The 125,515-nt window shown below is 32.1% G+C and overlaps 6 protein-coding genes and 3 long non-coding RNA genes across 12 annotated transcripts in view; 4 read left to right on the top strand and 5 right to left on the bottom strand.

The window, feature by feature from the left end:
- Positions 1 to 22,791: 22,791 nt before the first annotated feature.
- Positions 22,792 to 26,563, bottom strand: LOC134232697 (uncharacterized). The gene is made up of 3 exons (XR_009984830.1): positions 26,396 to 26,563; positions 24,729 to 24,948; positions 22,792 to 22,884 (listed from the first exon to the last, which is right to left on the bottom strand). It is a non-coding gene; the product is annotated as an uncharacterized LOC134232697 (long non-coding RNA).
- Positions 26,564 to 59,540: 32,977 nt separating this feature from the next.
- Positions 59,541 to 68,926, top strand: LOC134232696 (uncharacterized). Of its 2 annotated transcripts, none has more exons than XM_062714682.1 (4): positions 59,541 to 59,691; positions 59,989 to 60,053; positions 60,206 to 60,331; positions 67,644 to 68,926. In XM_062714682.1, exons 1-4 carry the CDS (start codon positions 59,561 to 59,563, stop codon positions 67,889 to 67,891), a joined length of 570 nt encoding a protein of 189 aa, XP_062570666.1. In that variant the 5' UTR covers positions 59,541 to 59,560; the 3' UTR covers positions 67,892 to 68,926. The 2 variants fall into 2 exon arrangements, with proteins under 2 accessions (XP_062570666.1, XP_062570665.1); XM_062714681.1 differs by having other exon boundaries at positions 67,638 to 68,926.
- Positions 68,927 to 73,412: 4,486 nt separating this feature from the next.
- LOC134232687 (uncharacterized) lies at positions 73,413 to 82,382 on the bottom strand. Of its 3 annotated transcripts, none has more exons than XM_062714675.1 (9): positions 82,306 to 82,382; positions 81,428 to 81,814; positions 80,469 to 80,649; positions 80,077 to 80,278; positions 79,061 to 79,168; positions 76,971 to 77,178; positions 74,658 to 74,746; positions 74,522 to 74,564; positions 73,413 to 74,276 (listed from the first exon to the last, which is right to left on the bottom strand). In XM_062714675.1, the coding sequence occupies exons 3-7, from the start codon at positions 80,622 to 80,624 to the stop codon at positions 74,671 to 74,673; spliced, it is 750 nt and encodes a 249-aa protein (XP_062570659.1). In that variant the 5' UTR covers positions 80,625 to 80,649; positions 81,428 to 81,814; positions 82,306 to 82,382; the 3' UTR covers positions 73,413 to 74,276; positions 74,522 to 74,564; positions 74,658 to 74,670. The 3 variants fall into 3 exon arrangements, with proteins under 3 accessions (XP_062570659.1, XP_062570658.1, XP_062570660.1); XM_062714674.1 differs by having other exon boundaries at positions 81,612 to 81,814; XM_062714676.1 differs by having other exon boundaries at positions 81,631 to 81,814.
- Positions 82,383 to 85,224: 2,842 nt separating this feature from the next.
- On the bottom strand, positions 85,225 to 87,957 carry LOC134232695 (uncharacterized). The gene is made up of 6 exons (XM_062714680.1): positions 87,473 to 87,957; positions 87,159 to 87,360; positions 86,848 to 86,955; positions 86,578 to 86,701; positions 85,466 to 85,563; positions 85,225 to 85,370 (listed from the first exon to the last, which is right to left on the bottom strand). The coding sequence occupies exons 2-6, from the start codon at positions 87,289 to 87,291 to the stop codon at positions 85,285 to 85,287; spliced, it is 549 nt and encodes a 182-aa protein (XP_062570664.1). The 5' UTR covers positions 87,292 to 87,360; positions 87,473 to 87,957; the 3' UTR covers positions 85,225 to 85,284.
- A 6,276-nt stretch (positions 87,958 to 94,233) lies between these two features.
- Positions 94,234 to 97,752, bottom strand: LOC134232686 (uncharacterized). Its single transcript, XM_062714673.1, has 8 exons — positions 97,733 to 97,752; positions 97,402 to 97,519; positions 96,588 to 96,643; positions 96,269 to 96,482; positions 95,645 to 95,764; positions 95,092 to 95,155; positions 94,819 to 94,916; positions 94,234 to 94,710 (listed from the first exon to the last, which is right to left on the bottom strand). The coding sequence occupies exons 2-8, from the start codon at positions 97,415 to 97,417 to the stop codon at positions 94,658 to 94,660; spliced, it is 621 nt and encodes a 206-aa protein (XP_062570657.1). The 5' UTR covers positions 97,418 to 97,519; positions 97,733 to 97,752; the 3' UTR covers positions 94,234 to 94,657.
- Positions 97,753 to 99,786: 2,034 nt separating this feature from the next.
- On the top strand, positions 99,787 to 102,168 carry LOC134232693 (uncharacterized). The gene is made up of 4 exons (XM_062714679.1): positions 99,787 to 99,893; positions 100,702 to 100,757; positions 100,878 to 101,012; positions 101,198 to 102,168. Exons 1-4 carry the CDS (start codon positions 99,802 to 99,804, stop codon positions 101,857 to 101,859), a joined length of 945 nt encoding a protein of 314 aa, XP_062570663.1. The 5' UTR covers positions 99,787 to 99,801; the 3' UTR covers positions 101,860 to 102,168.
- LOC134232694 (uncharacterized) lies at positions 102,169 to 118,292 on the bottom strand. The gene is made up of 6 exons (XR_009984829.1): positions 118,175 to 118,292; positions 117,775 to 117,851; positions 117,362 to 117,563; positions 116,977 to 117,097; positions 113,153 to 113,252; positions 102,169 to 102,210 (listed from the first exon to the last, which is right to left on the bottom strand). It is a non-coding gene; the product is annotated as an uncharacterized LOC134232694 (long non-coding RNA).
- Positions 106,186 to 110,520, top strand: LOC134232692 (uncharacterized). The gene is made up of 3 exons (XR_009984828.1): positions 106,186 to 106,509; positions 108,028 to 108,199; positions 110,225 to 110,520. It is a non-coding gene; the product is annotated as an uncharacterized LOC134232692 (long non-coding RNA).
- A 6,519-nt stretch (positions 118,293 to 124,811) lies between the features above and the next one.
- Positions 124,812 to 125,515, top strand: part of LOC134232685 (THAP domain-containing protein 2-like) — a 1,856-nt gene continuing 1,152 nt past the window's right edge. The window contains exons 1-2 of the mRNA XM_062714672.1: positions 124,812 to 124,988; positions 125,381 to 125,515. Coding sequence (XP_062570656.1) covers positions 124,873 to 124,988; positions 125,381 to 125,515 — 251 coding nt within the window. The 5' untranslated portion in view covers positions 124,812 to 124,872. The remainder of the gene's footprint in view (positions 124,989 to 125,380) is intronic.

The raw sequence follows: 125,515 nt of genomic DNA, 5'->3' as shown, positions 1-125,515 counted from the left end.
AAAAATTTGACACCTTTTCAACGATAACTATTTACCTAGAAATATTTTGTTAAGACATGTAGAACAAAAGAAGTGTAGAATTACAGGATCTTTCAACTGATATCTCCAAAAAAGGGCTGGCCCCTAAAATTAAGGGCCTAGAGGGGCCGAAAGTGTTTCCCTTATATCTCAAAAAGTATTGAGAATTTGTAAAACGTCAAAGAAGCAAAGTTGTTTAAAATGTCAAGCTTAATCTAATGAAGTCGTCAAAATACGCCCGGCGACGTCACTTCCGGCCAAACCGGAAGTAGTCTGAAAACGCATATATTTGCCGTTCTTGGCAAAATTTTGGGTAACATTTGTCACTGGGAGCATAAAAATTCAATTTTCCGCCTGTCGTCATCACTTCCGGTCAAACCGGAAGTAGCAAAAACTGGCTTATGTTTGCATTAACGAGTATAAATTTAGAAGAATTAAACCATTTTGGGGCATTATTACTCATTTTTGTAAAAAATGAAAGTTACTTCCGGTCAAACAGGACGGAAGACCTACTCGTTGCTTTGCAACGAGCTTTGCTCTAGTTATTATTATTATTATTTTTTTTTTCTTATTTCTTCTCCTGTACTTTTTTTGTCCGCGAGTGTTCTCAGAAACTGTTCACCCAACTGAGCTAAAACCTTTTTAGGGTTAATAGGTGTGTAGTGTAGGTGTGCGGAACGAAGGTCATTTTGCGCGCATACGCACGCACGTGCGTGCGCGTGAAATGAGTGAATTGACTGATATACTTAAAATAGCTATTACTTTTACATTTTTTGATGAAATGATTTGAAACTCATTATATAAAGATATATTAATACTATTGATAATGTGACACTGTCAAATTAGCACGAACTCACGCGCATGCACCTGCGCTTCGCTCTGATTGGCTAAAACAAAAATCTCAGTATCTTCTCTGTTTTTTGATGAAATGCTTTGAAATTCAAAATATAGTCATGAATTAGGATATCCTACAATATGATATAGAAAAAATTTCATGAAATCACGCGCATGCACGTGTGCTGCAATCTGATTGGCTGACACTTTAATTGACTATATCGCCTTTGTTTTTTGTCGAAATGCTTTGAAATTTAAAACATAGTCATACATTAGGATGCCCTGCAATATGATATACAAAAAATTTCAAGAAATTACGCGCATGCACGTGTGCTGCGATCTGATTGGCTGAAAATTTAAATGACTATATCTCCTTTGTTTTTTGACGAAATGCTTTGAAATTTAAAACATAATCATTCATTAGGATATCCTACAATGCCATATAGAAAAATGATCATGAAATCACGCGCATGCACGTGTGCTGCAATCTGATTGGCTGACACTTGAAATGGCTATAACTCCCTTGTTTTTCAACCAAACAGGATGGGATTCAGAACATAAATAAATATAAGGGACTCCTACAAGAAGGTATGGTCATCATGCACGTGCACGCACGTGCGTGCATTTGGAACGAATGAAATTAGAAATACACTTGAATGAGTGATTTTTAATAATTTTGGACTGAATGCTTTCACATAATAGTATATTACAGGGAATATGGAACTAAAAGGGAGTTGGGGAGCGTTTGGGGAACATCTGTAACGGTTCCCGTTACAATTAGCACTAGTTATTATTATGTTCCCCAAACAAGTTGGGGAACATATTGTTTTTACTCTGTTTCTTATTATTATTATTATTTTTCTTCTCGGGAAAATTTTGTCCGCGAATGATCTTGTAAAGTACACATCCGATTAAGGGGAAACCTTTTCAGGATAAGTAGGCATGTTATGTAGATTTGCGGAACGAAGGTCATTTTGCGCGCACGTGCTTGCAAGAGCGCGGACGTGCAACACGTGAAATGACCAATATACTTGAAATTGCCGTAATTTTTAAATTTTTTGATGTAATGCTTTGATATTTAGAATATATAGACATATTTTAAATGCAGATAAGATAACATTGTCAACATGCCATTTTGCGCGCACGTGCTTGCAAGAGAGCGAACGTGCAACACGTGAAATGAACAATATAATGGATATAGCCGTAACTTTTCTATTTTTCGATGAAATTTTTTGAAATTTATAATATACGGATATATTAGTAGCGTAGTCAAGATGACATGGTCAAAATAGCAAGATGTCACGCGCATGCACGTGAGCTTCGCTCTGATTGGCTAAAACAAAAATCTTAATATCTTTTCTGTTTTTTGACGAAATGCTATGAAATTTAAAACATAGGCATACTTTAGGATGTTGTACAATGTGATATATAACAATTTTCATGAAAACACGCGCATGCACGTGCGCTGCAATCTGATTGGCTTAAACTTTAAATGCCTATAACTCCCTTGTTTTTTAACCAAACAGTATGGGATTTAGAACATAGACATACATAATAGATTCCTACAAGAATTTATGATCATAATGCACGTGCGTGCACGTGCGCTTTGCTCTGATTGGCTGAAACTAAAGTCTCAATATCTTTCTTGTTTTTGACAAAATCCTTTGAAATTTTGATCATAGCCATGCATTAGGATATTCTACAACATAATATATAGCAATTATCATAAGACACGTGCATGCACGTGCGCTGCAATCTGATTGGCTGAAACTTTAAATAGCTATAACTCCCTTGGTTTACAACCAAACGGAGTGGGATTTAAAACATAGATAGGTATAATGGACTCCTTCAAGAAGATATGGTCAACTGCACATGTATACACGTGCGTGTAGTTGCGCTGAAATCTGATTGGCTGAAACTTTGAACAGCTATAACTCCCTTGGTATTCAGCCAAACGGGATGGGATTTAGAACATATATAGATGTGATGGAATTCTACAAGAAGGTATGGTCACCATGCACATGTATGCACGTGCGTGCACGTGAAATTAGTAAAATCAAAAATACACTTGAATGAGCGTATTTTTAATACTTTTTGATTAAATACTTTAATATTTAGTATAGTAGAATATATATTGTGTAGACAAGATAATATCGTCATTATGCACATGCATTCATATGTGCACGCGTGCAATGCTAAAATTTGAATGAACTTGGTACACTTCTGGGTAAACGTTGTTAAAGTCTCAAATGCATAGAGTTTGTCTTATTTAATGAAGCTTACAGGGAATATGGCACCAATATGGAGTTGGGGAGCGTTTGGGGAACATCTGTAACGGTCCCCGTTACAATTAGCACTAGTTATTATTATTTTTTTTCTTATTTCTTCTCCTGTACTTTTTTTGTCCGCGAGTGTTCTCAGAAACTGTTCACCCAACTGAGCTAAAACCTTTTTAGGGTTAATAGGTGTGTAGTGTAGGTGTGCGGAACGAAGGTCATTTTGCGCGCATACGCATGCACGTGCGTGCGCGTGAAATGAGTGAATTGACTGATATATTTAATATGGATGTAACTTCTATATTTTTTGATGAAATGTTTTGAAACTCATTATATAAGGATATATAAGATGTATAGATATGATTACATGGTCAAATTTGCATGAACTCACGCGCATGCACGTGCGCTTTGCTCTGATTGGCTGAAACAAAATCCTCAATATCTTTTTTGTTTTTCGATGAAATGCTTTGAAATTTATAACATAGTCATACATTAGGATTCCCTACAATATGATATATAAAAATTTTCGTGAAATCACGTGCATGCACGTGCGCTGCAATCTGATTGGCTGAAACTTTAAATGACTATAACTCCCTTGGTTTCCAACCAAACATGATGGGATTTAGAACATAGATAGACATAAAGGACTCCTACAATATGGTATGGTCAGCATTTACATGCATGCACGTGCGTGCACGTGCACTTTGCTCTGATTTGCTGAAACAAAAATCTCAATATCTTTTCTGTTTTCTGACAAAATGCTTTGAAATTTAAAACATAGGCATACTTTTAGATGTCCTACAATATGATATATAATAATTGTCATGAAAACACGCGCATGTATGTGCGCTGCAATCTGATTGGCTTAAACTTTAAAATGGCTATAAATCCCTTGTTTTTCAACCAAACAAGATGGGATTAAGAACATAGACAGGCATAATGGACTCCTACAAGAAGGTATGGTCATCATGCACGTGCGTGCACGTGCAATGAGTAAAATAGTGTAGACAAGATGATATCGTCATTACGCTCATGCAATGTTGTTTAAGTCTTAAATGCATAGATTCTGCCTATTTTAATGAAACTTACAGCAATATGGCACTAAAAGGGAGTTGGGGAGCGTTTGGGGAACATCTGTAACGGTTCCCGTTACAATTAGCACTAGTTATTATTATTTTTCTTCTTCCTGGGAAAATTTTGTCCACGAGTGATCTTGTAAACTACACATCCGACTAAGGTAAAATGTTTTTAGGGTCAGTAGACATGTTGTGTAGATTTGCCGAACGAAGGTCATTTTGCGCGCGCGTGCTTGCAAGAGCGCGCACGTGCAACACGAAAAATGACCAATATAATGGATATTGCTGTAACTTTTCTTTTTCTTGATGAATTTTTTTGAAACTCATAATGTAAGTATACATTAGTAGTATAGACAAGATGGCATGGTCAAAATAGCAAGATCTCACGCGCATGCACGTGCGCTTTGCTCTGATTGGCTGAAATTAAAGACTCAATATCTTTCTTGTTTTTTGTCATAATCTTTTGAAATTTTGAACATAGTCCCACATTATGAAGATCTACAGCATGATATATAAAAATTTTCATGAAAGCATGCGCATGTGCGCGTGCTGCAATCTGATTGGCTGAAACTTTAAATGGCTATATCTCCTTTGTTTTTTGACGAAATGCTTTGAAATTTAAAACATAGTCATGCATTAGGATATCCTAAAATATGATATAGAAAAAATCATGAAATCACGCGCATGCATGTGTGCTGCAATCTGATTGGCTGAAACTTTATATGGCCATATCTCCTTTGTTTTTTGACGAAATGTTTCGAATTTTAAAATATAGTCATTCATTTAGATATCCTTCAATACGATAAAGATAAAAATTTATGAAATCACGCGCATGCCTGTGTGCTGTAATCTGATTGGCTGAAACTTCAAATGGCTATAACTCCCTCGTTTTTCAACCAAACAGGATTGGATTTAGAACATAGATAAATATAAGGGACTCCTAAAAGAAGATGTAGTCATTATGCACGTGCTTGCGCGTGCGTGCACGTGAAATGAGTAAAATTAAAAATACACTCGAATGAGTGTATTTTTTAATACTTTTGGATTAAATGCTTTGTTATTAAGTATATTAAAATTTGAGATAGTGTAGACAAGATAATATGGTCGTTACGCACATGAACACGCGTGCAATGCCTATTTTTAAATATATTTTGTATTTTTCTGGGAAGACCTTGATTAAGTCTAAATTCCATAAAGTATTTCTTATCTAATAAAGATTACAGGGAATATGGCACCAAAAGGGAGTTGGGGAGCGTTTGGGGAACATCTGTAACGGTCCCCGTTACAATTAGCACTAGTTATTATTATTATTATTCTTTTTTCTTCTTATTTCTTCTCCGGTACTTTTTTGTCCGGAAGTGTTCTCAGAAACTGTTCACCAAACTAAGTTAAAACCTTTTTAGGGTTAGTAGGCATGTTGTGTAGATGTGCCGAACGAAGGTCATTTTGCGCGCATTCGCATGCACGTGCGGGCGCGTGCAATGAGTAAAATGACTGATATATTTAATATGGTTGTAACTTTTATATTTTTTGATAAAATGTTTTGAAACTCATTATATAAAGATATATAAGTTGTGTAGATAAGATGACATGGTCAAATTTGCATGAACTCACGCGCATGCACGTGCGCTTTGCTCTGATTGGCTGAAACAGAAATCTTAATATCTTTTTTGTGTTATGATGAAATGCTTTGAAATTTATAACATAGACATGCATAAGGATATACTACAATATGATATATCAAATTTTTCAAGAAATCACGCGCATGCACGTGCGCTGCAATCTGATTGCTGAAACTTTAAATGAGTATAACTCCCTTGGTTTTCAACCAAACAGCATGGGATTTAGAACATAGATAGACATAAAGGACTCATACAGGATGGTATGGTCCCCATTCACATGCATCCACGTGCGTGCACGTGCGCTTTGCTCTGATTGGCTGAAACAAAAATCTCAATATCTTTTCTGTTTTTTTACAAAATGCTTTGAAATATTAAACATAGGCATACTTTAAGATGTCCTACAATATGATATATAATAATTGTCATGAAAATACGCGCATGCACGTGCGCTGCAATCTGATTGGCTTAAACTTAAAATGGCTATAACCCCCTTGTTTTTCAACCAAACAGGATGGGATTAAGAACATAGACAGACATAATGGACACCAACAAGAAGGTTTGGTCATCATGCACGTGCGTGCACGTGCAAATGAGTAAAATAGTGTAGACAAGATATTCGTCATTACGCTCATGCAATCATCTGCGCACGCCTGCATTGCTTAAATTTGATATACTTGGTATACTTTCGGGAAAACGTTGTTTACGTCTTAAATGCATAGATTTTGCCTTCTTTAATGAAACTTACAGGGAATATGGCACGAGAAGGGAGTTGGGGAGCGTTTGGGGAACATCTGTAACGGTTCCCGTTACAATTAGCACTAGTTAAGGTCTTCCGACTTCCTTCGGAAGACCTTATTGTTATTCGTCTGTTTTTTATTATTAGGTCTTTCCACCTTTCTGTGGAAAGACCTCTTGAAATGCTTCTGTTTATTAGGTCTTTCCACCTTTCTGTGGAAAGACCTATTGATTTCCTTCTGTTTCTTTTTTTCCTTTTTCTTATTATTTTTTATTATTTTTCCGCCGTGTGATTTTGAGTTTCAAGATTTATCGTAAAGATTTTCAATTCATAAGAATGTACTCCGTAAAAGATTTTCACAGTTGACCCTGCGTATATAAACTATGACCCCTTTCGGAGTTATTACCCCTTTCGCAAAAAAGCTTGTTATCGCTACTCCTCCGAAACCATAAACCGTAGAGATATGAAACCTTCACTAATGTCTTCGACTAATTTAGTAGACACTTCATTGATTCATTACGAAAGTATTCATTGACCCCTTCAATAAGTTATTGCCCCTGGAAGTTTTAGAATTTTACAAATAATTAAAAATTTTCAAAACGAGAAGACGTAGAGACATGGGACCAAATGCATAAGATTAAATGACCTTTGGTCTTGAAATTTATGGAAAGGTCAAAGGTCAAGGTCATTACAAAACTGAGAAATTTAGCTCTTTTTGTATTTCTTTTGTCTTTTAACATATACTTAATGTCTATGCATCATTAATATGTACTTTTAAAACTGTTTCAAAGATTTTATTCTTGTCCCCTAACATGAACCCATTTAAAAGTTATTGCCCCTTGTGCGAAAAACCTTGTTATCGCTACTCCTCCGAAACTTTAGACCGTAGAGACACCAAACCTTCACTAATGTCTTAAGGGTCTTTAGCCCTAACTTCACTGTATAGGTTCAGGAGAATCTGATGACCCCTTGTATGAGTTATTGCCCTTTAACTTCTTTATACTTACTATTAAACCTTGTATCTTGAAAACTATAAATGGTAGAAGCATGGGGCCAACTGCATTGTGACCCATGACCTTTGACCTTGAATATTTTGTCAAGGTCAAAGGTCAAGGTCATTGCAAAAATGAGAAATCAAGCTCTTTTTATATATCCTTTGTCTTTTAACATATGCAATCAGTCTTTGCATCATTAATATGTACACTTAAAACTTTTTCAAAGATTTCATTCTTGTTCCCCAAGATAGACTCTATCAAAAGTTATTGCCCCTTATACGAAAAACATTGTTATCACTACTACTTCAAAACTGTAGACCGTAGAGACATGAAACCTTCACTTATAACTTAAGGGTCTTTAGGCACACCTTCATTGTATAAGTACTAAAGGATCTAATGACGCCTTATATGAGTTATTGCCCTTTAACTTCTTTATACTTACTATTAAACCTTATATCTTGAAAACTATAAATGGTAGAAGCATGGGGTTAATTGCAATGTGTCCCTTGACCTTTGACCTTGAAAAAGTTTTGAAGGTCAAGGTCATTTTAAAAAAAATTTTTTTTTTACATTTTCATTTTTTTTTCAAGCCATTTCCCTTAAAATTAAATTTAGAGTGTAAAATATAAAACTATAAGAAATATAAAAAGGTGGAAAGACCTCTTATTGTTCTATGAACAATAAGTCTCCTAGTTATTATTATTTTTCCGTTATCAAAAATTGAACCGAAAGAGTTCTCGAAGAACTTTGCAGTTCATGATACTCGCCATTAAAAGTTATTTCGAAAAAATACCCAACGCATATGACCTATGACCCCTATTGGAGTTCTTGCCCTTTGTATGAAAAACCTTGTTATCGCTACTCCTTCGAAACCATAAACCGTAGAAATATGAAACCTTCACTAAAGTCTTCGACTAATTGAGAGGACCCTGGAATCTATTCATTGCGAAAGTATTCGGTGATCCCTTCAATGAGTTATTGCCCCTGAAACTTTTTTAATTTTTGAAATAATTTAAAATTTTCAAAACAAGAAATGATAGAGACATGGGACCAACTCTGAAAGATTCATTGACCTTTGATCATGAAATTCATGCAAAGGTCAAAGGTCAAGGTCATTCCAAATTTGAGAAATTTAGCTCTTTTTATATCTTTTTTGTCTCTTAACATATACAAACTGTCTTAGCATCATTAATATGTACTCTTAAAACTATATTAAAGATTCAATTCGTATTCCGTAAGATTGACCCTATTAAAAGTTATTGCCCCTTTCGCAAGAAATGCTTGTTATCGCTACTCCTTCAAAACCGTATACCGTAGAAATATGAAACCTTCACTAAAGTCTTCGACTCAATGAGAGGACTCTTCAATCTATTCATTGCGAAAGTATTCGGTGACCCCTTCACTGATTTATTGCCCCTGAAACTTTTTGAATTTTACAAATAATTAAAAATTTTTGAAACGAGAAGTGAAAGAGACATCGGACCAACTGCATAAGATTCATTGACCTTTGAGCTTAAAATTCATGTAAAGGTCAAAGGTCAAGGTCATTCGAAAATTGAGAAATTTAGCTCTTTTTATATCTTTTTTGTCTCTTAACATATACAAACTGTCTTAGCATCATTTATATGTACTATTAAAACTATATCAAAGATTCAATTCGTATTACGTAAGATTGACCCTATTAAAAGTTATTGCCCCTTTCGCAAGAAATGCTTGTTATCGCTACTCCTTCGAAAACGTAAACCGTAGAAATATGAAACCTTCACTAAAGTCTTCAACTCATTGAGAGGACTCTGGAATCTATTCATTGCGAAAGTATTCGGTGACCCCTTCAATGAGTTATTGCCCCTGAAACTTTTTGAATTTTACAAATAATTGAAAATTTTTGAAACGAGAAGTGATAGAGACATGGGACCAACTGCATAAGATTCATTGACCTTTGAGCTTAAAATTCATGTAAAGGTCAAAGGTCAAGAACATTCCAAAATTGAGAAATTAAGCTGTTTTTATATCTTTTTTGTCTCTTAACATATACAAACTGTCTTAGCATCATTAATATGTACTCTTAAAACTATATTAAAGATTCAATTCGTATTACGTAAGATTGACCCTATTAAAAGTTATTGCCCCTTTCACAAGAAATGCTTGTTATCGCTACTCCTTCGAAACCGTAAACCGTAGAAATATGAAACCTTCACTAAAGTCTTCGACTAATTGAGAGGATTCTGGAATCTATTCATTGCGAAAGTATTCGGTGACCTCTTCAATGAGTTATTGCCCCTGAAACTTTTTGAATTTTACAAATAATTAAAAATTTTTGAAACGAGAAGTGAAAGAGACATGGGACCAACTGCATAAGATTCATTGAGCTTTGAGCTTAAAAGTCATGTAAAGGTCAAAGGTCAAGGTCATTCCAAAATTGAGAAATTAAGCTCTTTTTATATCTTTTTTTGTCTCTTAACATATAAAAACTGTCTTAGAATCATTAATATGTACTCTTAAAACTGTTTCAAAGATTTCATTCTTGTCCCTTAAGATTGACCCTATTAAAAGTTATTGCCCCTTGTGCAAAAAACATTTTATTTGCTTTTGCTCCAAAACCTTAAACCGAAAAGAGATGAGAACTTCTCTAATGTCTGATGGGATTTTAGGCAAAACTTTTATGTTCAAGCGCAATAAGTTCTGGTGACTCCTTGAATGAATTGCTGCCCTTTAATGCTTTTGTGCTTACTATTAAACCTTATAACTTTAAAACTATAAGTCATAGAGACATGAGATTAATTACAATGTGACCCTTGACCTTTGACCTTGAATATGATTTGAAGGTCAAAGGTCAAGGTCACCTAAAAAATTCTAAATTTTCATTTTTTTTCTTCTTTTAAGCCATTCCTGGTTTCTTTTTTTTATGAAATTTAATTTTAGAGATAAATTATAAATGAAATTGAAATTCAAAAGGTGGAAAGACCTCTTATTGTTCTTTGAACAATAAGTCTCCTAGTTATTATTATTATTCTTTTTTTCATAGTTAGGGCGATATCTCAGCTGTGCGTGGATGAATTTGAAAGATTTTTACAGGGATGATTTATCATTAGAATATCTCCAGACGTGTTTTTCATTTTTTCGAAATTCACTTCCGTTCGCGATTTTGGGAGATTTTTGTATTTTTTTAAAGGCATTTTGTCCAGCAGTTTTCTCGAAAACGGCTAAAGATATGAAAGTGAAACTCACTGAGGTGATAGAACATTGAACTCCGTTATGGGCAATGACATTTATTTTTCGTCGTCGGCACTTCCGGTCGCAAACGGAAGTGAATTCAAAAAGTCCAATTTCTCAACTTTTTTGTTTTTCAATATTTTTATTTAGGATTTACAGGGTTTATAGTGTGTCTTATGAGAATTCTAAATATGTTATCAGTATCTTGATGCGTGCATATACTGAAAAGATATGACTGAACCAAACTTTGTCCCACTGTCGGGGGTTCGAATCCCGCTGGAGGCGTTCCAAAAATTTTTTCTTTGTTTATGTCTTTTTTTTAGTTGCAAATGACTTTTATCTCTTTTATAACACGTATGAAATATTTTGCCGATTTTTAAAAGCTATTTTTTGAGATATTTTGAGGAATATCTGTAATAATCTTGATATATATTGAGAGACTGCTGTGAATAAACGTAAACAAAAAACACATTCTGAGATCTATTTCATGGGATGACGCAGCATAGAACTCTAACGAAAAGTCGGTCGGAAGACCGCTTGTTGCTTTAGCAACAAGAACGCATCTAGTTATTATTATGTTCCCCAAACGGAGTTTGGGAACATATTGTTTTTACTCGGTTTCTTATTATTAAGGTCTTCCGTTTCAGACGGAAGACCTTATAGTGATTCTACTGTTTCTTTTTATTATTATTATTTTATTTTCCCCTTTTGTAATTTCTTTTTTTGACGATATCTCAGAGATGACTGGACAGATTTTTATGAAATTTTCAGGGATGATAGAGAGTAAAAATATCTATCAAATGTAGTTTACAGTTTTTCAAAATTCACTTCCGGTCGTCAAATATGTCCGATTTCCGTTTTTCAAAAAGTGATCATGTCCGGACGATATCTCAGAAACGATAACAGATTAAGACATAAAACTTTCATGAATAATAGATCATGATAAGTAGATTTGTGCAATCCGTTTAAATCCGTCCTCCGTCACTTCCGGTCGTCACAGGAAGTGATCTAAGACATCGAAAATTTCAACTTTTTGTTTTATGAAACTTTTTTGCATCACATTATAGTATCTTATTTGTACTTTCGAAATATATCAGTCCCACCGGAAACAAAAACGACAACTTCCGGTTATAAGAGAAAAACTGCATATTTTCAGTATTTTTCTTTCCCATAAATATTTTTTATAGATAAAGTATTTGTAATGATTTTTGGATATGTTATTCAGACTGCAAATGTCTACAGTAACGTCAGATATCTTTGTAAAATTCACTTCCGGTCGCGTGATTTCCTGTCCTCAAAATGAGAACTTATCATAGCTAGATCTCGTAAACGGAAAAAGATTAAGACACCAAACTTATACAATTGGTAGATCTTGATGAGTAGGCAAATTCAGTTTGGAAAAGATTGTCCGCCGTCACTTCCAGTCGTTACAGGAAGTGTTCCAAAAAATCAAAATTTTCAAATTTTCTTTTATAAAACTTTTTTGGCATGACGTTATACTATCTTTTTTGTATTTTTAAAATATATCAGTCCAACTGGAAACAAAAACGTCAACTTCCGGTTTTAAGAGAAAAATTGCATTTTTTTAGTATTTTTCTTTCTCCTAAATATTTCTTATACATGACATATTTGTAATGATTTTTGGATATGTTATTCAGATTGCAAATGTCTACAGTAATGTCTAAAATCTCAGGAAAATTCACTTCCGGTTGCGTGATTTTCTGTCCTCAAATTGTGAAGTTATCATAGCTAGATCTCGTAAACGATAAGAGATTAAGATACCAAACTGTTTCAAGTGGTAGATCTTGATGAGTAGGCAAAACCAGTTGGGATAACATTGTCCACCGTCACTTCCGGTTGTCACAGGAAGTGATCAAAGAAATCGAAAAATTCAATTTTTCTTTATAGAAACTTTTTGCATCACATTATAGCATCTTATTTGTAGTTTTGAAATATGATAGTATCACCGGAAACAAAATCGACAACTTCCGGTTAAAAGAGAAAAACTACATAATTTGAATATTTTTCTTTCCCATAAATACTTGTTAGAGTTAAAGTATTTGTAATGATTTTTGGATATGTTATTTAGACTGCAAATTTCTACAGTTATGTCTAATATCTCAGTAAAATTCACTTCCTGTCGCAAGACTTCCTGTCCTCAAAATCAGAAGTTATTATTACTAGATCTCGTTAACGGTAAGAGATTAAGACACTAAACTACTAGGGGTGGTAGACCTTGATGAGTAGACAATTCCTTTGAGTTTAAGATCATCCACCGTCACTTCCGGTTGTCACAGGAAGTGATCAAATAAATCAAAATTTTAAACTTTTATTTATGGAATCTTTGTTAGAATTACCTTAATAGCTTTTTACTAGTAGTTTCGAAATATGTCAGTCCCATTGGAAACCAAAACGACGACTTCTGGTTATGAGAGAAAAACTGCATAAATTGAGTTTCTTACTCTCCCATAAATATCTTTTATAAAAAGAGTATTTGAAATGATTTGGGGACATACCTTCTTACAGATAAATAGAGGAGAACGGAAGACCTTCTTTGTTGCTTAAGCAACAAGAGTTTCTAGTTATTATTATTATTCTTTTTTTTTCTTCTTTGTTCTCCGGTACTTTTTTTGTCCGCGAGTGTTCTCAGAAACTGTTCACCCAACTGAGCTAAAACCTTTTTAGGGTTAATAGGTGTGTAGTGTAGGTGTGCAACACGAAGGTTATTTTGCGCGCATACGCATGCACGTGCGGGCGCGTGAAATGAGTGAAATGACGGATATACTTTATATAGCCATAACTTTAACATTTTTTGATGAAATATTTTAAAACTCATTTAATAAGGATATATTGATAGTGTAGATAATGTGACACTGTCAAATTAGCACGAACTCACGCGCATGCACGTGCGCTTCGCTCTGATTGGCTGCAACAAAAATCTCAATATCTTTTCTGTTTTTTGACAAAATGCTATGAAATTTAAAATATAGGCAAACTTTAGGATGTACTACAATATGATATATAACAATTGTCATGTAAACACGCGCATGCACGTGCGCTGCAATCTGATTGGCTTAAAATTTAAATGGCTATAACTCCCTTGTTTTTCAACGAAACAGTATGGGATTTAGAACATAGACAAACATAATGGACTCCCACAAGGAGGTATGGTCGTCATGCACATGCATGCACGTGTGCTTAGCTGTGATTGGCTGAAACAAAAATCGCAATATCTTTTTTTAATTTTTAACGAAATGCTTTAAAATTTTAAACATAATCATGCATTAGGATGTCCTACAATATGATATATAACAGTTGTCGTGAAAACATGCGCATACACGTGCGCTGCAATCTGATTGGCTTAAACTTAAAATGGCTATAACTTCCTCGTTTTTCAACCAAACAGGATGGGATTTAGAACAAAGGCAAACATAACAGACTCCTACAAGAAGATACAGACGACATGCACATGCATGCACGTGCGTGCACGTGAAATGAGTAAAATTACAAATACACTAGATTAAAACGTAATTTTTAATACTTTTGGATAAAACGCTGTAATTTCTAGTATATAAATAGTGTAGACAAGATGATATGGTCATTACGCACATGCATTCAAATGCGCATGCGTGCAATGCATTAATTTGAATATACTGAATATACTTCTCGGAAAACATTGTTATAGTCTAAAAGGCATAGAGTTTGTCTTATTTAATGAAGCTAACAGGGAATAAGGCACCAAAAGGAAGTTGGGGAGCGTTTGGGGAACATCTGTAACGGTTCCCGTTACAATTAGCCCTAGTTATTATTCTTTTTTTTCTTCTTTGTTCTCCGGTACTTTTTTGTCCGCGAGTGTTCTCAGAAACTGTTCATCCAAGTAAGCTAAAACCTTTTTAGGGTTAATAGGTGTGTAGTGTAGGTGTGCGGAACGAAGGTCATTTTGCGCGCATACGCATGCACGTGCGTGCGCGTGATATGAGTGAAATGACCGATATACTTAATATAGCTATAACTTTGACATTTTTTAATTAAATGATTTGAAACTCATTATATGAAGACATATTAATACTGTAGATAATATGACACTGTCAAATTAGCACAAATTCACGCGCATGCACGTGCGCTTTGCTCTGATTGGCTGAAACAAAAATCTCAATTTCTTTTCAGTTTTTTGACGAAATGATATGAAATTTAAAATATAGGCATACTTTAGGATGTTCTACAATATGATATATAACAATTATCTTGAAAACACGCGCATGCACGTGCGCTGCAATCTGATTGGCTTAAACTTTAAATGGCTATAACTCCCTTGTTTTCCACCCAAACAGGATGGGATTTAGAACATAGACAGACATAATAGACTCCTACAAGAAGGTATAGTCCCCATGCACGTGTATGCACGTTTTGCACGTGAAATGAGTAATATTAAAAATACGCTTAAATGAATGTATTTTTTAATACTTCTTGATTAATTCATTTGATATTTAAGTATAACTCCCTTGTTTTTCAACCAAACAGGATTAAAATATATAAATAGTGTAGACAAGATGATATGGTCATTATGCACATGCATTCAGATGAGCACGCGTGCAATGCTAAAATTTAAATATATTTTGTATTCTTCTGGGAAAGCGTTGTTTAAGTCTAAATTGCATAAAGTGTGTATTATTAGATAGCGCTTATGGCACAAAAAGGGAGTTGGGGAGCGTTTGGGGAACATCTGTAACGGTCCCCGTTACAATTAGCCCTAGTTATTATGTTCCCCAAACGAAGTTTGGGAACATATTGTTTTTACTTTTTCTGAATTTTTTCTTTGTTCTCCGGTACTTTTTTGTCCGCGAGTGTTCTCGTAAACTACTCATCCGATCTAGGTGAAACCTTTTTAGGGTCACTAGGTATGTTATGTAGATGTGCGGAACGAAGGTCATTTTGCGCGCACGTGCGTGCAGGTGCGCGCACGTGTAACACTTGAAATGACCAATATAATAGATTTAGCCGTAACTTTTTAAATATTGGATGAAATGCTTTGAAACTCATAATATAAGGATATAATAGTAGTATAGACATGATGACATGGTCAAAATAGCAAGATCTCACGCGCATGCAGGTGCCCTTCGCTGCGATTGGCTGAAACTTAAAGTCTAAATATCTATTTTGTTTTCTGACAAAATCCTTTGAAATTTTGAACATAGTCTTACATTATGAAGATCTACAGCATGATATATAAGAATAATCATGAACGCACGCACATGCACGTGTGCTGCAATCTGATTGGCTAAAACTTTAAATGCCTACAACTTTCTTGGTTCTCAATAATACAGGGTGAAATTTCAAATATGAATAGATATAATGATTGCCTACATTATACTACTATCAAAAGTAAATACATGGACGTGCATGCACATGCGACCGCACACAATGTATTAAAAGACAGTATACTTGAGTGTTTGATGTTCATGCAGAATTAAGAACTTCTAAATGTCAAGACATGTAACATACTGAAGCATGCAGATCTTTTTACCCTTGACCTTGAAACTTAGGTCAAGGTCACTGGTAACCTGAATAAAATGTTGATATTAACTATTTACCAAAATCACCTTGACCTATGAACTTGAAATCGACCTTAACCTTTGTCCTTGACCCAAGGGTAAAAAGAAACATGAAGTACATGTACATGTATCTAGAAACACCTTTCAGAGTTTATTTCGGTTGACAGGTTAGAAGTTAAAGAGGTGGTGGTTTTTAATGACCTTGACCTTTCATCCAAATGTCACAATCAATCTTAAGTTCTTGGAATAAGATACAAGATTCAACTCCAACGTTAAATAGGTTAAGAATAAAAATAACCCCTCTCCCCACGCCCCCCCCCCCCCCCCCCACACACATACACACAAACAAATCAAATTAATGGCAACGTAGAGAATCACTGTTAAACTCAAATAACACCTCGGACCCACATAAAATTTCAGGAAAACTGCAGAAAAGAGCTCGAGGAAAGTGTATTAAAATATTTCATTTGAGTTTCCAAAGTATATAGAAATTATTAATTTATACAGAAAAAATTACAAATCCTGTCGTGTTTAAAATTAAAGTGCAGATGACCAAAGTTGGCATATAAGCCTTTTATAGCCTATTTATTCAGATGTCGTTAATAGCATTCGATTCTAATGATTTGAAATAATATTTTAATACCAAGCATCCTTTGTTTTATTTACCTTTGAAATTTATTTGAATTTTTTTTTAGAATTACGCAATCCCCAGAAATAGCGATTTTCGGTATATTAAAAATCAATATACATGTACGCTCCTTCGTAAAATAATCAGATATTTGCATTCATGAAAAAAAATATTAATAAGAAGGTGTTAAACAATATAGGTCACATTAGCTGACACGAATGTCTTTTTAAACATCTCTTGTAAAACCCAGAGAGTAGCCCCCTATGCATTGGAAAAAATGAATAGTTCCGGTCAAAAAACCTTTATATATTTATTTACAAAGTATATAAAATTTACCAGGCACAGGTATCAGAGTTGTCAAAATGGCCTGAGAGGAAATATTAAAAAAATTCTGAACAGAAAGGAAAATCCCTTTTCCATGTATGGAACTACTATTGAATAAGTTCATTTTGATTGGTTAGGTATTGGCGTGATACCCTTAGTCGACTTTAACCCTGCCTTGTCGTCGGAATAAAACCAACTTTGAGCCCGAGGTTAAAATAAGTAGAGAAATAAAAAGTGAATCGATATATTAAAAGTATGACATATGCTTGAAAAATGGTAAATTTATATATGTATTTTTTTCTTTGATTCGTGGGATAGAAAGATATGTTAATCGCTTAATCAACATGCCATAATCATCTTGCATATGCATGTACATGTACGTGTGCGCGCATGCAAAACGTTAAACAATATATCATTGATAGTTGATATCATTGTAACTTTTATATTCTTAAATGAAATCTTGGGATACTTAGCATATTTATAAAAGGTCTTAGAGGAATAAGGCAGGCACGATAAGGGACATGGGGAGCGTTTGGGGAACATCTGTAACGGTCCCCGTTACAATTAGCACTTGTTAAGGTCTTCCGTCTTCACGGAAGACCTTATAGTGATTGTATTGTTTCTTATTATTATTATTATTCTTTTTTTTGACAAAATTTTGTGCACGCGATTTCTCGAAAACTATTCAGCGGTTTTCAACGAAACTTTCACCAAAAATGCGTCATGATATGAAGTTGTGCAGTCTACAATTTTTTTTGGAAATGTCGCTTCCGGTGTCAAGTTATGGACAATTTTCTGATTTTAAAATGCGATTTTGTCGCGCACTTTTATCGAAAATGGCTAAAGATATGAACTGGAGACTTATTGGAGACAATGGCTCATGAATTTCTGGTTTGCAGAATCACATTTTTGTGCGTCGTCAATACTTCCGGTCGTTACGAGATGCAAATTTAAAAACTCGTATTTTTCTAACTTTTTTGTTTTTCAACATTTTTTATTTATTTTTGGAATGATAATAGAGACCCTTTAATTGATGCTTACTATATACGTTGTTTGGATATTGGTTAATCAGAACTCTAGATATTAATATTTGAAAATCTGAAGCGAACCCAAGATGGCGGCTGTCTCTGTCAACTCCGCCATTTTGCGAGGAGGGGTTTATGGAGGCAGCTGAGCGTTTGACTAAATGATACATGAAAAGTAAAAAAACTACGTGGACTTTCACCTAGTAGTACGCTGCAATTCAGTGACAATCTTAAAACTTAATTTCCGTTTTATTGCTTTAGTGTATTGGGCTAGATACGTGTGTGCAATGTGTTAAATTTACTTTCTTTACGTCGAAATAAAATAAAAGCGATAAGAAGTTGTTTTATTTAATATTTAATTTCATTGAAGCTATCACACCTGTTTGATAGATAAGTCCAAAGGATAGGCAGTATATTTACTCGTGGTGTTTGTCGCCAGATTATGAATAGCGACCCGCCTTTTATGATTCTTAGACAGGTGTACTGTTGCAGGTGTACTGTATACATAACTATATTTAGAGCAGTATTCAAAATTTATTAGTTTTTCACAACGTAACCACTGTGTTTCCCATGCACACTTGAGTCATATTAAACTAATACAAAAGACAGAAATAAGAAAACCTTTTTTTAAATAAGATCGTCTAATGGAGTTTATATTAACATTCTTTTCTCAAAGATATTTAAAGTTGAACATTGAACATACATGAAATCTGATTCCTTGACCGTCGAAGGGCGAGACATGTCTTTCATCGAACCATTTCTACTTTTTCATGAAGGTGTAAAGAATCGGGTTAGTTCACTTTGGGGATAAACGGGTAATTGCAAAAAAGTTAAAAATGATTACCATTTCACTTCTTTTGTGTTACTTACCTATATAAGATATAGAATATGTACAATCTGTTAAATATACTTTCTAAACCTTGCAATTTAGGCTTAAAGAACGTTCCTTTTTCTTTATTCTATTGAAGCTATTACACCTATTTAATGAAACATTCCAAAGAAAAGGCGTGCAGATTAACTTGTGGCGTTTGGCGCGAAATTATAAATAGTGGTGCGCCTTTCGTGATTCTTAGACAGGTGTATTGTTGTAAATTCAAGTAAATTTAGAGCAGTGGACTCAAACGCGTAATTTAAGCGTGTTGGGAATAAAGAGGAAAAAGCGCGTTGGATTTTCACGCTGGCGAACTGGGTTCAATCCTCTTTGTGACCCAATTTTTTTTTCACTTTTGCACCTCGATTTTAGGTTCTTCTCCTGAATCGGACGGAAGACCTCTCGGTGCTCGCAACGAGATTCGTTTCTAGTTATTAAGGTCTTCCGTTTCCAACGGAAGACCTTATTGTTTTCGTTCTGTTTCTTTTTCCCTATTATTATTATTTTTATTATTATTCTTACCGATTTTGTGCACGCGAGTTCTCGCAAACGGCTCGATGGATATTTACGAAACTTTCAGATCTGATAGATATCGATCTGAACCTTATAAATTTTTTGTATTGAGAACGTCACTTCCGGTCATGAGATATGTACGATTTTCTGATTTTCAGTGGGTCTGCTTGTCCTGGTAACTCCTCCTAAATGACTTAAGATATGGAGTTGAGATTTTCAGTGTACATAAAGAAAGGATTGTAGAAGTGCCATTTTGAGCCTATAGCTTTGCAGCGCCAGAGGCACCAAAGCTAGCCTGAGTTTAAAAAATGGCTCAAAAATATCTCACGCAATTTGACAACTTTTCGATTATATCTTCTCATCTATAAACATTTTGCTAAAACATACAGAATAAAATTTGTTTCGAAATTTACGATCTTTCATTTGATATGAAGGAAAAAGGGCTGACCCCTCAAATAAGGGGCCTAGAGCTGCCGAAAGACTTTCATCTATAATTCTTTCACTATCAATTTTTTGTTATAAATTACTGAAGCAAAAGTGTTTATCTTAACAATCTGCAACAATATATTGTAAAATTATGATCATATGTTACGTAATTAGGGGCTATAAGGGGCCGGAATACTGAAACTTTGACGCTTCATATCATGAAAAGAGGGAACATTTTGATAAGCAATATTGAACAAAAGATGGTCAGAGTAATGATTTAAACAATATGCATACTTTGAATTTTTGTAAAACGGCCCCATTAAGGACTTGTAGGAGTGGCCCCTAAATATTTTCATTTAGCATATCTCCACATCGAATAGAAATCTCTGAATAAGTGTTGAACAAAAAATCTTCAAAATCACAAGACCTTTCATTTGATATCAAGAAAAAAGGGCTGATCCCTCAAATTAGGGGCTCAGAGGGGCCAAAAGTCTTTTATCTATAACTCTCTTATGATGAATATTTTGTTACACATTATTGAAGCAAAAGTATTCATCTTAACGATTTGCATCAATATATGAGACTATTTTGATAATATGTTACGTAATTAAGGATCAGAAGGGGCCAGAATGTCACATCTTTGACGCTTTATATCTCGAAATGGGGGAATAATTTGATAAGCAATATTGAACAAAAGATGGTCAGAATAATGTTCTAAACAATATGCATACTTTGAATTTTTGTAAAACGGCCCCATTTAGGACTAGTAGTGGTGGCCCCTAAATATTTTCATTTAGCATATCTCCACAACGAATAGAAATCTCTAAATAATTGTTGAACAAAAAATCATCAAAATCACAAGACCTTTCATTTAAAATCAAGAAAAAGGGGCTGGACCCTTAAATAAGGGGCTCAGAGGGGGCAATATTCTTTTATCTATAACTCTCTAATGATCAATATTTTGTTATACATTCCTGTAGCAAAAGTATTTATCTTAACGATTTGCAACAATATATGATAATATTTTGATAATATGTTACGTAATTAGGGATTTCAAGGGACCAAAATGCTATATTTTTTATTTGAATCTCACTTCCGGTCGTGAGATATGGTCGATTTTCTGATTTTCAGAGGGTGTGCTTAACAATATGCATACTTTGAATTTTCAGTGAAAGTAAAGGAAGGTTTGGGACTTGTAATTGGAGTGGCCAAATCTTTATATAAAGCATATCTCCTGAAAAAATGTCGAAATATCTCAAATTTTTTGTGAATACGGTGTAGTTAACAAAAAGAAAAAATTGAAAATCACAAGGCCTTTCATTTGATGTCAAAATAATGGGGCTGACCCCTAAAATTAGGGGCTCAGAGGGGCCGAATGTCTTTTATCTATGACTCTCTAATGATCAATATTTTGCTATACATTACAGAAGCAAAAGTATTTATCTTAACTATTTGCAACAATATATGATACAATTTTGATCATATGTTACGTAATTAGGGGTCACAAGGGGCCAGAATGCCAAATCTTTGACGCTTCATATCTCGAAAAGGGTGAATATTTTGATAAGCAATATTGAACAAAAGGTTGCTAGATTAATGTGCTAAACAATATGCATACTTTGAATTTTTGTAAAACGGCCCCATTAAGGACTTGTAGGAGTGGCCCCTAAATATTTATATAAAGCATATCTCCTAAACGAAAAGAAATCTCTGAATAGGTGTAGAACAAAAAGTCTTTGAAATCACAAGACCTTTTGTTTGATATCAAGAAAAAGGGTCCGACTCCTCAAATTAGGGGCTGAGAGGGGTCAAAAGTCTTTCATCTTTAACTCTTTCATGATTAAAATTTTGTGATTCATTACAGAAGCAAAGATGTTCATATTAACGATTTGCAACAATATATGATAAAATTTTGATCATATGTTACGTAATTAGGGGTCACAAGGGGCCAGAATGTCAAATCTTTGACGCTTCATATCTCGAAAAGGGTGAATATTTTGATAAGCAATATTGAACAAAAGGTTGCTAGATTAATGTGCTAAACAATATGCATACTTTGAATTTTTGTAAAACGGCCCCATTAAGGACTTGTAGGAGTGGCCCCTAAATATTTATATAAAGCATATCTCCTAAATGAAACGAAATCTCTGAATAGGTGTAGAACAAAGTCTTTGAAATCACAAGACCTTTCGTTTGACATCAAGAAAAAGGGGCCAACTCCTCAAATTAGGGGCTGCAAGGGTCCAGAAGTCTTTTATCTTAAACTCTTTAATGATCAAAATTTAAAGATGTATTTTATAAGCAATATGTTCATATTAACGATTTGCAACGATAAATTATAAAATTTTGATCATATGTTACGTAATTAGGGGTCACAAGGGGCCAGAATGTCAATTTTATGACGCTTGATATCTCGAAAAGGGGGAAAATTTTGATAAGTAATATTGAAGAAAGGATGGTCAGAATAATGTTTTAAACAATATGCATACTTTGAATTTTGGTAAACAGGCCCCATTAAGGACTTGAGGGGTGGCCCCTAATTATATCAGCTTAAGCAAAAATGAAAATAAAAAAAAATTATTACACATCACAGTATATTTCAAACTCAGTTTAGTCCTATCAGATATTTACAGTAAGATGAATAAGAGAACATACATAAATATCCCAAAGATGATTTATATTTGAATGGACAGGAGTTGCTGAAATTGTCACATTTATTCTCAAAATTTGGTTGAATCCTTTCCCCTCCTTCGTTGTACTCTGCACAGGAAAACCCTTTAAAGAATGTACAATAAATATGTATTATTTGTAAGGATTGATTTATTCTATGTAATTTTACGATTAATTTACTCGCACACTACAACTCGTTTATTACGAACTCGTTATAGTGATGTTACCGTGGGTCCTCAGCTATATGTAAATTTAATCAATTCCTTACATGGGTACGGTGGCGGATCCATAAAATTTGAGAGTGGGGGATGGAGGTCAGGGTATGGTCCCACATCCGCACCCAATGCCTTGAATTATTGAATATCGTGTATTTTTGGACATAAAAAGGGGGGTAGGGCGGATAAAAAAATGCTGTTGTAGAAAGTAATTTCGTAGGTCCCATTGACTTTGCTTTGACCGAATTTTACACTGTATACAAATAAATTGAGATTCTATTTTAAATCAGCACTCACTGTAATTTAAAGGCAGAGATTTTATGCACAGCCTTCAAAAATACCTGGTCAGGGTAGCCCTGTCACTCAATTTTGTGTAGGTCCATCATTGGATGCTGGAACTTTATTGACAGTTGCTTGCTGGACCCTGTGTATACCCTGTACACCTTGTTTGGTACTCGTGGTGACCTTCTAATTAACTTTTCATCCTTTGATGTTTACTGAACATGGTATACAGAACTACTGTATTACTATCAGGAAATTTTTTAGGTTGATAATATATGAATGAAATATACCTTTAGTATTTGAAAAGAAACTAATATAATATGCATTTTTAAAGCCACAAAAATAGGATTTAATACACAAACTTTTTTAAAATGAAATTTCGATATAATTTTTAATATGCTTAGTGGTAAAGTAGAAATGTTATTGATCAAGTTCAGAGCAGCACTGTTTAAAGTAATTAAATTTAAAAAAGTGTATCTTATCATGGGTAACTTACATTTTTCTTTTTTTATTCAAATGACAATTTACAAACATGTTTTAAGGTGACAAAGCCTTTATTTTCATAGTTAGGATACATGAAGCCTTACAGTGCAGGTATTTTTTTGTGAAATGTAGTTCACAGAGCTCTCTTTTCATTTAATAAATACATGTACATGTAAATGGGATTCCTGGGGATGAATGAATTAAGTCTAATTTGGTTGTTACAAGAGTTGTTTTCACACAATTAACTCAAACTTACTAACTCAAAATTAACACAAACAATAACATGTAAAACAATCTTTGCTTTAATATTTAAATTGATAGTGTGAAATACTTTTTTTTTAAATAGGTAGGGATGTTTTCAAACAGTCAAAATTAAATCAATAAAAAATTGAGAGGAAAAACTTTTTACTTCTAATTCTAAAATTGTCTCAAAATCCCAAACACAGGTAAAGTTTGACACCTAGGGTATTTCACTGTGTATTAAATCACTTCCTGTGTATAGAGTTTAGGAGACAGATGACCACAGGTAGATTGCTAGCCACCAAGGCATTCACACCTGTACAAAATAAGCCCCTCCCTCACCTGGAATTTACCACCCGGTAAAAAACCTCTGCCTTTAAGGCATATTTCCGTGCCAACAACAGTGGCGGCACAGGTCCCAGTTTTTGTAATGACATTCCAAGGGCTCATGATACTCTTTACAAAGCCCAAAACTACCCATAACGCTCTACAGTTTAAAGTAAAGAATTTAATGTAAAAAAAATACTTGATAAGAAGTAAGTTCTCCGAAAAAAAACCTTAAGTAATCAACCACATTCATTGATTGTTATAATTCAATTTAAAAAAATGCATTTATTATGTTTTTTTTATCATAAGGAAGAAAAATAAACATACATGTAGCACAGTTATTGTTCATTCTAACAAACAACCAACGTTAGACAAAACCTAAAATTCATTGATGTTCGTTACCTATGATATCCGTATCGGGGCCACATAACTCAAATGTCGCATTTCTCCATGCATTTATAAGACAGTGGTATTTGAGAGGAGCCATGTTATTACACTTAAGGGAAATTCTAGAGCAGCCTTTCTTCTCTTCCGATACAAGCCATTGCTCTTTTGTTCTTGGACAGGTGGGGACTCTATTAACATCAGTCAAACAAGAAGGAATTGTAACGTGCACATTCACCTAACGCAAAGAAAACGTAAAGGATGAAGTCACATATCCCAGATAAAAATAACAACGTTTATTTTTAGTCGTAAATATTACGAAAAGTATGAAGAGATCTCTAGAAAAGTCAGTGAAGATACAGATGTTATGAATTAATGGATATGGAAACATTTTTTTTTATTTCAGAGATAATGTAAAACAATGTACCTCTCTGCAAGTATCAGCAGAAATATAAAGACTGGTATGCTTGTATTCAGAACAACTGCAACCGTAGGGAAAACAAACATAAAGTTGATTTCAAAACGAAAGAAGTGAATTCTTTAAAAGATAAGAAAAAAAATATAAAAGAAATATAGAATGGAAACGTGTATTTGTATTTACCTTTCATATAGGTGTTGATAATTTTTGATTGTAAAGGAAGGAAAGTTCTCATTGTAGGTTTTATATGGATTAAACGTTGACTTTCATACTTTTTAGTACAAATATCTCACACACGCAAATCTGTCGACAGACTGTCATAATATATCAATCATCCTTTAATCTCTGAGTTTTTGGATTAAAATGTGCTGTTTCATCCTGCACAAAAGAACAAAAATAATATCGTTAGTGTTTTAGGTGTTGATGAAAAAATGAGCTGAATAATATAGCAAAAGAAGCTTGGGAAATATGACAAAGAATCAGTGAGTTTATTAATTACTTGTTGCCTTGGATTACTTAAATGTAAAGTTACAAAATGATCCCCATTTGGTATAGTACATGTATCTGGTATGAAGCTCGAAACGATAAACAAAAATGAGAATATTAAGCGATCAACAAAAAAACCCATCCCACTGGACTATAGAATATATATTTCAATGCATTGTTCGCTTTTCGCAATATAAACTTAATTCGTGATGTTCGAACATAAAGTCGTAAAAATTAAAGATATTTAGATGGAATACAACATATTTAAATATCCAAGCAGTATCCAAGTATTTTGAATCTATACTGTTTTTCAAAAAAAAAAAAAAAACAACACACACAAATCCAATAAAGGTTTTCATTTAATTATTTACTTTATTTGATAAACAATGATACAAATTCTTGAATGGTATGTTGTTTTTTTTTAATTAAAGGAAACTCTTTTTAATATTAATTGTTAATTAAAGAAAAAGTATTATATATATATGCATGCATACAGCACAGTACATATAGATACATAAAGGAATTGGAGGAGATACTTTTCTAGCGGAATTTAGCAGATTAACAAGAATGATGTTTTCATTTTTTTATGGATTAAATGTAGATGCATATGTATGATGTATATCCTACCTCTATTAAAAACATAAGATTGTCGATTAACTCCATACAATGTAAACATCACGAAGAAATATACATGTATTTATCTTTTCTTTCATGGTTTGAATGACAGACCTTTAAAAAAACGTCAGCTATGCATGTAAGTAAATTGAAGTTCGTATCATACCTGTATAATATGAATCCATTTGACCTACATACTTCATCCGAATACAAATTTGCGAGATCTATGACTAAATCTATAACTGATATATCATAATTAAATGCATTCTATCGTAAAATAAAACAATAAGACGAGGCTTCAGCAATACATACGTTCTACCATATCACACACACACGCGCGCTATGCTTACTGACTATTTTTAGGAAAGGTGATTCCCGAATATCTTTTTTTTAGGCACACGTCAATCAATTTCAAGGCTAAACATAATCTAATTATAAGTTCTGTGTACGATCAATCACTGGCTTAGAGTAAAACGCTGAGTGGAGTAGAGGCAATTGTGTGGAGACAAGGAGTGGAGTCTGTAATATAACAGAACATAAAGGTAAAATAAACTGAATTCTATTTCATACAAAATATTTGATGGTTTTATCCTCGAGGTAAAAAGGAGAAAACATTATTCACGGAGCATGTTTCTTTCACGCATGCTAACGTTTCGTAGACTTTTTCTAGGATATTAAAAATTTTACTGTTGCCGCGAATCATTCTCTATGATATTTGATCTGTTGCTTCATGGAAAGTCATTTGGTAAAATATTGCTGTAAAGAGTAAAGATTATGACTCTTTCATCGCTTAATATTGATGAAGAATCCTAACAAATAAAATCAACAATCAACAAATTACTCCAAAGTAGATATATGTAGGTAGGAAAATGCCTGAAACAGACTTTTAATGTTTAGATGCAGATAGAAATTGCTTGCATATACATGTATCTTGTACATATGTTATTAAGTATCAAAATGGTACTAGCTTTGTAAGAATTGAAAGATATACATTTATGATAATAATATCCTTCCTTGATAGTACCGTAAATGGTCATGTCAACAGGAATACACATGTAAAATATGGAAGCCATATCCTCAGACAATTAAATGTGATGGGAAGATAAGTAACACATATTTTGAAACACCAAATTAAGAAATTAGTAAATTAAGAATAAGCAAGTATAAAAAAAGGAAGTGAACACGTATGCATATCTTTCATGTTCTCACTAAAATTTAAAGTAAGTGAATTTTATTCTTTTTTTTTACTTTAAGATTCAATCATTTAAGAAATCTCTTTGTAAGAACCTAAATTTTTAGTCATTTTTAGACATTTTATTATAAATTGATATGCATTACAGTTTAAATTAGATATTAGATCTATTTGCACACTCGCAACACTAACATCTAACACCATCTTGTGTAGGGTCAAGCAAGAGGTCAAATTTTATCAACCAATCAATTCGTTGTCTTCAAATCATTGTATAATTCTTGAGGCAAATAAATCAAGAGTTTTTCCGAATCTGCCCTCTGACGTTACCCTCTATGGAATGCTGTTAGATGTTAGTGTAGCGAGTCTGTGAGAGGATCTAACATCTAATTTCAATAAGATTGTATTAAATTGAAAATGTTATCTTGTTTACTCGAAATATTAGCAGAATGATGTTTTCAGAAACTGGCTACAAGGAAGTGCATGCTGCTCATAAACCAACAAGTAAAAGTATCCTGATGATAGAGAGTTAAGCATTTATCTAAATTGCACAATTGAAATATCCTCGAAATGATAATTTGTTTGTGAAATTCATGTCAAAGATGATGGTTTACCAAGGACATGGACACTATTACATTGAAAACAGTTGAAATCCGTGATCTCGAACACCGATATCTAAAATGCCATGTGTATCTCTCTCTCTGTCCCCACTCTCTCTCTCTCTCTCTCTCTCTGATGACTTTCAATTTCTGATAGGAAATTTCGGAAAATGTTTTCAGAAACTGATATAAGGAAGCGGACATTATTGTTCAATCACATAATAAAACAGCCATAATGATCCCGAATTCCTGAATTTAAAAACAAATCAAAAGCGCCAACTTTAATAGAAAAAAAAATTAAAACAAAAACTAAAAAATGATTTTCAGTTCCATTGCATTTCAGCTAGTTTATGTGCTCTCTGTATTGTCTACAGAAGGTCCACGTACTGGGTAAATTGATTAAATTTTTGTTTGCATTTGTTTTAATTTTTGAAGACGTTAACTTTGCGTAAATTATCTGGCATGCATTGTTATTTAAAAAAATGAGACATTTGTATTGCAGAGATTTTTTCAAAGGATGTTGTGCCCACACATATTGGGATAGTGACAGAGAAGATTGTTTTGGTAATTAATTATTCTTCCTTACGATAGCCTGAAAAATATATGTATATATATATTTTATACCGGAGACTTGTATCTTCTGCAGAATGTCCTCCTGGGTTCTTAGGATTAAACTGTAGCATACCTTGTGACTATCCTTATTATGGAGATTTATGTCAAAGCGTATGCAAATGCAACAACAGTTCTTGCAATTTCAAGAACGGATGCTTTTCTACAAACGGTAAGATATGTCTGGTAAATATCAGTCTATGTATCTAGTTTCAGTAGCTTGAATGGCTGGTATGGCAGTGAGGCAAGACACTCTGGGTAAAAGTCTTAAGTTCAGTTGTAACCAAAAAAGATTTTCACGTATTGTTTTTACATTGTATTCCTCTATTTCATAGCAAGGAATACTTTCATACGCAAGAATTAATTTTTTCGCGGGCTCATTGTCTCTCGTACATACGCGAAAATTGTTCTAGCAAAATAAAAGTGAGTAACAATATTAGGGGAAAAAATGAAACAACCTCGACTTGGTCGTTTCTGCATTAGTGATTTTTAATGTAACTTATATTAGTTAGGAGAAAAATGAGGCTGTATGGTATGGTGGCAAAATATATGTTATCCACCTATTTTTTTGTCAACATAGCATTTCATGTCAAATCAAGATAACTTTTTCAAATCAATAAAAACTTTCAGGTTTTTCGTCAAACACCGACTTTTGTCTTGTACAATCAATATAAACTATCGTATTTTTGCGATATCTATCTCCACGTAAAAGAGAAAATTTATCTTGTATCGCGACTAGAAGTTATCTCGTCATCTCAAGATAGCCCTAATTACAACAGAATGTGATAGCGTATCTTGACTGGAAAAGATAAAGCTGTTAGCTAAAATAGATACGATTATATCCATTATACCTTTTAAATGCAGTTTCAACAACGTTTGTCTCATTGCAATGCATGTAATAAGTCTTTTTATCAATGATTGTGTAATAAATTTCAATGCAGTTTATAATTCGTTTACGGTGTCATGTTGCTTATAGTTGTATCTAGTTGATCTTGGAAAATGAGATGCGATCTTAGGTACTGTCTCAGGAGTAGATTTATAGGCAGTCTTAAATGTATTCATCTTAGTCATCATAGTACTCTCTACAGCAGCTTAAAACTTAACTAACTCACCACATGTTTTGTCCTTTGAAAATGTGATTTTATATGTAAACGTAAACTGTTGCAAATAAAGTATTTATGCAGTTTATGAAAACATGATCTAACATCAAGTATCAACCTTGACCCCCCCCCCTCTCTCTCTCTCTCTCTCTCTCTCTCTCTCTCTCTCTCTCTCTTTATATATATTCCAAATAAAAATGAAAAACGGTAGACTCAAGATTTCAACTTTCTTTTTTTTAAATAACTTATATGTTTTCAGTTTATTGGAATAATAATAATTACATGTAGGACATTCTGAACAAGTAACTCTATAGTACTGTACAATACGGCCTAATCCCTCGTTGAATTGTACGCAGTAGTTTCCTATAAGATTAATGATTCAATCAAACTTCGAATTTCCTTGCAAAGATAATTCTAATTTAATAATTTTTGATATAGCTATAACATTTGAACGGTTAGGGCTAGAGTTTTTATTCCACACAATTGTAATTCTTGTGGGAGAAAAAACATTTTTTCACTTAGTAAGAAATTTTACCCTTTGACATTGACCTTGGAATTTTACATAAGTTTAAGAAAACTTCATTTTAAATAATAAATTTCGAGCGGCAAGAGCTAAAGCATCCGAACTTCACCAAAGTAAACCTTTTTACAAGGCCCTCCTTTAGATACAAACAACTTTGACCATATAACTTTGACCTTGAAGATTGAACAATTAAAAAAAAATACCTTGGCCATATACTTAACAACAGGTTAATATTTTTTATGAAATACCAAGTCAGAATGGTATAATTTTTTTATTTAGGAAACTTCATATCCCTGTAAAAATTGGGGTCTTTAAAGATCGCAGATTGTGGCACGGAATCTGTCTGACGTTAAGCTAATTTCATTATAACGTCAAACTTTTGGATTTTGACTTAACACATGTTCATAGACGCATACTTCATTTCTTCTTTTAGGCGCAACGCACTTCAAGGTGGTAATATCTTTTTATGCAAAACGAAAAAAAAAATAATTTTCTAAAATAGAAGACCCCCATCTTTGAGTTTACCTAAACAGCATGTGATTTATTTTTTAATGAATCGAAAAATTAATTTTTTAGGAAGCAATAATATGTCAAGATGGCAACCTCGAATATGACGGACTTTTTAACTGAGAAATCTTGTTTGGGGTACCTAACCCTTATCAAAAACTCGTCTGATACCACTGAAGGAAATGTTAAAAGGCTGTCACAAATTTTTGTTAGATTTTGGAATTGCGACCTCTTATTTCACTTTTTGATCTGGCACTTATTTCGGGTTTTCTAGAGCAAAACATGGACTTTGCACTTATAATCATATGGGAGGCAGGGAGGCGGGTATCATTTAGTGAGCTCAGTGCTCACTGTACCTTTATTTATTTTTTATTTTTTTAGATTCGTTGGCTTTCTATAGAATGTCTCTGGTTGTAGGGAAAAACCGAAATTAAAAATAAAAAGACAAAACCTTTTCTTTTTTAAAACAAAATCCATATATATATATTTAATGCACTTTTCTTGTTATAGCGATATTTAAACCATTCAAACTAGATGTTCTGTGATGTTCATATTCCATATGAATATGCTGGCAGCGTCTTTGTTTTGCTGATAGAAACCCAAAAAATGTATAGGAACAAATAATAAAATAGGAGGTGCACAATGGTAATATGTAATAAAAACTGTGAAAGTTTCATCAAATTCCATTCAGTGCTATGAGAAGAGTTGCAGATAAGAGTTGGGTACCCTAAAGCGTAAAGATAGGCGGACAGATGGACAGATAGAAGAACAGATAGGCGTACAGACAGACCGGAGGACATACTGATTATTATATACCCTCCAACTTTCCAAGCAGCCATTCTAAATGATTCACAAAATAATGCAAAATAGATTGATAATTGGCATATCATCATCATCACAACTGTAAATTAAGATTCCATTTCCCAGAAATGAAATGTTTTATTTTTGTTCTTTATTATTAGATGCAATGTGCTCTGAAATTAGAATGAAACTAAGAACCGTCTATTTGAATTTGCCAAACGCTAAAGAGGAATTGTTGCAAATATTTTTTTTTTTGAAAAATGTTATTCTTATCATTCGTATAGACAAGCATTTTTACTAGTAGCCTATTTATACTTACTTGATGTGGAAAGTATATCCGAAAAATTGAATGGCAATGTATGAAAATTTAGAGAAATCATACCTTAATCAATTCTAGATTTGTTTTTAATCATCAATTTCTTCATTTCTTTGTAATTAGAAGTTTTTGACATCACAATTAGACACTTGTAAAGTAGTATTAATGCAGCATACATTGACAGTAAAGTAGAGATTGTAGGGGGAAAACATAAATGTTGATAAATATTTGTAGATATACATAATTAAAAATGTATACAACTGTATCTACGTAAATACGTTATTTATTTAAATTTCTCTATATAGGATCCATCTTGTTACGCATGGGATATAAAGAATGCAGTATCAGCCATTTTTCAGGTATTATATTGAAAACTTTGAACACTGTCAAAATTTGAAATTTAACGATGCATGAGTAATAATTAAACAATGTTTTTGCAATTTACAATTTATGCCAAGTTTAATACGTGTGTTTGGAATTTTACTTTTTATGAAGACTTTAAACACAATTAAATGAGACCTTGAAAACTGTCTTTGCATTTTATATTTTAAAACTTTATGAACATCTAGCAAATTTTTGAAATTGTTTATAAAACAATTTCTTAAACTAACAACTGTATGAAATTTGCAAAATTACTGTTTTAGTTTTGCAATTTATGGATGTGTATACAAATCGTTTATTTTCAACTCCTTTGTCAAGTCCGAAAAAAATGTTTGATTACATTCATTTTAACAGTGCGAGGAACAATTTTTCCCAGGTCAAACTAATAATAAATAAAGTGTATTTAATAACTTTCAGTCATGCTTCCGCCTGTCAGTACTTTCAGTTTCATTAATTGATCATGGCTATTCTTGTCTCTTTTATGATATCGTGTTTTGTGAACACTGTCTTATTATTCGGTACAGCGCTCTGCACAACGGAAACATACCACGCTTTAATGTGGATCGAAAGTAAAATAAATAGAACCAGCTATTCAAACAAGTTACATGTATATACGATACAAGGAAAATATCGACTTTACTAAACAATATGAAATAGAAGTCAGTCATGTTTAAAACAACAGAACAAAATAAAATTGAGTTTGCCGTCTCCTAAAATTTGAATTACTGTACACTATAGTGGCAAATATTACGTATCTCTTTTTCTTCTCCGAAACTATTTTGATCGATAAGTAAAATAGAAAAAAAGTAAAACGTTCGTAAAATCAATACAAAAATAATTCCCATTGTTTAAACCTCAAATTTACTCAACAAAGTTTTCCTTTTAATCCAGAACCCAACGGTTCTCTACATAGGACTTTGAACTTGACCCACTGGTGCATTCTAAAAAGTTTTGCCTAATGCATATACTGACGCTTATATAAGTTATATAAATGCTGACGCTCCGGCATAACTTTAATTTGTGGATCCGTCCCTGAGACACAGCATGTTCTTATTTCAAATTAATTCAAAAAATATTTATCATAATGTTTTTATGGGTTCGTAGCATACACTTTATCTGTTGTCAAACAATTTCTGAGTTTTCAAAGGATTTTGAAGCTTTCCTTATTCTCATGACAAAAAAAAGGATACGCTTGTGCATTCCAAATTACGTGTACTTTTAACTGAATGTATATTAAAATAGTCTATGTGTGTGTATATGCATGTGCGTATTACATATTTAGTACATGTGTAATAAATAAAGGTAGAAAAAAGATATATCAGCTTTCAGACCTGACTGATATCTATGCAATAGGGATGATACGGATCCTGCGGGGCTGTTACGGATCTGCAGGTCTGATACATAGAGAATAATACATATATGTACCCTTTTCCATATAACATCCTGTATCAGCCCGAGACACCAATATCAGCCAGAGTACCGAAGGCTGATACGGGATATTTGATGTGGACAAGGGTATGTTTTATAATGTTTATTAAATACTTTTCAATAAAATACAGAACACTTTATGTTGAGAAGAAAACTAGCAAATCATCATAATAAACTTTTTGCATGTTTACTGGAATATTCACCAAAATAAATAATTGGCCATGGCTGTTACTAAAATCAGAAACAACAAATCCAAGCAACACATTTCTGACTTTAAATTGGTGTCCTTTAAGTTAATAATAAAAAGCAGTTCGTTCTTGAGAATGCCTATCAGAACTTATTTCTAAATATATCTGCATGGTTTCTCTCGTAGACAGGCTACATTACCCCTGCGTGCATGAAAGCTGCGTTGGTGAGTGAATTTAAGGCAAGAAGTATGAGGCAAAATAAGTTCCATTTAATCTGATTATAAATGGGCTCCATTTAATCTGATAATAAATGAAGAAAATATTGTTCTGAAAAAAAATGTCCAAACACCCTCCCCATCCAAACATACATGTACATGAAGTAGGAGTTTCGAGTTCAAACGATTCCTCCGTTTGTCTTTGCCTGAGATTTTTTCCGGAGAGTGAAGTTTTGTTCTCCCACACCAATTTTCTACATTAACCAGTAGGAAAGTATTTGTTTCTGATGCTAATAATGAAAAATGCTCCAATAAACAAATCCTTGTTTCCTATGTTCACGGTTCTTTTTTTTCCGGGTGCGTGCTACTAAAATACACAATGTCTGATAAGCGATAAAGACTAAAGATTATAAAAAAATCTGTTTCACCAAGGGTAGCATCTTAATTTCACCAAATACCTTTCTAATTTTTAGTGACTAAATTATTGTCAAGATTGTTAATAACATAATAATAATTGTAAGAAGCATATACATGTATATGTACAGTGTATTTCATATTGCTGTGCAGATTAATTTTCGGGATATTTAAAACCTTTGATTCAAAAAAGCCATACAAATACATATACGGGTGTACTGCCAAGATGAGCACAATATAGGCATTGACAATTGGAACTTTTTCCCTCCCTAAAACGTTGTTTCCTAGTTTAAGTCTCTTCACTTTTATCAAACTTCCGACTTGTCTCCGATGCCTAAGACATGACACTTGCAGATTTGAAAAAAGCTCCAAAAAACCGAATGTGAACTTATAAAAAAAGTATTAACTAGTTTAACTTCACAATTCTTCGTGTGGATATAGTTTAAAGTTAGATATATCTTATGTACCTTATTATTTTTTTTATTGACTGGGAATTTTTGCGGAAGAGGAAGAATGTTTTTTCAGAAACAGATAACAAGGAAACAGACGCTGGTTATTAATCAAATAATATCAGTATAACATGTAACTTTGCGCTACGAAACTAGAATTTGTTTTTTGTAAAATTGAACAAATCCTCCTAGAGGATAAGACTATAAGATGACCTTTTTAAATCTTGGATTTTTATTATTTTATGCATATTCAGAGTTGTCTGCAGAAGGACCATGTATTGGGTAAGTCATTCTTACGGAAAACATTTAGGTGTGTATTTAACAAGTCACGCGTTCTTTATTATATCCCCGCTTGAAAAGCGAGAGGGTATATAGTCATCATTAATTCCGTCTGTCTGTATACGTCCGTCCGTCTGCTTTGGGGTACCCATCTATTATCCACAACTTCTCTTAAACCACTGAATGAAATTTGATGAAACTTTCCCAGAGTCTTTATTACATATTTCCATTGTGCACCTCCTATTTTACTTTTTTATCCGACAAATATTTTGGGTTCCCCATAGCAAAACATTTACACTGCCATTTATACACATATGGGAGGCGGGGGTATCATTTAGTGAGCCCATTGCTCACAGTACCTCTAGTTTTTAATACTTTTAGTATACTTAACATGTATTGCAGCAAGGAGATCTTTAAAGGATGTTGTCCTCATACATTTTGGAACAACGAGACCAAAGATTGTGAGAGTAAGTAAAATATTCTAATCCTCAAACGAAATATTATATATTATTTTGCAGACTTTTGTAACTTAGGCTATTTTCTCTTCCAGAGTGTCCGTCTGGGTTTAATGGATTAAACTGTAGTTTTTCCTGTCAATATCCTTTCTTTGGAGATCGATGTCTCAGCAAATGTTCCTGCAATAGCAGCTTGTGTGATTTAACTAAAGGGTGTATTTCGACAAACGGTGAGAATATGGGATGTATGCATTTTTTTCCCAAAAATGCTGTACTTTACATTTTACTCAGAAGAAAAAAAAACATGTACAAAAAAGTAAAAAAAAAGAAAAGAAAAAAAAACTATCAAATCCGTTATTTGTCACTCACTGTTCTGATTATATTGTGGTTTAGATGTATTAGGGTAATTAAAACTGTTCATAAAACCATGAACAAAAATAAAATTTATCGCTTTGATACCAAGGATCAGAGGAAAAGACGTTTTGATGGGGAATCCTGCATCTTATCATGTTTGCATTTAAATGACCTTCGGTCAAAGGGTAGTGGTGATAAAGCAGTAATTCGCATTAAGTGAAAATACATTCATTCTTGAAAAAAAATTCTCTTCTACTCATGGGTATTTAACCAAAGAACTATGTACATGCTTACATGTATGAGGAGGAAGTGTATCTCTTCAAAAGTTTGAATTCCACGGCGCCTTCATCGGTAGTAAATGAGGCAAAATGTATTTTTCTTTGAAAATCTTCTCCTCTGCCCCTGTGCATGAAGCTGATAAAATAAAATAAAATGTGCCTTTTCGAAAATTGTGAAATATGTGGCCCAAGGGTCAATGTTTCCTGTAGGGTTTGGTACTACTGATGTCATAGTATATTGTAGAAATGCATATTTTGTTCCTGTAATCTACCTCTTGGTATTAAATAACTATACAGAGCCTACATCGTTATTTTTTACAAGATACATGTACATGTACACGATACGATAACATGTACACTCGACACGATATAATACACACACGATAGGAAACACCCCCCCCCCCCCCCAAAAAAAAAAAAAAATCACAAAACAGCATTGTTTCAAAATACGTAACAAAAGACAGAAAAGATTCTTTTGTTTGATTACTGCAATAGGATAAATTACATGTAATTACTTGCAAAGCTTCAAATCAAAATTAAAAAGTATATTTTAAGTATTCGGGAAAAAAAATCAACTTGAAATCACCATGTTAATTTGACAAAAGTTATTTATTTATTCTATTTAAGTTGAATTATGAATAGTTAAATTAGGGATATTTAACATACATGTAATGGTTGCACAAAAATTTCAACGATAGTTGCTGTTTCTCAAAGGTACTATTTTAAATTTATGTGACTTTATTAATAGATTTATAAATCTATTTATGAAAAAAAAATATTTACATGTATTTGTACCTAATAAATTTATCCACAATAAGTTATTTCATAGAAGAAATTTAGGCAAAAAAATTAAATAATTATATTTAATGTCTAAAGCTAATAATCTGTCTGCGGTATATATAAAAATCGCAATTAAAATTAAAAATCTTGTAAAATGAATTCATCTTACAGACCGGAAGAAAGAGAGGGACAAATAAATCGGCTACAAGAAAATAAATAACATCATGATGATAGATCTGTCATAAACTTCAAGAAAACTAATTTCTCAAGTAGAAATCTAAATAAATGCTTATACAGGTGACTCTCGATGGCTCGAACTCCGAACTCTCGAAGTTCTCTATCTCTCGAAGTGAACCTCCGGTCCTGTTTTTTTTCCTCTATATAACTAAGCAAACTTACTCCTGATCTCTCGAACTTCCATCTATCGAAGTTCACCATCTCTCGAACCACAATCTGGGTCCCGTTACACATATTTCATTGAATTTTACTCTCTATCTCTCGAAGTGTTGATTGCGCGTGTATACACGCCAATCAAGCGTAAAATTGATGCAGTCTGGACTTACCTGGAAACCGTGAAGGCCTTGGGCTGGCATGGAGGTGTTAATTGGGTGTTAACATAGACGACACTACACCTGTGGGTCGTCAGTGTGTTGAAATAATAAATTGGTTATTATTCACAGGGTAAATTAGAAACAAATTCACAGCTTATTTTGAATGAAACCGAGACGATAATTTTTTTGAAATTAATTGATAGAAGTTCGTTTCAGTAAGTACCCATAGACTTTGAACTTTCATTATGATTACATAGAGTCTACATAATCACAGTATGGCAAATATTTCACAAGAAATTGTTTTCTAAAGGACAGAATACCGATTAAGAAAAATCTGGTGAACATTGGTGAAGGATCCGATCAAGCCGCGGAATAGCCAAACCTACAACTGCTATTCGGGTCTCATGAAATAGGAACAAATAAATATTGAATCTTTAGGAATTCGTTTTATTTATTCGAAATACAATCATTGTTGTTGATACCTTGTAAATTACCTGTAAAATACGATTGAAAACGTGCAATAACATAATTTACATTTACTTCCAGTATATGTAAAAGTAGAACTTCGATGATCGGAACTGAAAATTCCGGATTTTATTTACTTTCCATCTCTCGAACCCCTCGATCTCTCGAACTTTTTTTGCGGTCCCTTGAACTTACCTGTATATAATAGCGCGCTGCATTGATGTAATTTATGTGAATAGAATAGGTAAATGCTACATGTACAACTACACATTTTTTTACGTGAACACTAAACTGTCGAATATGTAAACATTTATATATCAGATACTTAAAACCTTGTATTAATTATCAAACCTAAAATGCATGATAATTTTTTTTTGGTCTTTACAAAACAGAACACAAAAATAATTGAATATAAAACAAAATGAAATAGATTTTTTTTCGACTAATTAATTTTAAATCACTGCTAGTAGACTTTTTGTGTACTAACACTAAAAATAATTGAAAATAGGTTGAAGTCGGCAAATGAATTAAAACTCTGAAAATTGTTTTATATTTGATATCATTGAGGTACCTAAATCGGACGAGCTGTTTCAATTCGATTACTTATTTAAAATAAGATAAAGATCTAAACAAATAGCCCAACATTAAAATTGAATTCTTAAATAAAGTTATGCATTGGATGAAATCGATTAAAATTTTAAATTGATCATGTGTGATTGCTTATCTTTCATGGTCACGGCGGAATCAGACGGGTTCTTATGTTTTATTTTTACCTGCTTTTAAAATACCTTAAAAAATGAAGCTAAATTTCATTCTTTAGAGTGTTAGAATTATTTAACTCTTTTCTACGATGAGTGCAGTATATTTTTAAAAAAGTTTTTTCGTTTAATTCTGTTTCATAAACACCATGGAAACATTGTACAAACGAAATTTAAATCGATTCAATCAGGAATAATTGACTGAATATTGTTTAACGTCCAACTCGAGAATTTTCCACTTCTATGGAGACAACACCACATCCATACCCTTCTCTATATACAAGTATATAAAAGTAAAAAGAGTATTACAAATCAGACAACCTCCTCGGATATAAAATATCTATAAATCAAGGCAGCATTCCTTATGGATCCCGATGCAAATTGTCACATCCAGTTCGAATTTCACTCTCTTATCTTGAACAACATCTACATGTACAAAATTGACTGAATATTTAATGTTTTTCGTTCACTTCGAGTATTTTTTTATTAATGTAGAGATGTCATCATATACCAATGATGGGTTTCAAATTCGAACCTTTTTAAAACGAATTTGACCTTTTCTTGGTACTCAGTGCCATTGGCAGTGAAGGATCTTTATCTTGCAAACACCTGTTCTTAAAAGGGGCCTCGGATTAAAATGTCTCATCAGAAGGATCTACAACTCTCACTGCAAAAGGCCGGGCGCATGGCGATTGCTAAATGTACATCTTTTAGTTCAAGTCTGCTTTTCAGATCATCCGTCGCTTGTCCTTCTGTCTGTAAAATTTTCACTTATTGAACCAATGGGCTATTTTTAAGCACAATTTCTACAAAAAGTCCTTGGCTGAAGAGAAGTTGAAATTGTTGAGATAAAGGGACAAGCCCCTTCCTAGGGGATGTAATCAAGAAAAGACTTAATAGGCTGTGATTATTAACAATGTTTCTTCTGAAGACCCCTTTAGCCAGAAAAGCTGAAACTTTTATAGGGGCTGTATAGATTCTTAAATGTTCAAATGCTTATCCCGAGAATACAGAGTTACACCAATTTGGAATCCAATTCTCTCAAAGAAAATATCTGAAACACCTTCTTCTCAAGAACCACTGGACCAGAAAGCTTAAACAATGTGGAAGCATTGTGAGATAATGTAGTTTCTAAATATTGTTAAAATCCCGGCCCTCGAAGGTAGTAGTATGCCACATAAGTAAATCTAAATTTAACATTTAATTTAATCACTGGGCTAAAAATCTGCAACTTAAGAGGAAGCATGAGGAAGAGGTGTAAAATCTAGCTTTTTCAAATCAGGACCAATCGGGGTTAGGCGGGTCACAAGATGAGTAATTAAATGAAGAAGAGCATGTAAAAAATACTCAGGTGACTTTTGTGGCCCATGGACCCCTTCTGTATCGATTTATATCAGTAGCGACTGAGATTCGAAATGTACGACCTCCTCATTAAGAAGAGGGAACTCTACAGACTAAGTTACCCTGGATGGTAACATCTACAAGAACATTGACATCTATTATTTTTTTTTTTTTACATTGAAGGAATTGTTTAAGTTTTGGCCTGAAATGCAATGTGTTGAAGAAATATTTTATTGACACTTTCAATAATATATGAAAGTTTCATTTAAAAGAAAAAAAATCTATATTTATATATTTGTGTATTAATATGAAGTAGAATTATTGCAAAAGTTTACTCCTGAAAAAAAAGAAAACACTTAATGTGGCCTTCAACTCAACATTTAGGTACATCGACAATTATAAATGGTAATTTCCATACCTATATCGATACGATATATCCTGGTGTACTAGTGACAAAGGATACCACAGAGTCTAAGAAATCTGTTTCATACACAGATATTTTACTTGAAAAAGACGTTAATTGTACGTTAACATGCTCTACGATAAGCGTGATGACTTTTACTTTTCTATCGTCAACTTCCCTTAGAAATACAGCAAAATACCTTCAACACCTGTAAACGGAGTTTATATATCTCACTTTACATATCTCCGTGTATGCAATACGCAGAGCATGCTCTATTTAAGAAGAATCTTTTAAGCGAGGTAATTTATTGAAAAACAAGTTGATGAAACAAGAATTTCAGCAATCTCGTTTAAAAATATCATTTCGTAAGTTTAATATGGTCGATGCAAAGGCATTGTCAGCAAATGTAATTTATCATTAAGTAAACTGCTGACTGAGTTTTTTTAATAGTAATTATTGGTCCATTAATGATAGACAGAATAGACGAAGGATTTTTCCGTTATTTCCCGATCATGACAAGGAGCACACGTCGGGTATAACCGGTCAGTAGGGTATGCTCACTTCTACATGGTACTTGATCTTACCTCTTATGCTTTGCAGGTCTGCGTTTTCTCTGCTCCTATATTGTATTGTTTTATGTACTTTGATCTTTAATACTGTCGGGTGAAACACAATATAGGGGACAGTAAGGTTGCACTTGGGGGTAAAAAATTAATGTCTTCATTTTGCCCCAAAAATATTTTTTTCTAAAAAGTAGATTATCTAAAGGATCTCAAACATAAACGGTTTTCGGAAATTCACATTAGAACTTTGTTTTTTATAAGCTGATAATGACCTCATTTTCACAGGTTACGGACACTACAAGTGTTTTTTCTTTGAAATAAATATTAAAAACTGTTTATAAGCTCTAATTTTTTCAACTGCTTACAAACAAACAATATATAAAAATACAAAATATGGACTAAATTTTGACTAAAAAAGGTGGTTTTATACTTTAAACTGAAAACAGTTCTTACTTCGTAAATTTTTGTTTAAAATGGTAGTATTTCATTTCATGTGAACTCTTTAAAACCAATATAAATAAAGAAAAAACTATTTGTAAATAACACTTTTTATGCGTTTGTTCAAATATATACTAGTATTTCCATTAGAATAGGCAATTTCATTTTTATAAATTTTCTAAAATAATTTGATAGCTTCATTAAGTTACGGACACTACAAAACCCAAATATTTATGATTGGCGTTTGGTTCGTGGTAATAAAACATTTTATAAACTTCTGAACTATTATAAATCGGATTTAAATTTTATTAAATACAAAGTACATACAAATTAGATATTGTTTCAAGTAAAAACAATTTACTTGCAGAACTAATGCCAATAGAAAAAAATCCACTTTAGGAAATCCTGAAACTTCAATCTTTCACATAACTACATGTATTTATTAACTTAAGTGCAAAAGAAAAGTTCAATTATTCATTAAAGTTTTATGAAAACTTTCTAGAATGTAGGTTCAATGATCAATGAAGTCAATTAACCAAATTTAAGGGTTACGGCCCTTTTCCTATCTTTTTTCAGCATTTTATTTCTCGTTTCAGTTTCTCCTGATTTTATTTATTCTTCAGATCTCAACTTCATCTGTTTAAAGCATACCATAACCAATATACTTTGAATAAATATATACACATGTAACTTTATACAGGTGTTCTGTGCAAGTAGAAAAGTCAAACGTTGAAGAATAAAGCTCACTAATATTTATTCAATTATTTTTTCTTCTCTGTAAAGCATTCTATTTTTCTTCAAACAGTTATACATACAATACTTTATCTGAAATTGGTGTAATTTTAGTTGTTTTCTTTTTTGAAATGTTTGTAGTGTCCGTAACCAAATAACGTCCCAACTGTTTAACATTTTGAATGCAAATTTACTTGCATTTAACACATTTTAAGATATTACCTAATAAGCAACTAGACAATTGAAGCAATAATCACAAGAAATATGGGGTATGTAGCTAGTGATAATAATTTCTAACTATTTTTATATGTCATTGTGGGTGTCCAATCATTATTTCAGTACTTGCAGTAAAAAGAAAACCACATGATCTAAAAGAATTCCAGCTAACAAACACCTTTTTATCTCTAAATTCAATAATACACTGTTTCAAAAATTTATCTGTAAATTTCATTTTTTAACTTTTGGTCACGGACACTACACATTCTACAAATTATTCACAATAAGATGAAACTTAACCTTAAATAGAGGAATTTCAACAAGATTTTCTTAAATGTAGCACCAGTTGACTTAAACAATGAAAAAATAATGACATGTTATTTGACTTAAATCCTAGGATGTCAATAACATCTGCCAATATCAAGGTGATGTAACACCAAGGATCTTGTATATGAAAATGGTGCAATCTGGGTTTCCCAAATTAGTTGCAATATCAAAATGAGGAAGAAAAATAAAGTACATTGACTAACTTGTTAAACAAACTTCTGACCCTTGTGAATAAATTTGCATTAGTGTTTTAACACCGCCTATTTCAAACTGCCTCAAATTCAGGTTACGGACACTACAGGGTTTTGTAGTGTCTGTAACCACATTTGTAATGATAACAGACAGACAGTGGTGATGATCAGGAAAATTACAACACATCTCAGCATCTATATGAGATGCCTGTCTAGGAATTTAGTTAAGATATTTATAGAGCTTTCTAATTTCACAGAATGAAAGTGGTTACGGACACTACAGTTTTTTGTAAAATCTTAATTTTCCACATTAAAACATGATGAAATTTCATTTCAATTGTTACATTATCCCAACTTTTTTCTGTAAGTAACAGAGCATTAATATTGTGATTTTGGACAGAAATCTGAGAAAATAAATGATATGGACATCATTTTTATTTGGCATAAAAAGAGGGGTGAAATTATGTGAAAAATGTATAACATTGCGCCCCTATTACATTTTCTTTCATATCTTCAAAAGTTGTTATTCAATCCTGAAAATTCAAGCACCAAAATAATTTGTAAAATAAATTCTAAAGTCTGATAATGATCATTGGCATGAAAATATATGATATATAACAATTATTTCAATTGAAAAATGGTGTAATTTCAAAGCGCAACCGCATAACGCTGAAAAAAGGTCATTTTTGGAGTACATTATTTGCATTTACTAAAATTCTGTTAAGGCTAGATCAACAAAATTTTGCACACAAGTCCTTTATAATTATGCCTATAAATGAATTATGATAAATTACATGTAAAGATATCAACATTTCTAAAAATCATGTATAACAGTGTGATATTCTTAATGCGCCCTATATTGTGTTTCACCCGTATACGTTATCTCAAAAGCCTTCATGTAATCCTATTTTTAATATAGATAAATTTTTTTGATAACTCTTTACGAGCTTTTATGTAATCATATTTTAAATATAGATAATTTTTTGATAACTCTTTACGAGCTTTCAGTACAAATCCAAGTCTGATTAAAGTTAATATCACAATACGACTAAATTGTAAATCGCCTAATTATCACTTTATTCTCTTACTTTCTGAGGAAATAATTACGTTATCTCTAAGAAGACATTTTATTTATAAGTGAAGGACATCATAATAGAATGGCAGACGTTGTAAAATGTGTCAACCTTGTGCGGAATTTGGCTGATAAATCAACTGAAGGAGAGGTTTGTAACACTACATGTTGTTTTATTATTTTAGTCTTATTCTGTAGATAACCAAAATAACTTTGGAGGAGCAGCAATTTGATAAAATTTATCTTCAGAAGGATCCGATAGTATTTTTTTACCTCTAAGGTCTGAACTTTACCAATTTTAAGGCAGATTTTTTTTCAAGCCCTCTGTGATAACCAAAATAAATTGTTACAGTTTTGTCGCAACATTACAATTCTAATCCAAATGATAAGACGATACCTTGACATACAATCATATTTTGATTGTATATGGTTTACATAAACGAAAAGAGGATAAACACGTTGATCAGATTTTCCAATACTTAAGGTTGATGTCAATATTGGTATATTTTAACAATGAAAAAAAAAATAGATTTGTTCAACTTTTTTTTCTACACACTTGCGGTATCTCAGTCAATAGGGCGATCGCCCTTAGTCGAAATAAGGAAGCAACTGTTCACTTTTTAACGGCCCTGATTCAGATAGCCTAGGAAAGGTTTAAGTTTGAAGCTCTTCACAGGTCATTAGTAACGTTTCTATATGAAAAAATACTTATATATTTATGTGTATTTATATTGGAAAATATTTATGTAGCTGTGCGAAATATTTTTATTCACTTATTTAAAACCGTTCTTTTTTTTTGGACATTTGGTATACGTTAACAATTTGAGGCGGTTAACAGCTCGTTTTAATCGTGTTAATTTTATTCCTTGTCCCCAAACTAAGCTACGCTTATAAAGAAGGGTAATTCCATGCATATATTGCTACTGATAGAGCGTAAAAAGCCTGAAATGCACGTTATGCTTACATTATGTTTTTGTTATGACTTTACAGTTTGATCGCGGGGGAGGAAGGATTGTCACGTGGTCTTTTGAGGGCCATTTCACAGGGCATTGGTTTCAATGGAAATGCACAGGAACCTGTAAGGATCTCACAACTGGAGAAACAGGATATGCAGAATCCAAAAACAGAGACGAGGCTATCGAGGATTCCTTGAAGGATATGTTCCAAAAACTAGCTGCGAGAGGTGCACTTGTTGATATGATAATATTATCACCCTTTGAATAAAGTCCAAACCGAATGAAGAACGAGTGATCTTGTACGAAATAGTATTGCTAACTGAAATTCTTTTACTTCTAACTAATTGGTCTTTGATCGCTTTGTTAGTCGATTTTTTTCTCCTCGTGTTGTAATTACTTTACTATAGTACATGTATTACTCTTGTTGTTGTTGTCGATGATGATGATGATTTTCTTTGCACAGGGTACGCATAAGGAAATATTTACAATTTAACCTCTTAATTTTAAAGAGCTCAATGAAATAATAATTAAAAAATAATGATAAATCTAGAATGGATACAGGTTAAACATATACTCAGGGACTTTGAAAACGCCTATTGAGATTGGTTTTATTGGTATATTATGTTACATGTTGTAAGAAATTTATTAAAAATCATAATTTTTCCATGGAATTCCTAACTCTATTAGTGTTTAAAACGTCGTTTATCGATGATATGGATACATGCCAAAATGCTTAAAACAAAATACATAGGCAAAGTTTTAGAATATCAAAATTGTGAATTTTTTTCACATTTTCATATAGGCTTTTTAAAGTCTCTGAGTATATTTCTTTCTTTCTTTCATTTCTCCGACCATGAACATACATGTAGCAATATTATTTGATAATCAAAATATAATTATATTTATAAATACCTTGTGCATGTATACTCCTATAAGGGGATCTTTCCCCAAGTACGGAACACCCTGTAATCATAACCTATTCCGTATAGGTATGGAACCTACTCCATTGTGTTTGACCATGGAATGCTTTTGACTATCTTTGCCTCTCTTCGCGAAACATGAAACTCTGTCATAAGTTATTGAAACGGCATATTTTCAATGTTTACTATAATTGAAACAAGATCTCTGTGAAATAGTATTCACCCAGTGGAAACAAAGTTTGAAAAAAGCTATCTTAAGCCAGAGTTGCGGTCAAATACTTTGAAATGTTATTAAAGAAATTTAAAAAAAATATGAACAAATCCATTCTAAACAGCATATCTCAAGAATTTGATCATTGACCCCATATATTATTATTGCCCATGAATATCAGGGCCACAAATGTAACCTTAGGGTATAATTAATTTAGAGATCCTATCAGTTATTTTTTTTTAAATATACGATTAGAATGGGGGAAAAATTAAATATGATAGAGGATATTGGGACTATAATAATTATTAAGTTTATGGCCAAAAATCTAATCGTTTCTGTATATGAAGCAACGCTGTTCCATCAAATAAATATTTCATTATTTATAGAGTTGTGTTGCCTGTGTGTAAAAAAAAAATTGTTCATAGTTTGAAAACTTGATTGAGGTATTTTCCGAGAAATACTCAGGGGCCTTTAGCATAAAAAGTAGGTCATTGACCTAGTTTTTTGAAATTGAAATTTAACACAAGAATCATAGTTGTACATTTTGCAATATGTTGTTTTTCGTTCTTAACAGTAGAATTTTTAGTCATCTGAGTAAAGCTATACCTTAAAATTTTCCATTACTTTTGAACCACCGGAGATTAAGACTGAATATTTCGTATGCAAATTCCTCTAATTAAATTCTTTCCAAAAAGAAGAACTCAAAGATACTAGATGAATTTTTAAAAAATCTTCAGACGTACAAAATGTTGCTTGAGTGATACTGTGCTTGAAAATCTAATTATGATGAATTCAAAACACAAGAGACATTTATACATGTAATACATGTATATACTTGTACATGTTTCTTCAAGATTTTTTTTTTGAAATAAAAAAAAATAATTGAAATGTATCTACATGTAATTATATTTGTCAGAGTAATTGAAAGTAATTAATTACATTAAAAAAATAAATGTAATTGTAATTGTAAGTCATTGACAAAATTATCAATGTACTTGAAAGTATTTATGTCAGAACATTCAATTCTTTTGAATAATTTATGAGCTTTAACACATATAATATTTGCAAATTATGTTTACAATGTATAAAATTTGCAAGAAATATTACATTATGACAAAAAAAAAAAAAAAAAAAAAAAAAAAAATTAGTCCGAATTTCCTCTGCATAACAATACATTGGTTTTAGTTCCTGTTTATTTTCTTCGAATAATAAAATTTAAATCTTTAAATTGATATTGAGGGAAAACTATTTTTCATCCATTTAGAACAATTTTTGATGTAACATACCAAACACTATAAAATTTCCTTTCTGTTTCCTGAAATCTGAGTAAATGTCATCCTTAATGTTTGAAAGATATGGCCAAAAATTAAAGTGTTTATAAAGTAGATCAAATTTCATTGTCAAAGGGTCAAAGCTGTCTATATCTAATGGAAGAAATATTAAGGAGGATAACATAAATGACGTATGAATCTCCTAGCGCTATCCGTTTAAAATTTGTGTCCAAAGTTGAATTTTAAATTTCCTAAAAGTAGGTCAAACTCCTAGGACAAGGTCAAAGGATAAAAAATATTGGTATCCGATTGATTGATTGTATATTGTTTAACGTCCCTTTCGAGAATTTTTCACTCATATGTAGACGTCACCATATGCCTGTAAAGGGCTTCAAATTTTTACTTTAATCGGCACTCAGGGCCATTAAACAGTGTGGGATCTTTAACGTGCCAACGCCTGCCGCTGACACGGGGTCTCAGTTTTTAAGGTCACATCCAAAGGACCAGCAACTTTCACTTCAAAGTGCCTAACACATGGCGAAGGAATAGTTGCTACCAATTTTTTATCGACTTAGGTCAGTCGTGACCGAGATTTGAACTCACGACCTCCCGATCACTGAACGAGCGCTCTACCAACTGAGCTACCGAGAACGGTAATATCCGATTGAAGGTCTTGAGAAAATTAAATTTTTGCGATAAGCAGAAAAACAGATTAACAAGCAACCAGAGTGTCAGACATAGCAAGACAGAAAGACTCAGACGAATAGGGCAAAAACTCTGTATCCCCTATAAACTCCGATTACATGGCATAAAAATCAATATTCACCAGTCTTAAAATCTCCTCATTTACAATATTTAATCAAAAAAAATATTAGGCAAAACTGAAAAGAAGATCTGCATCTCTACAAATATATAAAGATGGCTTAAGAATCCTTCAAAAAGGAAACCTTCAGTGCAATGGCAATTACTATGGAATCAATCGAATTTGTGATGGGTCAATATTTATACATTTTATTCATTAATTTATTGTATTTGTAAAGTTTTGCTGTGTATTCCTTTTGGCGGTTTTGGTGGAAAGAAACTTCTGCTAAGTCAAGTATAAGGCTCGTTCTCTTGCACATACGAAGGCTGTTCAATAAATAATGTCCCCGGTGCTCGGAAAGAATCAAAAGACGCTTTTCAATGATTTTGTCTTCATTTTTTACTTATTAATCTCTTTTAATTCTAACACATGTCCGTAACCTTTTTTATCCAATTTCTGATTTATTTCAGAACTCATTTTTGGGTATAACCTTTGGTATACTGGAAAATGGCAGATCCAATGATTTCCTGGACTTGTTTCTTCTTTATCAAAGGTGTTTTTTCAAGTTTGGAAATAGAAATAAGTCAAACGGTCAAAGATCTGGCGAATATTGTTAATGTGAAAAAATATTAACTATTTGTGTATCACGAAAACACCTTTACTCTTCAGGGTGTGCGGGTTTTGACGCTGTCATGAAGAAATTTAATGTAGTGGATTCCTGATTCTGGGTCCTTCCTCTAATAAACCTTCGATTTTTTTGCAAAAAATTCTTTTCTAGCCTCATCCAGAAATTGAACTGTCTTCCCGAATACGAATTTGAACAACAATACCGCTTATATTTAAAAACATTGCAAAGAAATCTGTCTTTGTGCTCTTGCAATTCTTTGCTCTCGCCAGACCTTCCCTGTTTTTGTCATGTTCATCTTTAGTTAATTTTGTTTTGAGGATTTTAAGCAATAGATTCAAGATCCATTATCTGTTTGAATATCCAAAAAACGTGGATAACTCCAATTACTGATATTTTAAAATAATTGTTAAGCCATTCATACACGATGTCGTTTCACTCATTTTTCAAAATATAGGGTTACCTTTGACTACTAAGCTTTTTTACTGTCAAAAGCTTCTTAAAAACAGTGTAAACTATCCCTATGTGATGTCTATCAAATTTGATATTTGTCTTAATGTCTATCCTACATCTTCAAGTATTTTTTGTTGAAATTAGGCAAACAGTACATAAGTGTTAAAATCTTATTGTTGGCAAGGACGGTACCCATCTTTGAAGCCCATTATATAATTTTTTATCATTGAAATCCACCTGCTCATTTAAACAGGTATTGGTTGCTGTAAATGTCACATATTTCCGTTAGTATATCTTCGGGATTTTAAACAAGGTTTACAGCAGCTTTGTTTTAGCTTTTATTTTCGCTCTAGTTTACCGATTTTTTACCATTCATTTTTAATGCAGTGTCTCGAAAAGCCCTTGTTTCCCAGCTTCTCACAATGAAACTATGTGATGAAAAGTTGTCACATGAACTGTTATAAATTCATTGAAGATTCAATTATGAGAGAAAGCCAATCTTAATGTCATATGATATCTGTATTGTATGTCACACAGTTCAGGACATTATTTATTGAACAGCCCTCGTATAGGCCAAAAACTATAAGTGCGCTAAATCAAAGCATTGCTAACTTTTTCAAAATCAATTTTCGCAAAACATATTTGTATAATAAAAAAAAATAAATAAAATGTATAACTCTGATAACAAACTGATAAATGGCATTTACAAAATCATATTGCTCGAACTTGCATCCCAACCGAGCCTGTAAAATTCATTCAAAACACTATAATTGGTCCAGCACTTCTTAAATTTTGGATGGCCTTGTAATTCGAGATAAGGTTTCACAATTCCTTAAAGTCAACAGTAGAATGCTTAATTTAAAAATGGTCTGGCGACAAACCGTTTTCTTTTAAGAATTCTGACAGACTGTCCTGTCAATCAATGTTAATACAAGTATCACGTGCTATATACATATTTGTTTTCGGGGGATGGGGGTGGGGAGGGCGTACAAATTAAACATGCAAGACCTAAAGTATCTTCCGAGCACCGGAGGGGGGAGGGGAATTATCTGTCTTACTGCAGCTGAGAAATTATTTCAACTTGAACCTAATCAAAATTAATCTCGAGAAAATTAATATTAAGCATGGAACATGCAGCATTTAATGAATTCATGCAAAAGGCTTCAAAATACAATCGGACAATACTTCAGTGAGAATATCATTCAATGAAATAAGATAAATATCACATTTTTATTTGATAGTTTTGCTAAATGTTTTTTTAAATGTTTGCGCAGCACAGTTAATGTAACAGTAAGGAGGCGGAAGCAATTTGTATAGGAAATGTTTACTATGACGTCACACAAAATATGAGGTTTTCAAATACTACAAATTGATATCATTTGCTAATTCAAACTGCTGGATAGCTTAGACTGCATAAAAACTTACCATTACATGTAGTTCTGTCTTTGTTAAATCCCACACAACAATATGTAAACGATGCATCAATCGCAATGCATTTGTCAATGTAAGGTCATCTCGCAAAAAGTACGCGGTTTGTACACAGTGAGAGGCTGATCAAGTCACATTTTGTACAATAAAAAATGTCTTCTATTCTGGAATAAAATATTATTAATAAAAGGCCTTGGATGCAATGTCTAATTTACTATTCTATTTATAAACTGTCCGTATTTTCTCCAGACAAGTGATAATGTCGTGTATTTGTCTGCAGATTCATTAAAAAAAGTAATAGAATGGCCCTAATAAATCATCGATTTATTGCAAGGACATACCCTCTATGTATCTTGCCAAGTTTTTACACATAAACTCATAAAGCATTTAGGTATTTGAAAAGTGCTCGGAACCTCATGAAATAATAGCTATATTTAATAAAATTATAGCTATATTTAATGTAATTGACCAGCAAAATATTCAACCTGCCACCCAACAAATAAGATTTTAGCAATCAAATAAGGATATATGCATAGGTTCGCAGCACTTTTCAAAAACTACAGTGTTGAAAAAAATCTTAAATTAAACTAAGATTTTTAACTCGGTTATGCCCTTTCAATATTGGAATTTATAGATGACTTATTAACTGCAAGTATATTTGCTCGAATCATTAGACTTCGACATCATGTTACAAGTCTAAATCAAAATCTAAATGTCTTCAACATGTAGATTTGAAGCAAATTACATTTTTTTAAAATATCAGTTAAGTCCTAAAAAGTATCGCTCATCTTTATAAAGTATGTGTTTTTTTTTTATCTTAAAAAATCGCAGATTGTTCCATTTGTAACCTTTACTGTACTGCGTATTACAAAATGTTCTTTTTAGCTTTGCAGTAAATAGAAAGAATGATAAACTATTGCATAACACGTGAAGCTTGATAAAGAATTATCAGTCAAGAACAGTGGTTATTTTTATCAAGTACGACAAATGATACGTATTCATGAAATTATTACAATCAAAAACTTCCAAAGTTTCGCTTTTGTCTTCCGCTTTGTGTTCGAAGTTTTGACATGTCATCTTTATATATCTAGCTATTTATTCTCCGTTGAATAAGTGCAATCTATTTTGATAAAAACTCTTTCCCCATTCAAATCATGCTGTAAAACTCCTTCCTTTCTAATTGGAAGCAAAAAATCTTGAACCCTTTTTCGATGTTAATATACTGACACGCAAAAGAAACGCAACAAGCAGTAATCTACAAATGTTTTAATTTTTTATCTAATGATTTTTAAAAAAAGAATACAGTAAGGCTAAACTCACTTTTCAGAACATCAGAGAATTGATAAAAATGTTAAATGTTTATGTTTTCACCTTACTAAGTAAAATATGACTTTTAAAACACCTCCTCCAACAAATTCAATTCAGCGTGCAAGACATGCCCTAAACAACATTAACAGCTTAATTTCTACGATACAATAGCTTAATCAATATCGGGATCTGAGCGAAGGAATTATTCTTTGCCATTTTTAAATGCCTGTTCTTCAGTTGATTAGGTCGAACTTTCTCTAACATAGCACATTGTAGTAACCCTATCATTGTAAGGACTATCATTCATGAATATAATATGTAAGACCCCGTTGAGGCGTAATGAAGAGTGTTTTTGCGTCATCAACTCTCTATCGCCTTTACTTTGACATTTTCCAGCTAGAGCAATGGAAATGCGCACTTAAACAATTTTCAAAAAGCCTTAGCATCGTTTCGGGAAACGAAAGGAGATTTTATTTTTTGAAATATTGCTGCATTACTAATAAGATGAACAGTACAATCCCTTAAAACTCTATAATATTGCCAAATGTTTTGTTTAACATGCATTTTTTTTATTTCTGTTAAGCAGACTCAAACTTGACTTCTGGTTATGGTATGAAAATTGTTCAACCGTTAAATTACCCATATTTACCAGTTTGAAGATACAGTACAGGCAACGCGGATCCCGTATTTCCCGCGTCCCCGCCGCGGTATAATCACAACGCGGTATTTGGCCAGGTAGACAGGTAAACCGCGTTCCCTCCGCGGGAAATTCATCACTTACCTGTCCCCGCCGCGGTTAAATCATCGATCAATTACTGACAATTAGTATCGTAATCAAACGGGAGTTATCTCCCCGAATTGTAATTTGCGAATTTTCCCTGTAACAAAAAAAAAAAAAAAACAAACAAACAAACAAACAAACGAAAAAAAAAGTGTGTTTATTAATAAATTTTGCTATGAATAGAATTTAAACTAAGAAAAAATATGTTTATTTTTGTTTCTAAAATTACATATCAATCTTTGAAATTGAATAGAAAATTTTATTAAATTGTTACGTCTTTGCAATTGGTTAATTATTTTGTGTTATTAAGAATCTATCAAGAAACAAAATTAAATACTAGAAATTTTAATTAGTTTTTTTTTAATCTTTATATTAAACGCAAACTGTAATAAATGTTGAACTCGGACTGTTTAAGTTTCGATGAACGATTTTCAGCATTCATTTGAAAGAAAAGATGTACATCTTTTAAAAAATGTACATCTTCATATTGTTTATTAATTAATTTCGATTTATTGTATATAAAATGTACAGGCTTTTTCTTAAAGTGTCAAATACCGGAAAACATCCGATGACGAGCATTTGCAGTTACATGTAGTGGGCACGTGAACTTAAATTATCTTTATCCAAGATATCAAGAAAAAGTTCTATTCTTCTTTATTTCTCATCGTTTATGTTCTGTTCCCAAATTAAGTTAATTTAATTAATTAATTTTCTTTAATGTATTTCCCTCTTTTATATAAATGTGCAGGCATTTTTCTCAAATTGTCAAATGACCGGAAAGCATTCGATGACGAGAGTTAACTTTGAGCACGTGAACTTTATACAAGAGATCAAGAAAAAATATCGTTTTTCACCTTCACATTAACATGTTTTACTTTCTAATACAATGTCTTTCTTTTTAATTTTAATATTTCTCGATTTTCGTGTTCAATAGATAAGATAGGATGTGCAGGTGTAAAGATAAACTTCACAGACGAAATTATAGTTTATATTAATAAATATTCAATGCAAAAATTCATATATTTTTGTTTTCTTTGACAAATTCTGTTTCTTTGTGTATTAAATATTAGCCGCGATCATTTCCTGTGTATAGGGATTAGCAGTGCCTGAGCAGGAAACGACACGCCCTGGGGGTTTCACACCTGTCTTATAGTATACCTTGGGTAACGCTCGCTGGATGTGCACATCGTTGTCTAGAACACATTTGGTTCATTGTTTCATTATTATTTCATCGATATCATTTTCAGATGCAATATTGGCCTTGGAATTTATGTCATATTATTGTTGCTTTTTTTAACGGAGTGTATAAAAAGAATTAAAGTAAAAAAAAACTTTTAAAACAAATTAATGAAGTATTTGATATTAATTAAATCAAATAATGATCCATTACTATGTTATTTCGGGTCTGTTTATATCTGTACCAGTTAGAAGATTGAGAGAGAGAGAGAGAGAGAGAGAGAGAGAGAAGAAAAATATCACAATATTAAGGCACGTGCATGATCGTTTTTCCTCTTTTTTGATCAGTATATCAATTTCTTAAGTCTAGCGAATAAATCTCCCGCTGATTTATCAGTTTATTGACCATTTGTCGAATTTGTCTAAGTTTTATTCTCATTTATCGAGAGACTTGTTTATGATCCACTTTCTTCTTTCGTTTAGCATATTATGTACATGACATGTAATTTGAATTACTTCCCTTTTTGTCGCCAGATTACAACGACAGATTTTGGTGGTAAAATAAAATGTATTTTTGTTATAAAATTTGATTACGAAAAACACAGTATATTAAACATGTTAAAATTGTCGAATTATTGAAAATATTTTTTTGAAACAAAAAATTTAAAAAGGATTCTGTCTGCAATAAAAACATTCTTTATTTCATGCATTTCAATTCATGAGCTACACATGAAAAAAAAAACAACTTCGTTTTGCAATGTCGTAGGAAAACGCATACAGGTAATACACTCAGGTAACATCCTGTGTATATAGGTAGTATGTACACTAGACAGCGTCGTTCCCTCGGGGCTTCTCAGCCGCTTCGAGTAAGCTCCACTCCACACCAACTTACCTGAGGAAAACCGAACGGTTACACAGACTTCTGAAAACTTGAAGCATGGTAACTTGCTGATTAAAATAAGTTAATTTCTGTGTTGTGTGTTCAAATATTTTAAGGGCCCATATTTGTGTTTGTGTTTTATTTGAACCGGAGAAATCTGTTTTGTTTATGTTCATAAACATGATTTTAGTAATTTTCGAAAAGAGCAGAAAATAGAAATACATTCAAATACTAGATATGATATTATTGATATTCTGAATAGAAATACCTGTGATTATTTTATTAACAAGACACCCCCCCCCAAAAAAAAATCGTCGATATTTAGTTCATAGTCTTACAGTGTAGCGCATAATAATGGAGCAACGGTATTCCTACACTTAGGCGTGTTTTGTTAAAATTTAATTGTAATTATGTATCACTATCTATCATCGTTTTTCATGCTATTATTTATAACAGACATGTATACAGAAGTAACGGTACTTTTCTAAATGAAACCAAATGACTGATATAATCTCGCAGATAAATAAACACATAGCTACATGTAACTGCAACTGCACGGGCTATTTGTGAACACCGGATTACAGTGCATATAAAGAGAAGCGATATCATGGCATTCTTTAAATTTTAATTATACCTTTTTAGCAATTTGAAGATCATTTGGGGTGGCATTATTGATTTTGAAAATAAACTTAAAGTTAATATATTCGATAAATTATTCAACTTTATTTCATCCTATACTGTACATGTATAACTGTTAACAGACGTTTTTGAAATTAATTTTGAGTGACCATTGTTAAAAAAAAAAAAAGAAAGATGTTTTTTATTAAACAATTTGATAAAACTTAAAAATGAATTTTTAAAGAATCCATGTAATGGTATAAATCTATTAATATTAATGTGGTCGTAATCCTCCCCCCCCCCTCATTTCGACACGATTAAAAATCGACAATGTTTTACAGGTAAGAACATCTAAGCTGAAGAATAACGGTAGCGGGCCCCGCCGCGGTGTAAACACGGTCTCAGGTAGCACCGCGATCAAAACCCGCGACGGTGTAACGCGGAAAGGATTAATACACCGCGGAGGGGACGCGGTCTAATACGGGATCCGCGTTGCCTGTACTGTATCCATAATTTAAGGTACAATTTTTTTACTTTACATAATTATTTCACCCTAAAGTAGGGTGTTACGTTTCTTTTGCGAGTCAGTATATAAGTATAAATAACGCAAAATAAAAATATCATTAAAAATATGTTATTGAATCAAAGACATTTGGATTTTTTTAGGATACCGAAAGAACTTAAAATCCATCGCTCTCAGATGTATATCTTTACATTATAATTTATTTTAAATTTTGTCTTCTTAGCAACATGCACATATTGCCATCATATAAATTATTTTTATGCCGAAATAAGCTAATATTCATGAAATCTTTTTCTACATATTCAATTTGTCATGCTGGCAAGTGCACTAGGAAGTGAAATGAAGTCAAATACAGTTTTACATTATAAATCATGCAACAACTTGAGTTAAAAATATCTTCTAGGAAACTTTGTTGATATGAGGATGATCAAAATGCAAACGTGCTTAAAAGTTCCGGAAACTACAAATACATGTACGTATGCTTTTGACACTATCAAGTCAAACACCGGAAGTATTTTCATAGAAATTGTTTCATAGACACTAGTTTATATGTAACATCAATACTTCAAGTCAAAGTGCTAAAATCGCATGACTGCCGCATCACGGGACTAGACTAAATATAAAATATAATCGTCCTTGATATGTAGTTATTAATCATAATTACAATTATATAGATAATGTACTAAAAATAATCGCCATACCAATTACGAATACATTTTAAAATACAAAATTTAGTCGATATTTCCATTGCGCACCATAACTGTACTGCGTTGTGATTGTAACTTCATCATATAGAAACCGATAAATTGAACCCCCTTCCCTCTCCTGACAATTGCACATAAGTTATCGTAAGTAATGTAATAGGAATATCGACTATGTCTATTTAAATCAGTATTGATTGATGAATATTAAGTTACCTAGTTTTACATCACATTGGTTGTACTGACAATGTCGGGTGCTGTACTTTAAATGAAAAAAAAGTCAGATATGTAAAAAGGGTGAGCATATTGTTTTCTTTGAAAACTAAAAAGCACACACTAACTTATTAAAGATTTATCAGAAAAGAATATCCTTTAAAGATAAGGTCAAATATTTTTTTTTTTCAATAAAATCCACATGTTTTAATGGTTATCATCTGAAATATTTTATAGATAATGAAGTAAAGCAATTTCTGTCGAGAGTAAATCAATTAAGCTTCAGTCTTTTCTTAATCCCTCTCTTGAAAAACTAAGTATAGTGAGCGGGATGACAGTCCCTCTAGCTGCACATCAGTCCGTCTCTCCGTCTTTCTGTGTGTCTGTCCTTCTGTTACGCTTTAAGGTATCCATGTCTTACAAGCAACTCCTCTTATAAACCGAGTTGAATTTAATCTTGGGAACAAAATGGCATTGTGCACCTCTTATCTTCCTTTTTGATCGGACACATGTTTTGGGTTTCCCATACGAAGACAAGGACACTGTCATTCTTAAATATTAAAGGGCAGCCATCTTTTATCCATACCTTCTTCTTTACCACTGAACTAAATTTAATAATACTTTCACACATTCTTCCGTACACAATGCAATTGTGCACCTCTTATTTTACTCTTTGATTTGACGTTTATTTCGGGTCTCTCCTAAAAACACAACTTGGACTTTGATATTATAATCATACGGGAGGGGGGGGGTCACTTTTGAGGTGAAAAAATTTATTTCTCTTTTCATTTTTATTTTCGGTATTCCTATCTAACTTAAAAATCATCTGTAAAAATATGAAACCAAAATCCCATTTGATTTTGTCCAATAATTCATGAGTTATTAAAGTTCATATGACGACATCCCACAAATGTGAAAATCAAAAACTCATTATCTTCAATGTCTCTCCAACGCATCTTCAGAACCTTACTTTTCCTTTCCATGGAATACATCAGAGTGTTTTTCTTTCAAAACCAGCTGGCTATATTGGGTATGGGAAACCGCGCCAAAGAAATACTCAATGAGATGGCAGGACGAATAAACTGTCCGTGACATGACTCTGTTTCGCGTTTACGTCACGGTTGATTGAAAACCATTCCATACCTTCTTTTACAAAGGCTACAAACCATTTGTGTACCTCAGGTGCATCATTTGGTGCAACAAGATTTGCTGACAAATTCTCCCTCAGCAAATTGCACGTGTTATGGACTTCTTAGCGTTTCCCTACGTGACGTCATACAGTTCACGGTTGAGTAATTCTGAACACTGATTTTGGTGCTTAGTAACTATATTTCACATCTGACCAATTTTCGTAATTTTTTGTCATGCGGTCAAAAAGTTTTCGAAAATTATGCTACCCTGCGTTTCTTTTTCCTTCCTGTATAAAATAAAGAAGACGATCTCAAAATTGAATCTTAAAACTTATTGGTGGTTAATTATCGGAGATAGGGTGCTGCTTTATTTGCGACATCATGAAACCGTCAACATTACGGTATGCCATAGCCTTCTTTTACGTTGCAGAGCTGTGTATTGTGTCCTCCTGCTTTTGGCTCATTTTTATCAGACAAAAGTAGAAATTGTTATTGCACAACACAGTCATTGTTATGTCGCCCGCACATTTTTTGCATTATTATTTAAATGTCACAATTCTCCAAGGCGTATTGGGTCTTATCAGGCATCTACATTTCAGGTTGTATTTTATATCAAACAAAGGTGTATACATTAATCGTGATGTCCGTCCATCTGTAAAGCTTTAGGGTACCAGTCTCTTATCAGCAAATCCTCTGTTATTCCTAAATTAAATTAAGTAAGACTTTTACAGAATCTTTGTTATATAGTGCCATTTTACACTTCCTATTTTACTCTTTAAACGGGCATATATTTTCGGTTTTCCAGAGCGAAACATTGACACTGTGATTTTTGTATAAAATTGAAGGGTATCCATCTCTTACCTGCAACTCCTTTTGTACCACTGAGTTCTTTTGTTGAATGCTTATTGAGAAATACGTAATCATGTGTTTTCACGTGATTATCATGGAAAATAACTATTTTATTAATTGATTTCTATAAAATATCAGCTTTTCTATTATAAGCTTGTGGGCAACTTATTTATAACACGTTTATCAATATTACAATACTAAAGCAATCAATGCAATTGGTTGTACATTTTAAATCTAGTCTTTCGTAAGTAAATAAGATCCTTAGAAAGATTTAATTTCAACTATAGAAAAACACAGAAATTCAGTATGCATTTTCTAAAGTATGTTTTTTTTATCAACGAATAAAAGGAATCAAGAAATATAAATATTTGTTTGGAAGCACACGTGTACTAAATAATGAAGTTTTCCTATTTACAAGTGCTATGTTTTACTGGAAAATTATTTTAGTAGTACAGGGAATTTTGCGGAAGAACGATTTTTCAAAAAGAAAAATAAATAACAAAAAATAAAACAAGGAAATTTAAATAAACTAGTTTGGGAATGGTGTATTTGTGCAGGGGTACAATGATTTTAAAATCGAGAAATTCTCATAGATATAAAAGCCCCCTGGGCATTTTGTTAACCGTTAAAAATATAACCGCTTTTCTGTTACTTATTGTACACTCCGGTATTTTGACCAAAGGACCTTGTTCGGAGTAAGTGAAATATTTTCACAGTTAAACTGAAATTGCTTTTTTTAATGTTATTAATGATTTGGCGATTACTGTATAAGTGGAATTTTCATCGAATTGCAAATTTAGCGATTTATACTGAATTTAAATTTTAAAAAAAGTATTTTAGCTATATTAAGAATCATGGAAATGTAATAGCATCTTCTAATGCAAAATAAATACTTAATTTGAGCGATCCAACACACGTGCTAAAACTAGATCCCAAAAATGAATCTTTGCTAAAATTTCTGCTTTTACGGGGTATATTTCATATGAATCTAGGGATAGCTTCTACAATGGTTGTTGCCCTGGCAAATCTTGGAACTCCACACTTCAACAGTGTCTTGGTAAGTTGACTAGATTTAATGCATCCTCCGGGTATTTATCACAGAAAACAACATATATTGTATTTTTATCTTATTCTCTCCTTGAAAACTACTTGAATGAAATCCTAAAATGTCGTATTACTAATTCTGGCTTTTGATCTGAAATCTTGTAGATTGTTCCCCAGGATTGTACGGAGAAAATTGTAGTCATTCTTGTCCGTATCCACAATTTGGTGATAAATGTACAAACACGTGCAACTGTAACATAAGCTCGTGTGATTTCGTTGCAGGATGTGCAGGTACGAAACCGTTATTAACAAATTGATTATATATAAATTGTAGATGTGAGGTTGTCCCAAAGGGTCCTCGACAATGTTTATAGCTTTGTTAAATTGCAATCATTACTAACTAATTGCTGCATATATAGTCATACTATTTTCTATTTGTCTTTGAAAATTTGGAATTCTTAATTATATATCTTTCATATAATAAAATTGGGACGATTTATATTAAGGTCGATATGGTATGTCTGCATACAAACATAATTGTGAATAGTTTACACATAATATTATTAGATTTGCTTTCATTTTTGGGGGATATTATGTTAAACAATGAACACATATTTAAATCAATTAAACCAGTATCAAAAATTAAATAACATGTTAAATTTTCATATAAATGGCATTAGAAGCAAACAATTATTATCCTGATTATCAAAGTATCGTCGGATTTGAGTTTGATACAAATGACATCGTCAAATGCGTAACCGGCGCACAGGGATGTAATTTTATATATATATATATAGATATAATTTATTTACATCAGAGACCGTTCAAAAAGTCCAGAATTGACATTACATACATACTACATTCTGATAGAAAAGTTCTTTTTAAATAATATAAGATCCAAGGATAGCTTTTCTATATACCGAAAATAGTTACCGCATGCAAGAAGTAGAGTACTGTTAGTTAAACGCAAACAGTGGAGAACTTTCAGGGCCATGAACGACATCAAACAAAGTGTATTCTCAGCTTCCTACAATGTAAGTATACAATACATTTGAATAAATTTCGAGTGAAATTTGAATCTGCCAAAACACGGAAAGTAGTGATTTTAAATAGGTCTCGAAGTCAAGAGTGGATTTTTACTTTAAAAAAAATAATGTAAACAGACACGTGTGAAGCGGCATAAGAGAACACGACTTTATACAATGTAACTAACGTAAATTACATTTGCTTTCTTGCACTGATGTACATATATACTTGCTTTCTTTATTTGTTTCATAGTTTTCTTATTAAGTGTGATATATTCGTGAACCTTGTATAATAACGTATAATTACATGATCACATGTATAAAATGTGACTTTTTGCCCTGACAAGAAAAGATATTTATGTTCTTTTGTTATTATGCAAGACCGAAGCCAAGTCAACTGAGCTAGTTTTTTGATGGATTAAAATTAAAATAACAACAGAAGTGAAAGTGAAAAAATGTAAACATTTTATAAGGGGGTCAGACAAGACTAGAAAAAACTTTGAAAGAATACAAAAATCTTTGGTAACATATTATGCAATCTGACCCCCTAAAATTACATATATCATAAAGCAGGCACTGATATGCCTGTCATCAAAAAGGGTGGGTTAAAGGAAAATAAACGCCAAACAAATAAATATGAACACTTATATAAGTACATACATGTATATAACAAATATAATATAAGACGGTGGAAGAAAGGGGGTGGATGGAGGGATTTTCGATAAAAAATTTCTTTGTAAATTTGTGTGGCTTTCTCCTTTGGTAAAAAATTTTTAAAAAATGGTCACGTGATTAGGAGAAGCCACGCTGATTGGCTGTTAATTAAGACAATGGTGTCATAGATTAAAATTAGGTAATTGTTCACGATCTAAATAGTTTTAAGCATGAAACAACTTTACTATTACCAAATAAAAAATGTTACCTCAGAATTAGATTATAACAGATAAAACAATTGTAGTTAATATAACTCTGTCACATAAAGGATATTATTACTGTAATGATAATAACTTATTTAATTAAGCAAAGAGAAACTAAACAATTTGGACAATGCTAACCCTCGTATCCATAAAAATCGGCGTTTTTTGCTAACATGTAATCTAACAACTTTTTTTGAATATTTGTTGGATTAATATACGTAAAGGCCAAATAGATATATGGGTACAGCTAAACTCCTTTAGTACGAACACGGATATTGCGAATTTACAGATATAGCTGAGTTATCTTGGATACCGGCTATATAAATTTAACTATTATCTTGTACGGATATAACGAATTACGGATATAGCGAAGTACTTTTGAAGGACCCATTGACTTCTTTATAACCGAGTGTATTTAAGGTTCATAAACTCATAAAAAATGTTGTTTGAACCTTTATGACCTTAAACATGTATTTCATAAGTAAAATACAAACAATTGTAGCATAGCTTGTGGGGCAAAAAAAAAATAAAAACAATTCAACTTACGGAATTTTATAATATTTATATCATTCATACATGTAGTTATCTCTCTGATATAGTATCAATGAACCATAATATACTGTATATAAAAGAAATGTATGCAGAAAGACTACTAAAATATATTAATCAAAGCACACATTTTAATAATAATAACCATTAATCGATATTTATTCGTAATAATTTCAATCTCAATTTATTTTAATCGCCTAGATTATCTTCTTTACCACTTCGTGTTCGAAGTCATCATACTTTCCAGAACTTTCAATAGAGAGTAGGATCGGACATAAACTGAAAAGGATATGCACATTTAATTGTTTAATCGGTATTCACAACTTACTCTTTCATGCATGTCACTTAAAGTTTATTTGTTCGTTTGTTTCTTTTTTGTTTTGTTTTTCTCTTTTGAATAAATCATAATAGATGTTTTTGAAATAATTGAACGCTTGCTTGATGTCAGTTTCCATGTAAAATAATATTCAAATAAACTTATTTACATTACTGTACATTACTGTATCGGAGTAATCGATACATTTACTCCGATAAATGTATCATTATATCGGAGTATATATCGGAGAATGTAATATCGGAGTATTACATTACTGTACATTACTGTATCGGAGATAGAATTCGAAATTCGCTTATCCATGACAACAGCATCTACATGTTCTTAAAATAAAAATGTAATTTGTCAGGTTCACAAAGTAAAACCTAGATTGAGAATATACATGACTTGTATCCATGTATATTTTTTTTTAGTTTCTTTTGTATTTAATTAAAAATGACAAAGAATCTGATTATTTGGTTTGATTTCGGGTAAAATGATTTAGGGTGTTCAAAGTACGCGTGTTTGTTTATAAAGGATGAGGTGACTAGCGGCCCCTCGTATATTGACAAAAAATTAAATGTCTCAATTTTACTCAAATTTTTGTATGTAACTTATCACTGATATGTGTACCTTTATAGAATACTATTTTTAACAAAAATAGAAACGTGATTTGAAAGATATAGATCTTAGATTGGGGTAGGGGTATCATGTTTACATTCAATTCCCATTGCATTTTAACCCCGCCCCACTCTTTGAAGCCCTTAAAATATACGAGCGCAGATAGGTACAATTTTCTCCTTTGGCTGATCCCTGTATTTCATTGAAATCTACCTATATGTGAAAGGAGAAAATTGTACCTAACAGCGCTCACATGCTATTTTAAAAAAAAATGTAAAATCTATTTGCCCTTTCCCATTATAAACAGATCGACGGAACTAGATTTTCTGACATAAGAATGAATTCATATGCTAATCGAGGCTCAGGCGATACTTTGTAACTGACCAATCAGCTAAATGAAATTCGTTACGAGTGAGTACCACAAAAATACTATGGAAACATGCTTGAAATTTTACTGCTTTCCGATATTTTTTTTATGCATTTGAGTCACAGATTAGGCACGGATCTACATATGTACCATTTCCGAGACCACAGTATTTATATACAGTTACAAACAACTGATAGAATATACATGATATACATGTACATTAGTTTAAAGTTTTGTAGCGTGTTTGGTGAGCAAATCGCTAGGTCTACACGTATTACCGAGTATCGGTGAATACATGTTTCATGTGCATTTCTTGTCCTAAAAACCATAAATGCTGAAAATCCATGCGTATCATTAAGTATAAAGAGCATTTGGCTGACCATTATAAACGTTTGAAATGTAGAAAAGGATAACAAGTAAATTGACCTAAACCACGTGTCTGCGATAAAATGTAAACGTAATAAACCAGCATGTTCTGTTGTTCTGTCATCGGATTGGACAATGACTAGAACGAAATAATAACAATAGCCATATAAGGTCTTCTCGGACACGCATATCCCTCTATTGTACTAAGACCCGCCCATTCTCTTGCCACAAAAGAAAATATTCGCACAAACCTAGCCGAATTTAGCTGTGATAGGGTCTAAAAAACCAAAGACAATGCAGTATTCCTTATAATAAAAATGTGTCTGAACTATTAAAACTATTCAAAAGGCGTCGTATTTATTCACTCATGTTTGAAAACTACCAACATAGTTGTAGATTAAATATAATTCGTCGTGGAAAAAGGGGCCCCAGAAAGCAGTTATGTCACATCATCCTTTATTTTTAACTGAATACCCGTCTATTGACGTTGTCAAGTTGTGCAAATTTAAGATACTTTTAGTCTATTGTAACACTGTAAGCGTTTTTGTAGAGTTGTATTATTGACTGCTTATAAATCGTCTAAACCTCCGCATTAAAAAAAAATTCTTATTTGTACAACTAGAGACTATTTGTGCGTAGGGGGAATAATGAAGCATACAAAACATTCTACCTTGACTGAATAAGTGCTACATTATGACGTTCTAGTAGGCAAGATAACGTCAATTTAAGAACATAAGTTTTTGTTTAGTTAGTATATAAAGATTTACTTAAACTATAGAAAATGAATAGATAGAAACGTGTAAACGTCAACAAAAATAAAACGGTCTTATTTTGTTATGTTGTATTTGTCATTTTGATTAAAAACTTTCACCGATGATGTCATATGTATGCATCAAGTACCTTTGGAATTGGCTATGTCTTGTAAAGAGAATTTGCCTAAGAAGGCATGTACAAAGATACGTAAAATGGAGTTTAAAAGCAAATTTCGTTAATATTTTGTGAAATTCCTATGGAGTTCAGTTTATAAAAGAGGTGCGCTAATTTATTTTCATCGATATATTCTCTTTCAAAGACAGTTAGCTATAAACATGTATAAACGTATATCGGTCGGCCTTTCCTCTCTCATTCGTGACAAAAATAATGCAACAGAACAACAATAAGGTGTATATTTCAAAACATAAGATTTGTACAGATGGAAATTTTGCCTCATTAAATACTTGGAAAGTGCTGAATTAGGTATGGTTTTACAAAAAATATTGGTTCATATGTAAAAAAAAAATCAAAAGATCGATTAAGGCTTCGTGCGATTGTATTGAATTTATTTTGAATCAAACCAGGTCCTCCCGTCACGATCCTGGCGCCGCATCAAACCTAAGACGTAAAAATAGGTAGTGACTGTTCCTTCGCCAAGCGCTCGGCTTCAGAAGTGACAGTCGGTGTGTCTTTCGGATGTGACCTTAAAAACGTAGGTCCCGTGTCACGGTAGGCGCTGGCACGATAAAGAACTCTCACTGCTCAATGGCCCTGAGTGCAAAGTATGGGTCTAAATTTGAAGCCCTTCACCGGCAAAAGGTGACATCTCCATATGAGTGAAAAATTCTCGACAGGGACGTTAAACAATATACGATCAATCAATCAATCTTAGCATACCTGCGTATCTTAAGGAGCAGTCTTAGGAGAAATATTTGATTTGAAATGTAATAGTTCTACATGTACCCATGAACAGATATAATGAACGATAGTAATATTTTGTTAGGCTATGTCTAGGTCACGTTGATGTTTATCATAGATACAGATTATAACTGCATCATTCAGTCAACTATCTTATCACTGAAAGGCCTACTAGTTAATGAACACCTTGATGTTTATTCGGTTTGAAGTTAATTTAATGACATACACTATATTAAATTTAGCCGTGGTACTTCGTCTATATGAGACAATTTAGACACCTTTGAATAATAACTGGAGCTTTCTAATGAATGCAATTCATTCGCCATTTTTAATTCCCTCAGGTGACTTATTACTACAATGTATCCAATTTTGTCGGTTGGCAGTCATCGTGGGTCGTTCTATCGGCATTTTTGGATAACGGAGAACAAAATTGTGAATAAACTGTCCCTACAATGTTTCAAAATCTTCTTCACTAATCTTTGACATCAAGCAGTCAAACTTTCGGGATCATTGTAATCAGCAGTGAGCTCTGTACCAAAATTGTGAAATTAATGGCCCCAGGGTCAGGGTCAGTGTGAAAGTGAAGCTTTATTGATTATATAGTGAAAGCGCATTATTTCTTTGAAAAAATTCTTCTCTGCTTCTGGGTATTAAACTAACTAACTAAGTATGGCCCCGGGGTCAGGGATATTGGTGTAAGGGCGGGGCTATATAGATCGTGGAGTGAAAGTGCATTTTTTCCTTGAAAATGTTCTTCTCTACTCATAGTTATGATGAGCAGGAGTGCCTCTGCAAAAATTGTGAATTTTATGACCTCGGGTATATGTAATGGGTTCTGGTGTTGAGGCGGGGCTCTTTAAATTATATAGTGAAAATGCGTCAATTCTTTAAAATCTTCTCCTCTGCTCCTGGGTTTTAAATAAACTCACTTTATAGTTTATAGTTATTATGAACCAGGGTTTCTCTTCCAAAATTTTTAAATTGAAGGCGCCTTTGTTATTGGTTCTGGTGTTAAGGCGGGACTCCATTGAATATACCTGTACATGTATAACGAAAATGCACGAGTTCTTTGAAAAAAAAAATCTTTGCTCCTGGGTATTATGCAAATGATATAAGTAGATATCTCTGATTAAGAAAAGTCCCCTTTCCAAAATGATTAATTTCAGGGGCCTCAGGTCAGAGGTATTGGGGGTGAGGGGTTACATATTCTGAAAATAAATGAATTCTTTGAAATCTGCACTTTCTAATTTATCAACTATATATGAAGAGCAAAATGTCTTTTTGAAAATTTATAAATATGTGGCCCCAGGGTCAGTTGTTCCTGTGGGGTGGGATGCAAAACTGGTTATAAAGTTGAAATGCATTTTCTCATTGCTATCTGATCCTCCTCTGGGTATTACATGTAAGTATCCAACATAAGCAAGCTAAGTGTAAAGTTATAATAAGCAATGGTGCCTTGTTCAAAATTTGGAATTTCATGGCTTCTGGTTTAAAACACGTGCAAAATTCAAATGTTGGTGAGGCGTTGCATGATACCCAGGTGGCGTTTTAGGCCCGTGTACCTTTTGTTCCAACAAAATACGTCAAATTAGATATCATAACACAACAGACACGGTAACGTATATATCTTGTTGTATTTCGTGGTAACTGAATGTAAACCGTGAAGTCATTGATGTGCTATTAAATATGTGTCTGATGTGTTCATGTGAGTACAAATTTAAATAGAAATGATGAATTTATGTTTGAATATTAAAATTCATTTATTTAGTTTTAGAAATCTCTGAGGAGGAGGAAATCACTGAGGCCGAGGAGGAGGAGGAAGAGGAAGTGACGGTCTTAAGACTCAGCAACGGTTATCTACGCATGTCTGTAATCGTATCTTCTATTCTGGTGGCAGTGTTGTTGATTGTGTACTTGATAATCTTACTGCATGAAAAAAGAAACAACAGACAGAATGACAGTGAAGACACTGAATATGAAAATTGCCGTTTTGAAATTCAGATACAAGAAAATGCACCCTGAAAAGACAAGGAAACATCGGACATTTCGATTCTGATAAAACTTAAGTTTTTTTTTCGTTTCTATTTTAGAACAACGTAGTTTAATTTGACCTGATTTATTTGTGCTCCAATAGAACAAAGAATATTTAGCAATTATTCAGTTCCTGTAATTCAGGCGTATTACTGTATTTAAAAATTTGTTTTAAAAAATTCATTGTACATATTCTAAGACATTTCCGTTTTATCCATTTTTTCTGCTCAAATATTTCTATGAAACTACAACTGTAATATAATCCTTAATTTCTTGAATATTTTTTTTTGACGAATGGAATGTGTAAAAAACAAGTCTGATACAAAGTTGTTATTTTTTTTATAGACCAGGTCATTAAGAACTGATTTATTGATTGATTGTATATTGTTTAACGTCCCTCTTGAGAATTTTTCACTCATATGGAGACGTCACCGTATGCCGGTGAAGGGCTTCAAATTTAGACCTATACTCGGCACTCAGGGCCATTGAGCAGTGAGGGTTCTTTATAGTGCCAGCGCCGACCGTGACACGGGACCTACGTTTTTAAGGTCATATCCGAAAGACCCGTGACTTTCACTTCTAGTGCCGAGCGCTTGGCGAAGGAACAGTTACTACCTATGTTTACGTCTTAGGTATGACGCAGCGCCGCGAACGAGAATCGAACTCAGACCTCCCGGTCACGCAGAGAACGCTCTACCACTAGGCTACCGTGACCGGTCATTAAGAACTGATAATAATGTTAAATTTACAAAATCATTGTGTAAAATAGTTGTAACTATGCAACGTAGCATATACTGTAGATCACTAAATTTTCGCGACACCTTGTTTTCGCGAGAGGGTCATTGACTATTGATAAGTGAGACAAAATTTTCGCGACTTGTAACCGGTTATTACTCTATAAAATCTTAAAGAAAACTATTATACGCGTGAATTAAATTTTCGCCAGCGCACTGTTTCGCGTAATTACGCGAAAATAAAATTCTCAGGAAAAAAAGTTATTTACAGTACTCATGTTAAAATGAAATAGAAAACTTATAGTAGTATATAAAAAATCAATAAACAATAAAAGACAATCTTCAATGGGTTAACGAATTTTTTTCTGATCATATTGTCACAAAAATTTTTATAATATATATACATATATATATATATAAAAGGAGATTGAGAAAAAGTAAATAGGGTGAATTCACCATGCATCGGATACCCTTGTACTTCAACAAGTTCTAGCGATATCGCTACCGACGGAAAATTATCAAAATGGGGTTTAACATTTAGTTTGTGATTAAAATAACAATTTAGGGCACAATTATATGCCCTTTATTGAGAAAATATCCCCGAAAATCGAGTTTGTAGAAAAAACTGAAAATTCACCATGGATCGGACATTGTTCACCATGCATCGGGCAGACGGTATGGAGACTGGAAAAATATCATACCTTTATCACAGTGCTTTAAAATCCTTGATATGGATATATTTTCACCTTTTATCTAAGAAATAACCCTCAACTTTAATTTAATCGACGATATTATTGCACAAATGTAGAATGATTCTCGAGACCTCACTCTGTCTAAGAAATGCTTTAAAATGCTTATAATGCCGTAATTCGCGCCTTTTTCTCATGGTTTATCATACCCTGGTTTGTAGAAATAAATTGAGTAAAATTCCAGACGTCATATATCGATAACTTGTATTTTGACTGAAAAATAGAGTTTTTATTTTCTTTTTCCGCAAAAAACAGCCGTCAGCTGGGTTATGTATGAAAATGGTAGTGCTTACCTTTGCATCTAAAAGTGTCCGATGCATGGTTAATTTGTGTCCGATGTACGGTGAAAATAGCATACTACTAAAAACCAGCTCTAATAAGAATTAAACAAACATTGAAGTGAAATTTAATTATAATATATGTAAAATTACCAATCCCTGGCAAATTCACCAAAGTCCGACTCGTTCCGTGGAAGTCGAATTTAAAAGAACGATAACTCTAAAAATTGCAAAATCTTAAATTTCGGGTTATTCCCCTTAGATGATGTAAAAATATGACGTAACTTCAAGGCCATTTGCGGGGTATTTTTATCACAACATGATAAACACAATCGGTATCATCAAAAAATTTAAATCTTCGTCTTTATGAAAGAAACAAATAAATACACAGAACTCTTAAGTTGAAAGAGAGTTTATTGCCTAAAGTTGTCCGAAGCAAGGTATGTGTCCGATGCATGGTGAACTCACCCTATCCAAATATAATACATTCTATAATATGCTATTTTTTTATACGCTGCTGTCTCTGGTTCACCTTTTGTGTTGACGAGGACGAGGGACTTTGGCTTTTAAAGTCTCTTTCAAAATTCTTTGACTTTCATTTTTGGTGCAAGATGTTTGGCAAAGAAAGCATTTGACGCATTTTTGAAAAGTTTTTCTTGGTGCAGTAAACTTATTTTCTACATGTATATAAAGTATCTATTCGCAAATGTACCTTCAAATATCAGAGGATAGTGACTTTTTACCCGAATCTGATATCTGAAGAGGCAATTCGAGTTAGCAAATACTCTTAATGTTTGGTATCATTTGTCCAAGATACCGAGCTACCCATAACCCAGAAACGCCATGGATAACGGTTTTAATTTTATGTTTTGGCATTGCCTATGCACGGTTGAAACAAACATTATGATGGAAATTCCTTAGGTCAGTCTGAAATCAAAATACATAATAATTTTTAAAAGTATGACATACAGGTTGAAGACTCTTTGAAAAGTGTAACATTTGAATGTATATATTTAGACAGTCCCGAGTTCTAGAGTAAAAATGTAAGGTTTGATCAACATATTTAGCGTTGAGGAGCTGTTTCTTATTATACATTATACTTCTGCTTTAAAACAGGGAGGAAGAGAGGTATTATACGTGAGTAGCCATCGAGGTGTCTAATCGTCTGCCTAGCTGTCTGTCTGTACGTCCGTCCATCTGTAACGCTTTAGGGTACCCATCTCTTATCTGCAAATCCTCCTATACCCCTGAATGAAATTCTATGACATTTATAGAATCTTAGTCACATAGTGTCATTGTGCACTTCCAATTTTACTCTTTGAACGAACATTTGCATTTCCCATGGCAAACCATGAACACTGCCACTATTTTTAAAATATTGAAGGGTACCCGTCTCATTTTGGTTCCCGAGAGCAAAATATGATATTTGTCATTACAAACATATGGGAGGCATGGGCTTGAATACAAATACATCATTGCCTACAGTGCCTCTTTTTTATCGTAATCTTTTGGAAATATCACTAACCTTACTGGTAAGCAGGTATTTTTAACTTTTCCAAGACAGGTAATAAGACAATATGTGGGATTATCTTTTCTTATTTAGGAACAAATTTCATGGAAACTGTTAAGATATTCGGAAGTCGTTGGCTTATTCTTTACTGGATAAATATGAATTTGTCCTTAGTATTATCTTGCTAAAATAAAAGTTTTGTTTGGAAAGGCTGATTTTCATGAAACAGTTAACTCTGCAATTTATTTACCTAGTTTGACAATGAACTTGGATCTTGAAATACGTACTGTCTAATGTATTTGTAGTATCGCGGAATTGGTTTCTTATTTGGCACTGGTCAAGCAACTGTAGAAATAATAATGCTTGCAGGACTCAAATTGTATTCTGACGGCTGATTTTCATCTATGATCATGGATCATGATCATTTTTATTCATTAATCAAGGGTCATCGTAGGGTATGGGATAAAAAAACAATAATATGTTTTAAATCTTTTAAGAGAAATGGACCAGAAAAAAAAACCCTTTTATTGATGAAACGTATAAAATATTTCTTGCCCTTTGTAACCTTTTGAAATAAGTTATCTCCTTTAATTTGATTCCAACTTTTCGTAAAGAGCATGAGGTTATTGAAGTATTGTTAATTAATTGTGGCAGTTTTAAAAATTATCTATTAAAAGTAGTCCGATCCTCAGGATTATAAAGTTTGCAGTTAAGTAATCAAAAATATTCATAGAATTATCTCTAAATCCACAAAGTTACCTAAATTAATCAACAGTATTTCTTCAAAGTTAAAAATTAAAGTTAATCATGATATATAAGGAATATTGTCAAATCTCCAATATTTTTGCAGAAAAAGCAATTGGAATATCAGTACACTTTTAAATTGAAAATTGATCAAAAATTATATTTTAGGTTAAAAAAAAACGATATCCAAGCATTTAGAGAAATAATCATGATTTTTATACCTTTATGTTTTTTTTTTTTTGTCTTCTCTTTCCTGTATTTACTCTACAATACATACTGTAAAAGGCTTTTGCTTTCCCACCATGACACAACCAATCACTTGTTATTTCATATCATGCTTATAAGCACTGGTATCTATGGCTGGATTCTAGCAAATCTTATTTCTTGAAAACTGCATTTTTTTTCCCTTTTATTGGGTACAAATGTGAACTTTCATAAGACCTTTTCGAAGACCTCTAAAAACCTTCAATCTTATAAAGATGGATAAAATGAAAATTGTTTCATGGAAAAAAAAAATGATTTTCAAGCTTCATTTTCATGCATTTCAAATTAAATATTAATCTTTCTTGCTGAGGATGGGAGATCCCTTATAATATTCAGATATGTCGATAAAACTCTCCCCTTCCGCATCTACGATACTTATTGTAAACAAATAGATGTTTTATTTATTCTGTAAAACTTAGTTTTCAATATTTCAACACCATCAGCAGCAAATAAATATTTATTAAATTTTACAGTAAATACAAAAAAAAAAAAAAAACAAACAAACAACATTTCAGTAGAAAAATTAAATAACATCTTTTAAAATAATTATCACACCCTCGCGTTTGACGCGTGTGCTTTTTTCAAAGCCACTAAGGTGGATTATTGGGTACATTATAAATGAAGATAAAACCACCTTACGAGCTGCTGACTTATTTCTCGTCTGGTCAGGCAGCATCAAGGAGAATTGCGTCCTAATTCCAACTCCCCGAATGTATTAACAAAAGTTTGTATTGATAGACAATATTGATAATTGACAATTTACATTAACATGTGACATGTTTTTTTTTAAATACGAGTAGAGCTAAAGATTATAATTTTAAATAACCAATAATTACGTTACACAATATACAGTCCATCTAGTCATATCACTTATGCTTATTTGAGATAATGAAATATTTTTATACAGATAAATCTGAAGGAAATATGACAACTCATTAAAATACAGGCCCCAAGACAATAAACTGAGAACAGACTAAAGTCAAAATTTCAAATCAATATCACTTTCGAAATATTTTGATAATAAAGTAAAATTCAGGTGTGGGTAAGGTTGTCACCCAAGGGCGCAAACAGTTTAAAAAGTTTGACATTTGCAAAAACGTCGATGACTCTGTTTATGTTGAGAGCACCTCGAATCTGTGTTTTCTAAAGATCATTCATCATAATTGTGTATTTTGGGGGGATTGACAAATTTGAATATGATGTAAGTAAGTAAGTAACAAAACAAAGAACATGAGCTATAAAGATCTTTTACCGACTAGAAATATAGAAATATATTTATAATAAAATGTACATATATACACATAAGAGAACAATTATCACATTAAAGTTTTGCGAAGACACACGTACGATAAAAAACACACACGTGTATAACATATAAAAACATAAGTGATAACATATAAAACAAGTGTATCACATACACATAACATAACACACAAATGTATAACATATAAAACACACAAGTGAAAACATATAAAAACAATTCATGTTAAAATATATAAGATTCTAATGTGATATTGAAGTGATTAGCGCCTTATTAATTCACGTGCAAAAATGTAAGATTACTTGTGTTGTTGATTGGTATTATTTACTCTATTATATATTTTTATTATAATCGTAGTGATGCTTGATACGCGTTAGTATTAAACATTCAATTGAAAATAATTGTATAACCAAAATCAAATGAGACATATAATGATTGTAATAAGATTATTAAAATGATGATAATAAAATAAATAAAATGGGCTTTTTAGTACATGGTACCTTGAACGATAAAAGTATAATCTATAAATAAGAATAAAACAAATTGAAATACCATATGAATATAACTTAAAAAAAATACGTCTCCACACTGTTTATAATATAGGTACTTGTACTTGTACCATCCCTTACGATTCTCACAGTACATCAGAAACATTGCACTTCATTTTATTTCATTTATGTGTCCTGTTGAGAGCCAGAAATCATTTCAAATAAATCGAACATAGTAATAGTTTTCTCCGAACTAAAAAAAGACCATTGGCTGTCTTCTGAGATTTTTCGACAAACTCATTCAGTCTGTTGAAAGTGTGAAATAACCATTACACATCTGGCAAGCCACTAAAATAGTGTAAAAAACTTTATCGTTACAAATGTTACACTCTGAAGGCTTTTGTTAATTTGTCATGCATATTCTTCAAGAGATTGAATGTTTATGCGTTTTCATATTGAAAACTCAAATGAAAATGAAATTTATTTAAGATTTTTTTTAAAAACTGCTTAATAAAAAGGGTATAATAGATTTTCTTAAGCAATAGAGTAGTATGTAGATTTAGACAACTTGCTCACGGTGTGTGAACTCTTACTTTAGTTTTTCTTCATTTTCTTCTTTTTCAGGTTCAGAATGTCCTAAAAGAGCAGTATTCAGTCTTATTCATTAAATCTTATAACAATGTATTAAATTCCTTGTCCCCCGTCATTATGATTTGGAGTAATACATACCTTTTTAACGTAATTAAAGCAGGGCTGAACAAATACCAAAAACAACAAAAACGACAGGAACGGAAATGCCAAAGATATGACCCGAGGAACTGTGAAATAAAGAAAAAGTTATATTTCATACAATATTTTGACTGGAAATATAAGGTCTTCCATGCATTGTGGTTCGAAATAATTTTTATTTAGGAATATTTGGTATTTAATACGCCTTGGCGAGAGGAAAAAAAGCACAACAATTTGAATAACACCCATTTTGAAGCACAAAACTTTGAAGAACCCTTATGTCTAGTAAAACCAAAAAATATGAAAATTTATTTTAACGGTGAACACAAAGGTAAAGAAATCAGCTAATTGAAAATACTTTATTGTGAATCTACTTTGTTCGTCAATGTTATGCAAAACAGCATGTCCATGGACCACTTCACTTTTCTGAGTTTTTTCTAGACTAAGGTTTTTAAAATACCTTTTTAATGTCTTAAATGTGGCTACATATGTGTTGTAAATAGTGAGCTTAAGCTAGCGGGTTAACCCTTTAGCTCAGTCAGTAGAGCGTTGGATTTTAAATCTGAGGGTAGTAGGTTCGAGTCACTGTGTGGACACTCCCTAGCTAATCGGTCATAAATAATTTTTATAATATATTAATTTAATTAGCTACATGTATTTAACATCAGTTTAATAAAGATATTCATATTATAGGTGTTGCAAACAAGAAATATGCATCTGTGGGCAGGGTTGTTGGGGGTGTAGACCAGTGTGTTTTTGTTTTTTTAATAGACAGATGCAATGAATCTAAAAAAAAAAGTCATTCGAACGAGCGGGTGTAAATGTATAGCGGGAAGGGGTTTATTGACAATGATGATACCATACTGTTCCATGCAAATCTCCAGCATTACATACAAGCGAAATCTAAATTATCTCCCTTTCTTTCTTTCTATCTTATAATAAAACGGATTGTTTCTGCATGTCCACAGTAATACAATTATACATATACGAAGTAAACATCTCGCCCTATCGCATCCCCTCCTCGTTTGACACACACATACACTTTTATAAATTTGTTAACCAATGTATAAGTGCCGAAAATGCATATCAAGACCTTTTAATGAACCTATGGTCAATCTTTGTTAATCAAATATGTTTTAATGGTTAGAAAGAAGAAGGTATGGTTTTAGCTTTATTGCGCCCTAAAAATGTAACGACATCAAAAAGTTTTGAAACTGGCTTAAATATTAGTTAAATAAATGACTCTGATAAATGAGGAAAGAATATGGCATAAAGGTTTGCCATTCTGCAAATATGACGTCATAAATGTGAAGCATTTCTCTATTTTCAACAGAAAAAGCCTCAAAATGGCACATTTCAAGGGTGATTTTCCTTTAAAAAACAGTGTCCACAGCCGTCGCCCACGTTAATTTTTTGATATTTTGTGCAAAATTCAATAACAAATCACATATCTCAAGATCTTTGTGGGCGATGCCTGTGGACAATGTTATCTGAAAGAAAATTCCATTAAAAATTGGTGTCTTCTGCAACTTTTTAAGAAAATACGGGAAAATGCGTATGTTTATGACGTCAGAATTAGCATTTAAAAACACATGTGAGAAAAATGACTTGTATGATTTTTCTGCTTTGAATTTCAATTATTTAAAAAGCATGAGTTTTTAACTTTAACACCAGTTTCATTTTTTAGAAAATCACAGGGCAAAATTTGTATGGAAACCATACCTTCTTCTTTAATAAGACTCACAAAAGTATGCCAATCAAAGTTAAATTAATTATGTATAATTAAGTACAGTGTATTCAAAATAATAAAATCAGAGTTAGAAAAACGATACTTTTAATGTATATTTATGTCCGAAAAAAGCCCTAACGTTGGTCTCATTGTTTTAGTTCTATATATTTTTACAACGTTTTCCCCACGTTGGTTACATGTATATATTTGAATGAATTTCATGATCTTTTTTGGTAAACAAGATAAAAAAAAATAGTGTAATTTGTTTAATTACATATTGATTTCTGAAGACAACGCAAAATGTATAACGCACAATGTAATAATCTAAAAATTGTCTTATTACATTTTGCGTTGATATCGACGCAAAATGTAATAATCCAGATTTATTACATTCTGCGTTGTAACATAGGTGCCATTTAAAGTGGGAGTTTCGCAGAAAAGTAAAGTTAGTATTAACAAAACATTCGATTTATGTTTAACTTTCACTGTTGAAATTTGAACTAAAAAAAAAATTAACAAACCTCTCCTTATTATCTCCATTTACAATCAACTTATTTGAATTCATATATTCGATATATTCTTACGTGCTAAAAGGTACATTATGGCAACACTGGTTGCAATCAGCGTTTCTTTTACTACGTCTTTTAGAGGACGTGCAATTCTTATTGCCGATCAAATTCGTTGTATCCGGTGTTGACGTTGAAGCTATAAAGCTTGTTGTGGATACATCGGTTGACATCACGGTGCTTTGAACAACAGTCAACGACTGTATTTTTTTCAGACATGTTGCATCTGCCATAAAATAATTAAAATTAATAAAAATTTCTTTCATGTTAATAGAACGACGTTGCATTTCATTCTTATTTTGTTTATGCATATATGTCTTTTTTTCTAAAAATAATAATAAGAAGAAGAATTATTATAACGTGTATTTATCTCATGATAGAGAAACACCGACATCTTACGAACGAAAGTTACTCTCCCTAACTTTCCGTATCTCGATAGTTTTCTCGAGACCAGTGATTGTACCCATATAAAGTTTAAAATCGGAAAAAAATAAGTATATGTGTAAAATAGAACGGATAGTGTTTTAACCACTTTGTATTTGAAAATTGTTCGTGTCAATTTTTTTTGTAATCACTTACAATGTTTTAAAAAAGCAATTAAACAAATGGAAGAAAATACACCATAATACTTTAGACGGATTAGGAAACACGTTTGTCATGCGTCAGTGATTAAACGTATACAAACTACTCGTAGTGTGCGCCTTGTTCCTATGGGGAAAGGTTACTTTTTACAACTTGAAAAAAAATCCGTGCAATCAGGTAAATAGGTAGTGCGCTTTATAAAGTGTGTTGTATTGAGAGAGAGAGAGAGAGAGAGAGAGAGATTCTTTTTTTTTAAATTTATTGAAATATCATTTCAAAGAAATAAACGAGCATTCATGGTAGACAGTATTTTCTTAGATGATGTACTAAATGGTGATCTTAACTAAATTATCTTAGGCTGCTTTTATTTTATATATGTCAGAAGCAAGCAATTTTAGTTGGGGGGGGCACTACCAAAAGTTTAGAGTCACTATAGCGGACTTTTAAAAGCTTGAATAATATAAAAACGTAGCTGTCATTTAGTTGTCATATGGCATCCTTCAAAAGTGTGTGCACATATGCTTGTAGACCAAACAACTTCCCAACCCCCACCCAAATATACATACTGGGTCCCAAGATATTCATCTCGGATTTATATATACTCCAGGGGCTGGGGGAGGGGGGCATAGGTCCCATGATAGCATGCTAATATGGAACTTGCTCTCATTAAACTTAAATTATGTCAAAAACACAATTCACTAAACTTCCATTTTTGCGCTGAACCCCCCCCCCTCCGAAAGTTGGAAATATTAATTTCGGTCTGCCCGTTCGTTTAATAATTCTGTCCGTCTGTTACACTTTTGTTTAGATTAATATCTCGATAAGCCTTTGAGCTTTTACAGTTAAATTAAAAAATAGCTATGGGTCTGGGATGTTAAATTGGGGGGGGGGGGGGGGGTGAGGTCCAGTCGACTAGCACCCATGAGAATAATATGAAGATTTTAATATACATGTTTGTAAGAAGAAGCTTTATCAACCTACAAATTACGAACGGGAATCCCCCTGGATTAATGATATGGCTATAATACCTGTGTATTGAAGCCATATTAATTTTATTTTTCGCAGCATATAGTATTTTGAGCAAGAATTTCTTTAAAGTTTCCGGGTTTTTGCAATTTAATTTTGGACCATAACTCCATTTTGTCCCGACAAAGTATCCCTTCCCCTTTTCGATCCCTACTAGATCCGTGCATACTATTATTTTTTTATTTCATGCCACAGAATGACATATTTTAAAATGTTCCTTTTATTTCCCTTCTAGAACCCCTTTGCTCGTTTGAATGTCCATTGAATTGTATTGTAGCGTCACGGTAGAGACTACGACAAGATGTGGCTTTGAGGTATCTTGTGGGGATTTTATCTATCGAAATCCCAATAACATTGAAGAATTCAATAATCCAACCGTGAATACAATAGACTACAATGACTGGTCCCCGTTTTTGGTTACGTTCGTTCGTAAGATGTCGGTGTTTCTCTAATATGAGGGTCGCTATATAAATTGACGTGGAAATTGTTAAATTGTTTACAGGTAATGGATTCGTTTGAGTAATGTTGGAACGGACACTCTGGACAAGGAACACTAAAATCTTCTATTACTCGCCCAACTCCGTTGTCAAACTGGACACAGTATTTACCTGTATACAAACAAATTATACAAATGGATATGTAGCTCTTTGCATTCTTCTTAGTATACTCTAAGACAATGAATTTTTTTTTAAAAACCTAAATAATATTCTTCAGGTTTTTCAATATTTCTATAGAAACTATATATATTTAAAGGCAAATTTCTCACCTGACAGAAGAGAATTACCTAACACAAAAGTAGTTTAATTTTACAGTACAGTACAGTGATTGTTAACTACTTAGTTTTCGTGCATGTTATTTATAATAAGAGTTTGGAGGCTCCGATTAGCCTCTTTAAAAGTTTATATGATATGATTATATAAGTGTTTACAGTTTAAGCTCAATGTTTTAAAGCAATCTAAATTGATTGAATATGCTAAGATAAAGAATTTAGTATGTTTGATTTTGATGAAAAGAATGGTTCAAAATTACAAAATAATGAAAAATTCTGTGTCATTATTTCAATATTTTACTCCAGCTAGAGTTTTGGTCTGATTTCAATTAAATAAGGTTTTAAAAAAGATATATTTCACGACGGTATACATTTATGATAACTAGTTTTGCAAATTTCAGTCAAAAGCAAGTTCAGAAAAAAATCTTTTAAAACGCTACTCCTTTCATATTTAAAAAAATGCTATACAACTTGACACACAAAGAAACTGAACAGTGAACATTATTCTCTTTAATGCTGTAGTACAAAAATTTTGAAATTCTGTTGATTGCAAAAATAAATAATAGAGCTGCAGTCACTTAAAAGACGACCGGTACAAAGTTAGATTTTGTATTTTTTCGTTATCTTAAAATAAATTTTAAACTGAGAAAGTAAAGCACTAAGCCAAGTCTTTAAAATGCAGTACGCATACAACTCAATTCACCATTAAAAATTCAAAGAACAGATAGTGAAGATTAGGACAAATACCTGTAACATAATGTCTTGGGGAGCAAACTTCCAAGATTTTTCTGCCTGAATGTACGCAGTGATAAACCAAATCTTCACTGGTACAAGAATCACGAACATCTTTGCAATTAAATTCACTAGACCTTCTTTTAATAGATTCCTCATCTGTTGGACACTCATTGACAGGATTAATAGTTTTAAATGTTTCCGTACAAACATCGTCCTATAATGAAAGAAGAAAATTTGCAACAATAGAATATACTTTATATGGTGATACGATTTGTCTTTTTTCTTGTCAATTAATCGTTAAATGAACACTGTTTTTGTGCTTATCATGCTAATCAAGTCCTTAAATGTTTTTTCTTTATGTGTTTAAACTATATTAGTCCCTTGTACTGTTATTCAGCACTTACTGGCGTAAATCTTTTTTGAATTCTCGGACTTTTCGATTTCACGGACACTATCTGATTGGTTAACAGACTAATAATGAAGATAAGGCTGTAACCTGACATCAACGTCAATAACGTGATGTTTCTGGCGTCTTTTGGAACCCCAGGGTGCGCCATCATCAGAGGTCAGCCGATATCAATTATCCTGTAATTATCGATAAAAAAATCAAAATATAAATTAATGAAAATTCTACTACTGTGCACAGTCGCATCTGCTGTTACGGTCATCCTTAGTCAGCGGCCAGTCCCGATGAAAAAATAGTTTCAAAATCAGTCGTTCATATTTTCACTATATTATAACTCACGGAAACAACCAATTTTTAACGCATCCACTGGCTTATAATTAAGGTCACGTGCATTCAACATGCCTTTTTGAACGGTATTACATTGTACTGTCGGTTTTGCCACTTGACTTTCCTCTGACACGCGGCCTCGTATCCATTAGCTAACCATTGCAGTGAAGTCATGCCTTTCTTCTTACTGATTAAAATTTAATTTGTCGTCCGATAATTCTAACTTTCATTCCAATAATCAGACGGCAGAGATTACAAAATCGAACAGTATTAAACCATTAGAGTGGGAAAAAGTTAAATATTCTCAGAAACAAATAGGGTAGGAAAGATATTTGGGAAAGAAGTTGAAAAAAAAAAAATAAAGTAGATACAAAAAAGCAATTCTATAAAAAGGGATATTTTTTAAACCTTCCTCAAAATTACTCTTTTCCACTTTGTTTTGAAGTGTTTTTGATACACCACTTTCAAAAAGCAAATTCGAATTAATTTCTGGGGAAAAAAATCAGAAAATCTATTTTTATTATTTATCTCCACGAAAGAAAAATCGGGATTTTTTTAACGCTATCGAAAATATAGGATAGTGTATTCAACGATTTTCAGAAATGACTGTAACATCCTGTATCCACTCACTTCTAGTTTCATATCATCATTTCCGATTTTTATTTTTGTTTCCACGAAAGAAATATCGGGAAGTTTTTTCTTCTATTTTTATGCTTTGTATCACATGTCCAAGCTTCTGATCCTCCTCGAAAAAAAATAAAAGCAATCTTATGATTCCCCTATAATTAAAGTTAACATATGTAACCTTACTCACTTTTAACCTTATTTTATACCATGCATAAAAGTCCCAGGAATCACTGCAATTTTATCTCCACTGTTGTCATACACTCTCTCAACACCTAGTTCTTTGTTTCGGACACGAGCTCTTCTGGTCACAGAGTTTGATTCATATGCATACCATTGTTCTCTAGACTATTATTCTCCAGTACATAACCATTCCTCCATCTGATCGTTTTTCTATTATAATAAAGACACATATTGCTACATATAACTTATCTTTGATTCTTTTCCCTTGTCATGACTTTATTTTTTTAATTTGAGTGTTTATTAAATTCGATATCGTCGCTTAACTGACTGTATGACTTATGGTAATAAAGAGCAATAAAGGAGAGAGTAAAAGGGATTATTGTCTATCTATTATTAGAGGTGGGACCAGGTGTCATGAAAGAATAATCATCAAATAATACTCTGATGTAGAAGACACATGTATTTCCCCTGTCTATTTATGTACTTTATTTCATTGATTATTTGAGGTAATCTATGAATATCCATTAACTAATAAAATGGCAAAATTGAAAAAAACTAATTAAAAGGAAGTATGTATTGTCAGCGTATTAAAACGAAAATATTCAAAGTATTTAAAACACTTCATATCTATGATCACATCAACTTGTCTTTTCAAATAATTGTTGTTTAATACACAACAAAAAAAAATCATGAGTACTCACGGTTACTGGTATCTTGTTCTGACACAAATTAAATACTGTGTGCAATCAGCACGAAACGAAAGTACCTTACAATCCTTGGAAAAAGTTATAGATAAATGGAAAACCCCATTACATGTAACGGAACTATAACCGAAAGGTTGTCAATGAATAACACAAAAGCTTTATAAAAAGAGTTGATTCATGAAATTATTTCATGACAAATTGTTATTGTATATCGTAATGACACCGAAAACAAAACCGAATACTATGTAACTACGTAATAATAGGTATATCTTTTTTTTCAATTGCATAAAAGTTTATCTTAATTTGAAATTACCAAAAAATTAACAATAAATATAAATAATTAGCATACATTCACTAATGTTTAATTGTCTTCTTTTTATCAAAGCAGCAAAGTATTCAAAAGGAGAGGCACGGATCTTAACAAGCATGTCAACATATTGCAATCATATCTCCAATACAGTGATTTTGTTAGCGGAAATAACATATCTTTTCGTCAAACTAACGTCCTTGTGTCATTGAAACTGTTTTAGCAACATTTTTGCTTTATTAGCAATAGGCTCGTATTTTTTTAATTGTTTTTTTTTCTTGATAGGACTTAATGGTATCAATGCGTGAGAAATTAAAGAATATGGCAATTCAGTGTACAGGTTAAACTACTCAACTACCCATGCCTGGTAATTGGCGAGGTCTCCTTTCTGAATTTTCCACAAATTGTAAACTTGAAATTCCCTGATATTCTAATAATTCTCTGAAAATCTCTGATAGACTGTACTTGCCTTTGTACAACACAGTGCATTACAATACATCACTGTAAAGAAGCACTGCATCTTCCAGCACCTCCATGTACTACACAGAACGTTCATAAACTTGCTTGTGAATAATTTACCTCGTTTTAGAAATTGGTCATGCGTAGAGCCTGCTCTTGAGTGTCGAATTAACTGAGATATATTCAATCCGTATGTAGGTGATAAAGGTTTTATCGCTGCATAACTAAGGGAAGTTGACGATAGGGAAGTTAAAGTCGTCAGTTTACCATATAAGCTTGGTTTCGTTTCCTGTACCTTGAATCTGCTAAAGAGAGATCTTTTTTCACCAAGTAGGAAGTACATATATATGTTCATAAAGTATACATGCTATGCTTTAGTCGTAAATATGGAGCCTTTATCTTCACAAAAGACATGGCATGTTCCTGTATTCCTATTGTGACACGATTGTCGTGTTTTTCTTTGAGGTTTACTGTTCTGTATTAGCAACACAGAACGAGCATATCATGGGAAGAGCTACTTTCCGTTCTCTTTAGCCCTGTATACCGTATTGTTTTTGCCAACTATTATGTATCTAAAATACAACACAATCTAAAAACAAATCTCATTCAATTTAGCAAAAACACGAAAAAATAGTAAATGCTGATATTTATAAAAACTTACCTTAAAGTTACCAAAGAAAAATAAGCAAGTCAATCTATACATGCATATGATGGGTCCTAAAACTTGAAAAAAAGAAGCCTTTTAATAAAAAGTATGAAGGAAAACAATGAAGCTTAAGCTTGATTCAGAAGTCAAGGTGGCATAAAGATGAAGAATCTTCAAAATTAAAACAATGAAAAATGAAGAAACAAAGATATTTAATTAAGAATATAATTTCTTAACCAGTAGATTTGGTTCTCCTTGCATAGGCCGTTCAAGGTCCGGTTCCGCCACGCCACAGTTCCGCTTTTCTCAGCACTGTACTTAATGTCAGTTTATGAGAATGAATGTTTGTTATTGATGCAGTTAAAATATAAGTTCCACAGTAAGCTCGTCGTCGTCAGTAGGGTAAATATATACATTCGTTCATCAATTTAACTGTTTGACTTCGGAATTGTATTTTTTTTAATTTTAAACGGTAAACTGTTAATTGAATCTAATTGGATACTTGAAAACTTTTCACACTTCAAGATAATTATTAAAGAGATTTTGATTATCATTCAGCTCATTCTGAAAAAGTTCTAAACTAAAAAATGTCTCTAACATTGTACATTGTACAAAAATTGTATGTCTCTTATGTGATCTTTAAGAATTTCCTCTGCCCTTTAATAAACACCGTTTGTTAATATTTATTTTTTATAAACAATTTCTTTGTTCAAATTATGATTAAGGACAGACGAGACGTTCCTTAATAATAGATACATCTTTCTAAGAGTTTGTAATTGAAGTATTGCTACTTAAACATGTTTATTCACAAAAATTGAGGTACCTTACCAGGCATTTCTGCAAGATACTGGAGGTAATTTTTTCTTTTATAACCCTTTAAGGAAGAAAAATAATTTTCCAATTTCAAATGCTGAAGTGTTTTGATTTTTTAAAAAACGTTTAGAAACTGGTTTAGAAATAGGAATGTTATCAAAATTTGGAACATTTCTATTCATTACGAAAATATACAAAAAAGATTTTGAGGAACGTCTTGTCTGATCTTATATTCTAAATGCGTGTTATTTATGTCATTTTATTCAGATTCTATAATTAAATATTTTATATAGTACGTTTAAGAATTGTAGAGAGTTTTTTTTTTTTTACAGGATATATATATTTAGGAAATATTTCAGTTTTTAATTTACACTAGGTCAAATTTGCTTTCAATTTATTATTATTATGATTTAATTAATCAATCATTTTGCCAAAAAAATCATGCTATTAGTATTTGAAATCAATATTAAACATGTGTGTGGTGTATTTTACAATTTATGTCGGAGTCGAGTTTGGTCGCAAAATGGCTGCGAATATTACATGCATCTGTATTTATTATTAATTATCATTGTACCATAGTTAATTTGAAATGATGGACCCTGGATATAATATCAGGTAATTTACATACATGAACAAAACACTTCAAAATATCTTCATAAAATGATTTGCCATTTCATTTTCCATTTCTTTTCTTCACAAGACACAAGGAAAAGATTTTTTTAAACCATTGAACTATTGACCACTTGTAAAATTACTTCAAAGCGTGGTAACTCATGGTTCCTTTGTGAGGATCCAGATATCCATTTCTCATGGACATTTCGACAGTTTCACCAAATCCTCAAAGGGAAAAAAGGAGCATTCAACGGAATATGATCAGTGATTAATTTGAATGTAATGTTTTGGTGTTAAGTTCTCTAAATCCCAGAACACACCTTTACCAACGTTTAATCCAACAGCAACCGAAATACAAATAACACCAAGCACGATGAAAAGTGTAACACAAACCATAAGTACGCCGAATCCCGATGAACTATAAAATAAATAATTATCTAAATAATAACCGTTTGTTCAAAAATGAAGTACATGCATGTGCAGTAAAGAAATATAGGTCATTAAATATAATTCTTTTTTAAAAATCTATATAATCAGAAAATACAAATTGCAAGTATCCGATACATGCTAGACAGATATAGAAACTCGAGTTATGCAGCATCATATTACATTTAAGTTGTGAAAAGGCAACCTGAAGAGATTAGAAAACACGGGATAAGATATGAGCTATTATAAATGTTGGTGAGTTAAATATTAATTTGTTTAATTCTTGTAACCAGGAAAGGTTGTTTGCGACGAGATGAGTTTTACAAAGAATAATGGAACCACAGGTTAATAAAAAGAAAAATCAATGAATTCAATGTTAAGGCGTTTCTTTTAGAGCATGCAATTACCAATAGGAAACAAGTCTGATAATAGCATTATATTTAACACTGGATAATATAGAGTATTCACTCTCAATATCACGGTCATAAACATTTTCAGAGAAAATCCAAAGCTACAGTTGAACTTGGTTCCACTATTCTGTTACACGATTCTTATTCTAGAAACGATATATGCATCAAGTAGGTTTTTTGTCTATCGGCGACAGTCATTTTCAACACGATTGTTTGTTAAAAGTACATGTGTGTTTCTGTTTGGGTGAAAAGGTGGAGTATTTTCAAATGTTTTGAACCACAATAACGCTGACCACAAAGAAAACAGCAGATTTAATCTGATGAGCCTTCAGCTAAAATGAAACAAAACTTCCTTTACAGATATACAGATATTTTTGTGTATTTCTAAACTTTTTTGTTTGGTAGGTGATATAGTTTTACAGAAAAAAAATACATGTATAAGCAGTGTATCCATGGTCATTTAATGAACTGGTTGCAATTTTTTTTTTTGACAAAGTCGTTCAATTTTTGCTTTCCTTTCTGAAGCACGAAATGTCATGCTCCAGACCAATTTCAAATTATATATTGCTTTACATTACAGAAATATGTAGCTTTACCCAAGGCCTATGTTTGACTCAGGTGTTGACTGTACTAGACCCGTGGATTTTGAAGAGGGTACATCAGTAGAAATCATACTTTGAACATTAGACAATGCCTGTATTCGCTTGTTACAGGAAGTATCTACAAAAAAGGAAGTTGTTATGCATGTTCTTTAAATTGTAAATCAATTTTTATCTAATTATCACTGTATATTTAAACTGAACCTTTACTGTTGAAGCCGATTTTGTTTTGTTGTTAAGCAGAGTCACTGTAAAAAAGATACTTACATTTTGCAGAGTCGTTTGAGTAATGCTGGAATGGACATTCTTGACAAGGAACTCTATAGTCTACAACAACGCGCCCTATTTGTTCGTCAAACTGGACGCAGTATTTTTCTACAAACAAACATTTATTGATTTGCAAGGCTCACATTAAATAATTTTACAGTCATTGTTTTCTTACTTTATATCAGGATTGTGACATGTATCAACATTTACTGGGCATGAAATACTTTGGAGATCAAGAATATAATTTCAATTGCATGAGTTGACATTATGAATCAAAATATTGCAAAAAGGAAAATGAGGGTTAAAAATACCATCAACATAATATCTCGGAGCACAAACTTCCACAATTTTGTCAGCAGAAGGCACGCAGTGAAACACCAATTCTTCAGTTGAACACGAATCACGAATATCTTTACAATTTAAATATCTTGCCCTTTCTTGCATTGACTCTTCATTCGGTGGACATATATTTACAGGATTGACCGTTTTCACTGTATTCTTGCAAACATTTTCCTAAAAGTAGCATAATGTTATAGTTGCCGGATGATATTTGAATATGCAATAAAATATTTTTCATTCAATTGAGTGAAAATTATAAGAATGCAAATATTACTCAGATACTTACCTGTGTAGATGTTTTTTGTATTCTCAACGATTTTGATTCAACCAATTTTAGATGTTTGTCTTGCACATGTGACAGTACAATAATAATAAAAAAAGAAACCTGTAGCCTGACTTCATCTTTAAAGGGGTCACGTTATACGCATTTGCAAACCCTGCAAAAAAACAAATAATGATGATAAAGAAATTGTTAACCACATAAACTTTTCTTTGTTTTTTAGCTGTTAAAAGTCTATGGTGAGATTATTTTATTTTAACATGGAGAAGTCAGCACTTACTGGTACAGGACTGCAAAGGTATAAATATATTCGTCACGAAAGCCAATTGAGCAGTGAGGGACACGCAGCAATTCGGTTCATAGGACTCAATCAAAAGATAGTCATACGTTCTGCAGAGGATTCGAACCCGCGACCTATGGATTAACTTCTATCTCTGCGACTCAATATCAAATGTTCTAGGCACACCACCATGCTTGGAGAAATAATCAAGTTAAGTCATACCTAAGACGTAAACAAAGGTAGTGACGGTTCCTTCGCTAAGCACTCGGCACTAGAAGAGAAAGTCATGGGTCTTTCGGATAGGACCTTAAACGTAGCTCCCCTGTCACGGTTGGCGCTGGCACGATAAAGAACCCTCACTGAGTGCCGAGTATAGGTCAAAATTTGAAGCCCTTTACCGGCATACGGTGACGTCTCTACATGAGTGAAATATTCTCAAGAGAGACGTTAAACAATATACAATCAATCAATCAATTCCTCAGTGCCGAGGAAAACTTTAATTTTAAGCAGTCCAATCCTGTATATGACGAGATTAAGCATGTATGAGTGAAAAATGTCTAAATTAGCTTAAAATAATTAATCACCATTTATTACGTTTTTGCCTGAATTATATTATTAATTTTCTACTAAAAACCAAAAGAAAATAATATTTTGGATTTTATCAATGACATTAATGTGATAAATTTATTGAGTTAAAAACTTATCTTGTAAAGTAAGGATTGTGAGTATATACATTTGAGCTTTACTTGAATAGGAAAGGGGTATTTACTGCACTGTTCATAGTGAATTCACTATCTTCAATGATTTTAATAAATACACAACTTTTAAAGGAGAATGAGGTAGATTTATTATATTTTTTTTCATCGAAAACGTTATTTTTTTTTTTGTCTATTGCACTGTCTCTGCTATGTATTGCGCATAAATTCTGTAAGTCACCAAAAGCAGAAATTTTCATACCTTCAAGAACATAAATAAATCAAGAAAGCAATCGACATTATCCCGATGCAATTACGTTTCTTTTGATTTGCACATCTGATAATGATCACACACCCACGAGCAAACACGCACTACAACATTACTGAATCCTCTCTAACTCGATATGGTATAAAGTTCAAGGAATAAAAGTAAATAATTTTATCATTAATAAATTTTTTAAATAGTAATTTTCGGAACTTTCGGAAACCAAAAATATTAAGAGTTTAGATTCTTTAATCCACTTAAATTTATACGTACATGTAAGACTATTTATAAACTAAGTTTTATTTGTGGGATGCAAAATGTAATTATTGTTATAAACTTTTAATTAAAGATAAATCATTGCATGTTTTTTTATCAAGACAAAGTATATATATATATATAAGTTCACCTACCTTCGGTGAATATATATATAATACAATGTAGAATGCTACCTGGATGCATATGAAAAGGGTTCACAACTACAAAAATTCTATATATTTTAAAATCCGTGGTATTTTCCAAATAAGTTCATTCAACCTTGAAAAAAAGGATTATTTAAAATGATTCATATACAGGTACATGTAATATAAAAGTGGAATTTTACTGTACACGAAAATATACATGTATATATATTTTTTTCTTGCAAGAAAGATACATAAACATCTATGGATATAAAAAAATCTCTATATATTTATCAAGAATATGCACGGAATAAAAACTGAGCGAGAGAGAGAGAGAGGGTCGATATAAAGGGACATAATGAACTGAATAGGCATCAAATATTGCTATTAATATAAATAATATGCTTCAAGAAAAAAAGGAAAATATCTAAGATTTTATAATTATGATTGTTTACCATTTCTCTAAGCAGAAACACACAGCTTGAATTATATTATGGATAAATAAATATTTTATATTACTTTTCAGTTTAACATATATTTGTTCTTTATTTTTGTAAATAAAACTCATACTTGTCATGAAGAGGCTGTCATAAATTGCACCTGTAGAAATTATTCATAAAAATAGCTACTTTTTGACCTCTTTATCAAAAAAAGCCAATTTCACCTGTCCATTTCTGCATGTACATTCAATTGGTATCTTCAGGATCCTCAAACTGACCCAGCAGGAACGACTTTACGTAGGGCGTTTTAATCATGGAATTTAAAATCCTTCATAGTTTCAGCCAATTGATACCGTAAAAATCGGAAGGGCTATCAAATTAATTCCTTGAAAAAATAAGGATCTTATAAAAAAAAAGCTTATTTAAACATTTTTTTCCGTATCATTCAACATCTTCTTTTCAATGTTTTTTTTTAAGTTTAGTGAAAGAAAAGAATAAATAAATATCGTCTCAAATATGCACCTCTGCTCTAACGACGTACTACTAATTTGTTCTAAATATTTTTTGTACACACAGGTGAGACAAGGAAGATAATAAGCAGGTAGCTTCGTGTGGTTTATGTATTGTGACTAAATATCATATTTCTTTTTATTTGCAAAAGAGGACACGAAACATGAAAGGTATATATAACCAAACAGAGAATGCTTTTTCTTTAACAAACCTGGGAAATCATCGTCACTATTATTATAGAAAACCGTATGAATTTGAAGGTCAAATAACTGGGATAACCTTCAGCTAGGTTGTATAAAAACGAAATGACTTAAGCTTTTTCATCATGATCACTGATCATTGGAGAAAAAAATACACAACCGCCTAATAGTAGTTGTTGTGCAAAACATTTCGCTGCTTACATGTACACGTAAAAAAATCGTATGAGAACGATCAATTTTTAATGCTAGTCATACTACTTTTTTGTTAAATTGATGTTAACTGGGATTTCGAAATCTTCGCTTAAAGTTTGTTTTTCGTATATTCTATTCAAGTTTTACTCTATGGCAATTTCCGTCTTTAGCAAATCATGATAATTTGCAGACTCTTTAGATAACTGGTAAGTACATAAATGTAAAGGACCATGCATTGTAGTATCTAGTTAAAATAATAATAATAATAAAAAAAAAACATTGTGGAAATTAGCTCCTCAAAAAAATAAAGACATTCATTTAATTTTAATTTAAAACAGTAATATATACATTTATTTTGAAATTATGTTTCATCTAGAAAATAGATGTGAAATGTTTATTCATTGATTGTTATATTATACCAAATTCGGCAAGGTTTCACTCAAGTAGAGATGTCATCATATTTCGGAGATCGGTTAAAAGAATTTTCCAAATGCGTACCTGTATTATGTCGCATAACCCCGAAGAAACATAACCTAGAACTGCTTTGAGACTGAATACTGTTTAGTATCCCCATATCCTTCTTGAGAATTAACTTGTCATTCACTACAAAACAATATGTTCACCCTTGTGGTGCAATGGTTAGAGCGTCCTCTTCTTCAGAGTCGTGAAATAAGGAGTTTATCATTTACCTATTGAGTTCGAATCATACTGTGGGACGTGGAGAGCTGTTCTTGAAATGTTTCCGTATAAACTATAGTTATGTGTCGCAGAAGGTGTTGGCATGAAGAAAAAAACATGACTGATATTAGCTCCTCGGAAAAATAAAGACAGTCATGCAGAGCATATGACAAAATATGCAGCTTTCGATAGACAAGGGATTGCTTCTCCACATAGTTTAAAAATTTCGTATTCGAATCACAACCTGTATGCAAACATAAAGACAAAACTGAATACAAGTAATTTTCTCTCTTGTAGGTACATGTAGCCGTAAAAGGTTTGAATAGTGTTAACGAAATTTTACCATTGAAATTGTGCAAGTCGTGTATAATCAGTAAATAATAATAAAAAAAATGATTACATGATAATAATTTGTCATGCTGATTGTCACGAAATGTGAATCTTTACTGTAGTTTGGGGTCAGATAGACACATGCTTTCGGTCGGTGTAAAACTAGAAACATTAAATCAACAAAGTTGACCCACTAATTGTTTGAAAAAAAAAATGATTATAAATAGTTTTACTTTTTTTGCCAAATACAGCGGTGTACTCTCAGGTATATCCTTATTTTGAAACTGGTCCTTCATTCCCTCGCTTAAACACAGAATCATTTGTATTTTCCGTGCATATTCCAGGCTGGCTCTTAAGCGCAGGATGTAAACAAAAGTATTTTTGAGCTGACTTTTCTGTATGTTAAAAATCTGAATCCTTGCTTCATAAGAGATATTCCCGAAGCAAAACTTTGAAGCATACATTCAAACAAATTTAATTTCATCAGGTATAATTTACTATTTTGAAGATAAAAAATAATAATTGATTTTTTATCTTTGGGATTTTCTTCTACAGAAAAAAAAAACACTTCTTGGATAGACTTATTGGGAGGGGGGATGCATAACAAGTATGCATCTGGAAAATATTTATTGACAAAATACATAGAATGTTCGACTCATTTACATGTAACATAGAACCATTTATCAATGAAGCTCCCTTTAAACATCGAAGTTGAAATTAAAAATTAAACTTTTTAAGGATATGAAGCTATGAAATATGGTTGGTGTAGTGTTATTTTGGGGATATGTCCTCGCAATAAAGGTGACTGGTGTAAGTTTTATTACAAAAAGATATTACCTTAATGATACTAGTATCAGAAATCTTAAAAGAAAAAATACGCAGAGCTTTATATCTAGAGAGGGTTCAGGTTCAAAGACGTTGAGAAATACAAGTGATTCCTTTGGATAAGCCAGGGAACCAAGTAAATTATTATACGTACTTCCATGTAAATTGGTTCAATTTAGTTCGTTGGAAAACATATGTTGAAAACACTTTTACCCGTTGAATAATGAAACCACTCCTTCAAGCTAAGCAACAGTCAAAAATCTGATTGTGGAAGATTTTAACAATATTTTGAATGCAAAGAATGTATGCGTGTAAGCTTCACTGCAATATGTATTTGTATAAACCATTAAGTGTAATATGATAAATGTTGCATACAGCTTAGTATCTCGATTGACTGTAGTTTTCTTTCGGTGGAAATGTTCAATGTTACACTGAACTATTTCCAATTTTAAAAGGACAGTTTCAGCTGAAAATTTTGAAATTATTTTTTCCATTATTTTATGTTTGCAAATACTTATTTTTCATGATTATAAAGTTTGAATTTAAGTTGCACAGAGATACGAGACAGATTAAGAGCGCTAATCCTTTGTTAGATAAACAAAGTCCTTGTCAAGTTTTTGTTTACATAAGTTAAATATACCAAATGTATGTTCGTTCAGAGCAGATTATCAATAAGAAACTTAATTCTAAATATCCTTAGACAGTTTCTAGTGATTTACTGAATCTTGTTCTTTTTCATATATAAATATCATATTTTCTATATGTAAACAAAAACAGGACAGGAGCCTTGATTACATTAATAATTTCAAGTTCTGTATCTTCTTCAGTTTGTAAATCAACAAATGATTTTCAAATTTATGTTGATCCTTCGAATTGCCTTTATAAGGAATTGTAAACTTTAAAATTTGTTTAAAAATCAGTTGAAACTGTCTCTTTGTCCATTTGATTTAATGTTTTTGATCTAGTTATTTTTTAATTATTATTTGTCACATTTGCCATAAACAAACGAATGGTTTCAATTATTTAAAAAAAAAACATCCACACATAGGTTCCATTTTATTAACAAACAAGGTTCTTCATTTATTGGTAGAGTTTTCAAAAAAAAAAACCTATACATAGTATAAAACCTATTGCTAAAATCCTGGTTACATTTACAATGGACCCTCATTTATCCGGACGTTTTGGTTCCCAGTCAAATTGTCCGGATATGTGAAGTATCCAGATATCTGAATCACCAGTTAAACAAGACAAAATAACATTTGAAAATATCGTTCCGATGAAAAATCGTCCGGATACTGAGGCATCCGGATATCTGGCGTCCGGATATCTGACGGTCCACTGTATATTGAACAGTTAACTTTTTTCCTCCTTTTTATATTTAAGGTCAGACGACATGTTCTTCAAATATCTGTTTCATACCAATTGGTATAATATTATAAATTATTCATATTTTTTTTATTCTCCTCTGCTTTTTACATTATTTTAAAATGTTTTAAATATAAGTAGGCAAAATTTTCTGACATAGGTCATTCAGAGGATTAACCATAAGCGTTATATAAGATATATACATTGTAACCCTGTTGTATCTTGTCCAAATGCCTAGTAAGGTTCCCTATTTTTTGTGAGGAATCTTGTTTGAGTACCTTTTCTTAAATGAGAAATTCTAAGGAAAAATTATATATTTTTGAGGAACGTGTCATCTGACCTTAATGTTACTGAAACTATTCTTTACGAAAAGTTTCTTATCCTTGCGACCTTTACGGTAGCTCGTCGGTAGTTACCAGAAGGCCATGAGTTCTAATCTCGGTCGCAAATGACATGAGTCCATGAAAAAAGGTGCAACCCTTCCTTCGTCAGGCACTTAGCATTTTGGGGTGAAAGTTGCGTGTCTTTCGGAAGACACTCATATCGCCAACTACATTACTATATATAATCATGGCATGCATCTGTTGAAATATGTTACATATAAAAAGAAATAACAAAGACTGCATTTTGGTGAACCATATATACCTATAAAGGTGTGAAACGTACATACATATGGCAAATCAATGATTGATTTTGTGTCATGTTTACACATTAAAATGAAGCGATGCATATTAATAAAAAAGTAACTTAAAGTACTAATTATATACCAACGGAGATGTTTAAGACTTACGACTCTGTAGACAAAATAAGATTAATTTCACTCAAGGATAAAAAGCTGATGATAATGTAATATCATTGCAAAATATTAAGAAAGTAACGCCCTACTTCTGTTCCGAACTTTGTGAAAGATTTGGGAATGATATATGCGATATAATCTGCGTATAAATATAATGTTTTAAGCTTTTCAATAAACACTTGCAAGTCATAAAAAACTGAAAATCTTTATACAAAGATTATATTTTGTTGTCTAAATCCGACTGTTGCACTTCCTCATATGTTTTTAAGCCTACAAAGCAAGGATAAAGAAATTTATCTTCATTTAATTGTCAGATACATAAAAACTTATCATGAGACCTTCATTTATCAAGATTAATTCTATTAACATCTATATTACCTTTGTTTTCTTCTTTTCTTTTTTTATAAAATTGACATGCACCTCCAACTGGCAAGGCAATCACCAAAATTAATACAAATGCCAGATAAGGAGTAACCCTTCAAATTAATCAAGATATTTAAATAGTAAATGCGTCATCAATGCAAACATGTATATGAACATCGACTATTCATTATTTTTTTTTTAAACTAGATAAGCCATACTTTATTACAGCATCAATGTTAAGAAAATTAAGTTCATAGTACATTTGGGAAGGAAAATTAAATAAAACACCTGCTTTCAATATCCGTATTAGGCGTCTTTGCTGTACCCTTATCAGTTTCCGAGCAATTTGGATCTGGTAATAAAAAATGATATACATGTATACTAATTATGAAATTTCTCTTGTTCAAAATAGCAAAATTATAATCAACGTATTGTTTCGAACATAAAAAAAAATATCATTGTATCTCAGAGTATCAATATAAACAGTACTAAAAAATCTGTCATTAATTGACGATATGATTTAATTATTTGCTGACAAGGTCCGACATACAACTTAGAAAATATTATTTCAAACGAGATTGCTGATTTTCTTGATTGATTAACTTGTTTCTTAAAAAGACCTCGTTAAATAGATTGTTCATAAGGAGAACAATTCAGTATTAAAAGCATTGAGAGATAAACCATTTCAACACAACTAATATGATATAGTTTTTGTTTTCAAAAGACGCATAATAACTAATATCTACTGATGTATGAATAGTAATATATTTGATAAAACAATCTTTTTAACAAAACGTATTTCTGTGAGTTTTTGGTGATTATTTCAAAATTCCTTTATTACATTTGTATTCTTCGGAGGAGTTGTGGAGAAATGGACATGGATGGTTAAAATTTTGGCAAGAGTTGTTGTAGTTCTCTTGGACAATCCCACCACCTTCATTAAATTCGCCACAATAGTGTCCTGAAAATGAAAGTACATAGAATTTATACACAAAACAAAAATAAATAAATCAATTGTGTTGAAAATAAGACATTATTTACCATAAAGCAGGCATGATTGCATTCTAATTTTTGGAGGGAAAATGTATAATAAGGAATCATATTTTTTATATTTATATACAAATGTAGTTAAGGAGTAAAATTTTCGGCTACATTTTACACATACAAATATATACATTTTTCAAAAAGTACTCAAATGAGGCGTGCATGTAAGCATAATTTCATATAGAGCTACATGTAAAACTTTTCATGAAATATGCCTACGGGACACCTCTGTATAATTTACACACCAGTCATATAAATGAAGTGAAAGACAAGCATGCAATAATGATAATAATAATAATAATGAACGCCAGCTAATTTATTTTAGGTTTAAGAATAACCATACAATCTAGCTGTGTTTCTCTCGACATTTTTCGATTAAAAGGATTGAAAAAAGATTCATGGAATAAAATTGTTTTTTTACCATGAAGAATAACGTTAGTGGCACAAAAGTCGAAAGTTTCATTTTTATAAGCATTTGTCATGCAGTGGTAAACCTTTTCACATTCATCGTTTGAAGTTGAACATTGCTTTCTCTCAGATTCCAGAAGCCACTTCGATTTATTACTTGGACATGTTTCTACTTTTTTGACCATTTCTACTACTGAGCAGTCTGTTTTGTTAAGTCCAGCACAAATCTGAAAGAAGATGAATATTTTCAACAGAAAATACCTTATTATTATTATTATTACTATAAATACAATATACAATCATATTTTATGGATATTACTTTCATGCATTACCTTTGATAATAAAAGGCATCCAATGGAAGAAAATATGTAAAATTTGATACAAAAACCTAAAAAAAAAAAAAAGAAAAAATATGAGTGGAAGGCATTGCAAAGGTCTATGAAATTGAGTTTCACACAAAACAGGAAACATGCATGTTGTACATGCTGAATATTATAACTATTAACCAGAAAAAATGTTACACAGTTGCCACAACATATAAATTAGCATCTTTGCTAGCCTGTAGAATTTCTGATAAAATATTTTCCTCAAAAACCCTTGACCTATGATTAAATATTTTTTAACCACGATCTTATTGAAATAGATTGACAAAGTTCGAACAATCAACATTTTTTAAATTTTTGATTGATTTATTTATTCATTTATTTTTGTAATGGGAAACATTGAACAATTATTTATGACATTAACATGTAAAGAAGGGGAAATGCTCTACTTCTGATTTAATTAATTAAAGGTGAATGGTACAGAAACAACATCATTATTATCATCCTTTAGTGCATTTATGTATTTCCTGTCCTCGAAACAAAAAAAGAGAAGTAGATTCAGTCCAAAAGCCTAAAAATGAGATTCATTTAAAATACCTTTATCTATCAAAAACTTGTTCCTTTAATTATTTTTTATGGATAACAGATGCTGAGTGCAAGGGAAACATTAAACATTGTCAAGATTTATATCTAAAGTCTTTATTGTCAGCATTTTTAAATCAAGCCCTTTTGTTAAAATTTGACAGCGCCAAAGGTCAAAGTTAATAAGTAGAGTAGTCTATCCGAAACTCTTGGCTAGCAAAGGTAATTAATCAGCAATTACCTTTTCCTAATTGCATCCTCACTCATATAGATTTCGGAATTGAATTGTTCATCCTTTTTAATTGTTTATGGAAGATGAAATCTTTGATTTTTTTCTCTCTCATGACAGAAACCTTGTTCTAAGGAAAAGTAGTAATCATAAAATAAAAATTGTTTAACAAAATGGATTTTTTTCCTTTTTTAGAAAGATTGTAAATGATTTCTATTTTCGTTTCTTACACTGTATTTAATAAACGTTTTCTCTTGCAACTTTTCTAAAACGTTTAAGATGTATGTTCAGTAACATCTACTTCAAACATTATATTCGAATAAGTACGTCCCTTGAGACCTACCTGTCATGGGTGCCACCGAAAATGAAACCGGAATATCTAAAAATATAAACACGTCATGGAGTCTACAGTATTCAGAGAAACGTAACCTATATTTAGCATTAAAAAAAACCAATATGATCTAAAAATGGAAACAAGTGATATAATTTAGGTCACAGCGGCCATGGTAACTATAATGAATGAAGAAGTATGGAATACATGTACATTTATTAAACTCTAAACGAAAAACAAAAACAAGAAACGAGAAACAACATAATAAAAAATAACCAATGACCGCAAATTGTTAACCAAGAGGAGCTTCTAAATTTGTTTTATTTTATAATGAGCTGAAACATATCTAACACAGGTCTTGGCATACTAAATTAGATATCAACCGCTGATATTTCAGATATAAACCTGGATGTCAGAGTATGTTACTAAGATTGTTGAAGATTGGAAGTATACTTTTGATCATAAAAAAATATATACAGTAGCAATTATGATGGATTTCTCAAAAACATGCTTGTACATATATTCCACAGGCTTTAAGACACAGGGAAAAACAAATATAAAAGAGGGGAGTTTGAACTTTACTTTAAAACGGACTCGATTATATAACTTCAAAAATTAATTGTTGTATTTTAGTTCGACAGGGTATACAATAAAACCTAGCCCGAGCCCTTTGGCCTGGCTAATGGGGGGGGGGGGGGGGGGGGGGAGAGACACTCTCGGCTTGGACTCTTTTTTGCCTCTAATTTGGCTCCAACCAAATTCTAACTGGCTTTTCAAAAACCCCTTGCCTCAAATTTGAACCGTAAAAATTCGGGAGTCTTTTAAAAATTCCTTTTTTTACTTCGATGGATTTAGCTTTTTTTTTAGTTTCAGCTATTTAAGGAAATAGCAAATTGATAACATAATTCTCTTGATATGCAAATGTACATATAAAATATCTTTGTAAAAAAAAAAATAATGTATTTAATACTGCAAAATGAAAATGCAATTTTATTGTACGACTTTTTTAACACAGGGAATTCTTTTCGCCTTGGGTTTAGCAAACCATGATCTCCAATTCTTTTATTTCGGCAGATTTTTTTCTATTTATTCAAGCCCCAAAAGGTCGATCTATTTATTGTCATCTTTAAGTGGCGTTTCATTCAACACCGCAGTCAGTACATGTCTACAAATTTCAATCAATCAACCTGAATGAGTGCAACATTCAGAGAATCAATAATTTTTCATGGTATCTTTGTGCTTTAAAAAGAAAAAATATATATATTCTTGAATATTTGTGTCATTGTGAATTGCCTTATGGAAAAAAAAAAACAGAAAAAAACAATTTCAATAATATTAAGTTTTTAGATATTGAAATATGCATTTTGATAAATCACACAACCCAATGCATGTTTTTTTTTTTTTTTAGTATTTATTTCATATACAACTTTCTAAAATTTTCATAATTATTTAGTCCATAAGCAATTGATTCCAGTCTGAATTGATTAGTACTTTATAAATGCATACGTTATGTCTACGATTAATTTGAAATAAAAGCACAATAATTAATGGTGCTATTGTATGGAGTTTATTGTTAAAAATCTTAAAATCAACTCCAAGGAAAATGTTTTACAACAATTACCGCAAGAAACTTGAAAAGAAATGTTTCCTAAAAAAAGAAATACCGTCTTTTTTAAACGAATCATTTTTCAATGATATATCACGTTCTGTTAAGAAATCGTCCGTACTGATCCGGATTTCGTAAAGTAGTGTCCATAAAGTGAAGCGTCCGAATTATTCTGGCACCACTTTGTATAATAAACAAAGTTTGAGTTAAAATATATTTTTTTCTTTATCAAATACGTACCAGTTTAAAACAAGGACGTGTTTTTTTTTTTTTTTCGGAAACATCACCATGTAAGCACTTAGAATTGAAAATGTATTTTTGATTTACAGAAATACACAGGAAATTATTTGTTGAAATAATTAATATTCGTTTCCCATTCCCTTATTGCTGGATACTATTATAATGCTTAAAACAGGGATGTGTCAAAATACATGATAAAATAAGGAAACAATAAAAACTATCTGAACTGGATAAAATGACATTTGTCATGGCCTCTAAGTATCCGTTTTTCTTTTTAACGCAACTTGTGATGATAAACAATGGTGTCTTTGCAGTAATTTGTGACAAGTAAGATTTGCTTTTGTTTTTCTTTCAGTTGTCTATTGTCAGTTGAACGAATTAAAAAAAAAACAGGGACTTTGATTTTAAAATGACGGTCCTTAAAATATCTACCTTCATACTATTGTAGTTGAAAACACTGTTAATTCGATTGTCAAAAACATTTCTCATTGCACACTTCCCTAACAAAAAATACTATAGTAAACTATAGTTAACTATAGTTTACTATAGTACCAAAGTTATAACTCTAGAACTTTGATTTACTATGGTGAAAACCTTGGAACTTTGATTTACTATGATGATAACTTTGAAACTTTGATTTACTATAGTAAAAACTTTGGAACTTTGATTTACTATGGTGAAAACTTTGGAACTTTGATTTACTATTGTGAAAACATTGGAACTTTGATTTACTTTAAAGAAAACTTTGGAACTTTGATTTACTATAGTAAAAACTTTGGAACTTTTATTTACTATGGTGAAAACTTTGTAACTTTGATTTACTCTGATGAAAACTTTGGAACTTTGATTTACTATAGTAAACTGTAGTTAACTATAGTTTACTGTGGTATTTTTTTGTTAGGGTTACTTCAGAATTTACCGTGATACACTGTATCAGTGCCTTGTATATACTCTTTTGTAGAAAGGGGTGGTTTATTTTAAACCAAGTGTAAATTTTATTTCGTATAATCTATATTTCGCCTTTTTTTGTTTTTGTAAAAATAACTAAGTTGAAAATCATCAGAATTTGTCAGGGCTAATTTTTGTTCCTGAATTTTTAAGATATACCCTAATAATTCTAATTTTCTTTTCTCAGAAGAAACGGTTGCTGTTCAGGATATAAATGGGATTTGATCCAAAGAAAATGCATAAGTTTGTGAACTGATAATTATTTTTATACCTATACAGACGTAAGATTAAGATTCTTGAATGTTTTCAAAATTTGATATCCTTATTATTTTTTTTTCCAAAGTATATAATTTTATACTTCAGAATGTCCAAATGGTTATTTTGGATTCAGTTGCGAAAAAGCATGCCCTTACCCATACTATGGAGAAAAATGTCTACACACGTGCCAGTGCAGTAGGTTAGCGTGTAATATTTCCTATGGGTGTACCAGATTTACAGGTATTTGAAACACGTTTTTTTTTAATAAATCACCATCCACAAAAAATCGATAATTGTCCATAAAACGATTGTATTACACACTACATTTATTTCTACATTTGTCTATATTTATAAAATATATCTCAAAGAAATGGGAATTTCAAAAATTGAGTTTGTTTTTATTCTCTTACGCATTTTTTTTCTAGGGTATACAGGAAGTCAGAATTTGTTCTCAACACTAGTCAATGATGGAAAGCATGATCCATATATAGGATTTCTTTCCTACCATATAACTAATATCACAGTGTTACCCTTGTCAAACATATCAGTAACAGTAACCTCTAAACCAAGATCCTTAGACAATCTTCTGCTCACAGCAATTTTGTTTGCAGCAGCGTCCGTAATGTTGGTGGTTGCACTACCACTAATTCTTTATTGTGTTCTAAATAAGAAGACGACACTATTTAAGAAGAATGATTACGTTTCTCCTGCTATTATAGCTCATGCCAGAAATGATGCACAACAAAATACCAATGAGTACGAAACTCTTGGGTATCAAATGCTATTTCAGGGCGTTGGTAATCTTTCAATTTGGTACGATCGTAGAAAAGAATCATACTCTATAAATGTTCTATCATCAAGGGACATTTGTGACAAAGAAGAAAAACCACAAAGGATGGCATCAAATCAAACAATTGAAATAAATCCCCTGATTGCAGGTGATCAAGATAACGCCTATGTGCTGCCAAATAATATAGATACAGCATCATCATCAGATGTACATACGTTTAATGATGAATTTCACGCAACACCAGAATCTGACAGTAAAAGCACCAATGTGTACGTGACGGTTATACCCTCAGATTAATGACACACGACCTTATTAATTCTCAACAATCTAATGAAGGAAAAATGATACATGAATATCTTACATGTATCTTAAGTCATCCACGACTGCCATACAAACTCAGAAGAAAACTAACAAAATTTAACACTTTATGCAAGGCAACTCTTGAATTTTTTTTTAGCTATTGCAGATGAATTAAAAACGATGTTTAACACATATTGAAGAAATGCTGGACTTCTAAAAGGTTGAAAAAAAAGGAAAAAAGTATATTAAACTTTTCTTATTTTATTCATACAAATTCTGATTCGTAATTAGAAAAGAGGAATAAATTGCAGCAATATCAGTAAAAATCTACTGAAGCAGGCTGGAGACCTGAAATAAAAGAAATATTCAAATCACTGAATTTTGCAAATGTATATATTATGTTACCCAAACGAAGTTGGGGAACATATTGTTTTTACTCTGTTTTTTATTATTAAGGTCTTCCGACTTCCTTCGGAAGACCTTATTGTTTTCCTTCTGTTTTTTATTATTATCATTATTATTCTATTTTCATAGTACAGCCGATATCTCAGCTATGAGTGGACAAATTTCAACGATTTTCTCAGGGAAGATGCATCATGAGAATATCTCCAGACGTGTTTTTCTTTTTTTCAAAATTTACTTCCGTTCGCGATTTTTGGGGATTTTCGTTTTTTTTAAAAGGCATTTTGTCCAGCAGTTTTCTCGAGAACGGCTAAGGATATGAAAGTGAAACTCACTGAGGTGATAGAACATCAAACTCCATTATGGGCAACGACCTTTATTTTTCGTCGTCGGCACTTCCGGTCGCAAACGGAAGTGAATTCAAAAAGTCCCATTTATCAACTTTTTTTGTTTTTCAATATTTTTCTTTAGGATTTACAGGGTTTATAGTGTGTCTTATGAGAATTCTAGATATGTGTTCAGTATCTTGATGCGTGCATATATTGAAAAGTTATGACCGAACCAAACTTTGTCCTACTGTCGGGGGTTCGAATCCCGCTAGGGCCGTTTCAAAATTTTTTTCTTTGTTTATGTCTTTTTCTGTCTCAAATGACTTTAATCTCTTTTATAACACGTATGGAAGATTTTGCCGATTTTTAAAAGCTATTTTTGAGATATTTTGAGTAATACTTGTAATAATCATGAGGTATGTTGAAAGGCTGCTGTATATGAACGTAAACGAAAAAAAAAAACATTCTGAAATCTATTTCGTGGGATGACGCAGTATAGAATTGTAACAAAAATCGGTCGGAAGACCTGCTTGTTGCACCAGCAACAAGAACGCATCTAGTTAAGGTCTTCCGTCTTCACGGAAGACCTTTTAGTGATTGTATTGTTTGTTATTATTATTCTTTTTTTGACAAAAATTTTGTGCACGCGATTTCTCGAAAACTATTCAGTGGTTTCTCATGAAACTTTCACAAAATATGTGTCATTATATGAAGTTGTTACATCCGAAGAAAAATTTGGAAAATTCGCATCTGGTGCCAAGTTATGGACAATTTCCTGATTTTAAAATGCGATTTTGTCGCGCACTTTTATCGAAAATGGCAGAGTATATGATATGGAGACTTATTGGAGATGATAGATCATGACTTTCTGGTTTGCAGAATCACCTTTTCGTGCGTCGTCAGTACTTCCGGTCGTTCCGAGATGCAAATTTAAAAAAAATCGTATTTTCTAACTTTTTTGTTTTTCAGTATTTTTCATTTATTTTTGGTATCTCAATCGAAATCCTCCTTATAATGCTTACTATTTAATTTGTTTGAATGTTGATAAATCTAAACTCTAGATATTAGCATTCAAAAATCTGAAGCGGGTCCAAAATGGCGGCTGTCTCAGTCAACGCCGACATTTCGCAATAGTCGTTTATGGAGTCAGCCGAGCGTTTGCTTGAACAAAAGTAACATAAGTGTTAATGGAATGTAAAGGAATACTTGGATTGTCACGTCGTAGTTACGTTGCAGTTCTGTGTCAAACTAACGTCTTCTATAATTGGTTTTCAAAGTAGAGAAAGAAAAGACTAAATGTGCAAATGAAATTCGATACCTAATATCTTTTGTGCATTACGGAAAAACAGATCTTAAATCACACTTAAAAGTAATACTTTCTCAAAAAAGAATATAAATTAGTATTGTCAGTATGTATCTTAACCACTCGGTTTTTCCTTTGCACACTTGTGTCATATTAAACTAATAAATAATACAAAAATAAGAAAACGATTTTTTAAAATATCGCTTCATGGAGTTTATTTGAGCATTCTTTTAAAGACTGATTCAAGTTATTAAGCATAAATGATATCTGATCCTTGACCTTCGTAGGGCGAGCCATTTTTTTCGGCGAAACGTTTCAACCTTTTTCGATTATCTAATCGGGATACTTCACTTTGGGGAGAAACAGGAAATTGAAAAAAAATTCATAACCGTCTCACAGCTTTAGTGTTACATGCATATATACAATTGGAATTTGTAAAATGTGTTAAATATACTTTCTAAACCTCGAATCTAAGGCTATAAGAACGTTGTTTTCTTAATTTCATTGAAGCTATCACACCTATTTAATAGAACATTCCAAAGAAAAGGGGCGACGATTAACTCGTGGCGTTTAGCGCTAAATTTTGAATAGTGACCCGTCTTTCATAATTTTAAGAGAAAAGCACTGTTTCGTTAATATTTACAAGTAGATTTAGAGTAGAGGTCCCGATAGCGTTATATTTAGTGCGTTGGAATTTCATGATGGCGACTTGGGTTCAACCCCCCTTGTGTGCAATTTTTTTTTTTACTTTTTCAGCTCGATTTTACTTTTTCTTTCCGGAATTGGACGGAAGACCTCTCGTTGCTCGCAACGAGTTTCTCATCTAGTTATTAAGGTCTTCCGACTTCCTTCGGAAGACCTTATTTTTCCTATTATTATTATTTTTCCCTTTTCATAGTACACGTGATTTCTCCGAAACTACTGAACCGATTTCAAAGATTTTTTCAGGAATGATGCATTGTTGTAATATCTCCAGACCTTTTTTTCATTTTTTTGAAAATCACTTCCGGTCGCATTTTTTGTCCGATTTTCTTTTTTTAAGTTGTCATTTTGTCCAAGCATCTTCTTGTAAACCACTCAAGATTGAATCATGATATTTTCAGGGATTATAAAACATCTTATTGAGTTATGCATGACGTCTTTTAATTTCGCATCCGTCACTTCCGGTCGACACAGGAAGGGATGTTTAATTTTAAGATTTTTTGAAAAATTTAACGGGATTGATTAAAGGCAAATAGAACATATATTTTTATTCACAATCCTCAACAAAAAGCATCCATCAGAAGTACTTCCGGTAAAAACCGGAAGTAGTCGAAAATTCAAAGTTTTTCCTTTGAATCAAAATAAATCAAATAAAGCGACTGAATTTGAGTTTTTCAATTTTTTTCTGACTTGCTGACTGTGATGTCAGCCGGAAATAATGCCGGAATTGTCAAAAGTCGTCAAATGATGTCACTTCCGGTCAAAACGCGTAATTACTTTTGCACCTAGAATAGTTTGGCAAGAAATATACAACAAAAGTTGTGCGTAATTATGAGAGCATTCATATAAGATTAAGGAAAAGGGGCTGGCCCCTATAATTAGGCCAGGGGTAAATAGATCATAAACGTTTTTTTTTTCTGAGAGCTAAAAATATTAATTTTTTAATGGTAACAGCTAGTTATACTATGAAAAATTTTATCTGAAATCATTTCGAGTTGATGAAAAACCCTGCCATTTGGTATAAAGATAAACAAACTCCAAACTAAATTTGTTTTTTATAAAACAAATATGTGGGAAACCTTACATGCATGGACAAGTTGTCTAGCTACTGTAGCCAGCCAAGCCTTTACTGTGCCACTAACGCACAGTTTTAGCAGGGACCTATGAAATACTAACATAGGTCCATGGTTTTAGTTGATTCATCAGTAAGATATAGTAATGATTCGGTGTTTCTCTGTTTTCTTTTTGTGCAAGTAATTTAAAATGTGATGTATGTACACAACAAAAGATGAAATCAAAATGGGTTTTTTCTGCATTTGTATAGGTGTAAACAACGCGCGGCATTGTGGGAAACGGGAAGGTACTAAAGACTTGATATGCTAAATTCCTGATTTGACCTGATTAAAAATTGTCAGTAATATTCCAAACAAATGAATTCTTGTATAACATAATGCATCATAGTCAAAGGTCTTTAAAATAAGACATTTTAAGTACTCAATATTATCATTTAATTTAAAATAAAAACATCGGGTAATTTCAGGTCTTTAGTACATCCGGGTTTCAGTGTGTCCCATCGAAATCGACAAATCGGACACATGTTGATCATGTTTACAAAGTGAAGTTGAGGATTTTCTCACCATACAAGCCGTATGTAAACATGCACGGACATTTTATCTGCAGCTCAAAGTACTTTATCAATCCTCTGGAGCATTATTCTAAGCAAAATTATCCGATTTATATATTCTTGTGTGAATTGTTTACGAGGAAATTCCGACTGTCACAGTAATAAACAAGGATGAGCACTCTTGACTCTGTTTCGGATTCCCCAGTGATAATTGTATCGAATGATTAAAGAGCTGACGGTTACATTTTAATTTATGATTGGCGTGGACCATGGGAATGAATTCGAAGGTAAGATTTTTGTTTACCTAAAATTTACATTATATTACTATGGCAGCTTAGAGCATTTATCAGCTGTCGATATTTTTAGAAATACACAGACACAGCGATATATTAACTGTTTTACAGTTCAGACGCTCTCAGTTAGCCTTTTAAAATCCCCACAGCTTTAAATTTTATTTAAATATGTGTGAGCATGTAATTTCAACAAGACTTGCTTTCAATCAAAACAAAATGTTTTTCAACTAATAATATGTTGACGGGTGTGATGTTAGGGTACGATAAGCATGGTAAGGGCAGATACTTATTCACTTTTAATTTAGATCAGGCTTGTCAAACCGCACTAGACATTTGGTGCATCGATGCATGTTCACATGGACTGAGTTCAATTCAAATTATTTTAATTCGAATTAATTTACTGCGCATTAAATTACTTTGCATTAGCTCCTTGTGAACACTAACATGACTAAGGTAAGCTAATTCCAATTAAATTTTGAGGCATGTGAAATGGCAAAATTAAGTCAAATGCTACATGTTGGTGGTCAGCTTTAAGTACTTGTGCTATTTTTTAGTGAAAAACTAAGGAAAATATAGTGTTAATCACTAAAATGTGAAAACAGACACTGTGACATTATGTCAAATACATCTATTTATGCCTAAGGTGACATGATTATACCCCCCGCTTGAAAAGCGGGAGGGTATATAGTAATCGTTAATTCCGTCCATCTGTACGTCTGTCCGTCCTTCCGTCTGTCCGTCCGTCCGTCTGTTACGCTTTGGGGTACCCATCTCTTATCCACAACTCCTCTCATACCACTGAATGAAATTTGATGAAACTTTCACAGAATCTTTATTACATATTGCCATTGTGCACCTCCTATTTTACTTTTTGATCCGACACATATTTTGGGTTTCCCAGCCACAGGAAAACATAGACTTGTTCACCAGTTATAACCATATGGGAGGCGGGGGGTATCATTTAGTGAGCTCATCGCTCACAGTACCTCTAGTTTGTAAATGATGTCATAAAAGCCTAACTGAAGCCTGCATGACTGTCAAAGTAAAATTTTTATTCGATTTGGTTACTTTGCATTATAATTAGCTGTCATTTGAACACAGTTTGATTCGCATTAGTTTGATTTGCATTTAATTTAGTTTACTTCGCAATAATTTACTGCGAATTAAACTATCCGTCTGAACAGGGCACTAGACTCTAAAGTCACATGACGTCGTAGTGTAAGTTTGTCCTACAATACCACTTTAAAGCTTGAATGTAGCTCAAAGAAGCAAAGCACTGTGGTTCCAAAGTTACTGCAGAAAAAAAATTAGTATAATTTGACAAAAAAATTGCACACAATATAATATTGCTCAGTTAATTAAATCAATATTTTATTATGTCATATGTATGTTTCTTAGTTAAATTGCAAAAGAAATTTGTAAAAAAAAAATGTAATAGTAGAGTTTGCTTTTTTTTGTGATAAGGCTGCAGAAATGGTTTGTTTGTTAATTAGTCTATTGAAAATTTTTCAGTCATTTTATGATGCCACCACTTGGGATAGTAAGCTGCAAATTAGACTTGTACTCAGCACTTATTGCCTTTGAGAAGTAAGGGATCCTTTTCGTGCCAACACCCACACCTACTGTGACAAAGAATCTCGGTTTATACAGTCTCTTTGGAGTAACCTGTCTCTAGCATTTAGCAGTAAGTATCAGCTTCTTATTGATACTTTGATTGATAATGTTATCATGAGAATCTCACTCATTCACTCATTTAATTTATACTGGTGAATAGCTTCAATACATGCAATATGGACCTTTACTTGGAACTAAGGGTCATTATCCTAACATCTACTGTAAGGTTTTTAGGGTCTAATTCACTACAAATGTTGGGTGCATGGTTAGGAAACATAACTGCGTACATGTTTTTGTCTTAGGTTTGATGCAGTGAATTAAAATCAAGCCCAGCTTCATGATTATACATAGCGATTGCCCTACCACTAGGCTACCATAACAGACAATGATGTATTTGGGTTATATAGAAAAAAAAAAAAACGCTTAGGCAAACACCTATAATGAAAAGAAGCTTATCGAAAATTGAATTTTATTCCCAGTCTTTTTAAAATATATATGGAAAACTAAATGGTGTCCTGATAAGGCAATTTGTTAAAGTGTGTGTTAGGAACAATGTGCTAACACAGTGTTCTCAACACTGTTAGGCTAAGGCAACTTAGAACAACATGCAGTTGTGCTGATGCTCAACATGCTGCCATGCTAAGGCCATTCCAAGTTTTTTCTATGTTTAGCGTCCGTGTGCACCTTGGTTTTTGACACCCCATGTTAGAAAAAACACACAACATCAGGAGTCCTGAAATTGATTAATTTAGGCAAAATTGTTGAATTTGTCAATTTCTCCAAATAATTCTGTACAGTAAGTTATATTTGGTGTATTGTAAACATTTATTCCCTTGTTTTTGCTTAAGAATAGACATTTCTTCTATTAAAGTAGTTTAGTTAGATCAAATCATTGAAAATCATTTTAATCCTGTGTTTTATGTTTTGGCTTCTGTGTTGTTGTTTTTTTTGCGAAAAGATTGGTAGGTTTTTGAAAGATGGGTGGACGCTAAACAGAGAAAAAACTTGGAATGGCCTAATACAACTTTACACAATCTATTTAATATGTGTAAGCTTGAGGGCGTAGTGTAAACAGCCTGCTGAAACTTAGTTACAAACGCACTAAGTACATTGTCACCGTGTTGTCATAAGCACACTAGCCCATTCTCATAAGCGTGATAGCACATTTTTACTTCACGCTAGCATGTAAGTGTCTTAAACAATTAGCATGCTGTCATAAACTTAGTAGCATGGTGTTTTAAATGAGCTAGAGCAGCATTGTTACTTTGCGCTAGCTCATTGTTTCTTATGCCATGCTGTTTTGTCACTTCATAAGTGCATTGTTCCTAATGTGCTGTAACACCTTTATGAATGGCCTTATCCTGACACATAAAAAATCATAACCAGATACCATCTTTCTGACTGATTAGTCGGTTAACAACTGTTAACCATCACCATTCCTAATAAATTTTGACATGAACAAGTTATGTAACATACCCTTTATTTGAAATCATGAAAAACTAATATGTTATTTATTACATCCTCAAATGACTGCCTGTAAACATAAATTTATAAATGATTATAGAGTAGTTTTACAAATAATACACATGCAGAAACGTGACAGTATACATTTATTGACTGAGTTCGTGGGCAACATGCGTTTTGTCGGACCAAAGAACCAAACTGTCTGCCCGAGGCCGTTAGGCTGAAGGCAGACAGTTTGGTTCGAGGGTCCGACAAAACACATTTTGCCCGAGAACTCTGTCAATAAATGTTTTGTTATACCTTTCATTTTATTATATATTTTTTGACATACATGTATTTTGTACTATATTCCGTAATGTAACATTAGATCTGTCATTGTTTAAAACCAAAGAATGAAAATGAGATTAAGCTCCGCCCATTCTGTGACGTAAGCAGTCCAACATCTCTCCGAGTGGTCCAACATCGATTTTTTTATGCCCGCTCAGCAAAACATTAAAAATGTTAGACTTTTTTCTGTATAGATTTGTATAGGAACAATTTTTTAAAGGTATAACAATATCTTATAACTAAGTTTGATGGTTTATCTTATCTGATAAGTTGTACTTTAAAAAAAATCAATTTCTTTTGATAGGTGTGACTGTCATCTGAGTACTGAAATTTGATGCCAAGCATGATCATGATTTGCCAGAAGAGCCTCTTTTGGGAGATGACAAAGAATAAACAGCAGAATGAAATTGAAACAATCAACTGAATCAAGTCTCAGTTTAAGAAGATGATTTTAAATATATCATATTTAAATTTTGATTTGAGAAACAGACATAAATCCAAAAATATGATTATATCAATTGCTTTCAGTTTTTCAAGATAAATAGATTTTGTTGCAAAATCTAATATGTTTAATTTGGAATAAATGTTCTTTTAAATATTTGTCAGATCTTGCATGTTTACATCTGTATTGAGGTCTTCCGCTTCCAAGGGAAGACATACCAATTCTAATGGTAAAGATGATAGAGGTCTGTCTTCAGTGGCAATATATAAGATCTAATATGTGTATTTTTACAGTATAATTGAAGGAACATTGCTATCTTGGCATAAACAACTAAAGCATTAACAAATGTGCATGATTCAGAACAAAGGACATGTTATTTCAAACACAAGATCAAAGAGATGTCCAGTCACATTTCAAAGTCAACAAAGCACAAAAGCTGTTTACAGTTCAGCTCATATGAGCTTAAGCTGTAGTAAAATTTTGAAAATTCACCCATTATCATCTTTATCTTAAATTCTTCAGAATTTCATTTCCTTCTCAGAACAACTGGACAAAGTTAAGTTAAACTAAGCACAGAGCATTCTTTAGTGTAGATTTCTGTGATTTAGTGATTTTCATAGGGTCACATTGATCAGCATTTTTCTCAAAATTACTTGTAGACAGAAACATAATATTTTCAGTGATGATAGAGCTACATGTGCTGATGTGACACATACCTCTCTCTTTCTCCGGAAGTGCAGCACGTCGGCGCTCGCTATGGCTTGTAAAAAATTGCATCGGGATTTAGAAAATGTTCACACCTTTTCTGCAATATCTTTTTACATGTTAATATTTTGTAAAGACATTAAGAACAAAAGTCGTGAAGAATATCACGATCTTTCAAAGGATATCAACTATAAAGGGCTTGCCCCTATAATTAAGGACTTAGAGGGACCAAAATTTTTTCCTTAATATCTGAAAAAAAATTTGAATTTGTAATACGTCAAAGAAGCAAAGTTGTTCAAAATGTCAAGCTTAATCTATTGAATTCGTCAAAATGCGTCTGGGGACGTTGCTTCCGGTCAAACCGAAAGTCATCAGAAAGTGCATATTTTTGTCATTCTTGACAAGGTTTTGGGTAACATATATCACTGAAGGCATTAAACTTAATTTTTTGTCAATTCACATCACTTTTGGTCAAACCAGAAGTAGCCAAAAAGCTTATTTTGAAGGTTTTGACTCAAAATTGAAATTATAAAGTCACTGGAGACAACTTAGCTTATTGCTTTCTTTTTGTTGACGTCACTTCCGGTCAAAACAGGACGGAAGACCTACTCGTTGCTTTGCAACGAGCTTTGCTCTAGTTATTATTATTCTTCCTGGGAAAATTTTGTCCACGAGTGATCTTGTAAACTACACATCCGACTAAGGTAAAATGTTTTTAGGGTCAGTAGACATGTTATGTAGATTTGCCGAACGAAGGTCATTTTGCGCGCACGTGCTTGGAAGAGCGCGCACGTGCAACACGTGAAATGACCAATATAATGGATATTGCTGTAACTTTTCTTTGTTTTGATGAATTCTTTTTAAACTCATAATGTAAGGATACATTCGTAGTATAGACAAGATGGCATGGTCAAAATAGCAAGATCTCACGCGCATGCACGTGCGCTTCGCTCTGATTGGCTGAAACTAAAGTCTCAATATCTTTCTTGTTTCTAGTCATAATCTTTTGAAATTTTGAACATAGTTCTACATTATGAAGATCTACAGCATGATATAAAAAAAAATTCATAAAAGCATGCGCATGCTCGCGTGCTGCAATCTGATTGGCTGAAACTTTAAATTGCTATATCTCCTTTGTTCTTTGACGAAATGCTTTGAAATTTAAAACATAGTCATGCATTAGGATATCCTAAAATATGATGTAGAAAAAAATTCATGAAATCACGGGCATGCACGTGTGCTGCAATCTGATTGGATGAAACTTTATATGGCTATATCTCCTTTGTTTTTTGATGAAATGTTTGGAATTTTAAAATATAGTCATTCATTTAGATATCCTTCAATACGATAAAGATAAAAATTTATGAAATCACGCGCATGCATGTGTGCCGCAATCTGATTGGCTGAAACTTCAAATGGCTATAACTCCCTTGTTTTTCAACCAAACAGGATGGCATTTAGAACATAAATAAATATAAGGGACTCCTACAAGAAGGTGTAGTCATAATGCAAGTGCTTGCACGTGCATGCACGTAAAATGAGTAAAATTAAAAAAAAAAAAAAACACTTGAATGAGTGTATTTTTTAATACTTTTGGATTAAATGTTTTGATATTAAGTATATTAAAATTTTAGCTAGTGTAGACAAGATAATATGGTCGTTACGCACATGAACACGCGTGCAATGCCTATTTTAAAATATATTTTGTTTTTTTCTGGGAAGACCTTGATTAAGTCTTAATTCCATAAAGTATTACTTATTTAATAGAGATTACAGGGAATATGGCACCAAAAGGGAGTTGGGGAGCGTTTGGGGAACATCTGTAACGGTCCCCGTTACAATTAGCACTAGTTTATTTTGTTTTTAAAAAACAATTGAATTACCCAGTACTGCAGGTAGATTAAACTAAAAAGATTCGATAAATTACGATAATTATTCTTCTTTGATCACATTTAGCAAACGTTTATATATATAAACCACTTAAATATGTCATATAAGTTTTTCAATAAGAATAACAGAAATTTTTATTTAAGGTTATGTTTCAAAGAATCTCAAATTATTTTTTTTACAAAGAATAAAACTTACATTTCCCCGTTGCTTTTGCTGATTATGCCACTGGTTGTTTTTCTGAATATTGTTTGTCTTCCCCCAATTGGCTTCGGAACCAATGCATAGCATTCCTGTACTATGTAAAAACGAAAGAAGAACACACATCTTTGGTGTTATACATGTAGGAGTAATATTTAATGTTTTATAGAGAGATTCAGTAAAAGACAGTAGCAGCAAATTTTGTATTTTACCGTTTTTTTTCCCATGAATTGGCGTGTAAAATCAGGATTGAATTTGAACTGATGCATATCTGGTATAAGTGGTATTCGGTATCCCAACATTACGATGTTGAATTATACGTTTTGTTTTTTTTCTTGTGGATGGTGGGCAAAGAGGATAAAAAAATTAATACATGTATTTACTTTTTTGTTGCATGATTTTATAGAATTTTATAAAATCATGAGGCTAATATCAGGAAAATATAAGTTAAAATTGACTCCATATTGTAACCATATATTTGCTATTTAAAAAGTCTTAATAGAATGTAGAATGCATTGAACTACCAGATAATTTTATAAAAATGTATTAAGTTGAAGAAAATAAACATTATGATGCAACGTTGAGTCTAGGAATATCTTATGTATTTTGCACACCCAGCCATGCAGACGAGGACAAAAATGATACCTCAGAGCCAATCTTACCAACATTCTACGTAACTATTTATTACGAAAGGACTATTTTAAATTATATATATCCATACTTTTCAATATATTTTGATTTCGAAGAAAGTTTGACATAATCGTATTTTGGTCGTGGAGAATCACATACTTCGAAAGAGACCATATAAACCGAGGTCCAATGTCGCAGTAGGCGCTGATACGAAAGAAAGATCTGTCACTGCTTAATGGCCCTGAGTGCTAAGCATAGGTAAAAATTTGCAGCTTTCCACTCATGTGACGGCGTCCTCATATGAGGGATAAATTCACGAGAGGGACATTAAGAAACTATCAATGAATTCATCTTTCATTATTTTTACCAACACGATACTTTCAACCGCTCGGCAATCAATTTATATTTAAAAAAACGATATAAGAAAATATTTTATTGCTTATTAAGTTTTTCTTATACCTATATACAGTGCATGATGCTGTCTTGGTGCGGACAGGTCATACAATAATGTCTCATACAAGAAATCATATATGTTAATATTATAAATGTTGTCTAGTAATGAAATAGGATAAAATTTCAAGTGATAATCCAAAGAATTACAGTTTAAGTGCAAAAATGTCAGATTAATCACATTGCAGCTTAATAATATAAGATGTACAATGTTCCCCTATTTTTCTTACCCGTGTTGAGCCATTATTTGTAAGTACTAGTCTTAGATATACTCCTTCAAAATTCTTGATATAACTGATTTCACGACTGATATATCTGAATATCTAAGAACAGTAACAATAAACTGTTTTCTGCTGTAATTCCAATAACTACAGTGTAAAATAATAATAACGCAGCACTGTTAAGGCCTACTATGAGAAATCAACGGAAAATAGACCTGCAGAAAATGGAGACCTTTTTAAAACTGAATTTATTTTAATAAAGCTGTCTTATAATACTTATGGAAATAGCATAGTATAACCCAGTCTGAAATTGTATAAAGTTTGGTCCCATCGATGGACAGTCACCTGATGAATGCATAGTACGTGTAATGAATCTAGGTCATAAACAAATTTCAATATCGCAAGGACATACCCTGGCTGAAATTAAAAATTCAAGTTAATATTTGTTTCTGCATACTTTGTAGTTTCTGAAAAGAACTGCAGCTTTGAATAAAATTCGCGTTTTAAACGATAAAATTTCGGTTAAATAATCCAATGTCGAAATATGTTTGACTTTTACCAAATATTTTGTGTACTTATAAAATCACGGCCTCGATTTAAATAAATCAGCAGCACTTTTCAAGGTAAGAAAAATATCCATTATCAATAATCAAAAAATGGTTAAGATCTATAAAGCGTATGCCCTTGCGAGAGTGCGATTTTATGAGGCATATCCATGTAAAATAGACGTGACCTGTACTTAAAAACACGACATAATAAATAAAATACATTCTCTTGATAGTTAATTAATAATTGCACTAAACGAAGGATATGCATTGGTATTTATTGACTATTCAAAACCTGTCAATAATATTCCGTTTAATAGTAAAACATATCTTTCATTGTTGAAAAATTGCTCAATCTAGATCTGCTTCTCAAGCAAATGAAATACGTCATTTTTACTAAAATGACGTCGTGTTTACGAGTTAATCGCGATCAATGCTCTGTCTATAACCAACTACATAGTATTTAACTAGTAGGTTTTTTTAAATGCATTGATAAGTTTTATTGTTGTTTATTATGCAAATACAGTTAAAATTTGCAAACTATTTCATTTTCAGGTATAATGCGAAATACAGTCAAACTTGTCTTTGCACGGCCACCCGAAATCAACAGCCACTCGCGATCAGCGGCCACTTTCAGTATATAGTAAAAAAACCGACGGTTTTTACTATATATTTTAACTATAATAAACGGCCACCTGTGTAATGCGGCCAGCGGCCTTTCAAATTCCCAACCCAAAGCCCTATTGACACTGTAATAGGCGCCCATTTCGATTCTTCACTTGCTGTGATTCTATTGTGTCTTTTAAACTCAATCGCTTGGGTAATTATATCCCGATAGCCAATTTAAACTAGCTATTAATGCAATTAAACACATTTCTATTGGATACACTGAACTCTGTTTGCATTTATGAAAAAAAATATGTTAGATCAATTTGTAATTATTTTTCAAGATCACCGATTGCAAAATAAAAATAATTTAAATACAATTGATGCTTTCCTCTATCTAAAGAAATCCACACCTTTTGAATTTTGATTCCATGTAGAAGCGCTAATTGCTACTCTTGTGAAAACAAAGTGCTTCATGTGGCATGAGTATCTCATGAATTTCACTATCAACAGACGATCGATAGGGATTAGTCACGCTCTACTGCATTTGACACCTGTGGTATAGAATGATTTTCAACTGCGTCAATACACCTCTCTGGTCAACAGGTTAATTTTATTTCTGTGTCTTTTGTTACATAGAAATTCTGATAGCTTTATAAACAATAAAATTTACCAAACTTTAAAAACTTCCGCAAGTAAGTTAATTGCCGATGAATGAATAGGGAGGGGGTACACTGCTGACCATTTTTGAACATATGCAAGTGAAATTTTTATTGACATATTCTCACCCATACTTAAATTTCTATTCTTTATTTTATTTACCATTAAACTGTATTTTTGTGTTTTTCCTTTATAAAAAAGGATAATAGATAGGCACTGTATGTATTTCTTGTTTAACTACACGCTGTAGTATGTAGGAACGGAAACATGCACAAAACCTTAAAAACTTCTAATTCTTTAAAAGTTTTATGAATGAGCTTGAATTATTATATATACACATAAAGAGCCTTTGTTAAATTGACCTGTTTTATCATTTTATTAATTGAACTGTAGGGATTAAATGCTTTTTATTCATTGCCCGAATGTCTTTTCCGAGGGCAAACTGGAATAAGAGGCCACCTGTCTTAAGTGGCCAGTTTCTAGACATCCCAAAGGTGGCCTCTTAAAACAAGTTTGACTGTACATAAAAGTAATATTTTTGTGTGACATCTCAGTAAACTTTTCCCGTATAAATAAGGCCCCGCCCCCTTATTCAAGCCTTAACAATGCTGCGAATAATAATAATAATAATAATGATAATAATAATAATAATAAGGGTCACATTATACTTTGGAAAAATATCCATTCATTCCTCTAAGCTAAAACTCACAATTGTATGCTTTCGTGGATTCATATCTAAATTGGCAAGACGTAGAGAAGTTTCGACAAGATGTAAAAAGGTTTGGTTCAATCCTACATCCCCCCCATGTTGAACTCTGGACAGTGATAACCTGTAATTATAATGAACAATGTTAAATAATTGACAGGTTACTTCAACATATCTCTCTTTTTCTTACTTGCTTAGCGTCATATTAATAATCATAAATTGCTTGAATTAAAGTATATTCATACCGTTACTTTTAAAAATCAAATTGTTCGGATTAAGTTTGAATTCCTGTTTGCTATTTTTTTGGTTTGTTTTTGTAGAACATCTGCCTTTTTTATTTTTTAGTTGCAATTAGAATCTCTTTACTTGTAATTTATTAAATATTTACCAATAATTCTTTTGGGCTTTGCACAAACAGACAAAGTCATATTCATCCAGGTATTGATGAGACAGTGGTACACCAGGCTGGGTCTCAATGTTCCACTAGAACAGTTCTTTATAAGGGCCTCTGATTTCCATTCATATTTTGTGCGAGGACATCTACTGACCTGTTTCACTTTACTTGCAACACACATTTCCTCTCCATATATCTGCATGTAAAACATGTAATTGCAAATATGCAAATACATATTACTACATGTTATGGATGAAATGATACATATGCATTCACTATTTTATGTTTCTCTGTTTTATTTGTTTAGTAAGTATAAACTTTGTCATTCAAGACGCAATGATTTGATTAGCGTCGCAATAGAGTAGGTATTATGATAGATAGACATAGAATCTATACAAAAAAGTTACCTGTACAATTACATTCACTACAAATAGACAAAGATGAAAAAGGCTCCACGAAGTTTCCATATAAAAACAATCTTTTTCTACAATGTTAAGATATCATTGGAGAATACTTTTAAAACAACTATGAGCAAATTTATATTTAAACTTAAAAAAAAAGAATATGTTGCTTTTAAATTTGATCGATCAAGAGAAAAAATGACACAATTTAAGACATTGTATTACATATCCTTATATCTAATTTTGTAAATCATATATTATTGAATGGGCAATTAATAAATCTTTAAGAGCTTTCTTTTACACCGATACATTTACTTTTTTTTTCTTTAGAAATGATTAAAATATATTTTAAAATCTAGAAGTATTAATAATTGTTTTCAAAAGCATAGCAATGATAATATCTTACCGAACGAATACACTTTTACTTCTCGACAGTCCAGAACCGCGCGGAAGCAGAGAATCCAAACATTACATAGAGGTTATAAAAAGACATTATTATTGAAATTTGTTCAGGTATTTTTAGTACATGCAGGTGTTTCCATTGTTTGTAAAATTTAGATATTCACAAGTATCATATATTTCCTTGTTTTGGATACTCCTGATTTATATTATTAAACGCTGTGATAGAAAATGCACATTCCTTTCCTTTGACGCTTCGTTATTATTATGCTATTTAAAACGAATCAGTTGATAATAAACAACAGAAAATTGGGCAGAGAAGAGATTGTGCTTTTATGACAATGGCTAGGTTATGCTGATGTTCAAGGGTATAAATACCCAAATCACTGAGTGTAGTAAAAAAAGTTAAGAAATAAAGAAGTAAAAAATAAAACTAGAGCGAGTGACAGAAATAAAAAGAGAGAGGCGTGGGGTACCGGTTAATTTTAATTTATGTAAAATAAATTGTGGTACATATGTAACACCACTGCTTACCTTTGCTTCAAGATTTATATCGATGACATTTTTGATTTGTGAAAATTCCTGTCATTCAAAATGAATAATAAAAAGTCAGAATTTTCATAAAAGCAATAAGGATTCGTATACCTCAATGAAATGTCAAATGCTATCAAATTATCTCGTCTCTAAGGACTACAATAAAAAACAGACGTTTGACCCTTTCAAAAGGTTTTCAACAGAAGCGTGTGGCTTAATGCAAGATTGTAGGATTCATCTGGCACAAATAAAGCTTTCTTTTATTATGCTATTTAAGTTTCATAGCAATTTGTTGGACTGGATTTACAAGACTAGCACCTTGAGCACCTCCACAGTACAAACAATGATCCCCCAATCTATACAACTTTCATTTAGACGTCCTTTAAAACTTTCAGCCAGAAGGTTGTTTGAAATGAGAAAAAAAAAACAGACTATCACTTTTTAAGACAAAGAAAAGAAAAATATATATTTTGTACGCGGTCTACTTTGTTTCCGACGTGTCAACATCAACAGTGCGACGTCATAAATATTTATGCGTTTTCAGTTTGGATAGAAATCATTCATACATTTTTTTTACAGGGGCTATTTCAAAGTTTTCTGAAAAAAGAAAATCGTATTATAGAACATCTAAAATTGAGCAATTCGATATTTGGATCATACAACCCGTTGACATAGTGTATATTCGCTCAGGAGTCCTGCAAAAGCTTCTTTTTTACATTTATATTGCACACCCGAATATGTCTACATGGTGAATACTATGCTTGATTACAATTTTTGAACTTCATGGAACATGACAGACCAATACTTGCAGTTTTCATTTTTATAAAAAGAGTGCCATGAAATGAATGACCATTCTCAAATAAATACTCACTGAATAAGAAACTTTTTATGTCTGGATAAAAAAACCTCATTGAAATGCATCGGATAAGATTTTATCATACAATATTTGTTTGGATTTCAAGTCCGAATTTTGGTCATGCAATAAATATAGAAATGTGCTGCTCCGTTTTATTCGAGTCATAATTGAAAAAAAAACATTGTCTTAAAATCATAAGATATAGGCTCTAAATATAAAAAAAAAAATATCTTGTTTTTTTTCAATGCATATTTTTTTTCTTTTTAGAAATTATGTTATTTTTTCTAAAATAATAGAAAATATCAATTGCATGTAATGCTGCATGAATAAAATTAAAGTGAAGCCACTTCAAAACAATTATTGGAGTACATGTATATGAAATGGCGATGAAGAGCATATGCAGTTTTACATTTTGCTACATAAAAAAATACCAAAAAATGCTACATGTTTAGAATTCACATTTTTCTGACGTTATTTGATTATGACGATAAGAAGTGCACATCACATATGCCTTCACAATTTCAAGATAACCTACAACTAGTATAAACGATTAAATCATGCTCCCTTAAAAAAATTAAAACTTAATAATTGTTGTAGTTGTGAAACAAAAAGTATTGTAGAGGTCCGTAAGCAGAAAACGAGAGAGAGAGAGAGAGAGAGAGAGAGAGAGAGAGAGAGATGTTTTATCAACATAAAGAGGAGGCAGCCGGACATATTTTTTTTTTATATTGCTTGATTGCTTAATTCAAATATGTTTGCATGAGATACATGTAACACTGCACCTTTCTCCTGATTCTTATCCATATGTCACTGAATACCCCTGTGTTATTTTACATTTCGCATTTTAATAAATATCTGATTTGTCTTGTAAGATAAATACTGTAATATGAAACAGTATAGCTTCTAGCATTATTTGATAGTCATTGAAAGATTCAAATTAAAATGAGATAATTAAAAGGAGAAGATAATATATTTTCTTGGGTTAGATATTGTAAAAAAATTGAGACTTATCCATTATGATAAGTACACATTCTAAAATGTATTTATCAATCATAATTTTATGTCAAGTGCTCGTTAATTTACCTGACTTCTAAAAAGAGCTTTTTGAAAAAAAAATAATCTGAAGTTAGTGCTTTGGAAATAAATATTGTAGAGTTACTTGCATTCAGTATCCACGGATAAAACAGGGATTTTAGTAAACTGTACTACCAGGCCAGGATAAATTCGCTTTGTGTTGTAACAGTCTATTCAACGGGTCGTTATGGAATAGAGATCGTAAAAACCAAATTAACACGAAACATAACGAATTGAGCTCTTCGTTTGGGGGACTACCCCTTTAATTTAGAGCATATGATCCGTCTGCACACTTTAAGTCTGTCATTAAATATGAAGTGCCTGTAGGATTCCTCGTACTTTCTTTATGAGCAAACTTTGTAGATGTGTTTTGGAGGGAAACAAAGTTTTAAAAGAATAATCAATTATAAATTTGATTATCAGATCATAAATCAATTCTAATAATAATTATTTTTGCTATTATCGGAATATTTAAATTTAGCGGTTATCAATTTACATTTAATTTTGAATAGACATTAGAGGAGAGATTCAATATTGTTAATGAATGTTCATCTTCCTGTATCTGCTAATTACACAGTTTCAGAGGGCAATTTAAATAGAATTTGATAATAAATGAGTTTTCAAAAAAAGTTATTGTTCAAGGAAAGGATGTGTACATGTTCATGTTCCCTCACAAGGAAAAACACGGTGTGTTTGTAATACTGTAATTGTAGGTGGGAAAGGAATGGCTCCAATAAAGAAAAATCAAATTACATGTACTCTGAATAGAGAAAATGCATATTTTTTGTGATTCGTTCATAAACGTTAATAGTCCGATATAATTTTATATTTCTTTAAAATTTAAACTTAACTGCAAAGATCGATGTCAGAAATAAATAGCAATGGCAAATTATTTCATGTTTGTTTTTAAAAACACTGTAAAAAGTAAAAGGCCGAAACCCTAGAGATGTGAAGAGTTACATCAACTTTTAAGGAATTGAAATTTAAACAACTTAATAAGAACATTGAAAAGAAAGTGTCAAGACTCAGTTTGAATAATTATTTCTTTCAAATTTAGTTCGAGATATTTTAAATCATATAGAGACGACCAGATATATCAATGAAAGACTTCTAATTAAATCTAATATTCAGCTTTCATGGCAATGGAAAAGTGAAAGTTCTTTATTGAGTCATCTTATAATGTTGCTTCAAATTTAAGGATAAATGATGCGTGTAGAAGCACGCTTTTATACAAAATTCTGAAAATAAAAAGGCACGCGTTCAAATGTGCTTTATTCCTCAACGCACATAAATGTACACTATGTATTTGTAAACGTGCATGTTTACATTCCTCAACTACAGGAAAACTAATTATGACGTCACACATTTGCAGAATAAACGATCTCCATCAGGAACAATGTACAAATAGTTTTGTTCCTTAATCCATGCTTCTCTAGTACGTGAATTGTAAAACAGAACGATATTCAGAAGCAATTAGATGGAGACTCGTGTAAATTTCTTATAAGTTAATGACTTAGACCCAAACAATACACTACAAAAAGTTCTGGATTCAATGATTTATATATCACTAAAAAACTGCATTCTAGATTTGTCGGGTCTATCTGTGATTAAGTTAACCGTCATAGTTCCTTTGTATGGTGCCAGCTCATTTAAAGGGTATAAATTGTATGGGGATTGTGAAAATGAAGCATGATTTACATACATATTGCCATGAGCTCTTTGATTGTGGGTCTACCCCATTAACGTTAAAGTACACAATCTAGCTGCACACTTGAACACTATCATTTAAGGTCAAGTGTCTGTAGATTACTCGTTGTTTAATGAAAATGTTTTGCACATATATTTAAAAAAAAAATTAAAAGAAAAAAGGTATAATATTCTTTTTATCCGATGTAATTAATCATAATGATTTTCGCGATTAGTTATAAAAAAAATTAAATATTGCTTGATGTAAAATGCTGGAGATGAAGTCTCCTATATGCAGTGTCACAAAGTCCAAAGTGCGGAGCGTCTTGTGAAGTTTTAAGCAATTTGAATTTTAGGCACTGAAAACTGCTTTAATATGACAAGTGTTAATGAGTTATTACGTGTATACATGGAATGGAAGTGCGGGACATAAATCTTACAGATGTTTCTGTTACACTCGGCATCTGTTTACTAAAAAATATATAATGAAAAGCCCAGACTGAATGCATCTTTTATGAATATTAAGGTCATATTATCGTTTGTTTTGATTTCATTAATTTTTTCTAATTCTTTAAGAAAAGAAAATGACAGCAATGCACTAAAGTTAATGTTGATCTTTTTCATTCAGTCTCTGTTATTCCGCATTTTTAATCAAAAAACAATGTTTCCCCCTTTTTTGTCATGAAAAGTTCATGAAATGATCATTAATTCCACCTTGTTTAACATAACATGTATTTACACAAACTCCAAAAATAAAATATTGTCAACTGATCTTCACAAAAATATAAATAGGGATAAAATAGAAAGAATATCCAAAGTTTAAATTTGTATATATATATATATATATATATATATATATATATATATATATATATATATATATATATATATATATATATATATATATATATAGTCCCTGAAACGTTCTACATTCCCATTTTTCCGTTCGCTCACCGTTCGTTCAGCGTGCGTTCACTGTTCGCTCTTCGTTCACAGTATTGCGTTTACCGTTCACCGTGCGCTTGCGTTCACCATTCACGAAACGTTCACCGTTCGCTCTTCATTCCGTTTACTTTGCGTTCACCTTGCGTTCACCGTTCACTTATCGTTCTTCATTGTCATTCGGAACTCCGAAGTGAAAGGACTTATCTTTTTGATGGTAAGGATTAACATGTTTTTTTTAATTAAATAACTTAGATATCGTGTTTGAAGAACAATTATTTCATTGCAAAAATTGTCTATGATATTTATATTTCTATTATTATAAATCGGCTATTACTTATTTCATGAAATTTCCCTGGAAAATAATATATTAAGTACCTACATGTATGTAGAACGATGATAAAATATTAAATCTTAAAAAGGTCAATGTACAAATGCTTCACGCACGGTATCAATTTGTTGTAATTTTAAAGAGGACAAATTATTAATGAATGTATATTGATTAATCTTTTAGTCTTTTACAGGACAAGAATACATAAAAAAAATATTACTACAGTAACACGTATTCTAACTACAAGTAGGTTTGAGAATTATGAACAGTACTGCAAATATTCAGTTAATCAAATATCTTTAGAGCTAATTAAATTGATGGTGTGATTTTAAATTTTAGAAAAGACCAACTGTTTAAAATGGTCTATTATTACAGAAGGAAAATTCCTTCCTTCACCGTACCTAAACATATGTTTAAATATATGTTTGCCATTCAGTATAATTAAGACCTCAAAATCCCCCCCCTACCCCCGGTGCCTTTTCCCCCGAAATAAAATTCTTATTGGTTTTTTTCAGTATATTTTAATTAATATTTATTTTGTATTGTAACACAAGAAAATAAGTCTTAATACGAACATTAAACAATAGTATTTTAGAATAAACTTGTGCCGACAGTAGTATTTTAAATTGGCAGGGAATATATTTCAAATTTAATTTAAAACTTAATCCTTCCAAGTATATATTCCAATTATTTATTTTTTCTGCAGGAATGCAAAAATCAGATCTAGAAATGATAGGGAAAAATATTAAAACTTCTTGGAATACTAAGTAACTCTTTGCCTTCGGCATGTTCGGGGAAACGCGATTTCCACACCTCCACTGAGTCGAATTATTTTGATTGACAGAACTAGCACGCTACTAGCACGGAATTCCTGTGAACTGTGTGAACATGATGATAGAAAATAAAAGCCAATGATTACTGTCAAATGGACTTGTAAATCTAAAAACAAGATTACCTTTACTGCTTGGAATATTTAGGAAAAATAATCAGAATTTTTATTTGATACAAGAGATATCTGAGAATCGAGGGGGTTCTCTCTCTCTCTCTCTCTTTCTCTCTCTCTCTCTCTCGTACATTTCTCTCTTCAATAAAAAATTACTTATTTAGTTTTGAAAATTTAATATATTACAAATAATTTGAATGCCTCTTTCCAACATCTTGACCGAGTATAATCATGGCCGGGAAATATCTACAGATACATGAAGAAGTTAGCTAAAATAGGCTCCGTAAGTCTCGTTTACTTTCACTTTCGTTTTGTGACTTCCGGGCAGTTCCATACAAAATGCCATACTGTTTTGCTTTCGGATGTACACATATTACTGGGGGCAAACAGCAATGCAGTCTGTTTAGATTTCCCATCGACCCCAAAAAAAGAAAGAAGTGGATCGAAAGATGCCGGTAGGTGCATATTTATACCTTTGCAGAGTATAATTATAACGAATAGATGCGATTTAATTGGCCGATTAGCATCATCTCCGTACACATCAGTGCCTTTACTTCCAACACATTATGTAGTAATACTGAAAATAATTACACTTGAAATATAAGGTATATGGCATACTCGCTACCGAGTAAAAAGAGAAAAAGAGAGATATACAGAATTATTAGATATTCAGACCTGTGAACAGTTGAAAAAAATGTAAACAAACCTGATCCAAGTTACTCCAATTTTATGGCCAAGGTCTGTTAAACTGTTACTCATTTCTTATAAATATCAATTTCAAATCTTAAATATAAATAAAATGGAGGATAGGTAAAAGAAAAATCACCATAGATTTATTTATCTTCAGGCGAGCAGACAGAGAATGTACAGAGAATGATAGAATATGTAGTTGTCATTTTGTGGAGGGAAAGAAAGAAAATGGGCCATCAATATTTTCTTTTAACAAGACGTTCAACTTTCCTGATGTACCTACTCCAAAGAG

This window comes from Saccostrea cucullata, unplaced genomic scaffold (genome assembly GCF_032062105.1).
Source record: "Saccostrea cucullata isolate Sc308-1 unplaced genomic scaffold, CSIRO_AGI_Scuc_v1 ctg460, whole genome shotgun sequence".
Taxonomy (NCBI): Eukaryota; Metazoa; Mollusca; class Bivalvia; order Ostreida; family Ostreidae; genus Saccostrea; species Saccostrea cuccullata.
This window is presented reverse-complemented; position numbering and strand designations above follow the sequence as displayed.

Coding starts and splice junctions, on each gene's coding strand:
- LOC134232696 (XM_062714681.1), top strand. CDS start 59,561: ATGATTTTAAAATCGAGAAATTCTCATAGATATAAAAGCCCCCTGGGC. Junction 59,692..59,988: donor ACCAAAGGACCTTGTTCGGA/GTAAGTGAAATA, acceptor ATATGAATCTAG/GGATAGCTTCTACAATGGTT. Junction 60,332..67,637: donor TTTCGTTGCAGGATGTGCAG/GTACGAAACCGT, acceptor TCATTTATTTAG/TTTTAGAAATCTCTGAGGAG.
- LOC134232687 (XM_062714675.1), bottom strand. CDS start 80,624: ATGATGGCGCACCCTGGGGTTCCAAAAGACGCCAGAAACATCACGTTA. Junction 80,279..80,468: donor TTCAAAAAAGATTTACGCCA/GTAAGTGCTGAA, acceptor CTTTCATTATAG/GACGATGTTTGTACGGAAAC. Junction 77,179..79,060: donor CTCAAACGAATCCATTACCT/GTAAACAATTTA, acceptor ATTTTATGGCAG/ATGCAACATGTCTGAAAAAA.
- LOC134232695 (XM_062714680.1), bottom strand. CDS start 87,291: ATGCAAGAAAGGGCAAGATATTTAAATTGTAAAGATATTCGTGATTCG. Junction 86,956..87,158: donor TCCGAGATATTATGTTGATG/GTATTTTTAACC, acceptor GTTTGTTTGTAG/AAAAATACTGCGTCCAGTTT. Junction 85,371..85,465: donor TGGATTAAACGTTGGTAAAG/GTGTGTTCTGGG, acceptor TTTCCCTTTGAG/GATTTGGTGAAACTGTCGAA.
- LOC134232686 (XM_062714673.1), bottom strand. Junction 95,765..96,268: donor CACTAACGTTATTCTTCATG/GTAAAAAAACAA, acceptor TTTCATTTTCAG/GACACTATTGTGGCGAATTT. Junction 95,156..95,644: donor CTCCTCCGAAGAATACAAAT/GTAATAAAGGAA, acceptor TTTTATTACCAG/ATCCAAATTGCTCGGAAACT.
- LOC134232693 (XM_062714679.1), top strand. CDS start 99,802: ATGACATTTGTCATGGCCTCTAAGTATCCGTTTTTCTTTTTAACGCAA. Junction 100,758..100,877: donor GATCCAAAGAAAATGCATAA/GTTTGTGAACTG, acceptor TTTATACTTCAG/AATGTCCAAATGGTTATTTT. Junction 101,013..101,197: donor TGGGTGTACCAGATTTACAG/GTATTTGAAACA, acceptor TTTTTTTTCTAG/GGTATACAGGAAGTCAGAAT.